This window comes from Dermacentor silvarum, chromosome 8 (genome assembly GCF_013339745.2).
Source record: "Dermacentor silvarum isolate Dsil-2018 chromosome 8, BIME_Dsil_1.4, whole genome shotgun sequence".
Classification (NCBI taxonomy): Eukaryota; Metazoa; Arthropoda; class Arachnida; order Ixodida; family Ixodidae; genus Dermacentor; species Dermacentor silvarum.
The window spans coordinates 124990541-125134719 of NC_051161.1; the positions used below are offsets into that span (position 1 = coordinate 124990541).

General features: G+C 48.6%; 1 protein-coding gene across 1 annotated transcript; it reads left to right on the plus strand.

Annotated features, from left to right (window-relative positions):
- The first annotated feature begins 48313 nt into the window (after positions 1-48313).
- On the plus strand, positions 48314-88860 carry LOC125947345 (sulfotransferase ssu-1-like). Its single transcript, XM_049671866.1, has 2 exons — positions 48314-48338; positions 87789-88860. Exon 2 carries the CDS (start codon positions 87817-87819, stop codon positions 88774-88776), a length of 960 nt encoding a protein of 319 aa, XP_049527823.1. The 5' UTR covers positions 48314-48338; positions 87789-87816; the 3' UTR covers positions 88777-88860.
- Positions 88861-144179: the final 55319 nt, after the last annotated feature.

Here is a 144179-nt window from a genome sequence, read left to right on the forward strand (position 1 = left end):
CCTCTTTAAAATTGTGGACCTAAAAAGGAAAACTCTACGCGATGGAAACAGTTAAAATAATATTAAAACAGAGCAGGCACAAAGAATTTGAAATAAAAATACTCCATTTTAGGGATGAGCTCCCACAAAAACGTTTCATCCCTCTTTACAGCCACTATTACACACTGATCTTGACTGTACACAAAGAGCAAAGCTTTCTGCAAATTAAGAACATACATTTGGACCTGCAACTGAGTGTAGTATTGATGTGACTTTCATAATTCAATTATGTCATCAATGAATATCAAATATGGAAGCTCACAATGCCGTTCTTCGTATCTGATAAATGGTGCATCCTTGAATTTATGCGTGCACTTGATTTCAATCAGGACAGTCTCATTAGCCAGCTGTACAAGTCCGTCGGGGCTGCAGCACAGCTAAGGTTGCTCAGGAAAAACCACCAGTCCAGTCTAGAGAATACAGATATGACAATGAGGTTTGGGAATAACGCTATATGCAGAATATAATTTGTGCGCCTTCAGTGCTTTACATAAAAGGAAGGAGTCCTACCTGCACAATTCTTGTTCCAAGCCTTCTCTCCAGGTCCTCTCGTGCTGTGCCTTCAGTTGTAATTCCTGCAATGATATATTTTGACAGTACAATACAAAATCAGTACTAATGGTTTTGTGTATAACCCAATAAAGGCACTTTAGACTAGCCAAGGCCAAAATTATTCTTTCCATTTCGGTATTGTGAAGTGAAAAACGCACCATAGCACATGGCAGCACTCTTGTAGGAGCTGGATTTCAGGAGTTGCTGAGCAGCTTTCTGAAGCCCTTTGTCATCCCTTTTTGTCCGAATCAGGTGTTCTTTGGTACTGCTGATGCGAAGCCTCCTCTCCTGATGCCATCTGCATATTGTGAAACATGGAATATGTCACTCCAGGCCATTGTGTGCACTCCAACTCTAAAATTTAATTCCTTACATACCGTGTACAGCTTGATTGCCCTTGTGTCAATAAAGCTAATTGACATGGATTTTGCTCAAGAGTGACCTTTTCTTGATACTTTTCTCTGTGATCACTTTTCATTTCCACCAAAAAAACTCTTTTCTGGGTTGTCCCATCCTCCATCACATTCAAAGATGGTGCACAGGCCGGTGTGACATTTGTTTGAGAAGTTTCTCAAGGGTGTTTTTCTCTGCGGCCTTTGATACCTGCTCAACAACAGTGTCGAGAACCTCTCTGCAAGTAAGCTCATCAGCACTGAGCTGCATCAACTCGAGCACTTCCTTTAGAGGGCCGTCAATCTCGGGGTAGCTCATCAGTGTTGTTCTTGGCACAATTTTGATGTCTGGAGCTGTTGATTTCTTACCTGTTGCACAGATTAAGAGACAACAGGTAGCATATATTGACACATTTTGGTTCCAATTTTGATGTGTACATAAAGTCAGTTTATTATTATAAAACTCAACACTAAGATACCTAAGGTGTGACTAGACTGAGCATAACAAAAGAAATGTTCTAAATTACCCAAAAAACAAAATTATATTCCCAATTATAGGTCAGTGACGTGTTTGTACTCTCTAGTCAGAGCCTTTTTCCTACTGTGCGCAAAGGTATTTTTATGTTGCGCCACATTGCTGGTGAATGTTGTCATGCAGCAAACTTACGAGGCACCACTTCTGATAAGTATTGTGATCTCTGCATCCGGGGCTTTGCGCTGGGCTTTCCCCACTGCTGAGGTCGGCTTGTGCAGCTGTCCTCCTCATAGCTGTTGTTGTAGAGGCATACGGCCACTGCATGCTTGCACTGACCCCGTACACCAGCATTGCAAGTGCACTTGCCGCAGGAAATGCGAAGCTCTCGTTTCAGGGGGCACGACCATGACAGCTGCGAAAAAGGAAATATGCATTGGCCGTTGTTGTACGCATATTAATTTTCTAGCACAAAGACACAGTGAACTAGCTCTTACTGTGTGAGCAGTCATAGCCTAGTTACGCGGTCCACTTTCGATCGCGACCAAGATAAAATTTCTCGACAGCCATTAGCTCTTTCCCGCTGATGGCGCAAATTAACCAATCCCGATTGAAGAACTTGATCGCTATCGAAAGTGCACTGTGTGACTGGGCTATCAATCAAGTTCGCGAAAAAGAAGTGTGACCGTAAAATAGCACATATGGAATCATGATACCGATGTGTGCCATACGTTACCGAAAAAATGACTGGCTAACTGACGGCGTATCGCATATGCGCTTGGATGGGTACGAGTAAGGTTAACTATCTCAACTAAAAGCTGTCACTGCGTCAGGGACGCTTACGAGGTAGCTTTATCTCGGGCCCAACTCCGATGCCGCTTATTTAAGTACATGTAAAACGCGGAAACGCTTTTCTGAGATAACCCCTGAATCGATTTTAATGAAATGTGTTGCAAACGGAATTTAGATTAAGGGCCTGAATTTAAAAAAAAATAAAATATTTCCGCGCCTGTACTTCGATGAATAAGGTACAGGTGCGGCAATATGCAAGTTTGCGAAAAATAGAAGCACGAAGTTTACAAACACGTAGCTCTGCGCCAAGAACAGGTATCGCAGTTTCAACAAACCTCATCACATTTGGTGCAGTAGTTGCCGAGAAAACCGATTTCTCCTTTTTATGTATTTAATTAGGAGCCCCTGAGACCGAAATCGGGAGTGCGCCGTACACACAGCAAACGAAACAAAACAGGAGTGTAATTATTAATGTACGTGCGGAACATTGTGCTTACCTGTAACTCCACGTCGTAAACAACATCGTCCTTGACTTGCGAAACGCACTGCCCCTTAGCGAGGACGATGTCGTCTCCGACGAACTGCACAGCGTCAACTACATGGCTAAGCCGAAGCTGCCCTTTCGCTACATTGCTGCCGCGAAAATAGTTGTCCACCGCACAGATCTTCTTGAAAGCCGATCTAAGCGTGAACATCGTGCACGTGCGCGCTATGAAACCTGCGCAAACACGTTCAGCGCAGCAGGCAATCGAGGCGGTGTGAAGGAGAGACAGGAGAGGGTGTACACCCACTCGTTGATATTTTTCGCCGCATGCGGCGCTCATGCCAGCGCGCCAGCGCCACTCGGCGGTGCCGTTGTTGTCTATAGCGCGCCGGCGCTCCTTCAAGGTGCGCTCTTCCTCTTCGAAGTGAGCGACACGTCTCTTACCCATACCGAGTCCAACGGGCTACTGATGACGTCGCTAGGGAAATGGTTATGTCAAGAGAGAATGAGACACAGATATTGGTTGGTAGGCTATTAGGTTTTATCACTGACGTTTCGACGCGCATCGTCATGTCATAGACTAGCGTTTGGGGAACACCGTTCATTGCTCTGGCTCATTGTTTTGTCTCTTAGGGAGCCCCGTGTGACAAGGATAGCTTAAGGGCGCGTTACAGGTCCCCGACCCCGCAGGGGTATGTGCCATTGAGCTTGGACCCTTGTTGCACTATCACCAGGATCGGCCCACATGACAGGGGTATGTGCCATTGAGCTTGGACCCTTTCTGCGCTATCACTAAGATCGGCCTACTTAATTCTAATGGTTGATCTACGCATCGTTTTGTGCGCGAGCGCGATCCGCCAGAACCTAGACATATACAGCTTCGCTGTAAAAAGTGTAGGTGAGCGTGTGGCGCAAACACGTACATCCTCCCGGTTCGTTTATTTATATCGCGCGAACGTCGATTGCATAGCAGCATGTCAGCGCCTTATAACAAGAACCATTGAGATCGAGAATAGTACGCGCAAGCGCACAAATCACTCTCAAGTGTGAGCGTCGTCTGTGCCGCTGTTCACTCGAAGATTGCAGAAGCCTTGGCTTTGTTATCCGTGAGGCCCCATCATTCACCGGCAGTACCTCGTATATGCTGATAAATTACCTTTGTATTATTTCATCATCTTTATTTGATGGCACTAGTGCGGGTTCAGCATAAAAACCAAAACAAAGTGAAAGAGTGCATCGCAGATACTTTATCTTATTCGTGCATTCATGGTGTTCTGCTTCACCTACGTTTCACGTAAACAGGATCGTGCAGATAACCTTGCTAGAGCACGTGTCTTCCTGAAGTAAACAGCGTGGCAAATGAAAACGCTGGCACTGCTGCGTGCTTTGCGCACATGCGCGTACGATCGCCAACCTCACCGCTTCTCGTCGATATAAGGCGTTGACATACTGGGCGGCAGACGATCGCGCGATTGCACGAGAAATTCCGGAAGCTGTACCCAACGCAACTCCTCATTACATGCATATTTTATGTCAAAGTTTACAAAATAAAGACAAGGTGGGACACGTTGGTGGCATGTGCAATCAACTGCGTCGTCAGAGCGACATGGCGCTTCTAGTGGAGCGCATAGAGAACTAGTGCACTGGGAGCTTTAAAGCACGCCGCAACGGCGTTCAATATATATGCACACCAGACACAGCTACTAGCCTACATGCAGCCTTGCAGGCGCCCCCCATTTTTCCGTAGCACACGGTGGCTGGTTATGTTTCACTGCCGCGTGTGTTTGCGTCTGTGTTTGAACAGCTGTCTCACGTGCTCCTACTGAGTCGCTTTTGCGGAGACGTATTCAAGTTTTTTTTTTTCATCTCTCGCTCTCTCTTTGAAAACGGGATCGATCACGGATGTCTTTCTTCCCTAGGTCGTGCGCTTGTGTGAAAACCGATCAGCGATAACGGGCACGTCGGACACATCTGCTTGTTTAGCCCTCATCCCAGGTGTTCGTTCTTGGTGGTTGTTTCGATCGCATATCGTTTTATCCGTTTTCACCTTCGGTTAAAGCGCCATGAACACAATCAACATAAATTCTCTCGAAAGGAAAGACGTGGCGCTAGGGACACGAATACAGAGTTTACCCTATTGGCAGTTCATTCTCACCCTGTATATTATAATAGAGCATGCACCAGATGCGGTTTTGTATAGTTCTTCAGCGCCTATCCCTGAGTCTACATTATGACATATCGATTCGATTGCACAGATGTTCTTCTCGGCTGGTGTATGCGGTTTGAAGCGAGGTTCTCGTTGGTACTGTGTATGTGTTCTATTTCATGAAGATATCCATGATACAACGACATCCTCAGGTACTCCCTATTTGTGCTTTTGTATGCAAATTGAGAACTATCCATCGCTAGCAATGCGATTTCTAAAGCAATATTTATTCCAATCACGGGTGTAGAAATAACAAATTTTAGTTAGATAATCTGATTATGTCACTCGAATATCAAAAGCTTTCTTGAATTTCAATGTGTTTCGATGGCGAAGCTATTGTTGAAGAAACGGAACAAAGGTTTCTGAAATTCAAATAACGGCCACGGAAGAAGCGTATTTGTTCGTAACGAGGAAAAAAGAATATGAGAGCTAGGAATGAAGCTCATGGAAATGTTTATTCCCTATTGAGGAATATTCAACATAAGAGAAAAGAACAAATGTCACGGCGACCCAGTTCCACACAATTTATGGACACAATGCCCTGTTCAACCGTTCCGAGGCATCTGCATTCGGTGCCCATTGTCGATGTGTATTAGCTTGGCACTTTTTTCTCGTCTCAAAGCTTCGTGAGTACTAGGAGGAATGTTTCCCAAGCTACAAATGCTGCTGCACAAATTAACAAATTAATTTTGACAAATTAAAACACGCAGCCCTGGCCGCCATCACTGGAGTAGGCGATTGGAAGCCAAGATTGCTCTTCCTAAGTCTTCTTTTTTTCATTTCAAGAATCTGTCGTTTTCTGTCAGCGACAGCTATTCAGCTTGCCAGCTAATCAGCTTCCCAGGATGTTGGGAGCCTGATACTCACGGCTCCCAACGTCCCTCGACCAAATATATTCATCTCACCAACGCCTCCACCACAATTGCACCCATTTAGGGATGAGCGCAGGATATACCCTAAGCTACACCAAGGCATTACAAGGACACAGGGCACACTCATCCGAGTAGCCCAGACGAACACCCTGCTCACTCCAGCACGGAAACACCTCCTCCAAGGCATACTTACTCAGCTACGCCTCCCTCCCATGTGACTTCTTCGGATTCCTTCATAAGGGACATGCTACATCGCTATGACTTTAGTGGGTGCGGCGGACCGAGCCTCGCAATGTGGCCTCACAAGCCGTTCTTCTGCTTTGTGCAGGTTAGTGTTCACTATAGCACAATCAAAAGCGACTACCGTGGCCTCCTGGTCCTGCCGTGCCCACGCCAGTGCCTTGAGATTGCACGCGACGTTCTTTGTGCATGTAAACTTTTATTGTGTGGGGACATTGAGATGAACCCCGGTGCTAACACGGAAGCTTTATTGACCCAACTACTAGAAGTGCAGAACAAGCTAGTCACTGAGATAGCCACTCTTAGGAATCAGCAGAGTGACATAGGAAAAATGATTTCTGACCTTAATGAGCGTTTCAGCGAATTGGAAAGGCGCGTTTCGTGAGTAGACAGCCTAGAACAGACAGTAAAGTTGCTTCAAGCCAAAGTAGTAGATCTTGAAGACAGGAGCAGACTGCTCGAATCTGATTATCTTTAGCATACAAGAAGACAGGGGTGAAAATGAGACGGCCCTTCGCACAAAAGTGATTGAAGATCTTTTTTGTAAGAGACTCAACGTAACATGCTGCTCTGTCGCAAGAATACATCGCATTGGAAAGACAGGAAAGAAAAGACCAGTGATTGTATTCTTTCAAAATTACAACGAAAACAGGAAGTTCTAAGAAACGTGCGAAAGCTCAAGGGAACATCAATTTCCATTCAGAATGATTATTCGGCGGACACACTAAGAAAACGCAAGCTGTTATGGCAAAGCGCCAAAATGAAAAAGCAACAGGGCAAGAAAGTCACTCTTCTGCATGATAAACTGCGCATAGACAATGACCTATACGCATGGGATGATGACGCGAATTATAGGGTAGAGCTGGTTAGTCGTCAAAGAACCTCCAGCAAAAATTGACAGCAAACTTCATGTGTTGAAGAGCTGCGTCTGTTAAGTATAAACGCGCGCAGTGTTGTGAATAAAAGTGATCAGCTTGAAACCATCATTCTGAGATACAGCCCTCATGTCGTCGTGATCACGGAAACTTGGCTCCGTGATGACATTCATGACAACAGCATCTTTCCACCTTCGTACCAAGTTTTTCGGCGGGATAGGAATACAAGAGGGGGTGGCGTCGCCGTCTTGGTTAAACATAGCATTACAGCAACTCTTCTAAGACAGATCGACAATCATGAAAGTATTTCTTTAAAGTTGTCATGCTGTGGCTTTTCTTTATTACTATTCGCAGTGTACCGTCCTCCGATACACCTCCGCTGTTTTTGCATGATCTATACGAACACATGTGGAATTTCGCACAGGAGAAAATAATTATTGCTGGTGATTTCAACCTTCCTGGTGTTGATTGGGACAATCCTTTTGCGTCTGGTTAGCATAGCGTGCATGTTCAGAGTGTACTAGACTTAATGTTATGTAGGAACCTGCAGCGAGTGGTTAAGCAACCTACTCGCATTCAAGGCAGTTCGTCCTCAATATTGGATCTTGTTTTTGTAAGCCGATGTATGGAAACTTTTTCTGTGTCAGTCGAACCAGGTCTTTCAGATCACTATATGGTGAAGTTCTCATGCCCTCTAAAAGCACGTAATAGTGCTCCTACAAAAACAGTGACTGTTAAAAACTTTTTTCGTGCTGAAGATCAAAGTATTTTAGACTACCTTCATCTTAACCTCAGCAGTTTTGGTGGGCCTGATGTCTCAGAACTATGGGAGAAATTTAAACAGTTATGTTTGTACTGCATAGATAACTTTGTGCCAAATAAAACGAAAAAGACAGAGAAAAAGAACCCATGGATAACGCGCGACATTTTGCACAAGAAAAGAAAACTAAAACGGTTAAGACGGCGCGGGGCCTCACACAGCATTATCCGAACGAATCAGACACTACTCAACCAAGCTGTAAGCCGTGCAAAGCAGACCTATTTTCAACATACGCTGCCAAACTTTATCCAGACCGCCCCTGAAAAATTTTGGTCCCAATTGTGTCGGAAAAAAGAGGGCATTAATCAAATAATGCATAATGACACCCTCGTTACAGATAAGCAACGCATCGCTTGGCATTTCAATGTTTACTTTCAGAGCGTTTTTCCAAAGGCTTGCGATGGCGCATGTGTCAATACCACGTCATGTCATCCTGACTCCGACATCGTATCATTATCAGGCGTGGTGTCTATGCTTCTCAATTTAAAAACTAAAACTTGACCAGGCCCTGATAATATCCCAAATGCGTTTCTGCGTCGATATGCCGAGATGGTTGCCAGTTTTCTTGTAATCATCTTCCGTGCTTCCCTACGTTCATCTAGCATTCCCAGCGATTGGAAAACAGCGCGAATCGTGCCAGTATTCAAAACAGGGGATAAGTCACTGGTCTCAAATTATCGCCCCATATCTCTCACTTCGTCCTGTTGCAAAATTCTTGAGCATATCGTAGCCAACTATATCACTGACTTTCTAAACAATATGAATATACTAAACCCTTTTCAACATGGTTTTAGGAAGGGTTTTTCCACTGTTACTCAATTGGTCTCAGTCATACATACTTTCGCGTCTATTCTAGATAAATCCGGGCAAATTGATGTTATTTTTTTGGACTTCAAGAAAGCCTTTGATTTAGTTCCTCATGATAAACTCATTTTCAAACTTAAACATATCGGCCTTCCAAGTTTTATTGTGGATTCGATTTCCGCTTACTTATCTAATCGCACACAGTTCGTTAATACAAACGGTTACTGCTCATCCAAACTTCCGGTTACATCAGGTGTTCCTCAGGGAAGTGTTTTAGGACCATTGATTTTTTTAATATATATTAATGACATTGTTAATGTTATCCCTCAACCTGTCAAAATAAGGCTACTCGCTGACGATTGTGTTATGTTTAAGAAAATTGATAGCGTAGACGATCAGGTGCTTCTAAACAAATGCGTGAGTAACGTTTATCAATGGTGCAACGAATGGGGTATGAAGCTAAACTCTGAAAAAACAGTGTACATGAATGTAACCAGAAAGAAAAATTACTTCTCGTTTCCATATATGCTATCATCTCACCTACTCAAAGATGTCAGCGAATATAGGTACCTTGGCGTAACAATAACAAAGAATCTCAGTTGGAATAACCACGTATCTAACATATGCTCATCCGCCTTCCGCAAGCTATGCTTCCTCAGATATAAACTTCGACAAGCCCCTCCATCCGTCAAGCTGTTGGCCTATAATTCAATCATTAGACCTGCCCTCGAATATGCATGTATTATTTGGGACTTACACACTAAGAAAAACATTGATGCTCTAGAAAGGATTCAACGTAAATCCATTCGGTTTATCTTTTCTAAATACCGCATGACGGACTCCTCAACTCTTATGATGCAACAAAATAATATCCAGGAACTTAAGCTCCGTCGCAAAATTCTGAGACTAAAGTTTCTTTTTCACTTGAAAAACAACCATCTCGCATTAGACCCTGCTCCGTACATCCAACCTCTGATGTCACGACTGACTCGAAATCGTCATGCTGAATCGCTAACACCATTTAGAACACGTACTAATACATTCAAGTTTTCATTTTTTCCGCAAACCATTACAGACTGGAACGCTTTGCCGCTATCTATGCTACAGCACAGTAACTTATTCGACGCATTAACGTCATAATGTGACGCGCTTTCTTTTGTTTTCTTCTTGCTTTTTTTCTTTCTTTTTCTTTCTTCCTTGTCGTGAACCATAGGACTGTTTTCCCTAAAGTTGCAATCTTTATAATTGTTTTCACGGCGATAGGGTGCTCATTGATGTGTAACGTACGTTTATGTATATATTATTTTTTTCCTTTCTTCATGATCTGTAATGAATTTTGTTCGATGTTTTTTTTGCTTGTGTAAACCTTTTGATACCCCTCCTGCATGGGCCCTTGTTTGGGCCTGCAGTATTTTGTAAATAAAAAAAATAAATAAGACCTCCTTCACTGTAGCCACTGTGTCTATCCTCGTAACACATCACATATCCTATAGCAATGCCATCCAAAACTACCCCCCTTACCCAATTCTTTATCCCTCCCACCTACCCCTTTCTCCGAGTGGCTGACTGCCGCAGCTACCCTTCACGACCAACGGTTGCTTGCAAACTTCATCGGCCTAGCGCTGAAGCACGCCGCAAGCGACGCCCTGAACTGAGGCCGTCGATTAATTTTTTTGTCGCAGAATAAAGTGATTTCTCTCTCTCTCTCCTTCAGACAAATACTTCACATCTTCTTTCGAACGATGATGGCACTACAAGGACAAGGCATGCTACTAATAAATTGAGCTTAGTCTGTGGTGCTTCTTATGTCCTCGATGAGAAACTTTGTGAAGCTGGACTGCCTCGTTGTGATGTCGGCAAGGTTGCCCTCTCTGTTGAACCTGTGAGCGCATGGAACGTAACGCTCAGAGTGAATGTCGTTCTCAGAGGTACACCCCATCGGAACCCATGTTTTTGTAGAATATCCGACATAGTTTCCCTTGAAGCTAATTTATTCTTATTATGCAAGGTACAGAGCAACACAGCGTACGTGAAAGAACTTAACCCCTTTTTTTGGGGACATGAGACTTGTTACGAAACTGTGACTACTCCTAGGAGCTTGGTGCTTCCATGGCTTGTGTTCGTATACAAACGGGATAATGAATATGATTTCATTCCTCAATGTATCTACAGTGCTTCTCCCATAAATTCACTACAATAAAAGAAGTTCATCGGGCACAGTTTGTATAAGCATCTCTAGTCACTGTAAAAGAATTACTGCTATGCAAAACAACAATAATGCGATGCATAGAAATTCACATATTTTGCTGTCAGCTTTGGCGTGCCGATTGCCATCTGCTAGTTGTTATTTCATTGGGGCGCATGATATTTTGTGTGGCTATTGCTCGATGTCCATGTGCGGTTATTGCGTGATGTCCATGTGTGGTTATACGATGCTATACAGTGGCTGAGGACGGAGTAACCAATTGAGGGCGGCAGTAAGACCTGAACCATTTATTCTTAGTTAGGCCGCCCACAGGAACGGACAGGTGGAATCTCTGGGCCGCAGCCTTGCAGCGGTGCCTTTTCCGGCCATAACCATTTGCGTGCTCTTCGCACGGGAGTGACGCTCCAGCCGCGTTGTCAGCGGGGCCAGTTGTATACTCTAGCGACTGCTGTGCATGGCGCAGCCACGCTAGCCCTGTCTTGAATACGATCTGCTATGCGGACAGTGTAGGCGTCTAGGCGATAGCTTCGTGTGTAGGCGATAGCTTCGACTCTGGCGATCAGATGTTGTGGTGGTTGCCGCGCATGGTGTTCACTGCGCATGTTCTTCTTGTTTCTGCTCTATATAAAGGAGGGATACAATAAAATGATGTCAGTTGAGAGTAGCGCCTTGTCCTGTCGTCTTTCACGTGTGCGTTGTTTTTGCGCTAAACAAGTAATTATGGATTCGCACCAACTAGCCCGCCAACGCATTGTACTGAACTTCTTGTACGCGTTTCGTCCCAGTATACATAGTATGGGTCTGTGGGTGCTAAAGTATGACACGTACTCTAGTGTTTTCACGTTGTGAGTAACTCCTCCTTGTGACTCCTCCTTGTCTTGTGGTAGGCCCGCAGTCGTCCGTCGAGGGTGTTACACAGACGCGTAGACTGTTTTGCAACGATGTGCATAATGTTTGCGCGGACAACCAGTCATCACGTCACACCTTCTCTACCATCTTCCTTTGCGTTGTGAAAATATTTTCCCTTATTCTCGCCTACCCTACCCTAGCCACAGTTTGGTGGAAATGTGGAGTACTCCGATATGTCCATTTGTTGGGTGATGGTGAAGCTGTTGGAGTACAGTGGTCGTAGGGAGTACGAGCCGAAATTCAGACCCTCATAGTTAGCATCTGAGTGTAGAGAATATCAACACGGAGAGAGAGAGAAAGACGTTTATTAAATCATAAAAAATAGAAAATTGTACATGTATGAAAAGGCAACCCCAGTGTTTTTTTGGTGAGGTGCCCAGATTAGGTCAATGATTTTGCTTCTTATAAGATAGATGAGCAAGCTGTCATATATAACTCCGCAGTGTTGAGCAGTCCCTCTTGGAAGGATCCAGTCATTGAGTGTGACGACTGAGCTCTACAGCCCAGCAAGGCAGATTTATCGCAGTGAGGACAGGCCAGGACATGTCCATAGCAAGTGGTGCGCTGTGACTGGCGCACCCGTGGTGCAAGTTCCACAGGTAGGGTCAAGTGACTTGTCAATGTATTGGGCTTTGAACGAATATCAACACGTAGCAGGAACAGGTTGACAAACGAGCACAACACACCAGAATATTGCATTCACAGGATCATTGGCGTAGGACCATCATAAGCAGTGTCCGGAAGTATTGTCTGAGTGGGGGGCCCTGCCACATGGACAGCGTAGTAGAGGGAATGGCATCATTTTGTATTGTATTTCTTGTGTTCTTTTTCTTGTTGAATGAAAAATAGGAACCAAATTCGGCTTTCTATATTTTATTTGTAAAAATAAGATGTTACGCTCAAACTACTTATGTTACATTTTGTTGCCGTGCATCTCTTGCACTGTAGTACATTTAGCCTGCACAGCTACTGCAGTCAATTGCTCCATGATAAATTTTATAAGCACAACTTAGCGCGTGCTTCATTTGGTAATATTAGAAAGTGTGCACACACACAAGAAACACTTGAAGCTGAACTTTCAGCGAATGACATTTATTACTGTTCAGCTTTGCACATCTTCATTCACAAAAGTATCCATGCAGCAAGTTCCGTTTCAAAGGGCGCGCGAAATAGGAAACTACGTGATTGGAATATAGCATAAAACGCAATGAAAACAATAGCAACTTCGTCCTTTTCATCTATTTACCTTCAGCTGCAGATGCAGTCTAGAAGCGTGAGGGGAAGCAATCTATCCAGGATCGCACAAACATAAGCATACGATATGTGTACGCACCTAATGTCCCCGGCTTTCAATGTAGTATTGCATAAAAACTGTGCTGTTTAAACACGGCGGTCTACACGTTATGAAACAAGGTAATACATACTTATTATCTTACACTACACACATGCACAATAGATATACAAATGAACAGCTCTACATTTTTAGTTGTGATAGCTACGAAGATCAATGTTCCGCAGCTGTATTTCAGCATTTGCAATATGTACAAGTAATGATAAAGCAGTGCATCGGTTTATAAGCGAGAAATATGGGTTATCAATCTTCCTTGTCCTCACGCGAAACTGAAGGATATACCTCGTCTTTTTATTTTCTGCTTGAGAGTGCGCTTACAACCCGCGCTCCGATCTGCTCTGTGCGTGTACACGAGAGCTCGATTGGGGCGGGGTTAGAGCAGTGCGGAACACCGTGGTACGCATTGCTCGCAGCAAAATAATTATTTATGCGCACAAGCTTATTGACGGCAGTGCCGCTTCATCATAAGGCTCTAAACGACCTGCCTATGGACTCACGTCCGATAATTCAAGACAAAGGTAAATATCAGAGAAAGGAAAGGAGATAGATGGAAAGCTGCACATACTTAGTGCATGCAGCCTGCTCCATACTTCAAAGGTATGATGACAGTCCCAAACCTTACTGATCGACTAAAATACAAAAACTGGCTGTTGGCTCGGCAGTCCTTGTAACAAATTCTTTTATCACGTCTTCTTTTATCACATTGCAAACGTGCAATGCGGGAAGCTCTGTTAGTCTCCTCAGCATCATGCGGTTCCGCAAATAAAGTTTCATTAGGCGTAAATGGCTGAATGAGCGTTCTACCGAAGCTACAGGTGCAGGAGCAGAAAGAAGTTACATGTATTTGATGACTTGGTCTAGCACCTCATGGATTTGTTCAGATTTACCCTGCAGAGTCTTCGCAATGCTTTGAAGTGATGAAGATTTGACGTTCGACAAAATAGAAGATGTTAGGGCTGGACGGGAAGGCTAGGGACATTAGCGTGGCATGGCTAGTCGAGGCGACATAATTTCTTGAACACAACACGTTTATTACATCGCGCAACCGAAACGCGACTGTCCGCACCAGCGGCGGCAACAAGAGAGAGAAAGAGCGAGCGTACGAGCCCGAGCCTCGCTTGGGCCTAGCGATCCGTTGCACTAATAGGGGCAAGAACTGCGCCGAGAGACGGCTTAGATCTAAATCAGTTGCGTGCACGCCTGATGCCGCGTTTAGGTCGTCAGCCGGGAATTGTCTTCCAGTGGCGGCGTCAATCAACGTGCCTTCTAATTTCACTAGTTGCTCCTTGCCAAGCCGAATAAAGCACCGCCACATTTCGCTCGTAATGCGGTCGATCACCTCAAAGTATTGGTTGCGCAATGCTGCTTTGGGATCGAGCACCACTGGCGAAAGATACTTAAGAGACATCTCAAGCCTTCTCGGCGGCTTTGCAGGCCTTCCACTGCTGAGGCTCCTTCAGATCTAGCTGAGTTGCAACAGCGCTAGTTGGGTTCCACAACTCCTGAAACGCGGGTTCAGACCACAGGTGGGACATTGCCTCGGAAGCACAAATTCTCTGCAACATTTTTTCACACCTACAGCACGAAACGTTGAGCGTTGAAGGGCCCTTGCTAGTTCCTCACGCGAACCAAATAAAGCTATGGAGATATTTATCCCCAACAACGTTTGGAACTTTCCCAGGAAGATTTAATATCCCTTGAAAAAGGCTTAGCTGTTGTCTGCCATCGAGCCTATTCCGTGAAGGGTCTCACTCAGTGTTTCTTGCACCCTGACATAGTTCTCAGTGAACCTTTTCATTGACTTTGCCCTGACTCTCCAGCTCGTCGGGGACACTGGCAGAAGGCTATTTGGAATTGACTCTGGTTCATCCCATGGATCCCCTTTTGAGAGAAGAACAACAGACGAATAAACAATTTTGCCCTTTTTTATTCAATAATCACTTTGGAAAGGTCTCTTAGGGTACTCAGAGTATTACCACTGATATCGGAGCTCTTACTAGTTTCCTGCAATGCAAGATCTAGGCAATGATTACTACAATGCACATACAGACATCTCGGCTCATTATCACTAATCTTTTTCCTTGACTGCTAAAGTTGGCCAGACATGTCAGCTGTCCGGTCAAAGCAATGGCCACGAATGTAATGGAAATCAAGGCCAGTGCAGAAAATCATATCTTTGATGGTGATGTAGAGCGTGTAAGCCGTATCTGCCGCGAAGTACAGGAGAATATTGCTTTCATGGATGGAAGTTGAGTGCCCTGTCAGTCCAATGCATGTAAAATGGTAAACTGCTCTTCTCCGATCACATCAGTTGTTCCGTCAGCTATTATACCATAGAACGGGCTAAAAACCATGTCTCTAACGATTTACTGCTGTATTGTGTGGACCATTATCTCAATTAACTCGTTCTGTGCGACACTGCCTATCTATTTATCCCTTTTACAGCGGAGCTGTATATGACTACCCTCCCATCCTTTTTCAATGTCCGCGCCTCGAAACTCACGCGCCCTCTATGAGGAGGCGGAGTAAACCAGTAAGGTATGTGGTGATACCTAGCGTAGCAAGAGGACAGCTATGAAACAGGCAGCGAGTAGCAGCCAAGATGGTGCCCAAGAACCTGCCCGTATGCGGTGGGCTCGACATGTGCCTCAAAGCGGAGAATGCGGCGAAGCGACGCAGATACCACGCCAGTAAATTGGACGAGCCCACGGGTGCGTATGAGAAATTTCAGAGGAACTTCCTGGACAGACATTTAGAATTCAATTGTGCGGTATGCGTCATACTGTGGATTGAGAGCGATTTAATGGTGATCGGTAACGTTCGAGATGACGCAAAGCGTGAACGTAATGCTGTGTTGACAGTTACCCAAGCTCCTGATTTAGCCAACTACTTGGCTTGGCTGCGCCGAGGGAGCGCTAATGGTCGTAGGGCGCATCGATCATTTGCTGTGGCGGGTGGTTGCTTACAAGCCATCTGGTGCACTTCCGCGCCTGCGCAAAGAACCGAATAGGCAGTTAGTATGTTGTGCGCGCTGGTATGGGGAGGCTGCGTGTAGTGCGCACTGCCGAACAACAAACTACTCACTAGGCCCAACTTCGAGACCGCAGACGTGAGCGAGAGCGGCGGGCTCGAGCGGAAAGCCCCCCAGGTCGCGAAGCGATTATTGCGGCGCAAAGGCGGTGGTACGACGCTCGGATGCGCGGTTCTGCCGAGACTTAGTGGTCAAATTGTTTCGCTTTAGTTAGCGTGCGTGTGACCAACTGTGGTTTCAAAACGACCTATCAGTGATTGCGAACATTAATTACCACATTATTTGCAGCTCCGCTAGTCATGCATCTTCGCAGGGCGGAATGGCTTCGAAGTTTTTGTGATGCATTTCCTCAATGTTGAAACAACGCAAGACCTTTCATCGAGCAAATCGAGTAGATTTCTATCGTATAAAGTGCGCCCAATCAGAGCTCGGTCCATGTGACACAGGTAAGCCTGACAACGCTTTACACGTATGTCGCTGCCAGTAAATTATGTAATAGTGATTGGTAAACAAAAGTTCGTTGTCTTTGTGAGCGTTTGCGCAATATTAAGACCCCACAATTTTATCCCTTTGCGCGTAAAATGTTCTTTTTTTTTTTTTACTGGCAGCAAGAATAGCGCGATGCGGCGTGTGCGAAGGCGACATGTCCTGGCAGACGGCGCCGACCGCGCAGAATGCACGTGGCCAGGTAACGCCATATTGCGCGAGACTCTATTAGCCAGTGTATCTTAATGGTAGGGGCGTTACGAATGCGCCGGTCAAACTGTTGACATATTCGTCACGCGATTGGCGCCTACAGGGACGGTGCTTCACGGAGCACACGGTGCGCGTATACATATCTATACTATGCGTTGGCAGTCCCGAAAGATTGGGAATATAATAAAAGAGCGAAGATAATCGTCGCAACATCGCGTTTCTTTACAGTAATTGAGGTTGCGCATTGCGGTGGAGGTTTGATCAGGCAGACGGTTGTATTGACGCCCTAGTTTGGTGTTACATACTGCGCCGAGCAAACGGACACTTTCATTCTACACGTCTACTCTAGTTATTTGTATGCGTTGTCGGAGGTACGTGGCAGATGGGGGCTTTAAGAGTATTTGCGTGGTAGTAGTGTACTCAAGCGAACTTTGTGAAGTTGGGTGAGGCCTGGTAGTTGTACAATATTTGGCTTATTAGTTGTTAGGGTCTCAGTTTAACGCTACCCCTGCTACCGCGTCGCACGTGTTCGCGACCGCCCAGACAGAGCGAGAAGAAAGTTGTTTGAAAAAAAATTACTCCATCTTCCGCTAAAGGGAACCATGTGTGGATGCGAAGCAGCGGGGAGATGGTTAGCTTGAGCGGGAGATGGTTTGGCGGCAGCGGCCCGAACGCTTATCGCGGCGCTGCACAGCAGAGAAAATGAGGCGCGCGCGCTCCGTCATTTTCATACCGCGGAACTACCGTGGCGCCCCCAGCGGAGTATGCAGCTTGAGCGGGAGATGGTTTCGCGGCAGCGGCCTGAGCGCTCATCGCGGCGCTGCACAGGAGAGAGAATGAGGCGCCCGCGCTCCGTCATTTTCATACCGCGGAACTACCGTGGCGCCTCCAGTGGAGTATGCAGCTGTCGCACCACCAGTCGAGCGCGCCGCTCCGGATTCCTAGAGGAGAGAAAGGAGGAGCGAAGGAGAGGAGAGAGAGGGGGAGTGGACGCGCATGCCCTGAGAGGGTGTGGGACGCGGGCGCCGCTCCGTAGAGTATTCCTAGAGAAGAGAAAGGGGGAGCGTAGGAGAGGAGAGAGAGGGGGAGGGGACGCGCATGCGCTTTGGGGGTGTGGCGCATGCGCGTGACTACAGACAGAGCCGCCGGAAAGAAATGCTCCGCATTTAAGAAAGTTTAAGGAACAAACAGGTGCTGCTTACTGAAAACTTGGGCTTCAAGGTGGACAGATCCGCAAGTGGGGTCCTTGCAAAATTTTGTCTCCTAGATGCCTGAGGGTGTATCAAGGACAGTTTTTTGCTCATTTGACCATCCAGCATCGTCAGAGAGAAGGGGCACATAACACGAGAGACAGGAGGAGGGATGAATTGTTGGCCATTGCATGTGTAGCGTGCGTTGGAAAATGTGGCCCGACTATTACGAACTGAATGAACAAGCGTGGTGTGAGCGCGCACAAACAAACATGAATAGATCACACTGAATGACTGCAGACAACGACTGTCAAAACGCTGGCAGCAAGCGCATACGCCGCAGCGGGCGAAGGTACGTGCGGTCTATCGCTTCAACGGAAACTGAGCGGCGAATGCGCAGCGCATACAAAGGTCAGAGCCGTGTGGAGATAAGAGACGGTGCGGGCGAGCGACCAGCCCGGTTGTTGGCAGAGTAGAAGTGCGCCCCCCCCCCCTCCCTCCGCTCCCTCCGGCGGCGCTGACTTCCCCCTTCCTTGCTTGCGCGTGGGGAGATTGAGTGCGTTCGCTCTCCGTGATAGCGCGCGTCCCCGCACGCTTCCGCTCGGGCATACGGCGCACGGCGAAGATTTTATCTATACGGAACCTCACGGCGACGGCGACGCCGACGGCAGAAATCCGGTTGAAGTGTCCATATAATTCCTATCGCAATAATAAAATGTTCGTTATTTTATTTGTTTTACTTTAAAGCATTATATTGCGGGAAAGTGTAGGTGCAAGAAAGCACCGCATGTGCCTGTTCGCATTTGACGTACGATAGAAAGCTAATGCCCAAAAGAGAAGGCATGCCCTTGACGTGCCCGAGAAAGGCGTGGCAATTGGCTCACGGCAAGTGTGCAGATAGACAGCGGGAAAGTGACGGTATTGCTAAACTGCGATAATACGTTGATAACAATACTCGGCGTTGGCACGTTTTTTTGCGAAGTCTTCTGTGCTTGAAGCGCGGAAGCACTGTGCCGCGCAGGGTGCGCTCATGTTGTCATACGCAGCTGTATCTCGACATTTCTTTTTGCCTGCTGTTCTTGCACGCTCCTTGCTCTCTCCGTTCACTGACTCCCATCGAGCAAACTCGGGTAAAACTCGTCCGAACCAGAAACTTGGTGCATCATGCATAGCACCCCTGGTCCGGTATTTTTTAGCGATGCGTTATGCTTCATTGCATGCTAACCTTATGATCCATTGCGCACTGCGGGCTGATCCCATTAATAACGTGAGCGGACCGTCGCTCTGACCACTGACCAAGCGCGAAAAGCACGAAAAGGCATTAGCATCGGAAAAGGCATCGCTACAAAATACAGGCTCTGGGGTCACTTTTTGGCGAGCTGCGTTAAAAAGTACAAAAGACGTTTCGGTACTGTCTTCCTTTTTCAGCATTTTCGCAGTCTGGGTTTTGAGATAACCGGAGTTAGGCGATGTGGCGTTTCGAGATAAAGGGTGAAAGACCATGGAGTTGACCCCGCACCAAGGAAAAAAATTTGACTTATCCGTTAATGCGAGATATCAGAGTTCGAGCTAACGAGAGTCTACTGCAATTGCATATATGCTAATCACACATGATGTTTACATCAAATGTATTAATCATGAACAACTTACTAATGACAACTGTACTCGGTTGCGTTGTAGTTCACCTTAAAGAACCCCAGGTGGTCAAAATTATTCCGGAGTCCTCCACTACAGCGTGCCTCATAATGAGAACTGGTTTTGGCACGCAAAACCCGATAAAGAAGACGGAGTAATTAGGGCAAGTTTACAGCTTTGAGTTCATTCAAAGCAGAATGGAACTCATTGCCCCTCGAAATGAAACGGTCGCACAGTGTTTGTTTATTTTCTAGGAGAATCAAGAAAGATTTTGTAATGAAATCGAGCGACTGGACGAAATTTCCTAATTAAATACCAACATGTCATATATTAGTATTAGTGATTTTTGTGTAGCTAATTGAGATTTAGGAAATGAAATCAGTTTTGTGTATTATGTGAAGTTGATTATTCATAAAGTGTTATGTTGCTTTTTCACTTGCTTGGGATTTTATTAGTATTAACAATATACTGAGTACATAACTCTTTTTAATTCATTTCTTAGAACTAATCAATTTACCTAATTATTATTATTTAGATTGCTCACATGTCCCCACGTATCATTGCTGCTTGCTCTTTTTGTATAATTGCCGTATTTGTGTAATCAGGTGAGGTTCCCCTCTCAGTATTTTCAAAACTCTGGGACCTCCTGCTGTATTGTTTCTTTAAAATGTAACTCCAACATGACTTACAAAATAATCTTGCATCTTATATTTGCCTAGAATGATCCACGGAATATAATGACCAAGCAAAGAAAAAAAAGTCACAGTTTCGCGGTAGCAAATTAGTGGTCAGCTTTACGAAGTACGGATATTAGAGTTATCGTCCGTGTAAACTTGTAAACTTAGGCACACTAACTAAATGAGCAAGCATAGTGTAACGCGCGCACGATCAAACATGAACACATCTTACTCGATGACCACGAAAACTCTCTGTCAAAACGCTGGAGTGAGTAAGCGCAGCTACAGCAGCGAGCGAATTGACCTTCGTGCCGCCGCTGGCATCAACGAGAACTATGCCGCGAAAATAACGCACGGCGAACTGTGTCCCCGACGCAGATGGCGTTCAAGATACAGTGGCCCAGGTGTCCGTACGAAGGACGCCGTATGGGCCCCTGTAGGGAGGAAGGAGTTTTTCAGAAAGGCCCGCACGTAGGGAAGGGGTCCAAAGGAGCACGAGGGCATCCGGAGAAAAACGTTCGTCACGGTGTCCTTTGTAGTAAAGGCACTTCTGATTGTCTTGAGAAGCAGGGAGTCTGCTACGGGCTATCTGCCGCGCGTAATCAGCCCGGGAAATGGCGTCGCGTGCATATTCACTAGTCGAAGTTGTAGGAGAAGAAAGGAAAGAGTCCAACGGTAGAGTTGGTCCACGTCCGAACAAAAGGTAAAGGCGAGAGTATTTAGCATTGTTGTGGCGGGAGGAATTTTATGCGAACATCACGTATGGCAGTGGAAGGCCCCAATCACAGTGGTCAGCCGACACGTACTTGGAAAGCATATCTGGTAAAGTCCGAGTCAAGCGCTCGTTGAGCCCGTTCGTTTGGGGACGGTATGACGTGGTAACCTTGTGCTGGGGGGAGCAGCAGCGCAGGATATCGTGAATTACCTTCGACAGGAAGGTATTGCCTCAGTCGGTCAACAATTGATGTGGCTGCTGTCTACTAACATGACGTCACGGAAGAGAAAATCCGCCACGTATGTAGCACAGCTGGTCGCCAGCGCTCGCGTCATTGGGTAGCGGGTTGCGTAATCGGTAGCGACGACAACTACTTGCTTCCTGAAGCGTACGTATGAAAGGGTCCGAGAAGGTCCAAACCTGCACGGAAGGAGGAGGAGGAGAAAAACATTTATTAAAGAAAAAAACAAAAAAAAAAACAAGCAGGCGTCTTCCTGCTTGTGTTGGAAGGTGCCCTCAGTCCAGGGCTCCTGCGGCTCTTGCTGTCTCCCGGGCCCGCCGCACCAGTTGTTGCTGGTCACGAGGGTCCGAGGTAGTCAGCACGGCCTCCCACTGCTCGGGTGTGGGGTTGGGTATATGCGGGACTACCTGTATTTTGGGGCATGCCCATGTGGTGTGATATAGGGAGGCGTAGTCGTTACAAAGGGGGCATTTGTACGAGTACAGTGCAGGGTGTATTGCGTGTAATCTGCTTAAATGGGGGTATGTGTTGGTTTGTAATTGTCGCCATGCTACTGCGTCTTCGCGTGAGAGGGTCTTGTGTGGGGGTGGGTATTGTTGTCTGTTCAATCTGTGGTGTTCTAATATTGCGTTGTATTGTAAAGGTACAAGCTCCATAGATGCGGCCGTATCCCTCTCTTGTGGCGCCCGGGTGGCATGAGCTCGGGCTACAGCGTGCGCACGCTGATTTCCACGGAGGGACTCGTGTCCTGGAGTCCATACTATTTCAACGTCGGGTAATTGAGAGGCTTGTTTGAGGAGTCGGGCGGCGATGGAAGATATTCTGCCTCTGGCATAGCTATGGCAAGCTGTTTGGGAGTCGGTAATAATTGGAATGTGTTCTTTGGTTAGACTAGAGGTGATGGCTAAGGCGATGGCTGTCTCCTCTGCTTCGAGGGCGTTGGCAGTGCGGACTGTCATCGAGATCACCTCTTGAAGGTTATGGTCGACAACGCTGACTGCCATGGCTGCTTTTCGGCGGTACTGCACGGCATCTGTGTATAGTATGATGGGGAGGTTACCGTACCTTGTTTGAAGAGTCTTTGCGCGAGCTTTGCGACGACCGGCATGATGTTCCGGGTGCATGCCTCTGGGGATGGCAGCTACCTTGATATGCTCCCGGATGTTGGGGGCCAGATAGATTGATTTTAGGGGCGAAGCTCCTTATAGCGGCACCCGTTCCGTCCCCGTCGTCGTAGTAGTAGTGTGTAACCAGTAGTGTGTATCCAGTCTGAGAAAAATGAGAAAAAATTCCGAAGTTGTGTCCGTAGCGCGGAATCGAACCAGGGACCCCTCGCTTCCGAGCGCGCGGCGTTAGCCCACTACGCCACGAAGCGGACATGGACACACCCACCACAATGGCAATAAATACCCAACATTAACGAAAGGCCGCGTTTCTAGCGCGTTTCTAACGTGTTTGTGCTAGCGCGTTACGGCCCGTGTAAGAAGCTGGTGTAAGACGCTGTGGCCTCTCCGCCTTACCTTCAACGCGTTTCGAACGCGCTGCCCAAAGCGGTGGCAAGTCAAGTTCAAGTCGAGGAGCGTTTATGAATACGGGGGGTATACTTTCTCAGCAGTCATGTGATGGCGTTGGTAAACGCGGTGCACGTTCCGGCATGTGTAAATGGCTGCGTAAGACGCTGTGGCCGCTCCCCCTTTCTAGAAAGTACTGCACGTTTCTAACGCGTTTCTGCTAGCGTCCCCTTAAGCGGGAGATCCGATGATTCCCTCCGGAGCTTCGCCCACTCATCATCATTCACCCCGTGGATATGCTGTGAATTTTTTTCGTGGCCTCGGCCCTGTGTTGGGTAGCCTATAGGCGCGCTAGGAGCTTCTTGCCTGTTGGTGTGAGGGCTAGGCGTTCTCGTTGGCTTGTGAGGTGGGCGTCTATGATTTCTCTTACTGTGTTATGGACTCCTAGGGCTTCGAGCTTGAGTGTGGCTGTTCCCGGTGGTAGGCCGAGCGCTTGCTTGTATGCTTTCCGCAGAAGTATGTCTAGCTCATCTTTCTCTTTGAGAGTGAGGGGAAGGTACGGGACAGCGTAGGCGATGCGGCTGATTATCAGGGCCTGGACGAGCTGGGTCACGTCGTCTTCTTTCGGGCCGTGTTGTTTGGAGGTGATCCGGCTGACCATTCGCATGACTTGGAAAGTTGTCTGCTTGAGACGTTGGATGGTGTATGCGCCTCCGCCGTCCTGTTGTATATGGAGGCCGAGGATGCGGACGCGATTTACAGTGGGTATTTCTTTGCCGTCGAGGGTGAGTGCAATGTGAGGTACTTCATTGAGTTTTCTACGGGATTTCTGTCGAACGACTAATAGTTCCGACTTCTCGGGGGAGCATCGGAGACCGCTGCTTCTTGCATAATGCTGGACGACGTCCGTCGCTTGTTGGAGTGCGTCTTGCTTTTCTCCTTCAGAACCAGTGGTGGTCCAGATAGTGATATCATCGGCGTATACTGCGTGCCTGATTCCTGGTATTGCGTTGAGTTTATCAGGTAGCTTCATCATAGCAATGTTGAAAAGGGTGGGTGATAGAACGGCACCTTGTGGGGTTCTTTTGTTGAGAGTAGGTAACGTGGGTGTTCTGAGTGAGCCAATGCTTACTGTGGCCGTGCGGTTGGTTAGAAAGGTGCGTACGTAGTTGTAAGTATTACGACCACAGTTGGTAAGACTTAGGTTTGTAAGGATGGTATTCTGAGCCACATTGTCGAAAGCGCCTTTAAGGTCTAGTGCTAAGATCGCTCCGGTGTTGTGTGGTGAAATGTGTTCAAGGACTTGTTCCTTCAGCTGAAGGAGAATGTCGTGGGTAGAAAGGTCGGGCCGGAATCCGAACATCGTTTCGGGCAGCAAGTCGTTGGATTCTAGGTAAGGTTGAAGTCGGTTCAGAATATCGTGCTCCAGAAGCTTACCTAGGCATGAAGTCAGTGAGATTGGTCTCAGATTTTCTAAGCTGGAGGGTTTGCCTGGCTTTGGAATGAGGATGATGTCAGCGTGCTTCCAATCCGCTGGTAGCGTACCCGCCTCCCAATGATGATTAAATAGGTCAGTAAGAGATTGAATGGTGCCGTCATCCATATTGCGCAGGAGCTTGTTATTTATTTTGTCCCTGCCTGGGGTGGTGTTTCGTGTGAGTGCATGGATTGCTTGTTGCACCTCAGAGATGATGATCGGCTTGTCCAGGTCGTGGTTGTCGCCTCCGCTGTACTTGGGAGGTTGTCGCTGTGTGGGTTTGAGATCTCCTATGTACCGCACCCTCAACTCTTCCAGGATGTCGTCATCAGAACCCGGATGGTTGTGGAGGAGACGTTGAATTGTTTGCTGGCTGACTGCTTTGCTTTGCGTGAGGTCAAGAACATGGCGTAGTAGCGACCATGTTTTGGCCATGCTAAGAGTGCCCTGCAACTTATTGCATAGTTGTCGCCAATTCTGACGGGTGAGCTCCCCAGCATAAAATTCCACGGTTGCCATGAGTTTCGCTACACGTAGTCTCAGTTGCCAGTTATGTTTTTGCCGCTTTCATCTCCTAACAAGGCCTCGACGGGCCTCCCACAAGTGAAGAAGGTGTGGGTCTACTGCCGTAATGTCTTTGGTGAGTGTGATATGTTTTGAATGTCTGTCTACATCTTGCTGGAGCTCTCGTACCCACTGTTCGAGATCCGCAATAGCCCTCGAGGAGTCATCCGCTCGCTCGTTGCGAAAAGCTGTCCAATCTGTGAGTGTTATCTTTTTTATCGGGCGGCGTGCATGTGTAATGTACAATGTGGTGGCAAGGATTCAGTGATCACTGCCCAGGGTTTCCTCCGTGCTGTGCCAGGTGGCTTGTTGTATCCCTTTAGTGAGGGTGAGGTCAGGGCACGTATCTCTGGAGACGCTGTTTCCTAGACGTGTGGGGTTTGTGGGGTCAGTGAGGATGGTGAGACAGTGCTGCTGTATCATATACTGGAGTGCAGTACCTTTTGACGTGGCTGTCGTGTAGCCCCATGCCTGGTGAGCCGCGTTGAAGTCGCCTACTATAAGTAGGCTGTTGTTTTTGGCTAGGGTAATCGATTTGGTGATCAAGTAGTCGAACTTGGCCTGCTTCTGCTTGGGTGTGCTGTAGATGTTCAGTATGAAAAGGCTCTTTCGGCCTCTTTCGAGGGGTAGGATCTCAATTAGGTTGTGGTCGACGTCACTACCGTCTACTGTGTGTTGTATTGTAGTGAGCGTTTTAGCTGTAAGTGTGGCCACGAGGCTTTCGGGCGTGGTAGTATGTGTGTTGTAGCCGGTTTGAGTTGGGTGTGTGCCTGTTTCCTGCAGTGCGATTACGCTCGGTGCCGTGTTGGCGTTACTTATGTACTGTCTCAATGATCCGTGCTTGCGTTTGTAGCTACGACAATTCCATTGCCAGATTAAGAGTGGGTTTTCGTTGCTGGGGTTGGTTTTGCTATTCATCCTGGTTTACGGGTGGATCGGCAGGGTGTCCCTGCTCTACTTCCTGTTGTGCCATTGTCTTCACCTTCTTACGTCGCTGATCTTTCGCGAGCCGCGTTTCTTCGATTGCATTTGCAAGTTGCTGGATACTTTGTTGCATGGCTAGCATCTGCTGTTGCAGTGCATCGACTTTCTCCTCGACTTGCGCGATTTCTGTTGGTTTTGCTGATTCCGCGAGAAGCATGGGTTTAGAACTCCCCGAAGATGATAGTGATGAGGGTGTGCTTATTGGTGCGGACTCCTGACTGGTGGTACGGCTGGCGTATAATTCTGCAATGCGCGTGCGAAGTTTGTTGTTTTCTTCGTGGAGGCGTTTGTTCTGCTCTCTGATAGCCTTTAGCTCAGCTAGAATTTGCTGTTGAATATCAGTATTGTGTTTGGGGAAAGAAATGTGTGGGGTGGGTGCTGGGTGCAGATGTGGTGAGATGGTGTTCTTTTGCGGGGCTGTGTGAGAGGGGAAGAGCCGTGCTGACCAGCTCACCGTTTGTGATCCCGGCGCAGCAGGTCCGCTGGGGTTCCGGGTCACTCCCTGTTGGTTCCGCGAGCAGAAGCAAGACCTGGAGCTGGAACGCTTCCGTCGCTGGCCTGAGCGTGACCGAGACCTCGATCGTGAGTGGTCATGGCGGCTGGTCCTTCGTGATGCTAGGGGTATCTTCTGTAGTCGATCAGGGCACTCCTTGGAAGCCGTAGGATGGGACCCCTGGCATAGGGCGCACCGGGGCTGGCAGGGGTGGTCCTGAGTGGGGTTTCGTGCACCACACTGGGGGCGCACGTTCACTTCTGGCGTTGGGCATACATCTGTCCGGTGGCCTACTTGGTGGCAGATGCGGCAGACATGTGTCGTTGGTCTGTATGGTTTGCAGCGTACTTCACCGCTGTAATATCGCACATAGAAGGGTACAGTCTTGCCAGTGAATGTGATCACTGCCGCGGAGGTCTGTCCAAGCATCCGGGCGTGTAAGATTTCTCTACCAGGTGCATATAGTCCGTTGAGGAGGACTTTGTGGGAGTTCCTGCGGGGATGCCGTGAATAACCCCTTTAGCGGAACTGTCGGGTGCCGCCACGTATGCCGTGACCGCAAATTCTCGACCGCCCAGATGAATTGTAGTTATGTGACGGATGCCCTTCATTTGGTGTGCTAGCAATAGCGATGTTTTGTACTGGGTCAATTCTTACTGTGAGGGTCCGTACGTGCTCAGTGGTGGGGTGTTGACATGCCATCTTGATGGCTTCAGCAACCTGCGGCGTGGTCCATGTGGCAAGGTTGAGTGATGATGACCTTGAGGTCGTTTCGGGGCAGCGGTGGGAGTTGGGCTAGTCGGGAGACCGATGGGTGTCGGGGTTGAAGAGGGGGATTGGTGGGAGTTGATGTTGTTTTTTCCGACCGTACTTAACAGTGAGCCAGTCTCCGCCGTCAGCTTCGTCAGGAAGTGGGATTTGTGTATGATCGAGATTCATCTAGGTACCGTCATTGGTGGCCATTGGCTCATCGGAGTGGATCTCCAAGGCCTAGGTCTGGAGTGCGGCAAGAGATGGCGATCGGCCGTACTCGTCGTTAGGGTTAACTGGGCGGACGCCGCTTACGAAGTTGAGAGTCAGGTAATTCGTGGAGCAAGGGACTCACAGTGTAGATTTGGGTGTCCACATGTTCTACTCGACGTAAGGAGTCGATTGATGCTGGTTGTGGCGGCGTCGATGTCAATTATCCGGAAGATTAGCGATGTAGAGGCGGGAGCCCATGTGCGGTCCTGATCGAACGGCTTCTACTTCGTCTTCCCTCTCCTCTTCGTCTTCTTCGTCTCCTCTTCCTCTTCTTCGTCTTCCCTGCACGGAAGGGCTCAGCATGGACGTCGATGGGACGAAGATAGCCAGCAGCAAGAGTAGACAGTTTTTTTCGCCGTTGACAAAGCTCGCAGGCGCTTGCGTAACGCTGCACTGAGCGGGTTAGGTCCGGTCAATAGAAGCGACGGCGCACGCAGTCATGTGTCCGAGTAACACCAAAGTAGCCAGCGGTTGGGGCGTCGTGAAGCTCACGAATAACTGTGGAGCGTAGGTGGGAAGGTATAACTAGGAGTAGATCAGGACCGTCAGGGTACATGTTATGCCGATAAAAGGTTCACCTTCAGGGTGAACATCCGCACAGAGGCGTCGCTGTGTGATGATTCCAAGCGCTTAATTACTTCCCTTAAGTGGCCATCCTGACGCTGTTCGTCGGCGATGTTAAGCAGCTGGCTCACGAAAAAGACGCATTAGAGAAATCCAGTGCGCGAAGAGTCACAGACGGCCACAATGTCGCGGGAGAAACAATCCGCATCTTTGTACAGGCTCCCTGTCTTATATACCACTGTGTAGTTGTACCCTTGCAGGCGCAAGGCGCATCAAGTGAGTCTGCCTGCAGGAACTTTCAAAGAGCAAGCCAACAGAGGGCATGGTGGTCGGAAACTACTGTGAGCGGTCGGCCAATTAGATAAGGGCGAAATTTTGCAACTGCCCATAGAAAAGCGAGGCACTCACGTTCTGTAATGGAGTAATTTCTCTCCGATGTGGACAGCAACCTGCTGGCATAAGCGATGACGCAGTTAGATTCACGTTAACGTTGGGCCAAGACAGCGCCTATCCCGTAAGCACTCGCGTCAGTGCGGACTTCAGTTGAAGCGGATGGGTCGAAGTGGGCCAAAATGGGAGGCGTTGTGAGGAATTTGGTAAACTCAGAGAAAACCGCGGCCTGTGCTGGACGCTAGTTAAAAGGGCCGTCTTGTTAAAAAAGATCTGTGAGTGGTTTTACAATCACTGCAAATTCTGCACGAACCGGCGAAAATAAGACCAGAGCCCCACAAAGCTGCGAACGCTTTTCACATACTTAGATACAGGGAAGTCTTGCACGGCTAGAATTTTGTCTGGGTCAGGTTGTACGCCGGCAGCGTCCACGATATGACCAAGGATTGTAAGGCGGCAATGACCAATAAGCCACTTCGATGTATTGAACTGAAGTCCGGTTGGGCGGAAGACATCAAGAATCACTGAGAGGCTTTCGGGGTGTGGATCGAACGTTGGAAAAAACACAGTCACATCGTCTAAATAACTCAAGCATGTATACCACTTGAACCCACGAAGCAGAGACAACCGAGTACAAGTGGTATCAGAAGGTCGAAAAGGCAATGAAATGGTGAGAATTCACCAAGGATTGAAACAAAGATGCCCTCTGTCACCATTGTTGTTCACGCTTTACGTTAAGGGTATAGAAAGACGACTGGAAAACAGCCAATTAGGTTTTGAATGTGGCTGGGGCATTACACAGTCCGAAGGGCATGACCTTGAACTTGTAAAGCCCATCAGGAGTTAGAAAAGTGGTTTTTCTCGGTCCATAGGGCCCAAGGAAATCTGCCACAAGCCAGATCGAAGGTCGATACAAGAGATGTAGGTGGTACCATACAGCCAATCAAGGGCATCATCGATTCGTGGTAACGGGTAAGTGTCTTTGTAATGTTGTTGAGGTGGCGATAGTCGATGCAAAAGTGCCACGATCGTGGCAGCAATGTGCCTGGAGTTTCCGTATACTTGCTATCGCAGTGAAATTTTGCTTCATTGGAGGAAGAGGTTAGCACACAGTCACAATATAGTAATATAAACGAAACCTTTCAACAGAATCCTTGAAGCGCTCACAATTCTGTGCGCGCCGTGTATTCATATTTATTTATTCATACCTCAAGGATTCCGGAGGGTGTGGGTACATTAGTATTCAGTAATATTCAAAACTTATCAGATAAGACAGCATGGCGCCATAATATTGCTACGTGCTATTCGAAGATGATAATGTAGGCACTTGGATTTATTGGGACGTACCCATAAGAGGTCGGTGGCTGATCTGAGGATGACGACGTGCCTTGTTTTGATGATAGCTGGGTTCTCTACCTATCATTCTATATCTGCGGGCTTCGCCACTAGGACACTCTATAAGAAAGTATGTAATGCCATATTTAATTTTGTAAACGGAAACAAGGCGACTGCCATGCAAATTTTTTTTCACAAGACAACAAAAATATTTGCTTCACATTTTAGGATGCTATAGCGTGAAAATGAATATGAACGATTAGAATTCATGTATTATCTCATTCTTAAGTAAGAAAATCCCATTTAAGTATCCTTCATTTTTCTTTCCACTGCCGCCCGATTCATGGCCAATCCCCCGTAGTGGGTTGTGCTATGTCTATAGGCACCAAACCAAACCAAACAGAATCTACTGCCGCCCGATTCTTGGCCTATCCCCCTTAGATCATCATCAGCTGGGCTCCATGGTGGCCAGTGCTTGCTAATCTTTGTAAATACACCATGTAAATGGTTTACCTACTGTGCTTCCTCGTAACATTTATTTGGTGAAGTGTGGGGGGGGGAGGGGTGGGTGTACTTCTTCTGACGACGTAGCTTCGCAGCAGATGCCACCCAGAATCTACCACCATTCCGCCAGGTAAAGACTCGTCGCCCGCAGTTACGCCTGCTACCACCACCGAGTTTATCGCCCCCACACAGCCCCGCGATCCTGGGACCTTTGCGCACATGTGTTTTATGAAACACAGGTGAAGGCCACTGCGCGTAGACCGGATGCGCGTGAGAGGTATGCTTTGTTTGATAGCGCAATTAACTCAACTCTCTGAAACACGTGGCGTTTTGTAGGCTCGGCAAGGCGTAAGATAAACCGGCGAGAGAAATTATCCCCGATCACCTTCCAGGAAACTTTCGCGATTCGCCGAGACTCGTTAGTGAGTATTTTAAGTGCGAAGCACTTTAGGGGCCAGGGCTGTCGGCGGCGTCCGTCGCATGTAATCTGTCGTGATCACGCTCACAAACAAGGGGCGCTATAATGTAAAAATGACTCCAAACTGTTTTGATTACAATTTCTGCAATCGGCCTCCACGATTGGTCCAAACATTTTCGGGCCACTCCCAACTTCGCCTGTCTGTCACGCGACATCACGAACACCGCGATAGCTCCCCATCTGATATAACGTGTACACACTGATTATGCATGATGAAACAACACAAAAGAAATATAATCATTCCTGATTCGATGCCTTTTTACCATTAGCCCTCTGCTATTGGTCCAATGTTTTCTGGCTACGCCCTCTTCGCCTGTCTGTCACGCGACCTCACAAAACCGCGAAAACTTCCCACTCCAAAGTCACGTGTACGCGAAAAAAATGCATCGATGTGCTGAACAAAACTGAAAATTTTTCTGAATAGCCACTGACTACCCCGTTCCGAAAGGAATAGAAGATGGCTGCCCGCCGATCGCTCAGGCCCTCGCTACTCGCACCTGCCGGTGAGCACTGTATTTATTTGCGCATGATAAACCTTTTTGCGTGGCAATAAAACGTTATCGAACCCTTTCGGCACACATACGACATCGCTCTGTCAACTCTTCCTTGCTAAGGATCCGTTTTAGCGGCATTCTTATCCTTCCGTTGCACGCCGCCGCGATTTTCAACCAGCCACCGCAAGCTAAGTAAGACGAAGCGGACCAATCTGAGAAGCTGCACCACCCTCTTCATGGGGTTATCTATTTTCACTGTGCTGGCTCGGCCCCATCGAAACCCTCTCCGCTAGAGCGTGCTCCTCGCCTCTTGTCAGCCAATTAGATAAGAAAAACCGCTGAGTGTAGACAATGTTATTGGTTTTGAAAGCGAACAAAGGTGACCTCCTATAAACGAGGAGAGTGTTTGATTGGGTTGTTCGGACAACGCTGCGGGTCACCGCCCGATGGCCGTAACGGCTATCGCTGGAAATGCAAAAAAATACCCGGTTCCCGGCAGGATCGAACCCGGGGCCGCTGCGCAGGAGTCAGGCAGCCGCGCAGGCACAGACGACGATATGTGATTCACACGGGGCGCGCAATGAACGACATCCCGATCCTCCGCCAGTATGGTGGCGCCATCTAGTTAAGGTGACTGCAAACGTAGAGCTACGTTCACTGCTACAACCAGGCATCATCGGGCTCAGCAGACTGCTGTGCAGAGATCATTACAAGCCGCAGCTCGCCGTCGACGCCGGGCGGGCAGTTCAGACCGTTCTCGCCAAAACGAGGCGAAGGGACTTTGCCGCGAAGACCCTATAGGTTGATAGCAAAATGATGATGTCGTCAGCTAGCGGCTTCCGGTTCGAGGGTTAGTGCTTCGGTTGCTTCGTTCAGCCTTGTCTGCAGTTTCTGCAGTGCGATTTCCCGCTGTTCGCTAAAAAAACACGCTTCAGCAACGTGGTTATGCTTGGCTGCTCGGCATTAGGGTGCGTGAACTCTTTCGTGAAAGAAAAAAAAATGCCTCGTTTTCTATGGAATGAAGCGCACAAACGTAAATGGGCAGTTGCCGTCAAACGAGCGACCGTGAACAGCGAGCTGTGGGTACCGAACGTAGGAGCCTGAATATGTCAAGATCTTTTATTCACAGGCAAGTGTTTTGGAGAATAACCTCGTCTACTAACGTTCTAGTACAAACACCCCCTTTTTAACAATAAGTTAAATAGGCACAGGTGCACCCAGCAAAGATCCTCAGCACATTGATTATGTGCCGTCTTCATTCCGGTACAACGAAAAGGCAACTGATGCTGCACGAAAGAGGGAGAGGTAACGTCAAAATGATTCGTGCGCTTTTCAGATACTTATATCAGTGCTTTCTCTCTGTAGTTCTACACGATATGCGTGTGTTGAGAAAAAAGGGGAGACTGCGAAGGCACAGCAGCCGACGACATGGCGCACGCTGGGCACTGCTGCAGACAAAACACCAGACGAAGCAATCGACTAAGCGTTACATCGACGGCGAATATATTTTGCTGCACGGGCTCGCGCAACAGCAAAGAAACAGCCACTTATTAGGTTGACTTACCACTTGATAAAAACTACTTCTTAAGTTAACGAACGTTTATTTGCGCTTGATAAACGTTATACGACTATTTGACGCGACACAAACACGTTAGGGCATGAAATGTCTGTCACCTAAAGATACCCAAGTGTAAGGTGCCAACATAAGTACGACGCAGCGATGGCTCACACCTATGTTTTGAAACTGCCCAGCGGTGCTTGGACCGTGGCTTTTCAACAAAGTTCCGCAGTATATAAAAGGCCAAGCGCGTGAAGCATGGGCATGAAATGACGGCGGCATAGACGGCGTCGTGGTCTCGAACCGGAAGTTGTAGCAGAATATGCCGTACCCCACAATCCCTTGTGACAACTGAGATTTTGTATCCACCTATTGTGCGTGGTGCCGAAATTGAAGCCACTCTTGAGCCGCTCCACCAGCGTACGCTATGACTGTGCTGCGTGTGCCGCGCAATAGAGATGGGTCGCTCAGGAGTGAGCCGGATCTTGTGAGGGGCTCTTTTTAAAGAGCGAGTGAGCGGTCGTTCAGTAAAAATGAGCGGCAGATCTTCTGGAGAAAGGGAGCCGGTTCTCTCGCGCTCAGAGAGCCGTGCCGATGCGTTCCCTCAGAGCCGGGTCTTCTGCTGGGTTTGCTGGGTGCGACTTCCGCGCCATCTATTAGCGGTACGAGAAAGCAACTGCCCTCCCGCCCTTCCCCGCAAGAGTCGCCTTCACCCCCTCGCCTTCGGCTGAAGAACGAAAGAACCGCCGCTCACTTACTGAACCACCGCTCCCTCGCTCTTCAAAACAGCGGCTCAAAAGATCCGGCTCGCTCCTGAGCGCTCAGGAGCGGGCCGCTCTTTTGAAAACCGAGGGAGCCGTGGTTCAGTAGTTGAGCGGCGGTTCTTTCGGAGTGAGCAAGCCCGTTCTCTCTCCGATCGCTCGACGGCGCCGATATCGTCGCTAGGCTTTTTCTGGTTCCCTTCAAAGCTAAAACGGACGGCGCTTTGAAATGAAATACCGACCCTCACAAGCCGCAATATTTTCTTATCGTTGTTATCGCTCTTCGCAATACTTGTACACAAAGAAGAAAAATACGCTGATATTAGCGGCGCCGTCGGCTGCGATGCGAGCACAGCCGAGCCCGTCGTCTCCCGGCTGCAGCTGATGCTTTCGTTGCCGGTGGCTGAGGTGCGCAGGTTCGCGGTCGTCGATTGGGCCATTGATGGTGCAGCGGGCGGGGCGCCGGCCGAACTGCCGTCTACTTTGGACACCTCTCGCGTGGCAGATGTTCTACGGAACTGGCGGACGGTTCGCCGTCGGTATATGTGCCGCTAGCGTGGACGTGACCGGAAGTATGGAGTGTTTTGTGAAGCGCGTTGGCGATGACGTTTGTCACGTAACCTTTCGAGAAGCACTCGGCGAGGAGGGGAGACCAGCAGATGAGGAGAGTAGCGAAGGAAAGAGCGAAACGAGCGAGGGCCGTTTTTCGATCATCAAACCCGTGTAACTCCGCTTTTACGGCACCTTTTCGAAGAATTCTCGCGGCTACGTGTTCGTTGTAGACTCGTGCACAACTGCAACACCACAACTAAATTTTGACCTCTGGGTGGTTTAGGGGCCTTTTAACGACAAGAGGTGAACGTACCGTTTACGTCCTGATCTTCATTTGTGCTAATTAGTGTAGTCATGAAAATGTCGCCCATGACATCCACTTCAGTGCATTTTCTGAGCGTGTATCATTAGCACGTCAATAAAACGAGGCCAATGATCTGTTGTGTTGTAATAGAACTTCATTTCTTTTTTTTTCTTTTTTTTTGTCCTGGTGTATGATGGCATGATCACCAGTATCGCGCGTGCACTCAAGAGAGAAAAAAAACGAAAGGTACGTGCGGCAGTGTTGTGGTTTTTTCGTATGATTTTTGTATTGTACTTCAAGAAATGATTTCTACATTCATTTTGCATGGCGTTACAGCTTACTCATAGTGAACGTACGTATGTGAATAAATGAATAAATTTGAAACATAATGTACAATCATTTTGTGTTCTTAGTTTGAGAAAAGTTGATCTTAAAGTACCACAAAACCGGACAAGCTTCTGTAATGACGCTGAAGTTACATATTTTTTTTTTTCTGAAAAAGTACGTCGCATTCTGCCTGTCACAGTTTCATAAGCATTTTATCCCCATTATCAGAAAAGAAAGCTTCATTAGAACTAAACATTCACGCTTTTAATATATGCAAAAATAATCTCTAAACATAGTGAAAATACCAATAACACGGTTATTAAATTATGCATATATCGTTTTTTTTCATACCCACATAACTATAGAATATGCGTAACACAGGTTACACGTTTAAGTGAACCGGTGAGCCGTTCAAATGAACCGGTTCATTTCAGTGAGCTGAGCTGTTTCGAGCCGCCCACTGAAGTGAGCCGTTTTGCCCATCCCTACCGCGCAATGCTTTGACATTTAGATGCGAAGCATCTTATGCTCGGGGCTATGTCACTCCCCTCCCTACCTCCCTCCATCCAGCCAACCGCCGTGCGTCCACACCCCTACTGCGCATGCGCATCCTCCTCACCCTCCTCTCCTTGTCTCATCTCCTCTACTCTCGGCATTCCTCCTGTCCTCTCCGACGCTCCTCTCTGGATTGCGCAATGAATGGCAACACCTGCGGCTCCGCGCGCAAGTGTTGTCATTGGGAGGCAGGTTCAGGGCAGCGGGACAGGTAGCCGGGAGGCAAAGTGAATGGCCAGGAGGTTTGCCAGGGCCGTTTCTGTCAGCCCCGTGGAGACAGCAACAGCCATAATGGGCTGCCGGAGGCTTGGGCCCTGCTGGAGTGATCGCAGCAAGCGCCACACTGTTGAGCTGCTCGTGGCGGACGAGATACAGCTGCAGACTCCCTCCCAGCTCGGCCGACGGCGCTGGCTCGCCTGTCGTCTGCATACTGCGTCCAGTCTCCGGTAGATGGTCCACTCTTCCGGGTCTGCTGTGCGTTCTGCCCTCCTCCTTGAGGCCCAGAGATTCAACTGCCAGAAGTCAGGAACAGGGCGTCCTGGCTGCACTCACGTCGCTATGGTGGCTGCCGGGGCGCTGTTCATTATGTGCTGGAGGAAGTCGCCATCTGCTGGATCGCCTGTGCAGTGCTTCCTGAAGAGGGTCTAATTCACCATTGGAGAGACCCTGCTCCGGAGGGCCCAGAGAGGTTGACAGGGAAATGATCGGACCCCCAGGTGTCTGGACAAACTGTCCAGGTGTACGCACAGCGTTCAGTCGCAAGACTGAGGTCTATTGCCGTGCGCACACCTCGTCGGACGTAGGTGACCTCTCCGATGTTGGACAGTGGGACTGAGGAAGTCGCCACAATTGTGGCCACCTTGCATTCCGCCTGCCATCTGGGGCAGGCAGGAGTACAGGCAAAGTGGTTGCCTCCACAGTTGGTGCAGCGGGCCTGGTTGCCGCATAATTCTGTAGCCGGGTGTGTGCGGCTGCAGTTCTTGCAGTTGTTGGGCCATTTACATGTGGCTGCCACGTCGCCGAGGCGTCCACACAGCAGGTACTGGAGCGGCTGCCTGCATGGAGCCAAGTACTTCTCGTCCATATATCTTCGCTCCGGGTATTGGCAGATCGCTGTAGATGACATGGACCTCGAAAAGACCGCTTTTGTAACACCAGATGGGCTTTATCAATTCAAGGTTATGCCGTTCGGCCTTTGCAATGCCCCGGCAACCTTCGAGCGAATGATGGGCACTTCGCGGCTATAAATGGTCCGCTTCTCTATGTTATTTAGACGACGTGATAATTTTTCCGCCCACTTTGCGAGTAACCTTACGCGTCTGTCGGCCATTCTGGGTGTTTTCCGATGTGCCGGCCTGCAACTCAATTCGTCGAAGTACCACTCTGGACGTCGCCAGAATACTGTTCTCGGCCACCTTGTCAGTGCCGCAGGAATTCAGCCCGACCCCGACAAGATTCGCGCCGTGCACAACTTCTCCGTACCGTCATCCACAGCAGATGTCAGAAGCTTTGTTGGCCTATGCTCATATTTCTGTCGCTTCATCAAGAACTTTGCCGACACCGTTCGCCCGCTCACTGACCTACTCAAGAAAGATGCTTCCTTCTCATGGGGACCTGCGCAAGCCGAAGCCTTCGCCGCGCTCGTCCGCTTGCTAACGGCTCCACCACTGCGGGCTCACTACGACCCATCTGCTGCTACTGAACTTCACACAGACGCCAGCGGCCATGGCATAGGAGCTGCGCTCGTTCAGCAGCAGAACAATGCAGAGCGCGTCATTGCATACGCAAGTCGCCTTCTCTCGACCACAGAGCGGAAGTTTATATCACGGAACGCGAGTGCCTGGCGTTGGTTTGGGCAGTGGCCAAATACCGCCCTTACTTATTTGGCCGCCCATTTTTCGTTATCCCTTATCACCATGCCCTCTGCTGGCTCTCATCGCTGAAAGACCCGACTGGACGACTGGGTCGGTGGGTGCTACGGCTACAAGAATACACTTTTACTGTTCTGTACAAATATGGCCGTTTACATAAGGACGCCGACTGCCCCTCCCGTCACCCGGTTGACGGTCCAGACCATGATGCCCACGACATGGATGCTTGCGTCCTAGGCATTTCATACTTGCATGACGTTCGCAATGAACAATGCTGTGGTGACTCTCTACGTCTGCTCCTCGAACGGGTAGCTTCTGTGCATCCCGTACCCGCTATCAGCGCATTTGTCCTCCGCGACGTCGTCCTGTACCACCGCAATTTTCACCCTGAAGACCCGGAACTTTTGCTTGTTCTACCTCGACATCTTCGGGTAGAAGTTCTTGCGCAGCTACATGACGCGCCCACCGCCGCCCACCTCGGTGTCTCCCGTACCTACGACCGCGTACGACGCCACTTTTACTGGCCGGGCCTGTATCGGTCTGTGCGCCGCTACGTTGCTGCCTGTGCACTCTGTCAGCGCCGCAAACGACCTGCTGTATTACCCGCTTCACGCCTACACCCCATTGATGTCTCTTCCGAACCTTTCTTTCGCAACGGCATCAATCTCCTAGGCACTTCTCCTACGTCTAAAACTGGGAACAAGTGGGTTGCTATCGCGACTGACTACAAGACGCGTTACGCCATCACGCAAGCATTGGCGACAAGCTGCGCTACGGATGTTGCGGATTTCCTTCTGTATGACGTGATACTACATCACGGCGCCCCGAGGCAGCTGCTCACTGAACACGGCCGCACATTTTTGTCCCGCGTTGTCGAAGATCTTCGCTCCTGTTCTGCCGTGTACAAACTAACCACCGCATATCACCCCCAGTTCAATGGAATAACGGAGTGGTTCAACCGGACGTTGACGGAGATGCTATCCATGTACGTTTCTCCGGACTACAGCGACTGGGACGACTCGTTACCCTACATAACATTTGCCTATAATTCGTCCCACCACGAGCCCGCCCGCTTTTCACCAGTTTATCTGCTGTTCGGCCGCCACCAAACTTTACCCTTCGACACACTTCTTCCACCCGCGACCAACATTCCAACTGAGTATGCCCGCGACATCTTCGCCCGGGCTCACACAGCTCGCCAGATTGCCCACTCACAGCTCACCGCCTCACAGGTTGCACAGAAGACGAGGTATGACAGCCACCACCGGGACGATCATCTCTCGGCAGGGTGCGTACTACTTCTATGGACACCGAGCCGCCGCATCAGATTGTCCGAGAAACTTCTCCCGCACTACACGGGGCCTTACAAGGTCCTACGCCAGCTCGATAACGTCAACTACGAAGTGTCCCCGCTGGACTATCGTTCATCGTCTGCCCCTGTTCGCACTGATGTCGTCCACGTCTCTAGGCTGAAACCCTATTTCCTCACGACTTCGCCCCCATAAACACTAACGCCGAGACGGCGGCTTTCCGACCGGGGCGTCGATGTTGCGGAGCAGTGGGGCATGGTGTATCTATGAACAACGAAGACGGTTTAGCTAAGAGAGCGCGCTTCTGGTTCGAGCAGCCATATTGTGTATCGAGTGTTGCTGCAATTTTGTAAATACCTGTAGATACACTTTCGCTTCACTATTTCCGCCCCGTTGAAATATATATATTTAATGACGCGTCACCACGCTTTCATATATAAAAGGGAGACCCCTCTAGCAACTCATTCAGTTCTTTCCAGGACTGCCATGGGTAGACCACGAAATTAAAGACACCAGAGGAACAGCTTGAATACAATGCTCGACCATGTCTGGTGTTTGATAGAGCTTCGCTGAAAATTCATGTTCGCAGGGCGTGATGGCGGCCAGCTTTTTTTTAAAATCTTAGTCTAGCTCGCATATTGCAATGCAAGATGACTTCTGTTGAGCCATCTTTCTTATTCACAACGCAGATCTGGACCTGTGGGGGCCGAAATCATTGAAAGATAGCCACACACTTTCTTCTTAATTTGACGGTGACTGATTTGTGCCCTAGTATTTCACGGCCTTGGTAACGCTGTTTTAGTGACATGATTTTAAACTATAAATTGGGGGCGGGGGGGCGCCTTCAGGTGACACTGCTTGTTCCTCATTGGAGACAGAACGAAATAATAAAATGCGCCGGAAAACATTGAATAAAGTTCGCATGAGTCAGTCATAAAACTTTATTTTCGGTACTGGTAGTGGCGGGTTCTGCGACCCCACCAGATAGCCCTCAATCGTTGCTGAAGGTGACCTCTTGGGCTCGTGCTCTGACCCTGACTTGTACTTCCGGAGCAGAGCAGGCGAACAGCATGAACACCGAGTTCTGCACATGAGTGCAGGAAACCACATAAGATAGGCAGATAGAAAATCACAGATTATGAACATGTACAGTTCAATATATATATATATATATATATATGTATGTATGTGTGTGTGTGTGTGTGTGTGTGTGAATAAATAAATGCACAAAAATAATTAAATTCACCAAGTAGACGTACGGAAGTTCCGTTTTGCAGACGAGCGGACGGATGATAGGGCACATTTATAACATAACTTCATAACGAACGAGGAAAAGAGGAACCTAGGGGCCTAACATTTCTTAGTCGCAGCGACATGCAGCTAGTAGACATTGACGCCAAGGAAAGGACACAGGCAAACTTCACTAGTTTGAATTCAAAAGGAGGACTTATAAGGAAAAGGTAAATGAAAGTGGACAAAAAGACAACGTGCTGCCGATGGACGCCGAACCGACGTCTTGCGCATTACATGTGCGTTTCTCTACTACATGAATTATGACGATGGCTATCCTACAGTCTTCTATCTTGGGTATTGGTTTATATATGCGCTAAATGGCTCCTGTGCTCTCTCAGATATTTAACTTCGTATTTAAGACTGGAGGGTTTCTACAACAGTTCAAGGAAGCAAAGGTATTGCCTGTCTTTAAAAAAGGGGACTGTAAGCTTGTCGAAAATGACAGGCCAATTTCCGTGCTTCCTTTTCTAGACAAGGTTTTAGAAAAAGTAATCTAAATCCGCCTTAGTAAGTATCTCGCAAAGTTTCATATTCTCTCTAATTATCAGTTTGGCTTTCGCGAGGGGCTTTCTACTAATATTGCTATTGCTAACTTCACTGACGCAATTAAAGGATGTATTGGTAATGAAATTTATGCTGCAACTATTTTTGTTAACTTTGCAAAGGCTTTTGACCCTACTGACGACAACATACTTTTTATAAAACTGAAGCATTATTTGCGCAAAGCTGGGCCAGCCTAAACCGTTTACGGAGCTTTCTGAACAATAGCAAACAACGCATTTCTACTAATGGTGCTAACTTCGACCCAATTACTATAAAATGTGGCGTTCCTGAAGGCTCCATTTTGGTCCCAATTTTCTTCCTAACCTTCATTAATGATCTCCCCCAGTGTCCAGCTTCTTCGCAATGCATATTATATGCGGAAGACACCACCTATATTTCTTCCCATACCAACCTTGACAACCTAATCTCCGACCTAGGCCATACCACTCTCACAGCCCGACGCAGACGCAGCCAGCAGACTTCGAGTGCTTTCGCGGGAGATCACGCTCTCTCTAAGGTGCACACCAAGCAGCCAGACCAACCGGAGCAATCGTCAATACCACCTGCCCTCTTTGATGCATCTCTGTATGCCAACTGGACTCCGCCGAAGAGAAGCCACTATGCTTTATCGCTTATGACTAGGGCAGGCATTCACAAAATCTTATTCATTTCTCATTGTAATGGCCGACAACGCTTTTTGCAATGCCTGTCTTTGTGAGGAGACGCTAGAACGCATTATATGCGACTGTCTTGAATATAATGTTCCGAGACAGTCCCTGGCGTCTGTTCTAGCACACCTTGACAATAGACCTATGTCAATTGAAACGATTCTCACGTGTCGTCGACAGAAGACATCGCAGCTGAAGGCGACGAAGGGACTACTTAGGTTTTTAAAAGAAACCGGCTTGGGCAAGCGGCTGTGACAGTGATGTCACGTACCACGCAAGAGTGACGGACTATGAGTCACAATGTGTGTGCTGCAATGTGCTCTCTCTCACTCTCTCCTCCCCATCTTTCATTCCCCCTCATCCCGCTCTCATGTGTAGGGTAGCAAACCGGTTGTGCTGAACTGGTTAACCTCCCTGCCTTTCCTTCTTCACTCTTTCCTTCCTTAATGCCCGACCTTCACACAGATTTCAACTCTCTTCATAATGGGTCCTCTATAACTAAACAAAAAGTTAACGTAAAGAAAACGTTCTTTATGCTTTTTAGGTGTCCTAAGAAAAAAAACTTCTATTCGTCGTTCTCTATACATTCAATCTCAAGAAATCAAAGCTAGCAGTAGCACTAACTTTTTAGATGTTGTTATTGACTATAAGCTAAAATTTCGCGACCATATTTTTTTTCGGTTATTAGGAACACCACACCAGGACTTCGGGCACTCATCGCACACAAGATTTTTTTATATCGCAGCACTTGTCACTTTATATTATACGTTTATTCACAGTCATGTCAATTATTGTATTGAGTCGTGGGGCAGCACCTATGATATCCATCTATCACCTCTCCTAAACCTTCAAAAACAAGCTATTCGTATTATTTCTTTTGCACCTCGACAATCTCACTCACTCCCGCTCTTTAATAATAATGGACGTACTACATTTATCCCTATCTTATTGCTATAATCTTGGTCTATTATTTTTCAAAATTTGTCATCCCAATCTCTACCTCGATATAATTCCATCATACGTATTGGTTAATGCTAACTGCATCCGTTTTTCGGTTAAGGGCAATCTACTTTTGCCTAAGGGATGCACTAACTATGGAAAACAAACTATTCTTTTTTTCTGCTATATCATTATGGAACTCCCTGCCTACCGACTCTTATCCAAATCTCAATTGAAGGAGTACCTATTTGAAAAAAAATGACTGGCCTAATTAACTTGATATTGTCTATGAATGTCTGCGTCTACTTATTCAAATTTATTGCGCTGACATGTTATACTACGGTATTAATTTTTATGATTCTGTGTCGATTTTCTTTTGTATTTTTTCGTACTCCTTTTATTTTTGTAACTTGTTTTTATTATATGATTATGCATGATATAACTGTACTTCGTCTTTCATCTGCTTAATAATTTTTCACCTATGCATTCTTAGGTTCGTTTTATTTCTCGATATTTAATTCATTGTAAGGGGTCCCGCCTGCAGCTTTTACTTTGGGACCCTTTCCTGTTAACTATTGTTTTTGTACTAATTTACTTAATTATAAAATTTCATTAAATGGAAATCGGGTCCTGACTTTGGTATTATTTACTTACTCAAAATCATTTCGTTACTCCAGGAATTAGTACTAACTGCCATGAGTGCCTCAAGAAAGCCGAGATGAAAAAAAAAGCAGGGGTGCTATGCAGGATGCACCGAGTTTCTCGTTCGCACGAGTTTTACCCTAGTTTGCTCGATGGAAGTCAGTGAACGAAGATAGCAAGGAACGTGCAAAAACAGCAGGCAAAAAGAAATGCCGAGATAAAGCCGCGTATGACAACATGAGCGCATCCTGCGCCCCACAGTGCTTCCGTGTTTCAAGCACAGAAGACTGCGCAATGAGACGCTCCAGCACCGCGTATTGTTATCAACGTATTAGCGCAATTTAGCAATACCGTCGCTGTCCCGCTGCCTATCTGCACACTTGCCGTGAGCCGCTTGCCACGCCTTTCTCGGGCGCGTCAAGGGCGTGCCTTCTCTTTCGGGTATTGTCTTTCTATCCTCCGTCGAATGCGAATAAGGCACATGTGGTGCATTCTTACACCAACACTTTCCCGCAATCGAATACTTTAAGATACAGCAAATATAATAAGGAACATTTTATTTCTTGGTTTTTAGTTTTGAATGTTATAAATTTGTGATGACGAACAGAGATCGAGCGAATGATTAACTTTTGCCATTTTTTGCCCCGAGTGGTGACATGGAGGCGAAAGCTTACAAGCGGATACATTCTAGAGGGTCACACGCACGAGGAGTTCATACGGTGAGAAGTCGCCAGGGGCGTTGCAGTGCTATGTTCGATAAAGTATATAAGAATATTCGGCATCTGTATGGGACCCTTCGACAGACACTAAGACTGTGCAGTTGCAGAGTGCACAAAACAAGTCAGCCACGTTTATTTTCAATCGCTACAGGTTGACAGATATCACCAACCGGGCTTTTGCAAGGTGCCCAGCTAGAGCAACTCAGAACGCGACGGTATCACTGAGAGGCCTAAAACTTCTCGACGTATTATACAATGACATTTTACAAATTGACCGAAACACGCTCATCGAACGTCTAACCTTTCGCACTACACGTTCTTACCACCCCAGAAAAATCGCTGTATACTAATGCAAAACAAAAACCTTTAAAAAACCCTTTCCTTCGTCGCACTATCTCCTACTGGAATGTACTGCCTGCAGATGTGGTCACGAGTGCAACAATTGATGTATTTTTCTGTGAACTTTGAGGATTTGAAATATAAACTCTGTACTAATACTGCTTCACATGGTATTCACTAAATCTATTACTACACAACCTCGTGTTCTTGCGTTACTCCATTTGATCATTCCAATATGTAATACTCGTGTTGTTCATACCTGCATTTTTATTTTACCTACATGGTTTAATAAATATTAAACCGCAATTGTCGTGTTTCTTTTTTTTTGTGAGGGTTTGTGTTGTAGAACTTATGCTCAAATGTGTCATTAGTGTTTTTCAAAAATTGTATTTTAAAACTTGTGCTGCACTTTCTTTCTTGTATTTAACGTGTATATTCCTCAAAGTGTACGTGACAGCAAATTCTTGTGTTCTTATGCTTGTATTGGATTCTCACGTAAGTTCTGTTACGCAATCATTTTTTTTGTTACACTACTTTGAAATGTATTTAATACCCACTCCTGCCTAAGGCCTGAACTACAGGCCGGCAGTATACTTAAATAAATAAATAAAAGTCAGTCATGAAAATGATTTGTCCATTCCCTGTCTATTAGGGGAATGGAAATGCAGCGCTGCGGCATGGCTGTTCACCACAGTTGCTTCACTGTGGCGGCTATTATGGCCGCCGCTTTACCAACTGAGACGACACTCTAGCCATAGAGACCGGAGCAACGGCTGTCGCTGCAAAATGGCTGTGCGGTATTCCACGGTCCTTAGTGACGCAGCGCAGTGAAAAATGCGCCAGTTTATCTGCGTGCGCGAAGCCTCCGCGATGCATTGCGAATAAGAGCGTGCTGCCCAGCGACACAATTCGTCGCCTGTCATCGCTTGCCCACGGAAGGTGCCTCCGTGCGCATGTACGCAGAATTTGAGTGTGTTGTTCACTCCAATGTGCTTGCCGATTGCCTCTGCTGCTGAGACAACAGCGATCGCAGATGGATATCGTAACGACAGCGCAGCTATCGCATTTTCGAGGGCAAGTGCTCTTGTGTGCAGTTAGGAAATTAGACTTCCAACGCAGGAAGGTGTTGCAATTGTTTAGTGTACCGCGCTTGTGATGAAGAAATGGCATCATACTGGGTGTGTTTGCGCTGACCGCTGACCGTGTTTGCGACACTGCGTCTCCGATACATCACTGATGACAGAGCAGCCATCTCAAATGACAGCTGCGATACGTTGTCGTTGGAAAACACTACGCACTGCTCAGGATCGTCGTCACCATGGCGCATCGACGCCTTCCAAGCAGCTACACTGAATTGCCGATAATTATTTGCTGTGCGCTACGTCGCCACAATGCAGGCAATGAACCGTGTTGTGGGGCCATCACAGCTTAAGAAGGTGCATAAGCCATGTGCATATGCATAAGCCAGAGAAAGTCGACGCTTTGTTTTCGATTGTGGTGCTCAGTACATCACCGATGACAGTGCGTTGTGCATGTTTTATTTCGGCGGTCAATATTGTTGATACCTCTCAGTTCTGCACCACGTCGCTGTTGCCGGAAACTAAGTTGGGCGTGGCCCAACCGAGGTGGGCGTGCGCACAAGAGTTAAATGCCTCGCGCGGGGCGTGACCTATGGTTTTGATTAAGAGGCGAACTCAGGTTAACTTTACCAGTGCCAACATCACCACCACCACCACCACTACTATATTGCAAAACGACTAAATGTCTTTATTTCGATACTAATTACGGAAAGAAAAAAAGCGGCATAATGCATAGCTCATATGACCTCAAGACCAGGCGACCAGCACCCGTACGTTCACAGGTAGGATGTGTGATCCCACTGCACCCGGTTTCAGGTGCGGTTCTAATGCCGCGCATAGGCTCCGTATCAGCTCCCTCGGCAGCCGGTACCGTCTAAGGGGCTGGTCGACGATGTCTTCGAGCGCCAACCGACGAAGAAACGCACCGTCCCTTCGCATAGTATCACTGCTGAGGACACGGAGAGCTATGAAAGCAGCCCTAAAAGAGTAATGCAGAAAGAAGCCGTGGCTACCGACACGCCCAAAATATGACCGAAAACTTCACTTCGTGATAACCGCACGGGTACATTTCGCTGCCTATCAAATTTTGACATCGAATCAGTGTTCATCGCTTTTTCTTGGCTTCTCCTCAGCTGAAGAAAAAAAACACCACCTAGATAGCACAGGCCTACGCACTCATATCTATGATCTCATGCTACCTGGCCCTAAATTTCCATTGCCATGGCTGGCATGACGAAAGCGGTGAGGTCAAAATCACTGTTGGTTACGCGGGAGCATCCCCACTAGATTCTATGGCAGTCGCGCCCGGTAACATGACGTCATGGATCGGAGTGCGTAAGCCTTGTGCTATCTAGATTGTGTTGATAAAACCCGATGATGCCTCGTGCCAGATTTCGAATTTCTTTTGGAGGTTCAGGCGGCCGCATTTCGACAAAGGCGAACTGCACAAAAGCGCGTACACTTCAATCTTGTAGGCATGTAATGAATAACAGGTTGATGACGACAGGGCCTGCGGCCCCCAACTAAGTGTTCTGTCATAGCCCATGTGGCACCTCATAGAAGTCAAGGCTAATCAGTCAACATCACCTAAATAATCAGCGCCAAGGTTTCCATAAATTTACCAGCCTCATTATAAGACACGTTCAAGTGCACGATGTGGCTCGTTTCGGATTATATTGGTTAGAGTCGTCGATCTTGCACGTTTTGGGGAGCAGTCACAGCGAATATAGTACGAGGCAAAATGGGAATGGTGGTATCCAAGCGACGACAGACACCGTTCTGTAACATACGAACGCGGACCCTCAGTACCAAGTGAACTGTGGCTCAAGAGCAACATTGCGTTAAAATTCCGTGCTAATTTTAGATGTTTTAAAACATCATCAGCCTATTATTATGTTCACTGCAGGTGAAGGCCTTTGTTTGCAACCTTATTTAGTTTCCTTATTTTGCAACCTATTTTTTTCCGTCCTCGACAGCGCTTGGTTTTCTCTTGCCGCCACTCTGTATTTCTAATGGACCAACGATTATCTGACCTACTAATTACGTGGCCTTCCCGGCCCCAATTTCTTCTCCTAATTTCAACTACCACAGCATCCGTGTGCTCTCTGATCCACACCTCTCCCCGTCTCTTAACACTAGGCCTAACATTTTTCGTTCCATCGTTTGTTTTAGCGGTTCTCTAGTTGTTCACAAGTTTCATTGTTAACCTCCAAGTTTCTGCTCCACATGATAGTACTGGAAGAATGGAATAATTGTGGACGGTTTTTTTCAACGACCGCTGTGAGCGGCCAGTCACGATTTTGTAATGCTGGCCGTACGCGCTCCGACCCATTTTCAATCTTCTCGAAATATCCTTCTCATGATCAGGGCTCCCTATGAGTAATTGACCTAGGCAAGCTTACTCCTGCACACACTCTAGAGGCTGACTGCCGATCAGGAGTCGGCAGTCAGCCTTTTACAAACACTTTAAGATGTCCTCCTCCTGAAAGTGTAAATCACACACCATGGATTGCACAGTGAGTTCCCGGTCGGCACGAGGAATCACTCTGTTAAACGCCGAGCGAAGTGTCGCATCGCCGGGAGCACACAAGAGGTGGCGCGCTGAACTGTCGACATCGTTCGATAGCCGCTTGTTGCAGTCTGGAACGCAGCACGTTGGCATCATCTGCTAATATCCTGAACAAACACGGCGAGGGCTACAGTTTTGCGTATGACATGCTGCCTGAAATCAGCTGTCAACAACCAACCACAGAATACACCAACGCTGCACCGCGTGTTTCGTCCGGCCAGTTCGCGTAGCCAACTATAGTGGGGAAGTGAAGCTGGGTGCGACGGCAGCGCCATGAAGACGCGGACGGGTGGCGGCGCAACGCCGCCGAGTTTTACAACTGAAGCTAGTCTAGTAACGCTGGTTATAACCTTCCTGCCTTCGGCAGGGTGTACCGGACCCCTGTGAAGAAGCACCACCAAGCAAAGCCTGGGAAGCCTTTGCAAATACGGCGCAGAGGCACGAAGGTGAGGCTTCAGGATGCGGCTGGGGGGTCCCCAAAAGCGAAGGTCGTCGGTGAAACTGCTCCACGTTCCTATTTGGTACGAACTCAAAACTACCGTGTGCTGCGGCGCAACCGCCGACAATCTGCTCAGGACGGGTGAAAGTGATGACTGCGAGGACAGTTCACCGTCTGAAAACTTCTGTGCGCCGGAGCCTGCAGAACCAACTGAACCAACAGCGCAAGCCTCTGAGGCGTCATCTCTAGCAACAGCCGTAAGATCAATGCTACCAGCAAGTGACGGCAATCTGCGCCTGGCATCTAAACGACGCATGCTACTAGAAGGTAGACTCATGCCGCCCGGCCTCCCCGGAAGCTTCATTATGATGAAGACCTTGAGCAAGTGTCTTAAGCTTGGGCAAATGTGTATATTTATCTAAATCTCTCTTTTGTTTGTTCCCCGAGGGAGGATGTATCGGACACGTGTAGTGATTAGACTGGCGCGGATGCGCATCGGTGATGCACAGTATATACAGCGCGCTGGATCATGTTTTTATAAGCCACGCTCTCAATAAACCTGTGTTTATTTCCTGCACAGGCTATATGCTGCTGTAAGCGTCGTCTATCTTGGCACGTTACAGTTATCTCAGTGCAGCTGTCATCAAGGCAAGGGTTGTGGCGCAGCAACTGTCAAGTGCAGTGGCCATAGCAGCGGCTATGGCTGTGACGTCAGCATCCGGACGAGGGCGCCTGCTAGCTTGGCTCTACCAACGAGGATTTAAAAGGGCGCTACTCTGAGAGAGACATCATTTTTTTAACCAGCAATTGTGGCAACTAGATACTGAGCTGATTGCTTGCTGCTTGCTCTGCAGGTTGGTGTCTGTTTTCGACACGCGATTGTGTGTTCCTTCTTGCCGCGACTGGTGCCTCCTAGCGCGTGTTTATTTTTTCGGTTTTGTATGCTACCTTTGCTGAACATGCCGTCAAATGCAGAGCTTGCGAGAAAGTATAATTTCTTGAGTCATTGTTTCGCTCTAGTCTTGATAGTTTCGCTGACGTTTTAACAGCGAAAATTAAGGATAAGTTCACTCGGGAAGGCCTCGCGGAACATACGTCCCTAGGTGAGAGTGTGCGATTGCTGTGTTACACTTTTCACTCTATCAAGGTGAAACAGGATGAATTTCCACTAACAAGGAACTGGTTGCGCAAAATGAGGCGATCACCAGAAGCGTTACGGAACTGCAGCAGTATTCTCGGCTAAATAGTGTTGAAATCAAGGTCGTAGTATTCACTCACAGATAGGAGTGTGCGGCCATTGTGAAGCGGATTGGCTGAAGCTATTCAATGTCTTTTCACGCCTAGCGCCTTTGATACAATTCATCGCGTCTCAACCAAATCTGATGAAAATAACATTGTCGCGAGCTTTTCTTGGTGGGTCAAGAAAAAACTTCTTTGTCCGAAAATCACGTAAGGCCCGTCCGAACACTCCTGATGTTTGCTGCTCTGGTAGCTCTAATGGTGCAATTTATGTGAATGATCACTTGTTTTCCGAGAACAAAAGATTGTTGGCCATGGCCCTTATACTGAAAAAGTGTACAAATGGCAATTTTTGTGGACAGACAATTGCAATTTCGAGGCTCGCAAGTGTGGCGATGGCAGGGCATATTTCATTGTCAAAGAAAGTTACCTAAGCATCTTTATTAGCCACTGGGTTCTTGGTTCATTTTTGTTCCGAACGCTTTTTTTTTTCACTTCCATCTTTTCATCATGACCCTGCTATCTCCTGAAGAAGTGAAGTACCTGCTGTCATAAAGTAATCGTTCTCTGGCACATTTTAACGCACGAAGCCTAAGCAAAATTTCAGATAATATCACTAACTTTATAAGTTCACTTGCTCATTCCTTCTCAATAGTTTGGATCTCTGAAACTTTGCTCTGCACGTATGACGGGATCCTTTTCGGCCTGCCATCGTATGAAGCTGAGTACTGCCACCGTTCTTCAGGTAGTTACTGTTGCGCAGCAATGTTTATCACCTCAGAACTACCCTACACCCGCCGACAAGATCTTTCTTTAGACGTCATCCACTGTGAATTCATATGAATTCAATTAGATCATTCTTTTTAATGATAATAACAATGTTATTTTGGGGTGCGTTTACCACTCTCCTTCCTCGAAGATTAGGGATTTAATTCTGGCCTGGACACCATTTAGCGTATGTTATCATCTGAAAGCAAACGTGTTCTCTTAGTTGGAGACATCAACATTAACTTGCTTAATATGGAAAACGCTGTTTACACAGAATATTCCGATTGTCTCAGTGGCTATGGTTTTGAACCTCTCATCTCCCACTATACGTCCTCTTTCTGGGCGGGCTTCAATGCTGCATTATGCGCTTTGTGATTTCTTGCCTTCTCGCCTTCTCCTTATGCCGGAGTAATTGAAGTGAACATTACTGATCATTATCCCATTTTTCTTGCATTCAACGTAGTGAGCCCTTTAGAACACTTACTCAAGGTACTTCCATATTTAACCAGGAATATTTTTTAATTGCGTAACTACAACTGATGGGTCTACTGGTACAGGGTTATGTGATGCAGATGAGGACTTGAACAAGTTTTGTTCATTTCTTCTGAAAGCCTTGGACGAGTGTACAACAGCATAAAATGTAAAACCAGATGGAGATATCGTCAGAATCCGCGGTTGTCGCAAGAATTCCCAAAAAGTATCAGGAAGAAAGATAACCTTTACAGACAAGTTAAGAGGCAACCATTTAACGCAGCTTTAGCGTCGCGCTATGAAAAATTTTCCAACACTCTTTTCTGTTTGCTAAGAAAAAAAGTCAGAAAAATATTACGACATTAATTATATTATTACACAAACAGTTCTAACATACAATGCCAGCTCTCGAACAATTTCTTAAACCGATGCCCACATAGTTCGTAATTGCAGAAAGTTATATATAATGGCACAACACACGTCAGCCTTAACAGTGCTGCCGACGCTTTTAGTTAGCACTTTTTCAAAAATTTCAGTCAAGGACATAGCACCTCACGTTGTAACTAATGTCCTTCTAACCACTGTTTTTTTTTTTTTTTTTCTGCCATGACCCCTCCCGATGTGTCTACTGCAATAAAAAATCTTAAAGAGACCGGCCCCGGTATATATAAAATTTCAGCACGGCACTTACAAGTTGTAGTCGATGTCATTTGTGAACCACTTTCGGTAATTATAAGTCTTGCGTTCAAGGATGACATTTTCCCTCATTCCCTAAATGTAGCTAAAGTTCTTCCGGTATTTAAAGAGTGATATGCTGTCAATTTCCAACTACTCTCCTATCTGTATTCTTTCTTCCCTTAGTAAAGTTATCGAAAAAATATTTACAATTTGCCTAAACAAATACCTGCAAAAATTAAGTTACTGAAGCCTTGCCAATTTGGCTTTCAGAGCTGGAAATTTGGACTTGACAAAAGTATTTGACACCATTAATCGTTGCGGCTTGTCTAACAAACTCGAATCATACGGTATTTTAAGTCCAGCCCTCAAGTTTTTAAAGGGTTACCTGCGCACACAGTATACATATCACGCTGTATCTCCGATAACAAAAAAAAACTAGGTAAGGGGTGCCTCAAGGCTCATTATTTGGCCATTACTTCTTTTACTTTACATCAATGATCTTCCCGATAGCGTACATATGGCTAACAGCATTTTATGTCACTATACGTTGTCACTTCTAAATTAAATGCTTTTTGTAGCGCGTCCCAGTGGTGCCACAAAAATATTGACATATAAATCTAACTAAATTTAAATTTCAAGCTTTTAGATCACCTGAACATAAGTTAAGCTCACTAACAGGCATCACAATTGAGTCGCATTTCAGAAGTATCAGTGATAGTGTATCATTCCTTGGCGTTCACCTCGACGCTAACCTTAAGCTCGTTAACGATATTGCTTACATTAGAAAGGTGGCAGGATTCGGCATTCGTGCATTGCTTAAGGCACGCTCATATTTTTTCTCATCAGACCCTTCTTTGTCTTTACTTCGCTTTCATACACACTCATATCAGTTATGAAATTGTATCATGGGGGAATACTTATCAGTGTCATCTTTCATTCCTTCAGCGTTAATAAATCGTACTATTCGGATTATTTTCACTGTTCCCGTAACGGCAGCGGCACTGCTCTTTGCTGCAAAACATCTTGACTATTAAGAACTTGTTTTAGTTTAGTCTGATTGTGTTGTATAACCAAACTAAAAGTCAACTTTCTAGTAATTTTATTGATTCTGAGCTTTTAGTAAGCACCAAATGTACCAGGTTTGCTAGTAACAATAATTTCTTGCTACCTAAGGCTTCCACTAAATATTGAGCCTTCTGTGTGATCACATTATGAAATCATTTACCCTTGTCTCTAAAATTCGAGTTTCCTTACGTTCATTCAAGAATTCAATAAAACATTATTTGTCACATTTTTTTCATGTTTGTGCTTCTTTTGTAACACATTTGTGTTTCTATATAATGCATTTATTTCTCAAGTTCTCGTTTTTTTGCTTTTTATCGCGTTTTTATGTTCTTTATTCCGTTATGCTTACTGGTATTTCTTACTTGATATAGCGGTTCTATTGTTGTGCCCTGCGGCTAATCCTTGTAATATTTATATGTAGTCTTCAAGGAGGGTGCCGTTGCAGTCTTGTACTTTGGGACCCTCGTCTGTATATTTTATATGCTGTAAATAACCTACGCTGTAATAATAATATTAAGCGCATTGATGATTTTATATTTTCTGGCGTGTACCCATTAAGAATGATAAGCCAGGAATCGTCGCCGCTGGCTTTTTTGTCGCTGTCCTTTTCATGCAGCACACCATCTTCCCTGCCATCGAGGGCGTTCAAAATGCAGCATTTTCGAAATTCACTGTAGCGGTACCACTTTCTCGCTGACATTACGCTAACGTCTGGTCGTAAACGAACGTCACAAAACAATAAAGAAAAAAATGGCCACATATCTGCTTGCTTTGCTGCAAATGACGTCGAAAGACATTAGTCTTCTGACGCCCCTGATACGTAACACCCTCTCTTCTCCACCTCCCACCTCTCACGCTCTTCCCCTCCCCTCTCACTCCTCCACTGATGGATGCAATGTAGGTTTTGCTGAATTCAATTCAAATTTCCCGCGTTCGCCCTGCTCTCGTGCCATCTGTTGGGACCTTTTATTACTGTTGGCTTAAAGCCGGCTACAGAGCCGCTGCTTCAGTCGGCTTGTTTTGAACGCGTAGCGTCTTTTCGATACCATTCCTAACGCGTAGATTTTTCATTCATTAACGTAAAACCAGCACAATGATGTATTTTTAATTAAATTAACGCTGCGGATCACGGTTATGTACATATATTTTGCCTCAAATAGGCCTGAGGTTTCCAAAAAATTTTTAAAAGACTATCGTCTTTAAAAATTTCCCTGCCTGCACGCCCACATAACATGCACGCAAAACCTTTCGTTTTGCTTCGGTCGGCTGCCGCTTGCATTTCGGTTGTAAAGTGATGAGATTTCGCAGTGACGCTACCGGAGTGTGCTTTTACCATTTTAAATGTCCCTAACGCAATCGTCGAATCTAAGCCCACCCTGGAGATGCGCGACTCATGTTTTAGCAGCGGAGTTGTTTAAGCCGGGCGTATTCTGTGCCGCCTGCCACTGCGTTGCCTAGTAACCACCTCGCGGAGCGTCGCGCGTTCTGTTCGGGAGAGAGAAAATGAGAGAGAGAAATAAATTTTAGCAGCACCAACGAGGCAACGCGCAGAGGTGCTGCCGAGGCCATACGCGCTTCTCAATTTCCCCGCCTTAGCGCCGAACGCTCGCGGTGTCCGTGACTGCAGCAGGCGCCTCTGGCAGTGGCTCGGCCGAGCTTCCACCAGCTGCGCGCTACTGCGCATGTGCCGTGACGTCATCTCAGTGTGTCGTCTGCTGCGCGCCACCCGTACACTGTGCATAGCTTTCGCCCCACTTCCCCTGCGTGCGCTCGGACTGCAAGTGCTTCGCGAAGCGTTCCCCGATGCCACGGATCACGAGGAAATGCTTATACACGTCGTATAACTTAGCATTACTTCGTATAACGTAGCATTACTTCGTATAACTTAGCATTAGTTCGTATGGACACCCTGCACGTTTCGCGCGGCACATCAAGAGCCGTGCTGCGCATGCGCAAGGATCAGTGATGTCACACGGCTTGCGCACCGGAGCCACCGGAGCCGGCACCTCTCGCGCACTCCGCCGCCGCCGCGCGCGACTCACCGCCGCCGGTCTGCCCATTCCAGAGGAGTGACGTCGTAGCCGTGGTAGACGCACTGGCGCCGGCGCGCGCACAACTGGCGCTCCGGGCTTTTGCACGGCGTTTGCGCTGGGCGTTTGATCGTTTGCGCTCGGCGTTGGCCAGTGTGGTATAGCCATGGAGAAGGATAGCGAAATTGCTGCATCAGCGGCGCAGTAGGGCGGAGCTTAACTCATCGGATCCCGAAGCAGTTACCTGGCAATTAGCGGTTGAGCGTAGGAGGAACGAACAGAAGAAGGCTAAACGTGCTGCGGAGACACCGGAGCAAAGCGGCGTCGCCAGGAGGCTGAGCAACGTGCGCGGCCATCTCACCAGTAGCAACACAAGACGCCGTCGATGACGTCAAGGCTCGCCGATTGACTGACTATACGGTGAAACTTAGCGAAAGCGCCAGTGTGACTCGGACCTTCGAGACTGACTTCGTAAACAATTCGTTTGAATATGTGTGCGACGTGTGTGAAAGACTGTGGCACATGAAAGGCTTGACGTCGGTAAGTATTGCCATGCTTGAAACGTTGAGTTTAGCGGCGCCGCCTGAATGGGGTGAAACCATGGCGCTGGTTTGTACAACGTGCAAGAACTTTCTCGTTGAGCACAAGATTCCACTCTTTAGCGTTACCAATGAGTATCGTTACCCGTCCATGCCACCAGGTCTACCGGTTCTGAACGATGTGGCCGACTTAGCTCACGCTACGTGTATCCTGGCATAGCCGAGCTAAGCCACTGCTAATTTTTTTCACCCCAGCGTCGCCGACACTTGCCGCTAGAGAGGTGATCAAAATGATTCGTCATTCCAAACGATAGCGGCTATTTCGTCGCTCGTCTAAGTGTTATGCACAGCGCATGCGCAATTTCGACATTTTCACAACTCGGATACCCTTGCACCGTGATAACCGATCGAAAGTGTCACGGCGAATGCATGCAGAGTCCCTCCAGTTTTGCTTCCAGCACTCGTTAGGCTGTGTGTTCTGGCGCTGCTGTCTAGTCTACTCTGCAAACCTTTGGCGCAGGGTGCGTATAGCCCGGATCAGCTAGAAACTGATTAGCTCCGCTTTGTCTTTAGCCTTGCACCATTAGTGCAAGCTACCCTATTTTTTTATTTAGAAGCTATCGGCTTCACTCGTATATATGCGTTACTTCTGCCATGTCTTCCATGACTTCCCCGGCAGTCCCGTGGAACTTCATGGCTCCTTTGCGAAGACGACGTTGGCCTCGGACCTTCCGTATCTCGGGGTATGTCTCCTGATGAGGGTGGCCGTCCAGCAAGGTTCGCCGCCTGGCTGAACGCCGAGATTCAGGTGGTAGCGATTGCGTCGTTCGCTGCTTGTCTACCCCGCACCGCCACCAAACTGGTTGGAGCGTCATAAGTGGTCTATTTTAGACGCCCGATGGCAACTTGTTGTTTTCGTTACTGTTTTTGACCTGTAATTGATGGCGTTGTTATTTTCTTCGCTCCTCCGTTTCTTCAGTCGCTGTCGTTGCTTTCCCAGCCTGGAAGCACTGTGACAATATGTAGGAGAAAAAGTAGACAATGCCATAGAGTATACCAGGACACATTCTATATTCATTAAGGCGTAGGCGTCTTCTTGATATTGTTTAGGTGGCTGAAATGGCCAAATAATTGCGAGGTTCGGTCATTCCTTTCTACCAACACTGCAGCGTGTGCACACAAAACTAGAGGAAACTTAAATAATGTGTTTTGCCAAGACTGCTTTTACCACCTGCTGTATTATTTGGCCACACCATGTCCGCAAAGTGTCGTTACTTATTGTAAGTACGGGAAGGAGCATATAAAAAGCATGGCGAGGCGTTGATTCATTTGTTTTTTTTGAAAGTGGGCAATCCTATGTAGAATGAAATTGTTGTAAACATGCTACAGTGTTCTCATTGTATATAATGAAAGAATTTGGCGTGGCAGTATTGGAGGGCAAGGCGCTTGTTCGCACTCTTTACGACAAACCTCTTACCCTTGTTGAACGCCCCAATTGTAATATCGGTGCTTGCGCTTCTGCTTTGATTATTCGGTTCAGTCTTTCACTCACATATATCATAGACTTCAACATTTATGCTCGGAGCGTCCCTTCACAAAAGCCTTCGGAATAAGCCCTTCACAATGTTCGCTGTGTATTGACACATGTACAGTCTGTTTCACACATAGGGGAAAAACTTGGAGCGCACTGCAATGCGCTCCGAGTTTTCCCCTAAGTGTGAAACAGACTGTACTTGTTCATCTTTCACCGGTGACCGCTTTTCACAGGCTAACAAATGTTCAACGTTATCGCTCGGCGCAGGACGTGCCTGCATGTATCGGAAGTTTCTCGAACGTTATCGATGCTTCTGTGGGTGCGGGAAAAAGCACGTCACAGTGAGCCGAAAAGGATGGCGGCTTGATGGGAATTATTTCCCACGCGCTCAATATTCAGGTTAGTTGTAGGTCACGTAATCAAAAGCGAATGGGAAGGAGAGCACGCGTCTTCTCCTCTAGCCCTGCCGTAGCTGTGAATGACTGTTCGCGGCTGACGCTTATGGGGCGCGCGTGCCATATCTATTTTGGGGTAATCATGGGTGGGTGCAATGATAAAGGGCGACAAGGGATGGCTGCTAACTTCATGGGCGCTGACTGCCTAGCTTGCCGGGCTGTCTTTCTGTGCCCCTAGTGTTGCAGAGTTAAGAGACAGAGGTCATCGCAGATCACTCACAGAGGCCGTCAGTAGTGGGCATAAAAATAGGCTGATGATGATGATGGATCTAATTTTGAGAGTTGCGGTGAATCGCGCGGCTGTACGAACTGTTCGCCTCCGCTGCTGGCGTTTGTCACGATGCTTGCGTGTGAAAGCGAGTGCTCGAGGTCGTTCAGTGAGGTATTTACAGGTTTACATGGTCCGTGCTTACTATGTCCACTATGCTTACTATTTTAATTTTAGGTGAATGTTTACTACAATTTATATGGTCACTATAACTAACGTATGGACTCGTGTAAGGGCCACACTTTTCGGTCGTGATTTTGACAAGCCCTCATGGGACCGGGCCATTTGACCTCATTTTTCCAACTACGACTATGAAATCAGACGTAAAGCTCCGCGATCGCCTCCTCTCGACATCCAGTAGCGACGCGCGAAAGTACGCTGAGCGCGACAATTCGCTGTTGAGCCCCATCAGCATTAGCGCACGGGACGCGATTGCTTCTCGGTTGCATGTCTTTTTTTTTTTTAATATTGGCTGTCAAGTTATGGGTGCGGCGCTTACACGGGTGCTATCCTTACACGGATTTACACAGTAAGAATCTTCCTTCGTGTCTCCTACTTCGCTATCACTAATACTGCTTCGCCTTCCCGGCCAAACTGCACTCTTTTTTGTTTCTTTAGTATTTGAGTCCGAGTATAAGCGCTGCTGCGCATGACTTCTAGACTTCTATGTATTCTGATTTTGAGTGAATCCGGCTTGGCATCGTTTCGGTTACTGAGTGAATTCTATGTACAAGGTGTTTCAGCGAACAGTTTCCAAAATTTTTAAAGGTGGCCTGTGGCAGCTAGTACAATTCTAGTTCATGAGCTCGTCTACTCGAAGAGGCGGGCATTACTTGCACAAAAAATTGAAAGGCATAATCGACTTATTAAAAAATTAACCAATTAAATTTATAGCTAATAACCGTATGGCCTATGTTACAATTTACAAATTCTAGCCGTGGAGTGCGGATCCACTTTGAACTAAATCTGAGGCTGCACACCAGTGTCGAGATAATTATTCTCTAACTTTGCGGAGAAACACATTGGCGTGCCAGTGACTTTCTCAACAAAATGTCGTTTTATGCATCAAAGCACTAAAGTATGAAAAGAGCAAATTATGGGATTTTACGTGCCAAAACCACGATCTGATTATGAGGCACGCCGTAGTGGAGGACTGTGAAATAAATTAGACCACCTGGGGTTCTTTAACGTGCACCTAAATCTAAGTATACGAGTTTTCTAGCATTTCGCCCCATCGAAATGCAGGCCCCGTGGCCGTGATTTGATCTCGCGACCTCATGCTTAGCAGTCCAACATCGTAGACACTGAACAACCACGGCGGCTAAGCGCAAAAGTAACTGGAACGCCAATGCATTTCTCCACAATGTTCGGGAATTAATATCTCGAAACTGGTGCCATCCAGAGAATTAGTTCCTAGAGCATCGGCCTTGGAATTCCACGGCTAGAATTCGTAAATTGCAACACGGGCCATAAGTTAATATGTTAAAAACCTAATTGCAGATTTTTTAACTAGTCGATTAAGCATTTCGATTTCTTGTGCAACTGATGTCCACCTCTTCGACTAGACCAGCTAATGAACTAGAATTGTGCTATTTGCCACAGGCAACCTTTAAAATTTTTTTTCAAAGTGTTTGCTGAAACACCCCGTATTTATGGTCTCTGCGTGCGAGCGGCGATGTTTCCATCCCTAATGAGTAAATGTTGTAAACAATTAGAAGAGTTTTTTTTTTCTTTTATTTTGTCGCCAGTCGCTAGCATTGCCTACTGGAAAGAGAATCAATATTGAGACACATATCACTCACGTGCTTTTCACACGCCGTTGATAGGAGACTCTGCCGAAGGGGTCACTGAAGTCTGTGGGTTTTTTTCAGGGTCAAAAAACATGCAAAGTAATTTCAAGTGAGATTAACATACGTCAACATATTCATTCTCTAGGTATAGGCTATCCATTTAGTTGGCTGCCTCCTTCTCTTTAAAAAATATAATAAACTTTGTCCTTTGTATATATTTAAATATATGTTGTCGGTGCGTGGTGTTCTCAGCGGAAATTTTTAAAAATGTGAAAGTGAGGAAACACGGATGGGAGTAGCCGCCGCTGGTGCTTCTAATGCGCTTCATTGTCCACCTATTGTCAAGATTTGCCTAAATAAAGCGAAAGTATAAATAAAGAGCCGTGCACGGCCGCGCCAACAATGGTGCCGTAAGCTTTTCGCCACAACAACAGTGAAAATGTGGAGGCAACGCAAGAGAATCCTCCAATTGTGTGGGTAACAGAACTCCGGTAATGACATTTTAGGTGCTGAGGGCGGGGGGGGGGGGGGCTACGGATCTTCGAAGGGGGGGGGGGGCTATATATAGCCAAATTGGGCTACGGGAAAAATTTTTTGGCGTCGACTTGGACGAGTTGTCTATGTGGCTATATTTGGGCTACTGAAAATGTGCGACTTGGCTGTGCTTCTTCGATAAGTCGCGCCGCATCAACGCTCCAGAGGTGGCTCTGATCGGGTTGAAGCGAATCTCGAAGGCTATGTTTTAGCTGGCTGAGCCGGCCGCGTGGCTGTGCTTGTGTGCGTGCGCGAAATGACCCTCCCCCCCCCCCCCCCCCCCCCCCCTCCCTGCCTTGCCTTCCCTCTCTGCGCTGTTGTCTGAGCCGGTGGCTTGAATCTTTGATGCACTTAAACTTACACCCTGCTTGACCGTTCGGCACCCGATCCCCGGGCATCGCGATGAACCTGGAAGTAGGTTTTTCACAGTACACTGTACTATTATGGCTATGCTCAGGAAGGGAGAGCAATAACATAGGGTTGGGGCTGTCGGGCGATCGTGGCACCGACATGAAAGAAGGGAAGCACGATAGGGTGACACGCTCCACTGTGTTCATGGCCACATCTTCTGGGTGAAGTATCGCGCCAGGCACAGCTTTCGACCTACTCCACGCTCATACTTTCTGGAAGACACGCGGGCACCAGGGATTACTCTGGAACCTTCGATGACTCATCTATAAAAGCTGAAGCGTTTCGCCGCTGATCAGTTTTATCGACGACCGACGTTTGTGCTCGCCGCTCTAGTGAGTTACTTTCTTTGCTGGGCACAGGACAGGATCGCCCAATAAAGAATCAGCTCCGTCAAAATAGTTTTAGTACTGTTTTCTTCACCGTCACCACTACGTGACAGTATCGAAAAATCTCATGTGTCACTTTCACCATACAATGGAACTTTGGGGACGATTTATCAGGAATGTGTTTATGGGCGTAGTTACACGTTCAACAACAAGCGCCACGTAACCTGCTGATGCTTTTATGAAACGATAGTTGGTATTAAGCCACTAAAAGCCGAATATGCGCGATTGCAACACTCTAATATCGAAGTAAAAGTTCCCTTTATACACTATTATAATTCATTCTAAGTAGCGTAGTATTCGTTACCAGTCCTTTGATACCAAACGTTTCCGCAATTTATGTTTCTGGCTGTGTAGTGCGCAGTTATTGCGTAATCAGATCAAAGTAAGCTTGTTTCTCAGATCTTCAAATCCAGAACCTGAGGAAATATTCATCCAATGTAGACGATCACCAGTGTGCAGATCTTGCATTCCTTTAAGAACTGCCATAGCAAAGTTACGTCTACATGCTTATTTGAATGATAATAATTAACAGTACGAGAAAAGCAAACTTATGCAGAGCAATTAAAAATGCACGTCACTTCATTACAACAGTGAGGCCGTCAACTTCAGCCTTCCAGATACAGTAAATCGTTTGAGGTAAGAAAGTAACGCAGATGACAGTTCTCTCTCATAAACTGAGCACAGCCGGGCTAAACGTGACGGACACGTCTATCTGGCGGCAGAAGGCTCTCTTTTTGATGCGGTTAAGATTCTTCCCTACTACTCGCACTTTGGCGTGCTGCTGATGTCTGCTACCTAGCCCTTGAAACGCCACTCGCTTCACCATCGCAAGTGGGTGGAGCAAAAAAAAAAAAAAGCCACAGCCCTTCCACCCTGTGAAGAGGGAAGTCCAACGAAGCTGGTGCTCTGGTAGGATTTGCTATGTTAGGGTTTAGCCGTATTGGGGATTTGCTATGTTAAATTTGGCTACCAAATGGTAAACCGACCCCTTCTCTACGTACTCGGGAAAGAGGCTTTGGTGCCCGCTCCGAGTAGCACAATGGGGTATTTTTTAACACTTAGACGATAGCTATACAATGCCCGGCTCTCAACGAACTGGCTAGGAGTCCATGGGCGACATCATTTCTAGCGCGTTCCTCAGGCTTTTCTACGACGTTCCCGAGTCCGTGACTAAAGCTCCGTATATACAACCAACGCTAACGCGAACTCCTCTCACACCCCAGTCCTCCGTTGACCTACTTTTTTGCGTACCCCGCCATTGGTTGGGGCGCCTCACGCTCTGCCCCTCCAACGCGAGCATTCGACGGCGCGACTTACGTCAATCCCCTCCTCATTCTCCTTTTCATCTGCCTCCTCTCGCAGCCTTTTCACAGGGTTGAGCTCTTCTTTGCCTCCGGTCTCCGGCTAGGTCACGTGGCTTTTCTATACGCGGACACGCGGACACGACCCTGGGGGAACTAGCCCTTAACAGCTTCGCTGTAAACAAGAAGTCAGGCGGGAGCCCGGAGAGAGCCGGCGGCACAGGTGGCCGAGGCCGGAAGGGCTGCGCAGATGCGCCGCAGTCAGAGAGCGGGCACACGCACGCGCAGTTATGCGGGGCAGCCGCATATCTCTACCCCGCAATCGGGCCGCCGCGCCGCGCCCTTCTCGCCTTCTTTTCATCTATCAGCGGGGCGCCCCTTCAATAGACGTATGCGCAGCAGCTGGAGGGGGCAAGGGAAAGCGCCGCGCGTCAGCAGCCGAGGCGGATGGACGCACGTACAGAAGGAGCGCCGCTGATCTAGCCTCGCTAGCCTTCCAGCAGGGCTCAACTCCAGTCGGGCGCACCTTCCAGCAGAATTGTTCTGCTAGCCTCGCAGCCGGGCCCAACTCTACTCATGGGGAACGAGCCATAAAAGGAAGACTGGCGCAAGACAAGTGAGATAGCGGGGGCTCAGCCGGCCGGGACGTAGCAAGGGCCGTGCGCTCAAAAAGACTACGACGCTCGAGTCAATGCTGATGCTGATATTTTTTCTACATGCGGACACGATTCTGGAGAACGTAGCCCTTAACAGCTTCGCTGTAAAAGCGTTTCCCACAGAGGCTAACAGAATGTGTATTTGGCAGTAGTCGGGTACACTTTAACGAGTGTTATTGTCTGCTATATAGGCACTGAAACGTCACTCTCGCTAGCGTCACAATAGCGCATGCGGAAGGTCACCTAGTACAAAATACAACAGATGTCCCCGCTATGACGTCGATAATGACATTATATAAAACCCGTTAGAGAGCCTCCCTTGGAGTTTCGAACTGCCACCTAGAGTGCCTTAACAGCTTCCAATCTAGAACAACGGAAACGCTGCCGTGCGTTTCCTGCTGCTCGAAGTCGCTGTGATGCCCAACAAGGACTTTAATAAAACAATGAACAGAGCTAGTTGTTGTACATTCATAATTGTATTAAGCTAGATATTACACTGACGGAATAACTAAAGAACGAACATAAAAGAACACAAAGTGGACGTACGCGGCGCAAACTACGAACTCGTTTAATACTGCTAGAGAACATGTTTTTATACATGAGGATTCGGTGGTGGGAGTGGGAGGGGGTAAAATATAGGATATGACATGTACTCATGTGGTGGGCCGCGTTCATGAAACAGCGGCACACCGCATCATCACATGTCATCACCTTGTCATACCTTATACTTAAGCATTCTTGACGAGTGCTACACAGTTTTTTTTTTAAAGCAAAGCTAGCATTCGCTATTGCTTTTACTTTTACACTACTGATGCTGCTGCTCTCTAACACGCCTCGTCGGGGGGGGGGGGGGGGGGTTGCGAACGTGAATAACCAACATGGTAGGAGCGTGGGAGAGGGTAAAGCCCATGTCAGAAAGCATGCCTCGTTTGCAGTCAAAGAGGTCTTAACAACGACAGTTCCCTAGGCATCGCCACAATGCCCTCTGAACGGCTGTAATTACGCGTGAACCCCCCTGCAGCGCTTACCTTCTTGCTCAACCTGCCTTCGTTGCAACAGTCCAGAGGGGAGGTAAAAAAGGTACTGAATGGTTCAAGCCAGTGCAGTAACGAAACGAGCGAATGAACAGCCTCGCCACTCTTCGCTCTTGGCAGCTGGCATACATGAGAGGAGAGCTTCGTGTTGGTCTCGCTTTCCTTGTCCCGTTCCTTGCGCTGTTTTTAATGCGTTAACATTTATATTGTCACGGGTATAAACTATTTACAGAATGTATTTACAGGAGGTAGACAGCAGCTGAGAACACAGAGAGGCTGTTGCCACTTCGTCCTCTTCTCCTTCGTCGACCTTGTCTGTTTTCCTCACCGTAACAATATGCTTACCCAGTGAGGAAGCCCGTCCATCCGTCCGTCACCTAATACAAATCGCCATAAGGAAATAATGTATAAAACAATATAAATTTGAAAAAAAAACGTCATCGGTGGTGAGTTTCGAACTTACGACCCCACGCTCAGAATCCGAATGTCTGAAACACCCCCTGTTTTGCTTTATTACATGAAAAAAAACTTGACTGAAAATATGTTACATGTAGTGAAGAAGAGGAAGAATAAGCGCTCTTGCATCTGCCGCTGTGCACGCGATCAGCGTTCGTGGACTATCTCGATTGTGTGAGACGTCATTGCCGTCTAATGAATCGTCGCACTACATGTGGTGGAGGTGCTGCAATCCCCGACCTCACCCTGGAACTTCGCAGCCGAACGTTGCCGACTGCTTCAGCCGCTACCATGCTCGAGCCTACCGACCATCAGCCGGCAGCTTCCGCCACTCCCATCATCTGCGGCGCCGTCCAGCGGCAGCGGGACCCTCCGGTCTTTAGCGGAGCCGGTGAGACTGACGTGGAAGATTGGCTCTCTACCTACGAGCGCGTCAGTGAACACAACAAGTGGGATGACCCGACGAAGTTGCGTAGTGTCATATTCTATCTTGCTGACGTTGCGAACCTCTGGTTCCACAATCATGAGCGGGAACTCCAAACCTGGTCCGCTTTCAAGACAGCTTTCGCGGAAGTCTTCGGCCGGCCAGCCTTGCGAAAGCTTCGTGCTGAACAGCGTCTACGCCAGCGCGCTCAACAGCCCGGCGAGACGTAAACCAGCTACATAGAGGATGTCGTGGATATTTGCGCCCGCGTCGATTCCACCATGAGTGAAGAGGACAAGGTGAATCACATCCTCAAGGGCATCGAGGACGACGCATTTCAAATGCTTCTCGCACGAAACCCTTCATCTGTCGCTGCTGTCGTCACTCTTTGCCAGAGCTTCGATGAGCTGTGTCGACAAAGGGTCCTTGCGCGCAGCGCTGTTGCACCTGGCCACTCTCTCTCGGGCCTCACGCTTCCCTCCAACAACACGCCCGAGTCGTCACTCTCCGTTCAGATTAAAGATTTTATTCGTGAGGCGGTGGCAAGCCAACTCTTTATGCTGCGTCTCAGCGATCGCCCTCTACTGCCTGACACATCTCTGGCTGCTCCCATTAGGAGAGCCATTCGCGAGGAACTTGCCGAATCGCTACCTTTGGCTCAACCCTATCTTCCCGTGGCTGCACCTCTGACCTATGCCGCTGTCGCAGCGCGACCTGCGCCGCCGACATTCGCATTTCCTGCGACAGTGCGACCTCAAGCAGTGCCAACTCCCGCGTCGCCTCCTATTCCGCCTCGAAGCCAAGTTCAGAACCCTTGGCGCACACGCGACAACCGACCCATTTGTTTCGCTTGTGGTTTCGCCGGCCATGTCGCGTGCTTCTGCCATCGTCGCATGCTACCTGCTAACTCTGCTGTTGCAACGCCTGGGTATGGCTATGCCCATGACGCTACCGGGCATTCCATGCATCCCAACCCAGAGTATTCGCCGTCTCCTCGGCGTCCTTTCGGCAACCATCGTTCTCCGTCACCGCGTCGTCGCTCGCTTTCCCCCTTACGTCGTCGCCAGTCACCTAGCGAGGGAAACTAGTTGCTGCAGTTCTGCAGGCACGAACTGCCAACTTCGCGACTTCTACAAGGCCTGCACAGTCACCACGCAATTTACTGGACGTTTTGGTCGAAGGAACTGCCACAATTGCGCTTAATGATGCTGGGGCTGCAGTTTCTGTAATGGACGAAACGCTTTGTCGTAAGCTCCACAAGGTCACCACGCCGTTGTCTGGTTTGCTACTGCGCACCGCGAGTGCGCAGCATGTAGCACCGCTTTACCCCAAGGGTGGTCATTGCCGGCATTTTTATGTCGTTGAATTTTTCGTATTGCCTTCATGTTCACATGACATCATCTTAGGCTGGGACTTCCTGTCTTACCATCGTGCCATCATCGACTGTGCTCGGGACGAACTGCCGCTTTTCCCGCTTTCCGATGCTCCGCTGCCTGACCCTTCGACAAGTAAAGCCGCCAAGCTCACCGTTGTGTCCGATACGGACATACCACCCGAAATGGCGGTTCTTGTGCCCGTATCTTGCTCGCGCTTCTCGCGCTTCTTCGGAATTTTCGCTCGTCGTTTGATTGCGACCAACCATCCCTGGGACGTACGGCGACCGTTACTCACAGCGTCCACACTGGTTCCCATCCACCATTACGCCAGCGACCATACCGCATGTCGGCAACCGAGCGACAGATAATTACCGAGCAAGTCGACAATATGCTGCACCGTGGCGCCATTCGACCTTCCCACAGTCCTTGGGCGTCTCGTGTAGTATTAGTACGCAAGAAGGATGGCTCCATACGCTGTGTGGATTACCACCGGCTCAATAAGATAACCCGTAAATATGTCTATCCGCTGCCTCGGATAGATGACGCCCTCGAGTCCCTACAAGCCACTGAGTACTTCTCATCCTTGGATCTTCCCTCCGGCTATTGGCAAGTGGCGATGGCTGAAGAAGACTGTGAGAAGACAGCTTTCGTCACGCCCGACAGCTTGTACGAATTTACCGTAATGCCGTTCGGCCTCTGCAACGCGCCCGCTACTTTCGAGCGTATGATGGACACCATCCTTCGTAACGACAAGTGGAAAACATGTCTGTGCTACCTTGATGATATCGTCGTGTTTTCGCCCGATTTCCCGACACACCTCGTTCGCTTGCGTGATATACTTACCTGCCTCACCTCTGCCGGCCTCCAACTCAACATCAAAAAGTGCCGTTTTGCTGCCCGCAAGTTAACAATATTGGGACACGTTGTTTCGAAGGACGGTGTGCTTCCTGACCCAGCCAAACTTCGCGCGGTCGCAGAGTTTCCGATGCCCACTACTCTCAAGGCACTCCGCAGCGTTATAGGGCTCTGCTCTTATTTTCGGCGTTTTGTGCGCAATTTTGCAACTATCATTGCACCACTGACCAATTTGCTTACCGCTAGCGGCGGCATTTCCGCGTGGTCAAATTCTTATGACGAAGCCTTTAAGCAACTACGTCGCCTACTTACTTCGCCGCCGATTCTTCGACACTACGATCCCACAGCGCCGACAGAGCTACACACGGACGCCAGCGGCATCGGACTTGGTGCAGTCCTAGCTCAACGGAAAGATGGCTACGACGAGTACGTCGTCGCATATGCGAGCCGCACTTTAAAGAAGGCAGAAGCCAATTACTCTGACAGAAAAGGAGTGCTTGGCCATTATTTGGGCTCTCGTCAAATTTCGCCCATACCTATATGGTCGCCCTTTTGACATTGTTACCGACCACCACGCCCTTTGCTGGCTCTCTTCGTTGAAAGATCCGTCAGGTCGCCTCGGCCGCTGGGCACTTCGCTTACAAGAATATGACATCCGCGTTGTCTACAGATCAGGCAGAAAGCACTGTGACGCCGATGCGCTTTCCCGATCGCCGATACCTTCCGATGTGGCTTCAGTGTCAACACGTTTCGCATCCATGTCGACCATCAACATCGCTAATATGCCGGACGAGCAGCGTAAGGATACCCTGCTTTCAGCTATGCTGAATTTCCTCCATGATCCATCCGTCACGCCCTCTTCTCGAACACTTCGTCGCCAAGCCGCTCATTTTGCTGTTCGCGACAACGTCCTTTACCGCAGAAACTATTTGCCTGATGGTCACAAATGGCTGCTTGTGATACCACGACACATGCGTACTGACATATGCGCTTATTTCCATGCTGCTCCTCATAATGGTCACGCCGGCGTTCTGAAAACGTATACTCGGCTGAGGCAGCGTTTCTACTGGCACGGCATGTATCACTTCGTGCGCCAGTACGTGCGCGCTTGCACGGCGAGCCAACGGCGTAAAATTCAACAGCGTCCACCTGGTGAGTTACAGCCGCTCCCCTGCCCGGCCCGGCGATTTGATCGCGTCGGCACAGACCTATACGGACCACTTCCCTGCAGTTCCTCGGGTAACCGATGGATAATTGTAGGTGTCGACCACTTGATGCGCTACGCCGAGACTGCCGCCCTCCCGGCGGCAGTCTCCCGGCGGAGCCTACTTAAGCCATAGCCATACTATCCCTGATCCTACCTACGCTTTAAGTCGCCAGGATGGCTCATCTTCTCTCCCGGGGGGCATTGTAGTAAAGAAGAGGAAGAAGAAGCGCTCTTGCATCTGCCGCTGTGCATGCGATCAGCGCTCGTGGACTATCTCAATTGTGTGAGACGTCATAAATCGTCGCACTACATACAGAGCGAACATCGCTGCACACTCAAAAGTCGGGCAAACACGCATATGCGCGCAAAAAACACATACGCTTGCAGAAGGTGAATATATCTGAACCATATGAATGTGTTTACCGGCGGTACAAAACAAATGTCAGGGTGGAACTGTTTCTATGAAGGCTTTGTTGAAAATTTTCGTGATGGTGCACTAAAAACCATCTCTCAGACCACATGTAGAGCCGATTGGGAGCTTTCTAGACATAAAGAAAATTCCGATTTTGAGAAAATTTTGTCCAGATGCGCCACATCCCCGATGCGTTTCGGTGGTTGCGGGATGCGCCTTTCGCTGGGGCGTTCCTCCACCGATAGAAATGTGACTGATCTCTGAGGGCTCATGCGAGTCACGTCGCGCCACACCCATGAGATAAGCAGTGAATGAGTTGATAAGGATGGTAAGGGGTGATGAGCGGTTATATGGGTCTCATCATGGTTGATAATAACTCGGCGCGGATATAAATGTGCTAAAGAGCGATAAGGGCTAATAATGGTCGGAGCAATTCTAATAAGGTTAATAAGCACCGATAACGGTAGATAAAGGTCGGATCATGTCCGGTATATTTATAAGGACAGATAAGGATTCATAATAATCGGGTCGAGTAGCATAAGTTTAATAAAACCTATTAGGCTTGACAAGGGTTGGATCCAGTCTGATAAGATTGATAACGACCAATAGGGGTTGATAAGGGTTTATACTGGTGAATCAAGTTTCATAACATTGATAATGACAACGGTCTACGTGGAGACGAGCGAATGACACAATGTCTTCGCATACTCATAACTTCCAGGGGCTATGTATGTATGTATGTATGTGCGTGTGTGTGTATGTATGTATGTATGTATGTATGTATGTATGTATGTATGTATGTATGTATGTATGTATGTATGTATGTATGTATGTATGTGTATGTATGTATGCGCACGGCCGCTGGATAAAAAAAAAGGTGCGGCCTGCCACATTGCTATGGGAGCGAACGTGACGGCCGTAGTTGCATTGTCGGCCGCTTGGCTGTAAAATAAAATTAAAATAAATTATAGGGTTTTACGTGCCAAAGCCAGTTCTGATTATGAGGCACGCCGTAGTGGGGGACTCCGGAAATTTGGACCACCTGGGGTTCCTTAACGTGCACCTAAATCTAACTACACGGGTGTTTTCGCATTTCGCCCCCATCGAAATGCGACCGCCGTGGCCGGGATTCGATCCGGCGACCTCGTGCTCAGCAGCCCAACACCATAGCCACTCAGCAACCACGGCAGGTGCTTGGCTGTACCGAACGGCGCTTGCAGAGGGGGATGGAACGCTTCGGCTTGCACGCGCGACGGCGTTTCAAGCGCGTTCCTGACGCATTTGCTATGCCGATGCCAGAGAACAGACCCCGGCGTGTGGCGCCGCGGCGGATCACACCGTTTTCGATGCACGCGGCAGGCCGCACCTTTGTTTTTGTAGAGTTAGCTACACTGGCCTAGCCAATCCCGTTTCGCGCGGCACATCAAGAGCCGTGCTGCGCATGCGCAAGGATCAGTGATGTCACACGGCTTGCGCACCGGAGCCACCGGAGCCGGCACCTCTCGCGCACTCCGCCGCCGCCGCGCGCGACTCACCGCCGCCGGTCTGCCCATTCCAGAGGAGTGACGTCGTAGCCGTGGTAGACGCACTGGCGCCGGCGTGCGCACAACTGGCGCTCCGGGCTTTTGCACGGCGTTTGCGCTGGGCGTTTGATCGTTTGCGCTCGGCGTTGGCCAGTGTGGTATAGCCATGGAGAAGGAGAGCGAAATTGCTGCTCAGCGGCGCAGTAGGGCGGAGCTTAACTCATCGGATCCCGAAGCAAGTTACCTGGCAATTAGCGGTTGAGCGTAGGAGGAACGAACAGAAGAAGGCTAAACGTGCTGCGGAGACACCGGAGCAAAGCGGCGTCGCCAGGAGGCTGAGCAACGTGCGCGGCCATCTCACCAGTAGCAACAAGACGCCGTCGATGACGTCAAGGCTCGCCGATTGACTGACTATACGGTGAAACTTAGCGAAAGCGCCAGTGTGACTCGGACCTTCGAGACGGACTTCGTAAACAATTCGTTTGAATATGTGTGCGACGTGTGTGAAAGACTGTGGCACATGAAAGGCTTGACGTCGGTAAGTATTGCCATGCTTGAAACGTTGAGTTTAGCGGCGCCGCCTGAATGGGGTGAAACCGTGGCGCTGGTTTGTACAACGTGCAAGAACTTTCTCGTTGAGCACAAGATTCCACTATTTAGCGTTACCAATGAGTATCGTTACCCGCCCATGCCACCAGGTCTACCGGTTCTGAACGATGTGGCCGACTTAGCTCACTCTACGTGTATCCTGGCATAGCCGAGCTAAGCCACTGCTAATTTTTTAGGGGCGAAGCTCCTTAGGGTGTGGGTCTGTCCCTCTTCTGTAGTATGTAGTAGTAGTAGTAGTAGTAGTAGTAGTAGTCGTAGTAGGTAGCCACGTCTACTTTTATGAAAAAAAAAATTCCGAAAGTTGTGTCCCTAGCGCGGAATCGAACCAGGGACCCCTCGCTTCCGAACGCGCGGCGCTAGCCACTACGCCACGAAGTGCACATGGACAAACGCACCACGATGACAATAAATACCCAACATTAACGAAACACTGCGCGTTTCTAACGCGTTTGTGCTAGCGCGTTACGGCCCGTGTAAGAAGCTGGTGTAAGACGCTGTGGCCTCTCCGCCTTACCCCCGTATTCATAAACGCTCCTCGACTTGAACTTGACTTGCCACCGCCTTGGGCAGCGCGTTCGAAACACGTTGAAGGCGGTGGCAAGTCAAGTTCAAGTCGAGGAGCGTTTATGAATACGGGGGTTATACTCTCTCAGCAGTCATGTGATGACGTCGGCAAACGCGGTGCACGTTCAGGCATGTGTAAACGGCTGCGTAAGACGCTGTGGCCTCTCCCCCTTACTAGAGTGTACTGCACGTTTCTAACGCGTTTGTGCTAGCGTCCCCTTAAGCGGGAGATGGTGCAATTATAATGAAGGGCGCTGTTATAAAATAGGAATGACGTCACATATAACGCGTGTCATTGGTGGAAGTCAAGCGTTCGATTTAGTGCGGCGAGACTGGGCGAATTACACGGAAGATTCACGGTTTACCGATGATTCCCTCCGGAGCTTCGCCCACTCATCATTCACCCCGTGGATATGCGGTGTTTTTTTTTTTATCCAGCGGCCTTGGTATGCGTATGTATGTATATGTATCTACATGTATGCATGTATGTATGTAGTGCGCGACATGGTGCGGTGGTTGGAGACGACGAGAAGCAGACAAGTAGTGCACGCGCCGAGGCGAATTCAGTGCTGGATGGAAAACGACAACGTCGAAGAGCGTCCGGCACGGGAACACGCAGAGCAAGGAAAGAAACTAAAGAAAAAAAAAAACAATCCAATCATAAGAAACCACGGAGCTTAAAGCAGCTAATGAGTAAACGACGAATCGGCCAAGGTGGCAGTAGTAAGTGGTTCGTGTGGAAAGGGAAAGGTTGACGCTATCTTCTGCAGCCCTTGAGGGAGCACGGCTCAGCGCCAATACCCAAGGTGGCAGAAACGTGAGGCGCGCTGCAGTAAACGGGTAGAATTCCAGGAAGCGACCCAAGGAGAAGGTCGGCCACCATACCGGGGGTTGAAGACGGGCCGTCGAGTTCCAGACCCGAGCCACCAGGACTTCACCCGACCGAGGCTTCCTGCCAACACATTCCAGGCCGTCACCACTCCACCCGATCGTGAACTGCTGCCCGATGCCGGCGAGCGTCTGCGTCCGTGGGCAGTCGGGCTACGGACCCGAGGTCCACGCCCAACTTCCCTGGCCAGAACGCCGCCGCCGAGCCACCTGCCTTCACTCTCCAAGCCAGAGCTGCCGCTTACTGGTAGCTTGCCCAACGGTCCTACACCCCGACCCTTGGTGAGATCGACACCACTTATCTCGTCATCTTGTCTGCGCTCCTCTCCATCGAGACCATTAAGCGCCCTCACAGTCGTGGTCAGCCCGGACTCGCGTACTGTTAATACCATCATAGCCCTAAGTGTGTTTCCTGCCGTGATGACTTTTTGAGTGTTTATTATATGTTTTTTCTCCTTCTAGTTTTATTAAAAGTTAGTGTGTGTTTTCCAACAAACGGCTTTGTCCTCAATTGGATTATCGGAGGCTTCGCCTCCGAGAACCCAATTGTGTGTGTGCTGTAAAGACGAAGTGAACTTGGCCGCGGGCGCTCGCAAGGCGGGCGCTGGAAGAAAAGATGACGATGGCACAATCGTTACAATGGCACAGTCTACAACGAACCTGCCTTAAAGCGTTCCAACCTTAACTCTCTCCTCGCGGCTCTTCGGCGTGCCGGGTTCCCCCAGCCCAGGAACGCCATCAATGCTTCTTCGGTTATGGAGCCGGCTACCCTACAACCGTCGCAAGCACCCACCGCACCATCCGGGGACGGCATGCTCGGTGGCTCTAGGGCAGCACTCTACCGGTGATCCCGTCCAAGCCATCGCCAAGCTTAGACACCAGCTCAAAGCTTATGACGAACAGCTTCGCATCCATAGGCATTTGCGCCGTTGTACCTCACACTGAGACAGCGCTTCGCCCCCCGCCTGGGACCTGTCCTGCCTGGGAAGGCCGTACACGCTTGCTGTATCGGGAAGCATTGCGCATACACACGCACAAACACAGGAAAAAAAGGAAAGGAGACGTAAACAGAAAGAGCGCCAACTATCAACTGGTTTTATTTGTGTATATGCTGAAATATATTGGCAGCTTTAACACGTGCCACAAAAAAGAAAGGGCGAAAGAATGGGGGGAGGGTAGGTTTGTAAATCAAGCTGCGCCGAAAGATACAACCTAACCGAAGTGTCACTTACGCAAGAATCGCCTTCTTTTCTTGATATAAAAAGCTTCTTAAAGCTCACGGGCTGTTTTGTCATTACTCCTGCCTAAAATCTTAATGCTGTAAAACGTACGCTCACATCCTTGCATGCAATGCAATGAGCGGGCAAGTGCGCTCCTTATTTTTTTTTTTCGAATTGACAAAGCATGCCCCCACGCGCGTTCATTCACATATACCCGTCCACGAGTTGGTGCACTGCTTCCCGATACAGCTATGCACGAACTCCCACAGCAAGAAGTTCTTCTAAGGTACACGCTTGCCATGGCGAGAATATCATCCTAGAAACTATTTCGATTCCTCAGTCACGAAGGTATGTCGTTGATGCTTCCTTGGTGTTAGAACCGGCTGCCGCAACTACCACAAGGATCGCACTGTCCGTGGACACCGGTCCGGGTTCTTCGGGTATCTGGGCACGCAGCCTGGTGGAGATGAGACGCTGCGACTTCCAGCAGCCGGCTTTCGCACAAATATCGCCGATTCGCGGCTTTCATAATGACGCCATCCTTAGGGTTCACGCTATCAATGCCTTGGGTGATCGTCAGGCTTTGCTAGACCAAAATATATGCCTGGTTGCTGCACGACGACTTTGCGGTGCCGCCGAGGTTTGGGACAACTACGCAGGCATCAAGGAGGGGTCCTGGCCTGAACGAAATGCAGTTCTGATAGCCTCTTTCGGCCAGCTTCCTTAAGCCTGCGCGGTCCCTACATCGCCGAGCATCAGCTGCGGCTCGTCGCCGTCGAAGATCGCGGCCGAGAACCAATGGTTCAGCAACAACGGTAGTGATTCGAGCCCTCAGCCGCCAACGCATCAGTCTCAGGCCTCCGGTTCGAGCAGCTCCACTACGGCGTCCTCCGCCATCAATAGCGAACCTGGAAGCAAGGCCTCCAAGACAGCGGATGAAGCTGCATCCGCATCGGCGTCGGAAGCAGAGGCATGTGGTGTTGGGACTAGGGGTAGCGTTTAAGCCGGCGATCCTTCAGCCAGAGGAATGACTAGGTCTGAGAGCAAAGCTAGAGAAAAAAGTGGTTTATTTTACATATTTGCACTGGCTCCAAATATGGAAGCCCACTCCATGGGGGTGCACTTTGAAAGTATCAGCTCACTACAAGTCTGAGCACATTTCACAACACGTCAGCACACACCACTGCACCCAAGGTGTCTGCTTATAAAACAGTCGTCTTCCCTAGTTGACCCGACTAGGGAATCTGATGGCCTTGGTGCGGCCAATCAGAGGAGTCGTATTGTTCACAAACTCCGCCTCTAATGTGGCACCCTCGCTCTCGCATTTGCCGAAACTGCGTGGCAATCTGGGAATCCGAGATCGTCGCCGTTCCCATCCACGAAGTTGGCGGTTGTGGTCGCTTCGAAGTGAACGTCTTTGTCAGTGCCGGTGTCGGCTCGCGACGCCAGGTAGGCGGCCGCTGATGAAGGGGTGGCATCGGGGGAAGCACCCAAATGAGGCGCACTGCCGATTTGAGACGCTTGTTTGTCCGTCACCGTCGGTGTCGGGCACTGTCGCCGTCTAGGCGACGCTGATGAAAGGACGGACTCGATGGAAACAAGCAAAGACTGCGCCCAGCCGATTCGGGACGCAACAGACTCCTCTCCCGCCGGAAGATCCGGCCTGAGGGTGACGTGCTGTCAGGTTGCCAGAAGCGTCGGTGGTCAGTCGTGAACTCGGGATTTGTTCTTGATATGAAGGCCGATGACACACTCTAGCATGAGATCCCAGCACTAACCTTGTTGTGGCCTTCTCCCTGGGAATACACAAGCACACATACGACAGGGCACAGGAAAATGCCTTGCTCGCACCGAGAGCCATCGCGTCGAGCGAACAAATCAACGCACCTGCCCTTATCTAATAATAGCACCAAATCAGCCATCAAATCACTAAACATTCGCTGAAGCCCACAATGTTTAAATTAGATCAGGATTCACAACATTCTCGCAACATCCGACACTTAAGAGTCATTCCCAGTGACAAAGCACTACATGGTGCGCAAGCTTGAATGCGATTAAATCTACCAAGCTTGACCCAATAATTTGTACCCAAAATGTTGTGCCGCCAAAGCGAGCTCTCATGTACACCCGTGAGCAAAGTACACGGACCAGGGATTGCGTGATGAAGCCGATTTTCTCAACCGCCTGCGAATGTAACTTGAAATTGACGACTGCAGCCCAAACTTGGCATTGCAAACTTTGCAGTTCACTGGTTCATTTCAGTTTACACATGTTAATTACGAAGAAATTAAATTTTTTCGGCGACCCTACGGTCCGTATACTTTTGCTCACGGGTGTACCTCTGAGTTCAACAAAACCAGATCGTCGTGCCGCAAAGAGCAAAGGTAGAATACTTGAAAATGCTGTAAATAAACGATAATTCAAACATCATACGCAGCACAAACGCCATGAACAGTCTTACATCTGCTAGGCTCGCACATACTAGTGCCACTGAGAGCCACATTTGCATCATGGATGTATTATCAGAGTCGCTTAAACTTTGGGGACAAAACTCACATGTAATACGTGCAACTCACGCACTAGCAATTTTTTTTCTTGTCCACAAAGGACACACACTACAGAAACAATAAAAAAAGCTTGCGTAAATTACGCGCTGACACTACAAGATTCGCGCTTATTTATGAGCACTTCCACACACGCTCTAAACAAAACTTAAAAATGCTGCCCTCTACTAATTACACGTGCGAGACACGCACCAAAGCTTTGCTTCTTTATGTCCGCGCAAGACACGATTTAAAGGAACAGTACAAACACTTAATAAAAAGGTAAAGTTACACAACGGCTCCTTCAAATAACGCGCTTTACTCTCAAAGAAAAAATCTCGCGAACACTTCCAAAAAGAGAAGAGATAATCAAGCGCGCCACTACAGGCTTCAAACAAATAACCTGTACCTGACGTTGCAAGCGTAGCTCACACACACTAAAAAAGAAGCCTATCTGCTTAAAAAAAATATGTGCGCACTAACCATCTCTTTCGGAATATTACTGAGTTATCTCAGAGATCTCAAGACATTTACCCAAACAGTAAAAATAAAGAAACAAACAAACCGTTGTTGACACAAAACAAGAATTGCCGCTTTTCATCCCGAGTAGCCCACGGTTGCGACATATCTTCAAGCCGTACTCGAGGCGCGCGCGGTCTGAAGGCTCTTATCAAAGAGAGAATACAAAGGGCACGTAGGTCATTCTCCTCGCTGCCCACCCCCGACACTTTACAAGCAAGCAACATGCCTTGTAGGCATCGCACTACGACTTCACTGAAGCCTATGACTAATTCGCAGCGTCTTACCGGCTCGCTCTCCTGTGCCATGCCTATTAGCCCCGAGAACGCCCAAGAGGGTTCACTGTGAAGGCCGTTTCACATGGTGCGATTTTGCACTGCTATTATCGCACCGGAAGTGCGATTTCCGTCGCATGCGACGAAAATCGCAGTTGCAGGGCCGATTCTGCGATTTTCGGCTGCGACCAACCGCGTCGCAACGTCGCAGCAATCGCTGCGATTTTTCCGTCGAAATTGCGCCGAGAGGTATTTCGCGGTCTGTTTTGGAAAATGGCGGCGGTCGCTCAACGCAACGTTTATAGATACTTTTTTGTCTATAAATATTGGATCAACGAGCCTCGAACAGTGCAACTAATTGAGTGGAGCCTTGGATTACGCAATCGGTACGTAACATCAGCACCGACACGCGAACAGTGCAGATAAAAACTCGTAGGTCAGATTCGGTTCTGTGATTTCTACGAGTTTGTTGACACGCTACGTTGCTAATCTGGCGACGCTGTTTTTTAGGTTGGCTTCGCGTGCTGATAGTACGTACTTTTGCGTGATTTTCCGTTATTCACACGCGCTGCGAGTACATGTAAATACTACGAGGTGTCCCTCACGGGAAGGCATTTCGGATGTCGTCCCAATTTTCTGGTTCTGGAGACAACTCGCTATATACGAAAACGCCACAGTTTTATCGCCGTATGCTTTTACGGACGGAACAATTTAAAGAATATGCAAGTATAGATAAATGCTGTGGTCAATAGGTCACGCTATACGCGCGACCATTTAGTTGCAGTCGGTTGGTTAGGGCTTTCATGCGCATTTTCCCCAATGAATTATCTCATTTCAAGGTTCTGTTTTACTTCCGCTGCGAGACGCAAAGCGAACGTGCAAACTGGATATCGTAATGAATGTTCTACAGTAGCATATTTCACGCTTTGACTGGGAATAAGCAGTATTGCCAATTTATTTTCGAAGCAATATTTAAACAGTTTTTTTTCTCATTTTTCTGATGCATCATTTTTCTCCTGAATAAAAAAACCAATAAACCTTCAGTGTGTTGCAGACTTTGTATCCTTACTGCATCTGTATTAACCCTCACATTAAAAGGTAATTGCACATTTCGCTTACTTCAGTGCATCGAATTACTTTTGTTTATGCTGGTTGTAACATATCGCAGTACTCTAAGAAACTACATAGCCATAAACATCCTTGCCCTTTCTTGCTTCTGTCTTTACTTCCTGTAAAACACATGCAATAATGCGAAAAGCAGGCGAACACCTTGTTTTTGTAAGCAGTAGATAACTCATTAAACAAAAGCAGATCAAAATTGTGCAGTGAAGTCAGCCGGTTGCATTCCTTCGTATGAATGATAGTATCTTTTCAAGTGTGGGTGGGTCTTGCATGTCCACAGCTCAAAAAGTGTGCAGACTCATCACGAGGCGTAGGTATAGCCCATCAAGATGGAGGCAATGTTGCTAATGAGTCTGCACTTACATATATTACTGCATAAACTCGTATAACCATATCCCATCATTACTCAATCCAGCTTGCTGAGTCATATTCACCAAAATTCTACTTATCCGAGCTTGCTCTGACTCATATTCACCAAAATTGTACTTGGCCGAGCTTGATCTGACTAATATTCACAAAGATTCTACTCAGGCAAGCTTGCACCGAGTCATATTCACCAAATATCTACTTAGCCAAGCTTGCTCTGACTTATATTCATCAAAATTCTACTCAGGTGAGCTTGCACTGAGTCATATTCACCAAAACTCTGCTTGCCGAGCTTGCTTTGACTCATATTCACTAAAATTATACTTGGATCAGCTTTCCCCGACTACCACATGACAATATTCACTAAAAGTTTACTCAACTGAGCTTGCTCTTACTCGTATTCACCAAAATTCTACTCAGTCAGGCTGAAACGAACTCAGACTCACGGTTAGTTCGAAGTCTTAGTGAGGCGACGTTTGAGTGAGTTCACCGTGCTATGTATACATTACATTATGTGACCTGTGCGGTGAATAAGCAAACATTGTCTATGAGTACGTGTTGCATCGGGTGAAATAAGGACAACTGTAAACACTGCAGTTAGTTTTCTAGAGTTCAAGTGACCGTTGCGTGAAAGCTTCGCCTCATGTCGATTCAAGCAAGTGCATTGGATCTGCATCATATTTTTTGCCAATCCTGCTGTCTGTCCTAACCATTACTGGGTGGCCACATTTTGTACATTTCAACACAAAGTTTAATAAATGACTGTAGTGCAATATATTAAAAAAAGATGCTTGCATCACTGCACGTATAACAATCAGAACATGACACAAACACATGCACATAAGATGCACACAAATGATAAATACATAAACAGATGGAATCAGCTAGCCACCACCAATTGGAAAAAAAAAGCACAGGACTACGTATAACCATTCCCCTTGCCAGGTACATGGGCTATAGGAGAAACACACGTGCAACCTAGCAGTTACCTCGATGTGGCAGCTATGGACGCTTTTGCATTCGCAGCTGGCCACTCAAGTGTGTTCAGTGTGCACTTGTAATTAGGCACACTTTTTATTGTCTGTATCTCAAAAATTTAATGTGGCTCCTCAAAATTTTGAGAATGTTTGGATTCTGAGGCTTGCAAAGGTAAATATTTTTATTCCATTTTCGTTCAAGGTGAAGGCTCATACAAAAGATTACAGATGTTGTCGGTGCCCCTCACTTTCTCTCAGAAGATAAGTGGTCTGTTATTGAGATTCTAGCAGCTTTTCAACAGCAAGAAAGGGAATCAGCTTCCCCTGTTTTCAGCATTGGCTTAATGCCAGGCGCGTAGCCAGGGGTGGGGGGCTGATGGGGCTTCAGCCCCCACCCGAAATTTTTTCGTGCTGGCATGCACCGCCGACCAAAACTACCACCGACGCCGGCAATCATTCTGGATTTTGTCTACAATGTCCTTTTCATGCTCGAAAAAACATTTCAGCACGAACATTGCGAACTCGGGCTGGATTTCATGTCAACGCCCTTGCACCTGGAGTCACGTAACGCAAGGAGCCCCATCCGAGCACAAACTTTCAACGGCTTTTCGATAGCGAGCGGGCGCGTTGCGGCATCTCGCAGCGGCCGCGGAATATACGGAGCGCATGGATTTCAATTACGAAACTTTATGGGTATATTCTCATAAATTTTTGACGCGAAAGGTGCGCTGACATTTCCAAAGGCATGCTTTAAAAGATTTTCAAATACGCTCTTGCCAGCCCCCTCCAAACTTACCTGGGAGACCTTACTTAGGACTGCCGCCGATCTCAGGGAACAACTGAAAATCATCACTTGGGCCGAGGGAGTCGCCCCCAACAGGGGCCACCCTGAGACCCCACCATGATTTTCAATAAAGATGTTGTAACCACCTCACTTCTAGAACTTTATGGGGTTAATGTTCTTATAAACTTGGGCCAACATGCTGTGCACTGGAACGCTCGTGTCCAAGCCGTTCCATAAATGGAAGCGCGCGCTCGCAATCTCCCACACACACGAAAATACTAAATATCACCGTGACTGTCAGCTAGCAGCTGATAATTTTCTCTAAACGTTTTCAGGAAGCGTGCCCAATGTGAATGATCAGTTGGACCAGGGCAGGCAAACTAAAATATGAGAAAACGGAAGAAAGTGAACGGCCTATTAATGAGGATTTTTTTTCTTCTTGCGTGCGACAAGGTCTGGCTTTCCGTGGCTACAGGGACAGGGGCCCTATGGATTTAAGCAATGCCCCTGCTGAAAATACAGGCATTTTCAGAGTGCTTCTTCGCATACGAGCTGATTGTGGAGATACATATCTGAAGAACCATTTGGAAAGTTGCCCCAGTACTGCCTCGTATTTAAGCCCAGACGCACAAAACCAAATTATAGAAATTTGTGATGACATCAAAGAAAGCTTAGATTCAAAAGCAGGCTGCTTCTCCATACTTCCTGACGAAACGACGGACATCGCTGGAATCGAACAGCCTACTGTTTCTGCAAGGTACCTAAACAAGTATGCCAACGACATCGAGGGAGTGTTTTAGGTTTTAGCACCGGAATAGATGCCCATCTCTCACTGCGACAGCAGGTTCTATGTAAATGTGTAAATACTGCTGCAGCTTCTAGTCACCCTTCCAGTGACCACTGCCAGCGCAGAGAGAATATTTTTTTAACAAGAGTTTACTAAAAAACTACTTGCGCTCTACAATGTCTGTGGAACGCATGGTTAGGCTGGCGCTTCTATACACCCACAGAGACGTCGGCATCAACGTGTCCGAAGTCATTGACCACTGCGCTCAACTTTCCCGCCGAGAGAAGTTTGTCGTTTAGATAGCGAAGCAGCAAAATACAAATTTTACTTGCAGCAATGCAAGTAAAAAGTACTGTTCCTTCAGGTCCATAAATTCTTAATTATGAAAACGTATGACCGCTCATTAGCTTTTAAAACCGCAGAAATTTTCGCCGTTTATTTTAGCAGTTAGCATCATGATCACAATTATCACGCGAATACAAAAATTACGAGGATACTAATAAACAATTTTGACCGACCTTGCTCATTGAAAGCCCGGCCCACGCGGCGTTCACCAAAAACACTCGGATATTGGGTAGTTCAACTTACCGCATCATCTGTGGCCTTCGTTTGTCCTTTTCTTTCCTTTTCAGCTACCTGCTTTTATTTCTTTTTTGAAACGAAGGAATACCCTCCTTTAATTTTGGGTGCAGAATAATTGTTGGCGTTGTGCAGGCAGTTAAATTACACATTTTCGTACTGATTTATTCATTATTCCTCTATTATTCTACCCACATGGCACTGTCGCGACCGCTTCATGGCCCAAGTTCATATCACGATTTCTGCGATCATAGTTATGTTCTTGCCAGGATCATCTGTCTTTCTGTGCGCAAAGTTTACTATCTGTGACTGAGCAACATGTTTATTTGTCGTATTTGACGCATTATATACACTGACGTTTGCTTAAATACGTAGATTTATTGGAGACTCATACGTATTTTTAAATATCTTATTGCAAGGTTTTGTGTATACAAGCAGTGAACTTTGTTTCTAGCGACTCTTTTTTTGCCCTTTAGCGAGTTGTATCTTCGCTATTGTATATTCCATTCTATCTTCGCATTTCTAATATATACTTTGCAGAACTCCCACTTTTTATTTGTACTCACTGCTGCGAGTATTATCTCGGTGTAATTACAATACACGACGAATTACAGCTGCTCCTGCGCAATCGTTTGCAACGAGGGATAGCGTCATTGAGGTTTCTTCCTGGCCGTTGCATATGTAGAAAAATGTAAACAAGGTTCTCGAATGACAAAGATTCATCAAAATATTTGTCCTCAACTTATTCATTTCATGGCCTTTACGTTTTTCATATAAGCTGCATGCACTGCTTTGCTGGTTTCGAACTGATATTGACCCTTTTCGCGGCAATCCCGTGGGCGCTGCCATATTTGATCACCTGGTGACGCGTCCATTGCTTGCCTCAACTGCCTCCGTTGCCTCCTTGTTTACAATGGAAGTGTATGACGCCGGTGCGGCTTAGAAAACCTCTGTTTTCGGAGATATCGTAGACGGTGACTAGGTGGACGACACGAAGCTTTGATCACAGCTTCAGAGAACATGCAAAAGCGCTTTCGGAGCTGATTGAGCTATGTCCAAACGGCGCAGGCAGTTTATATGATGCTTCTTCTAAAAGCGGGGCTAAATATGCATTCCAAGCTTTGCGATTATGAATTCAGTCAGGATTAGTGTGTTTTGCTCTTTGTTCTTTATTCGGAAAATATTTTGAAGCAGTGGCTTGTCAGTTTCTGACTCAGTGAAGTTCCTCGGTGCGGCCACTATCAGATTATTTTCTGCCTAATCGCTCGCGGGTGTGCTCAGTTTCGAATCCGATAGATTTGTTCTTGCTGCGCACAAGGCTTGAAACGTGGCTGTTTTGTACATTGTAATACCTTGTAGCAAATATATATTACAGCTAGTAACTTGCTTACTCTTGTGGACCGTCACGAAACATTCAGCTTCGACCATTGGTGCGCCATAGGTGTAGTCCGTCATTTATTGTGTGTATACAGTGCGCATATATTCAAGTGTGCGTCGATTCACTTATTCTTGATACGTCGGCGATAGAGTGGGCGTAAGTTTTCCTGCCATTTGGACAGATGTGTATAGATAACGTGCGCGAAACTTACTATGACAGGAAGCGGCGCTACTCCCTTTGTCATTGTTTAACGAGTGGTACTCACTGTTTCCGACGTTCTGGGGATGAAGCCTTTTCTTTGAAGGTTAGCGATACAAGGCTGGCGGATGAGCAAATTTCTGTATCCTCGAGGAAAGCCGCACATCACGAAGTGCCGGTAACACGTTCGGACAGTTTCAGCAGCGGTCCGCGAACTTGGCCATACAGATTCATTCTATTCCTTAACATGTCAGTCACTATTTTTGCAGCCACCTACTGCACACGTCTTCAGTCCACATGATTCAATCTAGCATGATTGGAGCACAGTGTGTTGGCGAAAACTCAGTTGTATTTCCGACAGCTGATCGCACAGAAGCAAGGTAGAATCGGTAATGGTTTCGTATTCGTGCGCGGTCGCTGAGGAGAGGTATGGCGCGCCGCCGTGAGCGCCATCTCGTTTCTCTAAAACAAACTGCTCCGCGAAAAGGGTCAATAGTTCTAACGTTCATGTGATGTTTTCTTTACTTATTAATTAGACAAAAAAACACGGAAGCATTGATATCAGTTATTTCTGCCACAATTTTGGGGACATACGGATATATTCTGTTATGAAAACATACATATTTTAATGGACATTGCATAGCGTTCAATAATTCGTTTGCAGCATCTAATATACAATGAAATTGGCAATGCAGTTATTATTAATGCATTTGATCCCTCGACAAATTCTATAAGGAGGAGGCCGCGCTGCAACCTGAGCCCCCCCCCCCCCCCCCCCCGAACCAAATTTCTGGCTACGCCACTGGTTAATGCAGGTAATTCAGGGAGGCATAAAGTTTTGCTAATCCAATAGGTTCGGGAATACCAGATTAGATTGTACCTTCTATGCTTTCCTTGCACTTTCTTATTTTGGTCAAATAAGCTAGTTTGAAATGGCTCCAGTTAGCATGCTCTAACATTGGTCTAATATAGGTTACGTACATGACTAGCTTAACAGACTGGGATGCTGGCTTTCATTTCCAGGGAAGGAATCATAGCACCTGCTCCAGTTGCATATGTTTTTGGTTATCAGGGGTATTCAGCCTCACTTTAAGGATAACGTGCTGAAGCAGGTAGAAGCACACGCATGCCATTAGTGGATAGTTTCGATAGCTTCTTACCTTACACTTGCCACCATGAATACAAAATTTTAGCGTTCGATTTTGTTATTAAACAAACAAACGTACTCCTAGCAAGGTATTTTAATGTTAGCCGTGTGGCTACGCGGCTGCGCTACGTACTGCAGCATATTAACTTAAGCTTCTTGATACAGATTCACAGCACACTAACAGCGCAAGAAACAGGACGAGAAAATAGACGACGCCCATGTCTGCCAGAATGATACGATACTACGTACACAAGTGACTGCAGCTCCTAAAAAATGTGCTGTCGGCTTTTACGCCTTTCGAAATATTCGGAGAGCACTTGTATGAATAATTACAGCACAGGCGCCGAGACGGACGAGCCAGGCTGGCGCTAAGATAAACGTTCACAACACAAATTCCATTGCACGTTCAGTAATTACACACAGATCAATTGCGGCTTTGTTCAGGGGCAGACGTGAGCTTTTGGGTTGGTGCTTGCTGCTAAGTCTGGTGCAAGAATATTGCTAGGAGCAGGAACCACTAATGCGCAATTACGAGCAATACACACATATCCGTTTTTCAGAAGCTGACGTTAATCACGGGTAGCGCGAGGGTCTCTGCGTTGACATGACGACTCCGCCGAATCCCGAATACTGCATATGCGATGACAACAGCTATAGGGGCTTGTTGATAGGTCCTCTTGCAATTTGTTTAACCGCAGGTAGAACGACAAAGGCATAAAACACACACGAGACATCACACAACGCTGAACGACCACCTGCGAACAGCTGTTTACGTCCGCCATTTCTCCTCGTATTGAACTTCACAAACCGCTGTTGCGCACTCCAAAACAAACAAAACTTTGAAGCGTTTTAAAATTACAAAACGCACGTATTATTTGGTCCTAATAAAGAGAGGTCAATTATATTATAACGCGCACGTCTTTTTCATTACATTAAACGAATTTATGCGGCGTGTGCGACAAAATCTGGCAGCAAGCAACCCTGGGCGTCGCATAATCGCATTGTTGACATCGCACCATGTGAAACAGCCTTGAGCCTCGCTCGCATGACGTCATGGCAAGGATTCGCGCCTGTCGTCTGCTACAGTTCAGGCTGCGTCCGGGCGCCTTCTGCAGTGTTTCCGTTTGTTCGCTCTCGTTCCCTATGCTAGTACACATATGAAGGTTCTCTCAAACATATTTTTACGATGTCTTCGTTCGTCAAAATTTATTGAAAGAGCTTATTTCTTATACACCAATATATTTCTCAAAGACAACGTTACATTGCCAGCCAAGGGAGCTCAGTCCAAAGCGGTGCGAGTTTTTCATTCGCAGTTCTACACTCTGCAGCGGTATAGTGCGTGGATAATAAAAGCATAGACGCGAAAACATGGGATAGAACGATCCAGTTAAGCGACCATACTTGCCGTGTTGCAACATGCATGTAACAAACGTTGCCTATATATGATTTATTCAACATTTACCTTGACTTTAACCCGCTAAAAATTGTTTGCTCATGACGAGCTGTTCATGGCAAAATATCGAATTTTCGCATTTATTCACGCGAGCGTTTGGCAGTAGCACGAGGACTAAACAACACTGTAATATAGATTCTGCCAGTGCCGTTTAAATTTTGAACGGCTTCTGAAAATTAAGCCATTCTTAATCGGTTAATTTTAGGCGGTGGTATTTTTAAGGAAAGGTCATTGAGGCCCCTAAACCGCTATATTATGGCGAGCTGTTTAAGCTGCTTGCCGCACACAAAAAGGCATGGGCCAATGTTTATTTTCTTCTCAGTGCTACGCGCTCTACTCAGTTCAGCAATTCACCGGTGGTTGTTGCTTGGGGAACCGATGCGACCGATCTGCTTGGCGAAACAGACACAGCTGCTCGGTGCAACATTTTGGGCGAAATAGGCCTTTTAGACCATATGGCTGCAGCCAACAAGAAGCCAAAGCCTCATTCTTTAGTGTTATACGACACATTGAAAATATCAGCATTCACCGAAGGGGGTAAAAAATCAACCAATTTCATATGAGGCTTGCATATAGTGTCTTCTTTATGAGACGGGTATACGACGGGTGTCTTTCATGGACTGACGCTGCGAGTAGTTCTAAGTTAGTATAGTTAAACACCATTGTGATTCGACACATCGTCATACAAACGGTAGTTAGATTTTTCTCTTTCAGGCAGCCGAAGCTGCTTTCCAGTGCCTCGAGTATATTATAGGCATCTTGAAACTACAGCGCACATAGAAGAAACCAGGACACAGGGCAAAGGTAACACACAGGCACTTGTGTCCTCGTTTCTTTTGTGCACGTGCGCTGCAGTTTCACAATGAATAGGTACTAACTCGCCCAACTTTCAGTACTTCTATATTTTAGGCATTTCCAATTGGCGCTGTAAAGCACTGCTTTATGGTTTCAATTTGAAGTTGTAGTGAACGGATGGGTTTCGCGAAGAATGTGTGCCTCGCTATAACGCCTTAACGATAGTCGGGTGCTTTCATTGCGGGAGGTATCTGCCATATTGTCGATAAAGACCGCTTCAGGCCACTATTAAACATTACATCGCTTGTAAAGGCTTGGCTCTTGATTTTAACCACGACCCTTTTCTTTCAGGTGATTGCTATACATACATGAAGCGCAGTCGGGTTAAAATCCATGTAGAATGCTTTTTCGGGGCGGCTGTTTCGGAGAACGATGAAAGTAGTAGACAATTTCTTTTGCGTAAAAAATCGGCGCCTATCTCTTCCTTTTACGCATTACTACATCGCCCAGATTTGAGTAGAAGATACTAACCAAAGCAATAAGAAGCTTGATGAAAGCGTCGCCGGTATTATCGTATTCTAACATACTAATTAACATATAAAGTTGACACGAAATACGAATATTACTGTTCCGTGTAAAACGATATGTCTGCCATTACTAAGTACTAAAGAAATGCTATGTTTGTAGCGAACCATCTTAAAAATAAAATTCCCCATTCTTTCTACGCAAACTTTTGGACAGACTAGGCGCACCTTTGCTTTGCAAAAGCAGTAACCCCTGCAACTCTATATAGCTTCGATATCCAAGCAGCAAATTTTCACGATTCCCGCAGTTTCGAAAAAAGTTGTCGCAGTTTCACCTGAAAGGCGAAGCATCAATTGCGATAGCAAATTTGTAGAGAGCTATACGGAGTAATGATATTATATACTAGCTTTATCAGCTGTATAAATTTGGACATGCAGCAGCACCGGCAACACGCAGAACGGTTGTCGACGCCGTCGGCGTTTTGCCCGCGTTCGCTCAAAATGCGTGCGGCGCTGGTGACTGTTGCCGGAGCCTCTGATATAAATAGGCACTTGGTGCCGCAGCTAAACGTCGCCTCCCTTTCCTCCCCCTCCCCCCCCTCCCCCACGGCCTCTCGCGCGTCGGAAGAAGGTGCGTTTGCTCTACATATATGGTGATTGTAAAGGAGGAAAGAGACGCCTACTTCTGCAGCCCTTAAGGGAGCACGGCGCAGAACGCGCGTTTGTTCTCCGCCGTGCGTTCACTCTCCGTGAAAGCGCGCGCCCCTCGCACCCTTTCACTCGCACATACAGCATTCGGCGGCGCGCGGCGACGATTTCATCTCCATTGACGTCATACGGAACCTCACGGCGACGGCGACGCCGACGGCAGAAATCTGCTTTTGAGTGTCCATATAATTGCTATCGCAATAAAAGAGAGTGTACTTTAGGAGTGACAGAGGACACTGGAAAGCACCCAAAACATCCTTGAGAAAGTACGGCTGACGCGCCGCATGCACGAAGCGAACGAACGCGCACGGCAGCCGAACGAGCCGGGGTGAGCGGCGTCCTGGCCGTGACGTCACCGCGAGAGGGCGCCACTCCAATTTCTCGCCGCTAAACGACCCTTTCCTTTCTTCCTTACCCGGCGGCTTGGACGAGCTCTTACTGGAAACATTACAATTGACAAACGCGCCTTTCGAACTCTTTGACTGCGCTCCCCAGAGGGTTTAGCGCCTTTATTCGACAGCGTTGCCTTCTCTGCCGCATTCCTGACTCTGCGACGCTGCTTTCTCTTAGCACGCTTTCAGGTGCTCATTTCCGAGCCTTCCGCTCGCATCTCGTGCTGACCGGCACTGCCATCTCAACCGCACAGTCTGAATGATTTCTGGGTAAATCACTGCTATCAATGCTACCTCGACTGGCGGAGAGCTTCAAACACTTAGCGACAATGCAGCTATTTTCCTTTGCGCAACGTAGCTCGTATACCTGGGAGCTGTCCACAACTGCACTGCCCTGCCTACATGGTGCTTTAGCGCACTTTTCTGACCGATTGGACTCTACACTGGTGCTCTTGTCTGACGAATCGGTGTCACTTCTGACTTCTGCAAGAGCTACCTTCGCGACGTACTCCCTGGATAACTGTGCCAAATCGTCCACAGCTGGCCTAGCTGCTTCTCTAGTATTCCATTGGCAAAGTATCTCGTCGCGCTCAATCCGGTCCCCATCTACGGGCTCCTCAACAACTACGCCATGGTCTACGGATATGGGATCACCTGTGAACGTACATTTAGGCTCACAAAGATCAACCTCTCTTTCTACCATTGGTAGATTCGTGCGTGCTAATGATTCACACTTTCCGTGCACCACTTCTACGGGTGCCTTAGATTTCTGATGCTTCACTTCAAAACCTTGTTCCAATCTTTCAGTCTCTTGATTGAGAGCTTCTATCTCTTCGTATTGTTGCCTAAAGAATGAGGGATTAAAGACAGTCGCATTAAAATACCAGTAAAGTGACGAAAATGTCAAGACAAAATACGGCCTCACATCTGGGCTTCCTTTATTATCTTTCGCATGTTTGCTATTTCGCCACGCTGGCTCAGTTTGTTCCTGTTCGCCAGCCTAATCCCAGTCTTTTCTCCACGTGCACGGCTAATAGAAAGTGAACATTTTTTTTTCTTTTCAGGACTCTGGCTCACTGGGAAGTTGTTGTAATGTCGCGAAGGAAGCCTTACGCTCAAATCATAGACGGCATCCCGCGCAGTCCTAACTACGACCCGGATCTCTTGAGAGCAGCCCTCGAGTTCAAGGCCCAGAAGGGCGACTTGGTTCTCTCGACGTACCCCAAGAGCGGCACGCACTGGATGCTTTACATCACACAGTTGATCCTAAAAGGAGGTGAACCAGTGAGCGGTTATAGCGAGTTCATCCGCAACATTCGTGTTCTCGGAGTCGTCGGGTTCGACGCTTGGACACCTAGTCTTCCACTCCGCTTGTTTTCCACCCACCTGCCACTGGGCAGCACCACCATGAACAAAGACGCCAAGTACGTCTACGTAGCGCGGAACCCGTGGGACTTGTGCGTCTCTTCCTACCATATGATTAAAAAATTGGGCATTTATCGCTTCCGTGACGGTACCTTCGAGGAACTCTTCGACGCGTTTCTGGAGGGTGACTGCGCTGGCCAGGGAAGCTATTTCGATCACGTAGCGTCAGGTTACGCCTTGAGGGACCAGCCCAACCTGTTCTTCGTTACCTATGAGGAACTCAAGAGGGATACTCGAAGTGTGATTCTGAGACTGGCTAGGTTTCTTGGCGACGATTACGGTGACAAACTGGAAAAGGATGAAGAACTGCTGCAGGAAATTGTTGATCGGTGCGGGAGCGATAACATGAAGCGCGACCTTGAACCTGAATCCAAAGAACACACGGACCCTGATTGGTACAAGGCGACCGCGCGAATTATAGCAGCCAACAGCAGAATTTTTTTGGAGGACGCCAAGCAATTCAGCATCGTCAGGAAGGGTGACGTTGGTGACTGGCAGGGTTATTTTACTCGAGACCAACTGTGGCGCTTAGAAGCTAGGATAAAGCAGTTGGAAGAGCATTCATGCGTAATGGACCTTTGGAAGGACACTCGAGCAGCTGCGCTCAAATTTATTGCGAATGAATAGAAATAAATGAACGAAGGTTTCGTTTAGTGGTTATCAATGCAATTAAAATAAAACTGTTTCACACAGGAATGTCCCTGGTGTTTTTTTTTTCTTTTTTTGCATTACAAAGGCGTTTTTGTCTCTTCGACTGTATGAATATCTCTACAAGTGCAATTAAATAAACACAATTTTAGAATAATAACATTACCTACTTAAAGAAACAACGCTGTCCTGACTGCGCATGCTCCGTACGTTATTGGGTTTCTGTGATTTACGTACGCTATGGTAAAGTACCTTATTAAATGCACGCTATGTTTACGACGCTAAGCAATAGCGTTGTCAAACATGGCTGTAGCTGTTGCTCCCATTTGAGCGTAAATTTACGTGATAGTTACGCAATGGCTGTTCCTAACTATTGAAATAAGCTATGGCTTCCTTTACGTTCACCTGAAACGCCGGTTGTGAGAGCATGCAATGTTAAATTTCTGAGGCAGTTTGGCGATTCTCGTGACTGTAGGTCTGACGAGACTAGCGGGCACAGAAACGACAGGGTCGTTGCCAATGGATTAAATTGGCTTGCATATGTTTGGCGCGAGGCACGAGACAGCGCCCTGTCTTTTAACGTCTGCATTATGTATGTGTTCCCATACGTTGAACGTGTGCGTTAAACTGAATGTCTTGAAGTGATGCGCTCCGTAACCTCTCGCCTATGTCCTTGCGTTTAAGGCGCGCAAGTCCTTGAACGCTATTCGAAAATTGTCTAATTGACAGTTTTAGAATCAACAGCGTGTAATCAACAGTACGCGGTGCGTGCGCGCGTTGCGGGCTTTTGCGGTGAGCTCTCGCGATATCCCATTACTGGTGAGAGCGTCAGATGTCTTGATAAATGGCGGGCGTTAATGTGAGCGATGCGTGTGGTGTTGCTGTGAGCGGCACCATTTTTCAGAATTGTAGATGAGACTTCGTAAAGAAACCTGTCAAATAGGTTGTGGCTTTCTTCCGCGTTGTGAGAACTGCAAATACGTTCCAAGATTCCTCACCTAGCATTTGCATCACATTGCCGGCAATTTGCTAAAGGTGACCGCGACAAGCAGTGAAGGCTTATGCAGCCGGGAAGCGCTTCGTTCTGCATGGTGTACTTTTGGATATTGCTTCGGATAACCGGACCCACAAAGTAAATTTAACGTTCTAATGCCACGCGTTCTGTCCCCCACAAGCTGTTAAGAATCAGCATTTCCCGGGCGTAGCCTGGCGTAGGCTCGCCCATGGCGTCTTTCTCCCGTGTTGCCCTGCCAAAGCTGCACGTCCCGAGCTTTTCTGGCGAGCGACGCGACTGGCAAGGCTTTTGAGACCAGTACCAGGCAAGCATTCACGGCAATGACTCGCTATCGAAGATAGACAAATTTAAATATCTGCTGACGTACCTGTCCAGGTGAGCTACGACAGCAATTCATGGTATGCGCCTCGCCGAGGCGAACTACGAACTGTCTGACCGCTTCGGCCGTCGCGACATGCTGGTCGATGACCATCTGGACCACCTACTGGCAATGACACCTATTCGTAGTTCCGCCGATCTAGACAAGCTTCGAAATCGCTATGACGAGATCACGTTCTTCACCAGCGCAATGGAGAGTCTTGGCGTTTCACCAGATGAGTATGCTGCTGTTCCGCGACGCGTCATCATGAAGGTCTTACCACCTGACCTTGGTATCCTGTACCGGCAGCGGCTGAAGGAGACTTCTTCGTCGAACCACGATGACACTGCAGCGGTTACAGAAGACAAGTCTGAGCAAGTAAAACATCTGATGACCTTCCTGCGAATTCAAGTCGAGGTGAGACCAAGCCAGCTCATCTGCAAGCCAGCGGCATCATCTAGGTGAATCGCGACCACTGGAGATAAATCCGCCCTCTGCAGCGGCTCTATCAACTGAAGTAAGGTCGCCGTACATGCGTCCCTGCCTCCTGCGCAACGCGTCGGACCATACAGTCCATAAGTGCTCCACGTCGCTCACTTCCGAAGAAAACGCAGGAGGCTTCAGGCACGCAGGCGTTGCTTCCGCTGCGCCAAGCGCAACCACGTTGCCAGTGAATGCCGAAGCTCCGGGAATTTGCAATGTGCCCACTGTGCTGGACAACACTTGACATCGCTGTACAACGTATCTACTCCAAGTCAAGAGTAATCAAAGCGTCTGGGCAACGTGTCCGCGCCGTCCGTGCAACGCGCAAGTGGACCGGAGACCATCGACACACCACCTCGAGCAACATCCATGTCTACGAGTGCTACCGGACTCATTGAAGTAGGCCGCATAGTAGTGCCCACGAACTTGTAACGATGGATTTTTTAAATTTTAGTTATTTATTTATTTACAATACCTACGACGCCCAACGGGCATTATTGTAAGGGGGAGTAAAGAAAAACTGGAATCAGATCAAGCCGTACATACATACATACGCGGACACTGACAGGCCAACAACACTCATCAGAATACAATACAAGAATACAATACGATTATACATATTAATATGGAAACTATGTAACACATAAGAAACAGACCTCAAAATCCAAAGGAAAGAAAGAAGACCAAGCTGCACCAAACAGCTTGGTCACAAAACAGTGCATCAGAAGTTAAACATCAAACGCTGCAGGTCACTAGGGAAGGATGAGGGAGGAGCAGTAACAATATGGTCTGGTAAGTCATTCCAGTCATGAATTGTTTTCGGAAAGAAAGTATACTTAAAAATGTTCACCCTGCACATGTATTCCCAGATTTTCATTGAGGGATCGGTTCGATGAGACACATAAGTTGGGATACAATCCCAGCAGCGGCGGCCGCATTTCGATGGAGGCGAAATGCAAAAACGCCCGTGTGCTTGCGTTGTAGTGCAAGTTAAAGAACCCCAGGTGGTCAAAATTTATCCGGAGCCCTCCACTACTCCTTGCCTCATATTCAGAACTGGTTTTGGCACGTAAAACCCCAGAAAGAAGAGACACATAAGTTGGTGGCTTAATGTACATGTCCTTGTCAACACCGGTTTCGCCCTGGAATATGTCATTAAAAAGACACAATATAAGATATTTCCTCCCGTTCTCAAGTGCTGGCCACCGCAGATCACATAGAATTGTGGTAGGGCTTTTCCGGAAGTCATAGTTGCCAGAAACGAAGCGGGCAGCACGTTTCTGCGCACGCTCAAGCTCATTTATGTTTTGCTTTGCGTAAGGATCACAAGCAGAACAACCATATTGTAAACTTGGACGGACGTTAGTTAGGTATAATAATTATTTGAGTTCAAGCGGGCTTGCGACAAATTCCTTGCAGGCCTAATGACTCTAAGAAAAATATGTAATGAATGTTTCCCTTATTTTTCATCCACAATAAGCTTCTCGATTGCATGCTATGACCAAATGCACAGTTTGCAGACATTGATTTTTCTCTTGGACGCAAGGTGTACAAGTATAAAGAATTCAAAGTGCAAGAAATTATAAACCGGAACATATCTTAACTGTAGAGTGCTTATTTCAATGAATATGCGTTCAATCGGCAAAAAATGTGTAAACACCCAGCAAACCCTACAAGAAGAGCTCTTGCCGAGATGTTGAGAAACGACGATATGAGAACGTAAACAACGCCCTTCATATAGGTTTGTTATCGGTGCCTTATATTTCTGGCCGTATATATGATGTTTGCGTGTCAGATATTCATTATAGGCGTAACTAGCGGGAGGAGGGGGGGGGGGGGCAGGGGGCACGTGCCCCTGACTGTCAAAGTCAAACATGGTGTGACCGAATATGCCATTTGCCCCCCCCCCCCCCCACATACACACACAAAAAGACAAACACACCTTCGAAATCGTGCAACTGCGGCCGCACGCTGGAAAGTGCAAGAAAACTACAACTGAAGCGAACTTTTCTTTCTTAATGGAGCGGTTGCGTACTTAATGCTTTTTTTGTAATACCTATCGCCTGCTTGGGAAGCGAGGATTGTCTTTGGCGCATCCACGAGACTCGCCTTAGCGGACGACGCGCAGGATTCGATATACACTCTCACGTTGCGGAGAAGGCCTAGTTTGGGCAGTTCCCGCCCTAACATATGTCAGCTTGCGCTACTCGCAAGCTGCCCAGTTTTTAGGGATTGCTATATGCGTATTTCAAAACAGAGCCAGCTTGCTATATTCTACCTGCGGGCGAGGGGGAGGTCCGGATGAAGTATTATATTTAGCGGCGCCCAATGACGGCATGAAATTTTTAGATTACCAATTTCTGGAAATATAGAAACTGCATCCAGAGGTAGCCTTCATAGCGCTGCAGTATCATTATCGGATCACTGTCAAAATTCTAATCGAAGCTCTTACATTTATAAGTGTCGAATTTGATTGTGTAATCACGACTTATCGTATATATGTTCGTGAAAATGGCCTTGATCGAAAGTGCAGAGCAATTTCAAAACCATTAGAACACTGACTGGAATTTTGGCACCGCCGCTGTCTATGGCTAAGATCCCGAGATTTCTTGGTTGCGCAACGTCGACAGAAAACTACCATCATCAATGGCTCATACCCCTGTAAGGCAGAGGCTACAAGCACTCAGCAAAGTCAAGCGAACAGTGCATAAATTCTTGCGAATCACGCATACAACATGCATAACAGCATACGTTTCATAAAAGAACAAGCTCAAAACAAGCATCTGAATCACATAATTGACGATAAGGCGCTCCTGCGCCTACATGCTATGCGAAGCACCTAGCGCTCCCCGCATACGTTTCCTGGTAAAGATTACTGTTGCGCAAGCTGTCGCGGCGACCGCAGCTTGACTGTAGCATACGAAGCAGGGAGTGACGTAAGTACACTTTCGTACGTAAAAGAAGGAGCCGCCTAGCATTTCATTTGTAATGTGACAGTGCTATGGGAATGCCGCAAAGGGTGCCACGAAGGAGTTCATGAGGACTGCTGAAGAGCAATGTGCATACGAGACGCGGAGAATTTCTGTTCTCTCTGGTCCTCCCTTTGTAGCTGCACGAAGTAGCGGCGCAAGCCAAGCCACAGGCCGCCGAAACGTCTTAGGCTAATAATTAAGCAAAGTGCACGTGAATGTCGCCACGTGAATAATTTCAACCTACGTCGCAATGGGTAATCGTTCTAGTTATCAATACAGCTTCGGTGTCCAACCACCTTCACAGCGTGGATCGGAAACCATTATTTCTAAAGGCATGTGTCACTTGTGACTCAATTTTTTTTTCAGTCTGGTTCTAAATAAGAGCTACACTATTACTTGTTTCCTGGCAGGAGCGAAAATACGATATAGCATTTCATATTTTGAAGAAATGAGGGCCGCTTTTGGTTAGGTGTACCGAAAACTTGAACTGTGTAGGTTGCTTATGAGCCCTAAAAACAGTTTCTGAATACTTGATTTCTCCAAATTTTTTCGCGTTATATACGACAGTGTTTTACGAGTGTTCTAAAACAGACGGCTGCGCTGGCATAATTACAACTAGAACTAAGGTAAAATTTTCAGAACAGTGGGGAAATAATATGCCTTGTTTATATGCGATGGTCAGTGCGCGTTGATCAAATACAGCTTAAAAAAACTGTGAGCAAGTATTCGAAAGTATCACGCTTCTGCTATTAACCCGGCTTCCCAATATCCCAACAGAACTGTGCGCTTCAGATATTTTATACTTTCAAGCTGTAGCCAGCATTCTCAGTGCAACGTGTCCAGTAGTTTTAACGTTTCTGGCTTACTTAGAAGAGGTAGGAGTAATTATTGAACCCTAATGAATTTTTCAGGCGTAATATATTAGATTCACCTGGTGACCTCACTGAACTAAAGGAGGCAGCTTATTTATGTTGGATGACTGAAAGGACAAGATGATGGTTGATGTGTAGGTAAAGTGCAAAATGGTTGGATAATTGTGGTTTTCGCAACAACTTACGTATACCAGCCCTCTAGAGTCTTATGATCGTGTGTAACGACCAGGGTAGAATTTAACCTGCTGCTCTGGTAGAACTATTTAAAGCCACCAATACCAATTTAGCACTAATAGGTTGTAAGCCATGGAAACCCTCTTTGCGAAGATAAATACGGTTGAAGCACACACAGCCTTTGTACAAAAATTGTTATTCCAGTGTTAGAGCGTGTGATATGGCCGCTATCAGCTAGGCTTCCAAGTTTCCCGAAATAGCTGTAGGTTACGACAGGTTTACATTGATAGGAAAGGGGAGGGGAGTGATGGTAAGTACAATGTGCGACAAAATTTGTAGGCCCCTGGTCCCGTTAGAAGCGTTGCAAATAAATACTAAGCGGTCGTTGCCCCCTCCCCCCCCCCCCCTCTATCTTCATGCGTCGTAAGACGTTCCTAGTTGGTTTCAGCGAGATCCTCAGTGCACTGAACAAGACACTTTGTTTGACTTGAGCGGCCGATGTGATCGCAGTTTAGACTATGGTTGAATTGCGCGGCCTAATGTGCGTTACTGTTGTGATGCGCGAAGGACACTGGGGAGGAAGGTGGTGCCGGGCGCGGAAGGGACAGCCATGTCACCAGCCTGATCTGCGTGGTGTGGGCTTTCGTCCCGAACAAGCCGAGAAGCTACTCAAGGCCGGTGTTCCTGGGTGCGCTGGGAGAGTGGGCCGGGCTGTCATGTGCCTGGTCTGAGCCTTCGTGCCTAACGAGCCTAGCAGTCTATCTACCCTATAGGCCGGTGCTCCTGGGTGAGCTGGGAGAACAGGTCGGGCTGCCCCTGTGCCTGATCCGGCCTGCTCCACTGCTGTGCAAGCATCTGACGCCGGTGTGTTCCGGTGCAGCCGAGTCTTCTGAACGGTCTACCCGGTGGTGGGCAGACGTCCCGACCCAGCTGTCACGCAAGTGGCTCGTCGTGTGCCGGGCCTCGGCCCCAGCCTGCATTCCCTGCGCCACCCGCTGGTAGATTCATCACTGTGAGACCTCGTGCCGTGAGTGTGTGATACAGAAACACAATTAGACGTCATCCTACACTGACGCTGTATGTAAGCAACAGATAACGAGAAAGTGAATAGTGTGTGTTATCGTGTACGTTGTCCTAGTCCCGTCCCCATGTCATTAAAGCCCCTCTGTGGTCATTGTGCCATCACTGTGTGTTGGAGGCCTGGGCCGCAAAGTCGTGCTGCTCATTTCTCTCTCTCTCTCTCTCTCTCTCTATATATATATATATAATATATATATATATATATATATATATATATATGTGCCAAGAGTATTCGGCAGGTGGACTTGACGAAGCTTGACAGTTAAAACAAGCTGGCTCGTTGAAAACCGACGTAGCGCGAACCACACGATCGTCAACGTGTTCTTTCACACTGGCTGGCCCAGAGCTGGTGCCGATGTGCTCCGGTACAATCACTTCCGACACAGAAAGGAGCCAACCTGGCGACTTAGGGGAATGACAGCACAGGAGGGTCGTAGCGCGGTTTCAGCCGTGCGACGTGAACTGTTGGACGCCCTCGGCAGCGGTGGTCGGAAGATGGTTCGAGCGGCTCGATGATATAGGTGACGGGAGATGTTTGTTTTACTACTCGGTAGGGACCGTGGTAATTTGAGAGGAGCTTGGTGGAAAGGCCGAGAGTAGTGGAAGGGACCCCGAGCCAAACTAGCATTCCCGGGGAACAGTGAGCACTAGACGCGGATTCATCATGGCGAGATTTTTGGCGATATTGGTCTTGCGCGGTAAACGAGCGAGCCAGTTGACGACACTATTCAGCATAAGCAGCCGCTTCAGAAACAGGCGTGGCTTCAGAAACATCGGGTCGGTAGGGGAGAATGGTGTCCATGTAACATGATGGTTCACGTCCATATGGAAAAAAGAAAGGAGAGAAGCCGGTGGTAGTTTGTGGCGCAGAGTTATAGGCGTACGTGACGAAGGGGAGCACCTGGTCCCAATTGGAGTGATCATCGGACACGTACATCGCAAGCATATCTCCAAGGGTACGGTTGAAATGCTCCATCACGCCACTTGTTGGAAGATGGTATGCAGAGGTGGTGCGGTGAACAATGTGGCATTCTTGGAGCAGTGCCTCGATAGCGCTTGAAAGAAAGACGCGGCCACGATGGATTAATAATTCACGGGGCACACCGTGTCGCAAAATGAGGTGGCGAAGAAGGAAGCGAGCGACGTCTATCACGGTGGCAGCTGGCAGCACAGATGTTTCAGCGTACCGTGTGAGATGGTCGACGGCGACAATGATCCACCAATTGCCTGCAGGAGTGTTCGGGAGGGGACCGTAAAGATCACTGCCAACACGGTCAAATGGTCGTACATGGCACGGTAAAGGTTGAAGAGGTCCCGCGGTGCTATGAGGGGGAGTCTTGCGGCGTTGGCACGGAAGGCATGAACGCACGTACTGGCGAACGTATCGATACATGCCGCGCCAGGAATAGGCGGGAGTAGGTATAGGCGGGAGTAGGTCTTGAATACGCCAGCGTGGCCGTATTGAGGATCGTCGTGGAAGGCGGTGCATATGTCCGAGCGGAGATGACGGGGGATAACAAGCAGCCACCTGCGGCCATCGGTTTGGTAATTGCGGTGGTACAAGAAGCCTTCACGAACGACGTCGCTTGGCGACGAATGGTGCGTGAAACAGATTCAAGCGAACGGTGAGAGAGAACGTCAAGCAGAGAAGCGATCCGGGGATCATTTGCGTTGGTCGGCCGGCATGTCGGTGATGCTCAGGGACGACGAATCGCAGGTGGAAGTTTGTAAGCAAAGTAGGTCAGGAGGCAGCGGAGAACGGGATAGGGCATCGGCGTCTGAATGTTTGCGTCCCGAGCGATAAATGACACGTATGTCATACTCTTGAAGGCCTATAGCCCAACGAGCGAGGCGGCCAGTGGGGTCTTTCATAGATGACAACCAGCTTAAGGCATGGTGGTCAGTCACAACGTCAAACTGGCGTCCGTAAAGGTAAGTACGGAATTTGCCGATCGCCCAAATAGTTACCAAACATTCTTTTTCCGCTACAGAATAGTTTGACTCTGCCTTTGTTAGCGTACGGTTGGCATACGCAACGACATACTCGTCATAGCGATCTTTGCGTCGGGCGAGAATGGCACCAAGACCGACACCGCTAGCGTCTGTGTGAATTTCAGTAGGTGCATTGGGATCGAAGTCGCGCAATACTGGAGGGGACGTAAGGAGCCGCCGGAGCGACGTAAATGATTCGTCACAATCGGGAGTCCACGCCGAGGGGTAAGCCCTGCTGACAAGTAGCTGAGTCAAGGGGGCGATAGTAGAGGCGAATTTACGGATGAACGCCGAAAATGAGAGCACAAGCCGATGAAGCTACGGAGCTCTTTAAGAGTGGTTTGCTTGGGAAAGTCGGCAACGGCACGCAGTTTGGCAGGGTCTCGTAGGATTCCCTCTTGTGAAACGACGTGGGCTAGAATCGTAAGCTGTCTGGCACCAAAATGGCAATTTTCCAAGTTTTATTGCAGACCGGCGGCCGTGAGACACTCGAGAACTTGCTCGAGGCGATCGAGATGAGATTCAAAATTGTGAGAAACCACAACTGTACAACTGTGCAACTGTACTATTCCGTACAACTGTACACAACACAACTCTACTATTCCGTGCGAAATCCAAATTTTACGAAACGTCTCTCAAGCTAACCCTTAATAATAGCGAAATTGAATTTTCCCAAAATAGTTAAAGGTCTTGATGTTCTCTTTCACGAACATACGACATCAAATTAACACACTGAACCCCAAAAGTCATAAACTTTGCAGAGTTTTAGGAGTGTTGCGTCGGTGTCAATATATACTACCTGTAAAACAAAAATTATTATTATATAACGCTCTTTTTCTTCACATTTATATCGTCACGTAGTAGTGATGCTGAAAAAAACAGTCGTAAAACTGTGTATGACCAAACTGATTCTTTATTGGGCGAACCTGTGCCCACAAAAGCAAGCTACACTCAAAGCACAACGATAGCGGCGAACACAGTGGGCAATCGTCGAAAATCTCCTCAGCAGCGAAACGCGACGCCTTTTATACATGAGTCATCGAATGTTCCAGATTAATCCCTGGTACCCGCAGTGTCTTCCAGAAAGTTCTAGACAATTCGCGTCGGTCATACAATCAGATAACATAAGTGTCGGTGAAAACAGGCAACCGAAAGAAGCATCGATAACGTTCTAGAAACTTCCGATACAGGCGCGTCCTGCGCCGAACGATAACGTTTAACATTTGTTAGCCGGTAGAAAGCGGCCACCGGTGAAAGATAAACGTGTATACGTGTCAATACCCTCCCCTTAAAAAGCATCGTCCCGATGCTACAAACACGAAAGCGATAAAAAAAAAACACGCGTACAGAAAGGGACAAAAATAACAAAGCAACAAAGGACCTAAGGTCGTCAGCGGGCGTAGAAAGGCTTAAAACGCACCACGTGGATGACTTCAGGTCGTGTGCGGCGCCGCTGGGATTGCGAAATACCGTCTGGCGCGACCTCATAGTCCAGTGCTCCCATACGTCGGATGATCTTATATGGTCCGAAATAGCGACGGAAGAGTTTCTCGCTAAGTCCTCGTCGGCGTATCGGAGTCCAGACCCAAACACGGTCTCCGGGCTGGTACTCGACGTAGCGTCGTCGAAGATTGTAGTGTCTGCTGTCGGTTCTCTGCTGGTTCTTGATGCGCAGGCGGGCGAGCTGTCGACCTTCTTCGGCACGCTGCAAATATGTGGCAACGTCGAGATTTTCTTCGTCGGTGACATCCGGTAGCATGGCGTCAAGCGTCATTGCCGGTTTCCTTCCGTAGACCAGGTTGAACGGCGCCATGTGCGTCGTTTCTTGCATGGCCGTGTTGTATGCGAAGGTCACGTGCGGAAGGATGGCATCCCACGTCTTGTGTTCGACGTCGACGTACTACATTGCCAGCATGTCAGCGATGGTCTTATTTAGGCGCTCGGTGAGGCCATTCGTCTGCGGGTGGTAGGCGGTGGTCCGGCGATGGCTTGTCTGGCTGTAGCGCAGGATGGCTTGAGTTTATCGGCGCAAGCACCGCGTTAGTTAGTTCAGCCGTGAAGGCCGTACCTCTGTCGGTGATGAGGACTTCTGGGGCACCGTGACGCAGGAGGATGTTCTCAACGAAGAATCGGGCTACCTCGGCAGCACTGCCTTAGGGCAAGGCTTTTGTTTCGGCGTAGCGGGTGAGGTAGTCCGTAGCTACGACGATCCATTTATTCCCGGACGTCGACGTCGGAAAAGGCCCCAGTAAGTCCATCCCGATCTGCTGGAACGGTCGGCGAGGTGGCTCGATCGGCTCTAGAAGTCCGGCTGGCCTTGTCGGCGGTGTTTTGCGTCGCTGACAGTCTCGGCATGTCCTTACGTAATGGGCGACGTCGGTAGAGAGGCGAGGCCAGTAGTATTTTTCTTGTATTCTCGCGAGCGTGCGGAAAAAACCGAGGTGCCCAGCCGTTGGGTCGTGACGGAGAGCTTGCAGAACCTCTGGACGCAATGCTGAGGGTACCACGAGGAGGTAGTTGGCTAGGAGAGGCGAGAAGTTCTTTAGGAGAATGTCGTTTTGCAAGAAAAACGACGCCAATCCTCCCCTGAACACATTCGGCACAATGACGGTCTTGCCTTCCAGGTAGTCTACAAGGCTCCTTAGTTCCGGGTCGGCTCGCTGTTGTTCGGCGAATTCGTCGGCACTGATGGGTGTCGTCATCCTGGTCGTCCTGTGACGGCGGTTCGACGGGGGTGCGAGACAAGCAGTCGGCATCAGAGTGCTTTCGCCCGGACTTGTAAATGACGGTGATGTCGAATGCTTGAAGTCTCAGACTCCATCGCGCGAGGGGACCTGAATGATCCTTCAAGTTAGCTAGCCAACACAAGGCGTGGTGGTCGCTGACAACATTAAAGGGCCTGCCATAGAGGTAGGGGCGAAACTTTGATGTAGCCCAGATGATGTCTAGGGACTCCTTTTCTGTTGTGGAATAATTTGCTTCCTGCTTCCGGCTAGCGTAACTTACAACCCTTTCTAGTCCGTCATTGCTCTGTACAAGCACGGTGCCGAGTCCTACGCTGCTTGCGTCGGTGTGGACTTCGGTATCGGCGTTTTCGTCGAAATGCGCAAGTATTGGCGGCGATTGCAGGCGTCGCTTCAGTTCTTCAAATGCTTCGACTTGCGTCATCTCCCACTTGAACTCGACGTCGGCCTTCGTGAGATCATCAGTGGCCCAGCGATCCGTGAAATATCCTTGACGAAGCGCCTGTAATAGGCGCACAGTCCAAGAAATCTATGCACTGCCTTCTTGTCCGCGGGCGGAGGAAAGTTGGAGATGGCCGCAGTTTTCTGAGGGTCGGGGCGCACTCTAGACTTGTTGATGACGGGGCCCAAAAACAAGAGCTCCTCATTTGCGAAGCGGCACTTTTCTGACTTTAACGTGAGTCCAGGGGTTTGGTTGCTTGAAGAACTGTTTCAAGGCGCCGCAGGTGTTCTTCGAAGCTTGAGGCAAACACAAGGACGTCGTCCAAATAGACGAGGCAAGTCTGCCACTTCAAGCCTGCCAGTACTGTATCCATGACGCGTTAGAAAGTGGCAGGCGCCGAGCAAAGACCAAACGGCATGACCTTGAACTCGAACAGTCCATCTGGTGTTATAAAGGCAGTCTTCTCCCGGTCCCTCTCGTCGACTTCGATTTGCCAGTAGCCGGTTTTCAGGTCCATCGACGAAAAATACTTTGCGTTGTAGAGTCGACCCAAGGCGTCGTCAATCCGTGGGAGGGGGTATACGTCCTTCTTCGTGATCTTGTTGAGGCGACGATAATCGACGCAGAAACGTGGAGTTCCATCCTTCTTCTTCACTAATACCACGGGGGACGCCCACGGACTCTTGGACGGCTGGATGATGTCGTCGCGTAGCATTTCGTCGACTTGTTGCCTTCTGGCCTCGCGTTCGCGCGCCGAAACTCGGTACGGGCTCTGACGGAGTGGCCGTACATTTTCGTCGATTATGATGCGGTGCTTGGCGACAGGGGTTTGTCGAACTTTTGACGACGACGAGAAGCAGTCCTTGTATTGCAGAGCAGAGCTTTTAGTCGTTCTTTCTTATGCCTGGGAAGGTTCTGATTGACGTCGAAAGTTGATTCAGGTACTATAGTCATCGTTGCAGGTGCACTGGAATCCGAGAAGGCGAAAGCACTGCTGGCTTGTACTATTTCAGTCGATGTAGGGGACTGTGGTGCCTTTGTTAATGTGCTTGTATTCGGGGCTAAAGATCGTGAGCATCACCCTTGCTTTCCCTGCACGTAGCTCAGCTATGCCTCTAGCGACGCAAATTTCACGGTCGAGCAGTAATTGATGATCGCCCTCGAGGACGCTCTCCATGTTTGCAGGCACTTCGGTATCGACAGAAATCATTACGCTGGAGCGAGGCGGAACGGTGACTTGTTCTTCGAGCACATTCAAGGCTATGGTAACTTATGCTTGTATCCGGTGGTATCACGTTGTGCGTTGAAAGCGTTATCAACTTGGACCTTAAGTCGATGACTGCCCCGTGTTGATTTAGAAAGTCCATGCCTAGGATGACATCCCTGGAGCAGTGCTGCAGGATTACGAAGCTCGCCGGGTAAGTGCGGTTGTTTACCGTGACTCGCGCTGTGCAGATTCCAGTCGGCGTTATTAGGTGGCCTCCCGCTGTCCGGATATCGGGTCCTTGCCAGGCTGTTTTCACCTTCTTCAACTTGGCGGCGAACGGGCCACTGAAGACGGAATAGCCGGCTCCAGTGTCGACGAGAGCGGTGACGTTATGACCATCGATTAGCACGTCTAAGTCGGTAGAGCGTCGTCTGGCGTTGTGGTTAAGTCGTGGCGTGGGATCACGACTGCGTCAGCTTGCTCCGCTGCTGCTACGTCGCGTCGGTAGGTCTTCTTTCGGCGGCGATGTGTTGTCGTCAAGGCTCTTGGTAGGCGGTGTGCTGGTACCTCGTTGTGTAGATGCGCGAATCGCCGTAGTCGGTGGCAGCGGAGGATCTTAGGTATTGCGTCGTACAGCAACCGCCCCTCCATCGGTTGCTGCCTTTAGTTTCCCGGATAGGGGCTCACGGACCGGCCCCGCGCTGGGCCAGTGTATGGTCGGCGCTGCGGAGACAGGTAACGTCCTGGTGACGGCGAGCGTGAGGGCCGTCGTGGTTGCCACAGGGCTCCGGCGAGGTAGTCAGCGATGTCGCGTGGTCGCTCGCCAAGCTGTGGACGTGGCGCGTTGACGGTGAACCCTCGTAGGCCCATCTCGCGGTATGGGCATCGGCGGTAGACATGGCCGGCTTCCCCGCAGTGATAGCAGAGCGGGCGGTGGTCGGGGGCGCGCCAAATGTCAGTCTTCCTCTGGTAGCTGCGCTGGGCGACGGGCGGGCGTGCTGGCGGCGGCGGCGGTGGACGACGGAACTGTGGCGTTACGGGGCCCTGGCGCGAGCGCGGAGGGGGGCCTTGGCGACGGGCGACGGCGGCGTAGGTCATCGCTTGCGGCCGTGGTTGAGGCGATGCCGGAACTTCTGGCACTTCCAGTGACCGCTGAATCTCTTCTTTAACTATGTCAGTGTGGTGAAAGACGACGACGATGGCAGCTACATATGTGACACGACGCGGCAAATAAGAGAGCACGAGGGTTGGTGGCAGAAAAAACGGAAGAAGAAGACAGGAGCGAACGGGCAGCTGCGGCCACGAGGGCCGATCGAACCAGGGCCGAGGAAGCTTCGTGGAAGCACTCCCGAGAGGGCTACCCGGGTGTATCGCTGGGCAGCCTCGCGACGGGTCGCAAGCCACCGAACCGAGGTCCTGCCCGTGTCCCGTGCCTGGCCGGTTCCTGAGATCTGGCAGTTCCTGTGCTCTCGGGAGTCTGGTACGTTCGCAGTTCCGGCATCATAATCCTGAGCCACCAACCAAGCGGCTGTCGCCGCGTCACCGCCACTGCCTACCCAAGCCGCCTCCGACGCATTCGGCGTGTCAAGGAAGGTTACGACCTCACCTGAGTGACCACTGGGGGGCCGTATACCACGACGCTCGGACTTTGCGCGTTAGTGGGCTAGGGACTGAAACTTTGTATTCTGCCGCGTAGGGCTTCATATGCTAGCAGATAATATGTGTTAGAGAATCTTACTTGTGTCTGTGTAAAATAATAGTGTGAATAATATGTGCGTCTGTGCAACCCATCCCAATATCGCCTTCGAGTCTTTCCTCACCGCCCCGCACGTCAACAGACGTGACGGTCCACGTTATTCCTTTACAGTCAGCGTTTGAGGCCACCTGAGGCGGCGACCTTGGACATCACTTCTGTAACTCTTCCCGTACGACCGCTCTGACCGTCTCTCGCAGGTCGTCGGCGCCTAGCGCTTGAGCTTCGGTGTAGTTGGTCAGGGCACGGCGGTTGTATTGCCTGGCGCGCATTTCAAGCGTCTTCTCGATCGTTGTGGCCTCCGAAGCAAATTCTGCGACAGTCTTGGGCGGGTTGCGCATCAATCGGCGAATAGTTGCTCCTTGACACCTCGCATCAAGAACCGAACTTTCTTTTCTTCAGACATGTCGGGGTCGGCATGGCGGAAGAGGCGAGTCATCTCCTCCGTGAAGATCGCGATGTTCTCGTTCGGCAATTGAACTCCGGTTTCTAAGAGAACTTCAGCCCTTTCCTTTCGTACGACACTCGTGAAGGTTAGGATGGATAGTTGGGCGTGTTGGTTAAGCATGATCTGAAGTGAAGGCGCGAAAACGACGACGGACGAAGAGAGAGCACACACACACAGGCGCCCTGTGTGTGTGTGTTCTCTCTTCGTCCGTCGTCGTTTTCGCGCCATCACTTCAGATCATGCTTAACCAACACGCAGGCGCCCTGTGTGTGTGTGCTCTCTCTTCGTCCGTCGTCGTTTTCGCGCCTTCACTTCAGATCATGCTTAACCAACACGCCCAACTATCCATCCAAACGTCGTATATTTCTTGTACAGGCGCCCTGCGTGTGTGTGCTCTCTCTTCGTATGTCGTCGTTTTCGCGCCTTCACTTCAGATCGTGAAGGTTCTCACGAAGTTCTCAAGAAATAGGTCCCATGTCACCAGGGTGGTCTCTCTGTTCTCAAACCAGGTCCGAGCAGCGTCATCCAACGAAAAATAGACATGGCGCAGCTTGTCGTCGTCGCTCCATTTGTTGAACGTCGCGGTCCTCTCGTATGTCTCCAGCCAGGTTTCAAGGTCTTCAGCAGATGATCCGCGGAAGGTCGGTGGCTCTCGAGGTTGTTGCAGCACGATGGGGGACGCTGGGGCTGCCATTGGGGTCGTTGACTTGACCTTGATCGCTGTGGTCTTCTCGGGAAGAACTCCGTACTCCGGGGGTTGGTTTTGTAGCCTGAGGCTAGCTCGATGCTCCGGGACAACGTTGTTACTCTCATCGGGGTTCGGGCTTGGATCACGGCTTTTCGGGGGCGTCCGCTGCATGGACACAAAAGCACCTCCACCAGATGTCACGTAGTAGTGACGCTGAAGAAAACAGTCGTAAAACTGTGTATGACGAAACTGATTCTTTATTGGGCGAACCAGTGCCCACAAAAGCAAGCTACACTCAAAGCACAACACTCTAAGAACAAATGCACCTTTTGGGGTGCATTTTTGCCACACAACAATAATCGTCATCTGTATTGCTTGCGTTTCCTGTCTTGAAAACTCTGCACTTGCTACTTTCCGGTCGAGAACGCTGTGTCATGCTGATAACGCTCTTTTCGTTCGTGACCGACAAGTGCCGTGCGCACAGCGTTAAAGAAAGGAAAGCCACGCAAGTCAGATGACGATTATTGTTCTGTGGCAAAAATACGCCCCAAAGGGTGCAACTGTTTTTAGTGTGAACAATAGCGGCGAACATAGTCGGCGATCGTCCAAAATCTCCTCAGCAGCAAAACGCAACGCCTTTTATACATGTGTCATCGAATGTTCCAGATTAATCTTTGGTACCCGCAGTGTCTTCCAGAAAGTTCTAGACAATTCGCGTCGGTCATACAATCACATAACATAAGCGTCGGTGAAGACAGGCAACGGAAAGAAGCATCGATAACGTTCTAGAAACTTCCGATACAGGCGCGTCCTGCGCCGAGCGATAATGTTTAACATTTGTTAGCCGGTGGAAAGCGGCCACCGGTGAAATATAAACATGTATACGTGTCAATATTATTGTCATCTGGTTTAGGCCACAGGCTCTAAAGCATCATTAAATAATCTGGGAGTGTTACGAAAAAGTCCCTGCGGTGCATTGAAGGTGTATCACATAACGCACACACCGCTTGATTATTTATAAAGTATCGACTTTTAAGAGTAAGCAGTTATTACGAATATTAGGTTGCGACACCACGGACCCGAGCACACGGGGGTTGGAACCTCCCGCGTGTAACCGTGCGCGGCTTAGCCGTGTCCGGGGAAAAGGGGATCCTGGGGGTTGAGCCAATGCCGAGTGTTTGGACCTTTAAGGCCCCTCGGTGGAGGCAACACGCCCCTTTGGCCTCTGCTTCACGTAGACAGCAACCCCGGACTGACCCGCCCGGGGGAAACCGGTAGTTGCCTTTTCCTGTCCCCCTCTCCATCTGCGTCTTTCTCTCTTCCTTTCAATCTTTCCTGTCTTCTCCTCGCTTCTATTTTCTTCCGACTTTCCAGGAAGCGAGGGTTAACATTGTGTGGGTGGCCAGCCTTGGGTACTCCAGATTGGGTTATAGTAGCACCGTACAACTGGCGAGGGCTTGTCCTGCTTGCAAGATTTGCTCCGTCCCCATGTTTGGCTCGGTGGTGGGCGGTTGGCGCTGCTGCCGAACTCATGATCCCTATATTATGGCTTCCCATAAACCGCTTTCCCTTAATCGCTCTCTGAAAAGAGGGCCCACCGATGCAACTTTTCAATTCTTCTTGAAAAACAACGAAGAACACTTTCCTAAGTACCATGTCACCCGCCGTGGTTGCTCAGTGGCTATGGTGTTGGGCTGCTGAGCACGAGGTCGCGGGATCGAATCCCGGCCACGGCGGCCGCATTTCGATGGGGGCGAAATGCGAAAACACCCATGTACTTAGATTTAGGTGCACGTTAAAGAACCCCAGGTGGTCCAAATTTCCGGAGTCCCCCACTACGGCGTGCCTCATAATCAGAACTGGTTTTGGCACGTAAAACCCCATAATTTAATTTTTAAGTACCATGTCATCCACAGTGAAAGCAACACGAGCGTGCGTAAATTTTCCCCGTTCATGGTGGCGAAATGCCTCGCAAACACGATAGGACCTGGCTACAAAGCCACAAAGATGACCAATGGAGACCTGCTTCTTGAACTAAAAGACATAACACAATTTGAGAAATTTAATGACTTGAAATGCATTGGCGCTGTAGCAGTCACTGTGTCGGCACATCGAACCATGAACACGAGCCGTGGAGTAATTTCAGAAGACGACTTCTTGGATCTCAGTGACGAAGAGCTGCTTGAAGGTTTTCAGGACCAAAATGTCATCACAGTACAGAGAATCCAAATCCGCAGGAATAATGAGCAACTTCGAACAAAGCACATTGTATTAACCTTTGGAACTAGTGTGCTCCCTAGTACACTAGAAGCAGGCTACATTAATGTCCGTGTGAGGCCGTACATTCCAAATCATCGACGGTGCTTTAAGTGCCAGAGGTATGGGCACGGATCTCAGACATGCCGAGGAAAGCAGACTTGCGCGAAATGCAGCTCGAATGATCATTCATCAGACACTTGCGACTCATCTCCACATTGTGTGAACTGTGCTGGAAGCCATCCAGCCTTCTCTAGGACATGCCCTAAATGGAAGAAAGAAAAGGTAATCATTGAATTGAAGGTCAAAGAAAATATAACATTTCACGAAGCAAGGAAACACCTTTCATACTTAGATCACCCCAGCTTTTCCGAGGTGGCGCGAAGGGGGGCAGCGTCACAAGTGCCTAGGGAGTCTACCGCGGTCACTGTCAGTGGTCCGGCAATCACTCCGCCCGCTCCCCTGATGGCAGATCATCATCATCGAAGGTGGGCCAGCAGACCTCGGTTCCGCAGGTCCCAAAGATAAACCGAACTACACGGCCTGAGACGCGAGTTTCAGCGCCTAGTTCTCGATCCTCCAGCGCCTCAGAGGTTATGGAGGTCGATTCAAGAACCCCGGCGTCATCGACGCCAAAAGAACAGCGCTCTCTTGAGCGCAATAAGAAGGATAAACTTCCTGTAACTGCGCCGAGAAAGGGACCGGTAACCTAAATGGTTACTGTCCTTATATACATATTTATCTATCCTTACCACGTGCTCCTGAGCACAGACAACACAACTCTTCCTCAATATGGCTACACAAATAATTCAGTGGAATGCCAGAGGCCTCTTTCACAATCTAGATGATGTACAAGATCTACTAAAGGAATATCAGCCACGGTTGTTCTGTGTTCAAGAAACACATTTAAAGTCCGCACACAAGAACTTCTTAAGACAATACATAGTTTTCCGTAAAGATCGAAATAATGGTATTTATTCTTCCGGTGGTGTGGCAATTATAGCCCAAAAGTCAGTAGCATGCCAGCATGTATCACTTCAGACTTCATTTGAGGCAGTGGCTGTTCGGGCTCTAGTGTTGAATAAACTTATAACTGTTTGCTCCATATATATATATCGCCTGATGAACGCTTTGATACAGCAGAATTTGAAAAGCTGACTGACCAGCTTCCTGAACCCTATATAGTAATCGGAGATTTTAATGCTCACAGCACATTCTGGGGTGACTCAAGATGTGACGCGAGAGGACTGGCAATAAAAAAGTTCCTTCTTTCATCTGGAGCCTGTCTGTTTAACAAGACAGAGCCAACTTTATACAGTCCCAAACACAACACGTATTGATGTATAGATTTAGCCATAGGGTCAGCATCACTTCTTCCATACCTGGAATGGAGAGTTATTAGTAATCCATATGGGAGCGATCACTTCCCAACTCTCTTAAAAACAACAAAGTGTCACGATGGATCAGCTTATCCCAAAAAATGGAGGCTTCATAGTGCAGACTGGTCAAAATTTAGAAACATATGTACACTGTGCCTGGAAGATGTGGACCTCCTGGGTGTAGAGGAACTGACCAGCTACATCACTGAACATATCGTCTGTTCTGCTCAAAACTGCATACCTGAATCCTGCACAGATAAAGTCAATCCTAAACCGTGGTGGAACAAAGACTGTGAAATTGCAAAGAAACGCCAGAACAAAGCGTGGAGCAGATTTTCACGCTACCCAACAACAGAAAATCTAATAAACTTTGAGCGGTGCAAAGCGAATGGCCGCCGTATCCGCCGAATATCCAAAAGAGAAAGCTGGACTCGTTACGTATCCTCAATAAACTCATACACGGATGTGAGCAAAGTATATAATCGGGTGCGTAAACTAAAAGGACAACGCCCAAATTCTTTTCCTCTCATCACTGGCTCTGGTGATACAATAGAAGATCAAGCAAACACTCTCGGTGAGCACTTCGAGAGGGTATCAAGCTCAGAAAATTATTCCGAAAAGTTCTTACACCATAAAAGATTCGCTGAAAATATTCCTCTTCGTCCAAACAAGTCTTCATCAGATGGATACAACAAACCACTAACATTCCATGAAGCTCAAGCTTGCCCTAGGCTCTTGTGGCAGCTCGGCTCCAGGTTCTGACACAATAACATATAAAATAATCAACAATCTGCCTTATGAGACCCGAAACTGTATCTTAGGTCTTTACAATAAGATTTTTGCAACTGGTCATTTACCTTCATCTTGGAAAGAGGCAATAGTCTTACCAATACTCAAACACAGCAAAGACCCTTCCTTAGTTAACAGTTGCGGACCAATTGCACTCACTAGTTGTTTACTTAAGGTATTTGAAAAAAATGATTAACTGCCGCCTTGTTTACTTTTTGGAATATAATTGTATATTGGACCCTCACCAAACTGGCTTTCGAAGATCAAGGTCTACAGCCGATAATCTTGTTCTCCTTGAGTCATATATACGTGATGCATTTATACACAACCAATACTTTCTATCTGTATTCTTTGATCTTGAGAAGGCATATGATACTGCCTGGCGATACGGTATTCTGCTGGACTTGTCTTCCTATGGAATTTGTGGTAGTATGCTGAACATTCTGCAAAATTACCTATCTGAAAGGAAATTCCGTGTAAGAATTGGCACTGTACTATCACGCACTTTTGTTCAAGAAAACGGTGTACCACAGGGAGGAGTGCTAAGCTGCACCCTTTTTATAATTAAAATGAACTCTCTCCGCTCTGTTATACCACCTACGATGTCTTACTCTGTCTATGTGGATGATATCCAAATCAGTTTCAAATCTTGCAACCTGTCCATATGTGAACGGCAGATACAGTTAAGTGTTAATCGGCTCGCCAAATGGGCAGATGAAAATGGGTTCCGATTCAATGCAGAAAAGACTACTTGTGTGCTTTTCTCCAGACGAAGAGGGGTATGTCCTGACCCATGTGTTTCGATGAATGGGAAAAGCCTGATTGTTGCAAAACAACAAAAAATTTTGGGTGTAATCTTTGATGCTAAGCTTACTTTTATCCAACATATAAAACAGTTGAAGCTGAAATGCCCTAAAACTATGAACCTTTTAAAGATTCTATCTCACCAATCGTGGGGAACAGATAGGTATTGTCTCTTATCGCTTTTTAAAAGCCTTGTGTTGTCACGCATAGACTATGGATGTATTGTTTACCACTCAGCTTCAAAGACAACACTTAAGCTACTCGACCCTGTCTATCACTTGGGTATCCGCCTAGCACTTGGTGCCTTTCGTACTAGCCCTGTCCAAAGCCTCTATGCAGAGTCGGATCAGTGGCCACTGGATTATCAGCGTACATATCTTGGTGTCATCTATGCAATAAGAACTAATGTCACTAAAACAACATCCATGCAAAGCACTCATAAATGATCAGTCCACAAATCAGTTGTATTTAAAGCGGCCTTCACACGCCCCGCCATTCCCGTTAGCAGTGAAGTCTGTTGCGGAAAAACTTGCAATAATTTTCACAGATCTGCTGGAAACTGACTACACTGAATTCATCCCACCTTGGGAGCAATGTCCAGTTATCTGTGACTTGTCCTTTAAAGAGCTTAACAAAAAGAGTTGTCCAACTGCCCTTATCCATCAACATTCCTTGGCCCTTGAAGACAAGTATAGATCTGTGGCATTTTTCACTGATGCTAAAAGTCTGCAACTTCGCTATCAGGTGCAGCCCATGGCCCAAACTTTTCCAACTCTAAAACCTTGCATAACCATAGCAGCATCTTTACAGCGGAAGCGTACGGTATTCTGATCACTGTTGAGTACATAGTACAGTACAAAATACACCTATAATATACACAGATACCTTAAGCGTTGTCACAGCCCTGTCCTGTGGCTAAGCAAGCCGAAACCTTGTAATAAACAAGCTCCTTAAACACATACAAGTAGCGTATAAACTAAACCTTGCTGTTGTTGTATGCTGGGTGCCAGGCCACTCTGGGATCGCGGGCAATGAAATAGCGGACAAAAAGGCTGGAGAAGCAGCTCATCGGGACACAATTGATGTAGGCTGTGTACCTGATGTAGACCTGTAGTACGAAAGGCGCTCCGTAACCGTTGGCAAGCTGAATGGGTCAAAAAAACTGAAAATAAGCTGCACCTGCTTAAACCAAAACTAACCAAATCTTTCCCATTGAAGCTTCATAGACACACCGAAGTCACCTTGGCACGACTCAGAATAGGACACACTTATGGGACACATAAATACCTCTTGACTGCAACTGACCCTCCGACGTGCACACGCTGCCGTGAGAACCTAACAGTCCTACATGTCCTCATTCAATGTCCTGAACTTCACCGAGAGAGAGCGGCTCATTTTAAGGAACTTTAAAAATACCAAATACCACCCCATCCCTCGATGTTCTTATCAGATGGCACACTTTTTAACTTTAAAAGAGTGCTTAATTATCTTTCGCAAATTAATTTTCTAGACATCATCTCATTCCACCCTAACCGTCAGATTGTGCCTCACAGGTGAGGTACAGTCTGATACACAAATGTTTGTCTGAGCCCTCGCACTTCTTGCGCACGCAAGAATTGTACAGCAAGGGACTCGGACTATGCACAATAATTTACCTTTGTATGGTAAATGCACTTACAGCTAATGCACTTACAGCGTTACATTTTTTTTAGTAATTACTTTACAATTGATGCACTAATGCCTATATTAATATATATATATATATATATATATATATATATATATAATGCGTAGGCCCCTATACAGCCTCTATTTTAAATCAGTTTTCTAACTCACAATTTTGCTAAATCAAGACACTTGTCCTGGCGCTCTTTGGCCTTAGATGCCCTTGCGCCAATAAAAATGCAATCATCATCATCAGTTATTACAAATATCACCTTTTGTCAACATTTAAATCAGAAATACGCAGAGGAAGTACCCTCTTACGTACTGTGGCCTATTTGCAACCAAATCCTGCCAGTCGCGTCACTCGACATACAGAGAATTGGTATGTACCATGTCCTCGCACTAATTACGGACTCCAAACATCACATTTCTGTCTTCCGAGTGTACTGAACAAGTGGAACTTAACAATTGGAACTTTACGTATCTAGTCTAAAACTGATATATTACGTAGGGTGTGCTGATTGTGCTATTCATGAATATTAGGTCATTTTTTGTGATGGCTAATTAGTGTCATTCATTTATCTATTGCTTTGTTTTTGAATGTTTTTACTGTATTGCAAGAGTTTTATTTTACGGTTTGCTGTGACAGGCCACATGCGTGTTTCTTTTGCGTTGTCGCTCTCTGCTCCCTGTCATTTTGTAATTTTGTTTTGTTTACCGGGCGATGGGGCCACTCAAGCTGTGAATTGCAACTTTTTTCCCATCACACCTAACCACGTCTATGCGTACGTTTATGTACCAGCCATGTGGTTAAATAAATTGAAACTCAAACTATATCGTCTAAGTAGCACAGACAGGTACGCCACTTAAGTCCCCGGAGGATAGTGGTTATCATCCTCTCGAAAGTCGCAGGCGCGTTCCACAGGCCGAAGGGCATCACATTAAATTCGTATAACCCATCAGGGGTCACAAAAGCCGTTTTCGGACGGTCCGCTTCAGCCATCGGCACTAGCCAGTATCCAGATCGAAGATCCAGGGAAGAGAAAAATTGGGCACCTTGTAGACAATCGAGGGCATCGTCTATTCGTGGTAGAGGATAAACATCCTTATGTGTGATCTTGTTTAGTCGGCTTTAATCTACGCAAAATCTGATTGAGCCGTCTTTTTTCCGCACCAGTACGACCGGAGAAGCCCAAGGACTGTGTGATTGCTGGATCACGCCACGTTGCAGCATGTCATCGACTTGTTCACTAATGACGCGGCGTTCGGCTTGTGACACTCGGTAGAGACGCTGACGCAGTGGAGCATGGCGACCGGTGTCAATGCGGTGAACAGTCGCCGACGTGCGCCGCAAACAAAGCTGGCCGAGGTTGAAAGAGGCCCGAAAACGGACAAGCAGTCGAATGAACTTATTGCGCTGGATTTGCGGAAGCGCGTTATCGATGCTGCGCAACAAGACGTCGTGGTCGGGTGAGGCGGGGCAGGCGGGGGAGGCGGGAGCGGTGGCAGAAGTGACGGCATCGATAGGCAGTGGGGTCGTATAGTAAGGCGCATCAAACGGAAAGATGGCATCAAAAGTGTCGAGACGCCCAACAACGTAGCCATGTAATAGAGTTGAAGGGCCGGGAAACGAATTGCATGCGTAAACGGCACCAGAGTCATCATCAGGTGTGACGACTGCAAATGGTAGGACGCGGTTTCGGCGATGCGCACATTCCTCAGACTGTGCAAGAAGTGCAGTGGAATTGGGGACAGCGTCACAGGTGACGGACACTAAGGCGACAGAGAAAGCAGGGATGACGGCGTCAGCAGCGACAACCACTTTAGCAGACGGGCGAGGGTCATCGACGGTTGTCTTACAGAACGGAGACAAGGCGAGTTGTGCACGAGCGCAGTCGACAAGTGCATGATGCGGGGAAAGGAAGTCCCTGCCCAGGATAACGTCATGCGACGCATGAGAAAGGACGAAAAGTTCGACAACGTAAAGCGCATCTTGAATTAAAACATCAGCGCTGCAGGTGGCCGAAGGCTTGACGTGCTGCGAGCTCGCTGTGCGTAGCGAAATATAAAAAAGCGGAGTCGTCGCTTTGTTCAGTTTGCGGCATAGAAACTCACTAATCACACAAACAGCTGCTCCTGGGTCGATAAGAGCGTGCGTCGCGACACCGTCTATAAACACTGCAATCTCGTTAGGCGGCGAAAGAAGAGGCCTTGCAAATTTCGACGACGGCGCAGTTCTTGCCTCAGGAACTGCGGCTGTTAGTTTTCCTCCTGGGCATGGTTAGAACGGTGAATCATGGGGGAAAGGGAGCGGCGGCGGGGAGAAGGAGATCGGCGTGAATTTAAGGTGGGGCGACGGGTATACGAGTCCATTGCGTCAGATGTAAGACGGTTGGGAGCGCCAAAGTTGGGAGCACCATCGCGAAAATAGAGCCCGTGGCGGAGGCAGAGGCGCGCAACATGTCCCGGAATACCGCAAGCGTAGCACACTGGCGTTGATAGGTGGTCTCGGATGCGAGAACGGTACGTAAACCGGCCGTACAGGACTTGACGGCGTGTAGAAGTTGGTCGCTGGGCTGGATGGGCATGAGATCGTGTAAAGACCACAGCATAAGTGAGCGGCGCCGTAACTTGTAGCGGTGCCGTAACTTGCGGCGGCGAAGCGGGGGACGGCAGGGCCTCAGCAACTTGCGTCTGGATAACCCGACGAAGCGACTGGTGCAGTGTGGGGAGAGGCTCGGTGACCGATGCCACAAGAGGGAGTTGACGTGCAACTTCCTCGCGTACGTATTGCAGAATTTGAGGCAGCAAATAGGTGTAGTCAATACAAGCGCTGCTGGGAGCTAAAGCAGATAGGTCAGCCGGTTGCATTCCAGGGCGACGTGTGGTGATGCGCTGTTTACGCAGCTCGTCAAAACTTTGGCAAAATTCAATAACCTGAGTAAGGCTTTGTGAGTTTTTGGCCACTAGCATATGAAAGGCGTCATCGTCTATGCCTTTCATTATGTGTTTGATTCTGTCAGGTTCCGACATGGATGCATTCATCCGCCTACAGAGGCCGATAATATCCTCAATGTAGCTTGTGAAGGTCTGACCAATTTGTTGAGATCGTCCGCGGAGGTTGTGTTCAGCGCGAAGCTTTCGCACCGCTGGCCGGCCGAAAAACGAAACGAGGGTCTCTTTGAACGCTGACCAGCTGGTAAAATCAGCTTCGTGGTTCTTGAACCACAGGTTCGCCACGTCGGCAAGGTAGAAGATGGCGTAAGTCAGCTTGTCGCGGTCATCCTACTTAATATGTGCGCTAACACGTTCATACTCGGCCAGCCAGTCTTCCAAGTCGTGACCGTCAGTGCACCTGAAGGCTGGAGGATCACGCTGACGAAGCACCCCAGAGCACACAACAGGTGTGGGAGCAGGGGCAGCTCGTGAGGTGCTGGCGTCCCGGGTCATAGCGAATGCAGATGGTAGCGTACGGCTGCGGAGTTGCAGGACGCTGAAAGGGACCACCCAGCACCTCCACCAAATGTGACAAGAGCATTCGGCAGGTAGACTTGACGAAGCTTGACCGTTAAAACAAGCTGGCTCGTTGAAAACCAACCTAGCGCGAACCACGCGATCGTCAACATTTTCTTCCACACTGGCTGGCCCAGAGCTCGTGCCGACGTGCTCCGGTACAATATATATATATATATATATATATATATATATATATAGAGAGAGAGAGAGAGAGACAGAGAGAGAGAGAAGGTGAGAACGTGTGTAGCTCGCCCTCGAGAAGTAATTGCTGAGCCAGTGGCAGCCGTTATTTGAGGCAGTGTTTGACACTGTTCCCAAGCAGTCCACAAGACACAGGTCGGGAGTACCTGTCGGTGCATTTGGTTATGAATTTCAAAATGGTTTTACTGGCCTCAGACAAAAATAACTCAAAATAAGATTACCAAATCACAAGCTAAAAGGTTGGTGTCGACAATAATTTATCACTGGCATTTGTATCTGGAACCATAATGCTTCATTTAGATCCGAACATCTTCAAAAGCTGTCTTTATATCACATTTATAAATATTTTTCTGAAGAAGTACTTGATTTCATAGTCGAAACTGTAGCAACGGGAAAAAATTGTAAAAAAATGTGCGTGAAAGATTCGCGATATTTGTGCAAAAAAAAAATCTCAAAAGACTCACTTTTAGATGCGAAGCAGCTTATGGTCGGGGCTATGTCACTCTCTCCCTCCCTCCCTCCATCCATCCATCCATCTGCCGTGCGGCGTCCACACCCGCACTGTGCATGCGAATCCTCCTCCCCCTCCTCTCCTTGTCTCATCTCCTATCCTTTCGGCATTCGTCGTCTCCTCTCCGACGCTCCTCTGCTCTCCGGATTGCGCAACGAATGGCAACACCTGCGGCTCCGCGCGTGATAATGCGAAGCAGCTTAAGTTAGAGGCGTGACGGTAGGCGCTGTATACTCCGCTGGGGGCGCCACTGTAGCTCGCGGTATAATGACGCGCGCGCGCGCTCCGCTCTACTCATTCTCCTCCCGAGTCCCGCAACGCCGCGATGAGTGCCACGGACAGCGCCAGCGTCTACGCCAGTGTCAGCGCCGTGGACAGCGCCGCGGAGAAGAGGGCTCGAGCCGCTGCCACAAAACGGCAGCGGCGACAGGCCGATCCCGAACTTCGGGCTCGCGAAGCCGGTAGCTACGTACCTCAACCTAACGGAAACGACGAACTGAAAACTAATGGGAACTTGAGTCGACCCCATGGCTGCTTTGCATACTACTCAGGGTTCCCCTATGGAAAGATGGTGTAATTTTTTTGTTTTCAACTGGGCCAAATAATTCAGGGAATTGTGACGTCATCGAAATAAAACGCCAGTACAATATTCTAAAATAAGATTTGTCATTATACCTAGTTTCCCCCTTGGTCGCTTTTGGGGTTTGGGACGTTTCGTGTGGAATGACCCAGCTTAGACAGAAAGGGTGCCAGGCTGAGAAGGATCGGGGCGAAAAAACGGCGTAAATGGGACAAGAAATACGATGCAGAAGTATATCTTGTGTACAGAAATATATACGCCCCTGAGTGTAGAGGGGTGCTCAAAAACTTACAAACCGTGCGTGCGTCCATGAGGTGTAATAGAACCAGAGAATCGAATCGCTCAGTCACGAAAGTAGCTAATCTATTTTTTAGTCAAGGCAAAACATGATGATGCATTGAGTTAGGAGAGGAACACCAAGGGACAACGTTCTCTTGTGTACTTCGTCCCGCTGTGCTTCTTGTGGCGTTTTCTCGCAATTTGCCACGTTCACGAGGGCATCCTGTGTTAGAAAGCGGGAACGTTTTCCGCCAGGGCTAGCTCAAGGCGGCCGTTCGCCATCTGCATAGCTCCAGATGGAAGACATCGCCAATGGAAGCGTGAGAGCACCGCAGAAGAGGGTGGATTCACTATCTTCAGAGTTCGTCGTTTGAAAAGTTAACTACGCGCACATCACCACGGTGTCAGTTGACGCCAACTAAGGGCGCCCAGCGCTTTATGATAGGATATATGGCTATATCAACAAGTGACGATCTCAACAGTCTTAATAGACAATTCTTAACAGAATTCTTCGGCCGCATAGCACCAGGCAAGATAAATAAAGTTGGCATCAATGCCCGCTAAAACATACTTACGGTTGATGCGACAAATTCAACCATACTAGAAAATTTGAAGGGACTTCCGGTGCGCCCATTCTAAGTGCATGGAACAGATAGGCGTCATCTCTGCTATGGACCCTCAAATCACGGACGAGAATCTCACCAAACTTTTGACATCAACAGTGCCGATATTGAATGTTGATCGCTTCGGACAGCCACGTTGCATTAAGCTAGTTTTTGACTCAGCTTCTTTACGAGCGCTTGTAAGTGTTGGTTATGTAAGACATCCTGTGCGGCCATACATGCCAAAGCGTCTACAGTGTCACAGATTCCAGCAGATAGGTCACGTGAGTGCAGTCTTACATGCCATGACACCATGACGTGCCAACGATGTGCCTGGAGTCACCAAATGGAAGACGCTCAAGCGGAGGCGCCAAAGTGTCCCAACTGAGCTGGATCACATGACGCGACCTCCAAGTTGTGTTCAAAAATTGTACTTGAAACATGAATACTATGGAAGATGGCGAGAGATAATTCTTCCCACAGAGAGGCAGCTGCATCTCTGCGCCGACGGCGACGCCGCTCACCGCAAAAGCCCAAGCGTGCCAAACCACATGAACAGGAAGCTCTACAAGCGCCCCGCATCTGGTCCACTCAAGCGTTGACAGAACCAGGAAACGTATGGAAAGGCGGACTGATTGCTGCCGGTATATCGAGGCCTGCAAGAACGCCCGCAGTAACAAGAACCCCGCGCAAAATGTTTCTGAGGTTGCCGGGCCTTCCCTGTCATCGATAGGTCCTCGCAAGGATCATGTGGACGAAAGGTTTACGATGCGCCCTGGTGACAAGCTTGATGGAGCCAAGGTCCAAAGCATGCTTCGACAACTGATGGACACGATGCGTGATGGCTTTCTTGTCCACACGCGCCATCAGCGTTGGCTGCGTTACAGTCGGTTCTCGCGGCTCTACAGTAGTATCAAAATATGACGCTATCAGCAAAAACTTCTTCTTTTGAGGAGTGCATGCGTCGATCTGTTGTTATGCAGTGGAATGCGTGTAGTCTGCGTAGACGCCTTTCAGATTTTCGACAACGCACATTCAAATATCAGTTCTCTTTTGTGGGTGTTTGCGAGCCCCGAATCCCTTCTTCCTTCCGCATATCAGAATATTTAGAACTTTGATAACGGAAACACATTTCCAGAAGCAAAGTTCTGTTGTGCATACGTCGTGACATGGCGTACGCCCGACATATGGTAGCGGAACATGCTTCTAATGAATACACCTTTGCGACGGTAAGACATAGCAACGCGTGTACTCGATCATTGGAGGCTATGTACCGCCCAAAGAGAGATTTGGTCGCCTGCACCTGAGTTCGGTCGTCGAAATATACCCTGGGCCTCACATAATTATCGGACACTGCAACACCCACCACCCATTATGGGCCAGTGTTACGACGAATAGATTGGATGAGTAATTGGCAAACTTAAGCTATAACGAAGGTTTGGCAGCCATTAATAATGGTTCCACACATTTCTTAGAAGCCCGACGTACAGTAGCTTCTTAGACCTTGCTTTTGTGTCCAGAAGCCTTCTACCCAGAACAACCTGATGCACAGATCTGGAGACGCATGCTAGCGACAACATGCCTACATATTTAACGCCGCACCGGAAGAGAAAAGAAGAAGAAGCGGCGCAACGTTTTTGGTGGATCGGCTGTTTCGGACCGTCGCATGTCTTCTATACCCCTTTCATTGTAAGTAAATTCATTCTACATCCGTAACAAGTGGTGGAGGTGCGGGGTACTGGACGCCGTAGACCACCCAGTCCTACCAGACCTTCGCAGAAGCAGACTCCTGGCCGGACTACCACCAGGGCCAACAAGCATGGCCGACGCCCAAGCAGGCCGGTCAATGAACACCGCCGAAGAGGGCATCGATTAAGTCAGCCTGAGACCAAGGCGACCGAGCTACTGGACGCCGGAACCACGCATATTCTCCGGTAAAACAGATGAAGACGTGGATGACTGGCTGAGGCACTACGAAAGAGTAAGCCGCCATAACGGGTTTAGTACGTCCGCGCAGCATATAAACGTTGCATTTTTTCTCGCCGGTACAGCTCTACTTTGGTTCGACAATCATGAACATGTGCTGACTACTTGGGAAACTTTTGACCAGGAACTGAAAGCTTGCTTTGGCGACTCGAATTACAAAAAGAAGAAAGCGGAACACACGCTCTCGCGCAGAGCGAAAATGCCCGGCGAAACGTGTACAACGTATATTAAACAAATCTTAAGGCTATGCGGAATCGTCAACACGAATATGACTGATGAAGACAAAGTGGGCCGTCTGTTAAAAGGCATCGCCGAAGACGTTTACAATTTTCTAATCACGAAAGAAAACCTGAACACTCCTTCCGAATTCCGGCAGCAATTTCGCGCATTCGAAGCTCTGAAGACCTGAAGGATCTTACCGAAGTTCGGGCGCTTGGACAACGTAACCACAGTTGCAAGTATGGACGTCGCTGCCTGCAAGGACATCGCCTCGATTGTGCGTCGAGTGGTTCAAGATGAGCTAGCACGACTTCAGGGAGTAGACGCTCGTTATCAGTGCGCGTTTGACGGGTGCTTTCCCGATACACCGTCATCCTGGTGGCGAGAACGTCGCATTGAGCGCTGACCGCCATCGGAAGAACCACACTTAAACAACATGAGCTTTCGGTCCTTCCCGGCGAATCTCAGTCGCCGCCAGTCCTCACCAGTACATCGTGATATTGCGGAGTACTACCCCACATCTCGACGTGTTGCTGCTGAACACTAGATGCCACGACATGCTCTTGCGGAATCATACCCGGCACCACGCGTACCTGCTCCATTTAGTTCCAACCGCGACATTTCTTTCTGCTACGCCTGCGGTTCCCGAGGCCATATTGCGCGCTATTGTCGCCACCGCCCGCATCGAGCGCCACGTTTTTCGGCGTACCACGCTCGTCAGCACGAAGACGCGTCCGCGCAATTTGCAGTCCATCCTCTGAAACAACAGTGGTCATACCAATCACGCGATGAGTCCCCTGTCTCCGAGCGCAGCCTTACACCGCCACCGACCTGACTGCGCCGTTCGCCATCCCTGCGCTGTCGTCGGTCGGCTTCCCCACCGAAGCTGGGAAACTAGCTGGTGCGGCCGATGGAGGTGCGGTCGCGGGACGGTCAGACTCGCCAATTCCTCCGTCTGTTGTGCTGCTTAAGAATAAGGTGTGTGTATGTATAGACGGTGTACAAACTACTGCTCTTGTCGATACTGGTGCCGCAATTTCTGTTATAAGCCTGCGCTTCAAAGATCGCTTAAGACAGAAAGTTATGTTTGCGTGGTATCGTAAAGAAACTTTTCGTGGAGTTGGCGGTGAAGTGTTACGCCCTGTTGGTGTTTGTTCGGTTTTGGTTGCGATTGAAGGACAGAGTTTCAGAGAGAGTTCATCATTTTGCTCCACGTATTTCATGATGTTATTTTAGGCATATATTTCCTGCGTGCCTCCAGTACTACACTTGACTGCGGGGCTGGAGAGATTTTTCTACGGAGCGCGTTGCCAATCGCCATACTTGATGATTTGCAGATCGATCAAGCCGACGTATTTTCGCTGTCTCCAGATGTGTTCCGGAATGGTGGGACAGCCATATTTGTTCCCGTGTGCTCTTCACGTGTGCGGATGGGATCATGCAGCGGTAGAATGTGTTGGTCCCTCGATCCGTTGTTCAAGCCATCGACGGGCGTGCATTCTGGACAGTCAACTCTTCTATGGAGCCTGTTGCCCTGCCTGCGGGATTTAAATTGGGAACATTTGAGGAGCAAGTCACAATTGATGTACGAACAGTTGCAGCATCTTCAAAAATTCGTCGCCCATTGCTGAACTGTTCGAATGAATTGCGACGTATGATCAACAAGTCGTTGCCGTCTTCCGAGCAAGATGTACTCTTACAAGTGCTTGCCTGCCACGCGTCAGTCTTTGATTTTGCTCATGGCGAGCGCTCTCGGATATTGCCGGAATCCCGCACGCACCATCGCTTAAACATAGCGCAAGCGACTCCGATACGCCAGAAACCCTATCGCGTCTCTCCAACGGAAAAAAAAGTGATTGCCGAACAGGTCGATGACATGCTGCAGAAAGCCGTTAATCAGGAGTCTTGCAGTCCTTGGGCAGCTCCTGTTATACCAGTGAAAAAGAAAGGCAACTCCTGGAGATATTGTGTCGATTACCGCCGCCTGAATGCCGTCACAAAGAAAGACGTGTATCCCTTATCGCGAATCGACAATGCTGTAGACTGCCATCACTCCGCCTCGTACTTTTCGTCGGTTGACCTCCGGTCCGGGTACTGACAGATACCAATGCACCCGTCTGACAAAGAAAAGACCACCTTTGTGACGACTGACGGACTCTTTGAGTTCAACGTCATGTCGTTTGGCTCATGTAATGCCCCAGCAACCTTCTAGCGGTTTATGGACTCCATCCTCTGCGGTCTCAAATGGCCTCCCCGGTCTCAAATGGGAGATCTGCATGTGTTATTTAGACGATGTGATTATTTTCGGCCGAACATTCCACGAGCACAACCAGCGGCTCGGAGTTGTTTTGTAGTGCATACAACAGGCTGGCCTCATTTTAAACTCTAAGAAGTGCCATTTGGTGAGCGTCAAGCCCTTGTGCTGGGATATCTCGTCGACAACGACGGTATACGGCCAGACCCCCAAAAGATTTCTGCTGTTCGCAACTTTAGGCAGCCGAAGACAGTTAAAAACCTCAGAAGCTTCCTGGGCCTTTTTTCTTCTTTTCGCAGGTTCATTAAAGACTTCGCCCAGGGGTGCTATGCAGGATGCGCCGAGTTTCTCGTTCGCACGAGTTTAACCCGAGTTTGCTCGATGGCAGTCAGTGAACGGAGATAGCAAGGAACGTGCAAGAACAGCAGGCAAAAAGAAATGTCGAGATAAAGCCACGTATGACAACATGAGCGCACCCTGCGCGGCACAGTGATTCCGTGCTTCAAGCACGAAGACTGCGCAGCAAAACGCGCCATTTAGCAATACCGTGACTGTACCGCTGTCTATCTGGACACTTGCCGTGAGCCACTTGCCACGCCTTTCTAGGGCGCGTAAAGGGCGTGCCTCCTCTTTCAAGCATTATCTTTCTATCCTCCGTCGAATGCGAACAGGGCACATGCGGTGTATTGTTGCGCCTACACTTTCCCTCAATCGATTACGTTCAAATAGAACAAATAAAATAAGAAGCACTTTATTTCTTGAAGTATCTGTTTTTCGTTTGGAATGCCATAAACGTTTGATGACAAACGGAGATCGAGCGAATTATTAACTTTTGCACTTTTTTGCCGCGAGTGGCGACAGTGAGGCGAAAGCTTACAAGCGGATACATTTTAGAGGGTCGCACGCACGAGGGAGTTCATACGGTGAGCAGTCGCCAGGGGCACTGCAGTGCTATCCTTGATAGGGTGATTTGATGCCCGCGCTCATCGAGGCACTGTAATCCTTGATAAAGTCAGTCATGTCAATAATCTTTCCATTTCCTGATTATTAGGGGAATGGCAACGCAGCGCTACGGCATGGTTGTTCACCGCAGGAGCTTCACTTGGGCGGCTATTAAGGCCGCCGCTTTACCAACTGAAACAATGGGAGCAACGGTTGTCACTGCAAAATGGCTGTGCGGTATTATAGAGTCCGTAGTGACGCAGCACAGTGAAAATGCGCCCGTTTATCTGCGAGCGGGAAGCCTCCGCGATGCATTGCAAAGAAGAGCGCGCTGCCCAGTGACACAATTCATCGCTTGTCATCGCTTGCCCAGTGAAGGTACCTCTGTTCGCATGTATACGCAGAGTTTGAGTGTGTTGTTCTCTCCAATGTGCTTGCCGATTGCTTCTGCTGCTGAGCTAACAGCGATCGCAGATAGATATAGTAACGACAGCGCAGCAATCGCATTTTGGCGGGTGATGGCTCCTGTGTGCAGTTAGGAAATGAAACTTCGAACGCAGGCAGGGGTTGCAACTATTTATACTGTGCCGTGCTTGTGATGAAGAAATGCCATCGCACTGGGTTTAAAAAAGCGAGCGTTTCTCGGCGCTGACCGTGTTTGCGACACTGCAGATCCGATACGCCACCGATGACAGAGCAGCCATCTCAAACAACAGCTGCGATACCTTTACGTTGGAAAACACTACGCACTGCTCAGCATCGTCATCCACCACGGCGCATCGACGCTTTGCAAGCAGCTACAGTGTCGTTCCGATAATTATTTGCTGTGCGCTACGTCGCTACAATGCACACAATGAACCATGTTGTGGGGCCATCAGCCTAAGAGGATAGATGCATGAGCCAGCGAAAGTCGGCGCTTTGTTTTTGATAGTGGTTCTCAGTTACAGTACATCACCGATGACAGTGTGCTGTGCGTATTTTCTGTCGGCGGTCAAGATTGTTGATGCCTCTCAGTTCCGCACCACGTCGCTGTTGCCGGAAAATAAGTTGGGCGTGGTCCAACCGTGGCGGGCGCGCGCACAAGAGTTACATGCCTCGCGCGGGGCGTGACGTATGGTTTTGATTGACACGCGAACTCGGGCCAAACTCGTACATCGCGAAACCCCCCTCGAGTTGAACTCGGGAACATGGTGGCGGCAGCAGCAGCCTGTGTAATCACATCCAGCGGCAGCAAGCGTCAATATGACCATCTGGACCCGTTCACCTACATGTCCGACGTACAGTTTCAGCATCATTTTTGCCTTTCCAAAACGTGAGTGCGCTGGCTATGTGACGAGTTAGGCGAAGGCCGTCGTCTGCGGAGATAGGGTGGCGGGCAAATTATGCTTTCCCAGCGCAGACTGGTTTGACTAGGCTGCGGAGGAATAGTTCGTGCGATCGCTTCGGCTCTCTCCTGTTTCAAGCAAGCTCGTCCACCGCGCCCCAGCCCCAGGCCAGGTCCGGCGTCGTCATCGGAGTACTGGAGCACCTGCGAGCACCTGGGGTTCAACCCGGACCAACCAACCTGCACAGGCGAAGTAGTAACATTATATTGGAAGACTCAGAATGGACGCCGGGCTGCCTTCCGGTGCAACAGGTGCCGAAATCAGTTTTGGCAGGTACACGGTACCGCTGCACGGCACGGGCAGGCAGGCGAAGGAAGTTACTGCGCCAACACGGACCGCCTCGGCCATCCGAGCAGCCACCTCTCCAGGTGGCAAATGATTTGGCTCACGTACTGCGTGAGCAAAAGCGTAGACATATGGATGTTGAAAGAGACCGTAGACTTGTTTCCTCTATCGGAGCACGCCATCGCCGACTGGAGGAGCTACCCCCGTAAGGTCGCGAGGGACGAGCTGCTGGCGCGAGCTCCACTCGGTGGCCCCGGGAAGACAGCGCAAATTGACGAGTGCCTTCTTCGCGGCCTGCAAAAGTGCAATCGAGGCCACCTAATGACGGGCGACAACGTTCCGCCGAGCCGCCAAAACTACGGTGGTGTTAAAGATGGTGGCCCATGGGTCTTCGGCATGGTCTTCGCGACCTGAGGGGTGCTGCTATTTTTCAAGGTCAACCGACGAAAGGCGGCGACGCTAGGCGCCATTATTGCAGCCAATGTTCAACCGGGGACCATTAATCATAGTGACGAATTGGCCGCATACAACTGTATCCCAAATTAAGTGGATGCTAACGGGGCTATGCCTCAATCTGCATTGGGAGACAGTTAACCACAGCGTGCACTTTGTGGAAACCAACACGGGCGTTCACACGCAAAAAATAGAAAGTTATTGTCAAAGTGAAGCGCCACCTCGTCAGCAGTGGGTACAGAGTAACTGCACTGATGCTGGAGTCCCACCTGGGATGAATGTGGTGGCACTCAACGGCCACGTGCGCTGCAAAGACCCTTTCTTGCGTTTGTTAGAAGCCACGGATTGCTGGGACTACGCAGTATAAAGACTCTTTCCTGCCGTTGTTAGAAGCCATCGCTAGGCGCTAGCCAGTATGAAGGTGCGTCACAATATAAAAGAAAATAAAGGGGAATTTTTTTTCATCCTTGCATGAGTGTTTTCCGACATTCCTGAGTGCTTACACGGTGAGCGCGCGGCAAACCACTTCTGCGCTAGCCGACGCTCCCTTCGTCTCGAAGCCTTACTTTAGCGCGAGAAACGAGCGATCTGTTCAAAGCCCAGTGTAAAAATCAGACGCACACCAATCTGTGCTCGGAAATGGGAGCGCAAGCACGTAGCGAGGCGCACCAATTAAATCCAGAGGAAAGAGTAAGAGCAACGAGCGGTCTGTTCAAAGCCCAGTGCGAAAACCAAGCGCACACCAATCTGTGCTCGGAAATGCTAGCGCAAGCACGTAGCGAGCCGCGCCAATCCAATCCAGAGGAAGAAAGAGGAGGGCGAGCGTGCCCTCGTGTTATAACGCGAAACGATTAAACTACAAATTAGTCTAATACACATCCAGTGTACAATTTGTAAACATTAAAACACCTATAGCCTACGGTAATGTGACTAATATCATTGTACTAAATGCATTTATTTGATAACTTGCTTGTGCCTCTATGCACTCGGTGGAACGACAAACAAGTGAAAGGATGCACGACCATGCACCGACCGTATGATCACGTGAGCCCCAGTTTGTCGACCGCCCATATGGCAACGCCCAAGGGATGATGGCCACCCAGGGTGAATCTAGATAAACCAATGAAACTGGAGGTGTGCCGACGGACAAACTTTATCTTGTTACCATTACTTTTTTCATCTTGGGGCGTCGCCAGAGCTCGTGAAGATCCCGAGTTTCGCCAAACTCGGGGCATCCTGCATAGCTCCCCAGTTTGATTTTCCACTAACTTACCTGCTTCGCAAGGACACTCGCTTCATATGGTCCGCTCAGTGCGAGACCGCTTTCGAGCAGCTGAAGTTTTTGCTCACCTCTGGACCACTTCTCCGCCATTTCGATCAGGAGGCGTTCACCGAACTGCATACTGATGCAAGTGGTGTGGGCGTTAGTGCTATGCTCGTCCAGCTTCACGACGCCCGCCAACATGTCGTTGCCTACGCAAGTCGTACTCTGACCAAAGTAGAGAGCAATTATACAGTCGCGGAACTGGAATGTCTGGCTGTTGTTTTTGCCATCCACAAGTTCAGACCATATTTGTACGGCCGCCAGTTCAAGATTGTTACCGACCATCATGCTCTCTGCTGGCTCGTTAGACTGCGTGACCAAGCTGGCCGGTTGGCTCGATGGGCCTTGCGGCTCCAAGAATACAACTTTTCCGTTGCTTACAAGAGCGGTCGATGCCACACAGATACCGACTGCTTATCTCGTCTTCCCTCTTAGACCAAGGGCACTGATGATGACGATTTCGACAACTACTTAACTCCAATCTCATCGGACTTTCCTGACTTCACCGTCTTCAAGAACGAACAACAGCGCGACCATTCACTAAAGCCGATTATCGATGCGACCCACAGATCTGAACGTTCTACACCATTTGTGATTCTCGATGGTCTGCTTTACCACAAGAATTATTGTAACAACGGTGCTCCACTTCTCCTCGTCATCCCAGAATGCCTGCGCCTTGCGGTACTTCGGGCCATGCACGACGACCTTACATCCGGGCACCCTGGATTCGCTCGTACGCTCCATCGCCTCCGACAACGTTTCTATTGGCCTCAATAGTGGAAGACAACCAAGCAGTATGTCGCCAGCTGTGACGTATGCCAACGCCCCAAACAACCGACTACAGCTCCTGCAGGAACGGTGCAACCAGTTTGACCGCCGACTTCACCTTTCGAGAAAGTGGGTATTGATTTACACGGTCCCTTCTTCCGCCGGCTGCCGCTGGATCATCGTGTGCGTGGATTATTTAACACGGCATGTTGAAACAATGGCACTTTTTCGCAGCTACTGCAGCCGATGTTTCGGGGTTTCTTCTACATTCGACTATCCTCATCCACAGGGCATCCTGTGTGGCAATACGTGATCGCGGCCGGCAGATCACCGCTGACGTCGTGGAAGAGTTACTACGCCTTTGTGCAACACAATATCGCCATTCTACGCCTTACCATCCGCAAACCAATGGTCTAACGGAGCGCACCAATCGTACACGCATCAACATACTTTCAATGTATGTCTCAGCCGATCATAAGAACTGGGTTGCTGTATTGCCGTTCATCACGTATGCCTTTAACATAGCCAAATATGAAGTCACAGGATACGCACCTTTCTTTCACCTCTACGCTCGCCATCCTCAAAGCTTTCTCGACATCATACTTCCTCTTTCAGCTAACGAAGATGCTTCTGTCGCGCAGATATTGTGTCGTGCCGAAGAAGCACGTCGACTTCCCCGGCTCAGAACTCTATCGTCACATGCTCATGTCAAGGCTCGCTACAACGCACAACACTTGCCAGTCAGATTCGCCACCGGTGACTTCGTGTGGCTATGGACACCGGTTCGGAAAAGGGGACTGTGTCAAAAGCTTCTTGCCAAGTATTCGGGCCCGTTCGTCATTCTCCGATGCTTGAGTGAAGTGACCTACGTCATCACTAAACTGACGGCTGATAACCGCCGTTCACGCAAGACGCAAGTCGTGCACGTCGCACGGCTGAAGTTGTACCATAGAGAATTTCTCTATGGTTGTACCATCAACACGAACTCTGACTCGCTCGGTGAGCTTCGTCTGACCCGGAGGAAAATGTAACGCCGCACCGGAAGAGAAGAGAAGAAGAAGAAGAGGCGGCGCGAGGTTTTTGGTGGATCGGCTGTTTCGGACCCGTCCCATGTCTTCTCTATCCCTTTCATTCTAAATAAATCCTTTCAAAAGATGAAGCGCCAACAGTGACAGCACATTAGGAAGGAACAAAGACAGGACAGGCGCTACTTGCAACTGTTTATTGTGGTGAAAGGTGGTTGAATATATAGCCTTGGGGAGAGGGGGCCTTGCGTCCTCCGGCATCTCGCCGTCCAGGGTCCTTCCGGCGAGGGAACGCCGTCAACGCTTCCCTTCGCATAGATGCCGCGCCTGGGACTACGTCAAGGTCCGATCCGCCAAGGCATGCCGTCCACGCTGCCTTAGAGATGGATCCTCGCCGTCGTACGTTCCTGCTGCGGCCAGGGAACGCCGTCCACGCTTCCCATGCCCTTTATCCCGGCCCCATGATATCATCGACATCTCAGCCAGCTAGGGATGCTGTTCACGCTCCCCTGACCATGCTTCCGGCTGCAGTGAGTGCCGCATACGCCACCAGTTCTGGCTTAACAGATGCCGTTAAGGCTCCCTTGGCCACTGGTCCGGCTGGCCCGAGTGCTGCGGCCGCTGCCGCCGCCTCAGGGGACGTGGATTCCGCCTCTGGCTCTACGGGCGGCTCAGCCGGCAGCTTATCCGACGCCATGCGAGCCATCTCGCTGCTGACCCAACAGCTCGAGGTTATGACGAACACCTTCGCATCCCTCAGCGGTTTCGCGGTTGCACCTCACATTGGGACAGCGCTTCAGCCCCTCCGTCATGGACCCGTCCTGCCTGGGAACGCCGTCCACGCTTCCCTTGGCGACACTATCATGCCCGACACTACTTCGACTCCTCAGCCAACAAGGTATGCCGTCCCAGCTTCCTTCGTGGTAGAACCGGCTGTCACTCCTACAACGACCGCACTGTCCCTGGACACCGGCCCTAGTTCCACGGGAAGCTGGACAAGCAACCTGGCGGAGACGAGGCGCTGCGACTTCCAGCAGCCGGCATGCGTAAAAATAGCGCCGTTTCGCGGCTTTGAAGATGACGTCACCCTTTGGGTTCACACCATCAATGCCTTGGGTGATCGGCATGCTTGGCCAGACCACAAAAGATGGCTGGTTGCAGCCAAACGACTTTTCGGTGCAGCAAAGGCATGGAACACCTACGAAGGCGTCAAGCAGCGGTCCTGGCCTGAATGGAGCGCAGCGCTGATAGCTGCTTTCGGCCCGCTCCCTCATGCCTGCGGTGAGTCCGATAAGCGCAGTTCTGCGCCCGACGCTCCGAAGAGCTCCCACTTCGGTCCTGCGGCAGGAGTGCGCAGCAACACCTCGACAGGGAGGGCCGCAGGCTGCTCCGCCGTAGACGCCGGCTCACCGGGTGTCGCCGTCTGCTTCAACCCAGACGGTAGGAAGCGCATGGCAACCAGCGCTCCCGCGTTGACCCACCACCGGGCGGTTAATCCTCAAGCTATCCTATCAGCTCCACCACAACCTCTGATCACGCAGCAAGTCACCGCTGATACTTTCACGCGGCAGTCTACGCCAGCCGAGGTACTTTGGCGGCAACCCAGTGAAGCTCGGGGGCTGCACCATCTCGACGTTGCACCTTCACCCGGTATGGCTTTAGTAGACGGGCTCGTAGCCCGCTCCGTGGTAGATCATGGATGCGAGCCATTTTTTTCACCACGGGTCTCGGTCTCTGCGTCAGCGTCCGATACTTCTACACCATCACTTTTGGGGACCATGACTGCTTTCCATCCGCAGCGGTCGGTGGGACGGCTCCCGAATGCAGCGGTGCCGGAGCGCATGGAGGCGCCGGCTTCTTTAGTGCTTGAGCGGCTGGCACTCCAGGAGCCCGATGCGCCCACGGATCGCGGCGAGCAGAACCATCCGGAACCACCACATGCTGGAATTTCAACGGGCTCATTGGCCGAATACGTCGCTGTTAGCCTCGCGCCGAGTGGGGCCTCCCTGGCGGAGGCGGGTGGCGCGCCTGATCTAATCGTCATCGAGGACCTACCTGCCTGCGCGCGAGGGACGCATGGGAGGCCTCGGGACGTTCAAGGGACTGTCGCGGGTTACCAGCACGAGAGACTGCAAGAGACACACAAAAGACCAGTCGCGAAATGCTCGCGGTTTTTGTCAAGCGTGGCTGATTCTCGCGCAACAACAAGCCTCGTTCATTTTGCGGCAACGTTGCGAAGTAAGCGACGACTGAGCAGAGTGGCTGCTCATTGTGCACGATCTCCAGTACTACGTGTCCAATTGCGACGGGACATACGTCGACGAGACATGCGACCCGATCGTAACACGCAGTGCCGACCCCCAGAGACGCTGGTTGCGCACAGGACGGCTTTCCCTGGTTTCCATAATCAGCGTGTCCTCACAACCACCTGAGCTATCTTCGGCAGCGTGGCCGAGTGTAATGAAGAAACAAGCACCTAGGCTCGGGCGCTCGGACTGCGGGCGCGCGCACAGAGACAAGAAGACGACGAGGAGAGAATAGAACAGCCGGCCCAGGAACGGGTGCTGTCTCTGTGTCTCCGTTATTGCACGTTATTGCATTACAATATATATATATATCTTATAAAGTGGTGGAGGTACGTCAAGACCCCGACGTCCTCTCGCGCTCCCGTCCTCCCTGGAGCTACGTTCCGGTCGCCGCCTGCGCCCGGTTACCCCTACTATGATGGACACTTCCAACCCCGGCACTTCCGGCGCCTCTAACCCTACCGCACAAACGACTCCGCCTGCGGTTCCCTCTTGGACTGTGACGTGCCCTCAACGCGATCCCCCTGTCTGCGGGACGCCGCGGTGATGACGTCGACGATTGGATCGACAACTACGACCGCGTGAGTTCTTGCAATAAGTGGACCGATACCCAGCACCTCCACCACTTTATAAGACCGAGACCGACCGAGCTGCCCCCAAGCGCTTTTTATTCCAAAAAGCAAACGCCCCAGCTCATGCGCGAAGAAGTAGAAGAACAGGGAAGGTGATGATGGCTATGTACAAATGAAAAGGACGAAGTACGTTAATAGTGCTTACACTATATATATATATATATATATATATATAGAGAGAGAGAGAGAGAGAGAGAGAGCCTTGAATAACAGTTACACTGCGAACTTTGTGTGACCTCGAAAGATTGTTCACTGAAGTGACGAGCGTATATGAGTATTTGCAAGACCTCAGATTAGGAGACACTTCAGTTTTACAGCCTGAGTCCCCTCGCACCGCCAAGAGACTGGCGTCTCTTGGTTGAGCCATGCGACAAGCGTATTCAGTTAAACACGTTAGGGAGATACATGCCTCTTGTGCGTATTAAGTCGCACACGTACACATCTATGAAAAAGCAATGTAACGCCTTGTGAAAGATTTAATACAAAAGATACAATCAAGAAATCTTATCCGGACGAAAGGTCAGTTATTGAGAAGGTAAGACATAACATATATAAATATTCCACGATATATAATATTTCTGGACATAACTTAGGACTAGAATTCCTAGGATAAGTATAATGTGATTATATAACGCCATAGTTTCATTACATGTCAAAGCAGTCCTTATGTCACTGGTTTCGTTTATTTTCCGGAGGCAGAACAAAGGATTATAGAGTAAACATTATCAGGTGCCCAAATAAATGAACATATTAACAAATAAATAAGACAGCGATATCTCAAAAGCGCGAGAGGACTCGATAGCAAATATAGGAACAACGTGGATTGTGTTATTGAGAGGCAAATGCAGCATACGACGAATAAAAATTAATAAGGAAAATGCACAGATAGACTAGGAAGTTTTACAAATAGCCCAACCACTTTACCTTACTTTGTGTTTGTAGCAGCAGAAGGATGCTCTTTAAGAGGGCATCGACAGGGGTACTTATTTCTCTCCGGTCACCGCTTTTCACCGGCTAACAAATGTTAAACGTTATATGCTCGGCGAAGGACTTGCCTGCTTGTATCGGATGTTTATCGAATGTTGTCTATTGTTCTATCCTTGTGTAACACGATTGTATGCGCGATGAGAATTGTGTAGTACTTTGTGGAAGACACGCAGGCACCAGCGATTACGCTGGAACCTAAGGCGAGCAATGTGTAAAAGCCGACGCGCTTGACCCACTGGTCAGGTTATCGTCGATGGCCGTGTGTGCTCGGCGCTACCGTTTTGCTTCACTGTTACTTGTTTTTCCGGGCACAGTATAGCTCAATAAAGAGTTAAGCCCGTATTCACAAACGGAACTTATGTAGGGCGTCAATAAGTGCGGCAAAAGTACAAGTGTTAGGAAAGCTTGAGGAGAGTGCTTCAAAAACGACACAAGTATCATTTTTTAAAGTAACACTTTTCGGGTCAAGTATGCCTTCTGGTGTCGAGGATACGTAAATAATTTTCGTGTACGATCGCTTCAATCGTATTTTTTTTTTTTTGCAACAGAGTAATGCGGAAATAAATGTTGCAGTGCTTGCGCGCGCACTCTGCTGACTAAAACAAAAGAACTATTTGGACTTAGCGCTATTCTCAAACTCGTTTGGCCACAAGTTCACATTGATTCTCGCAGCCATGGCGGTTGCACGCGTCGCCGTGCCATCTTTTTTTTGGTTTTGTTGTCGAAAACGTGCGGTGCTTGTGCGTAGAGGGTTTACGTGTGTGTGTTGTGTGTTTTTAACTCGCGCGGACGGCAAAAACAGAAAACAATCATTTAAGAAGAAGAACGCGCCGCCCCAGTAGAACTCGTTTCGCGCATTAATTAACTTATTTTATTGATGAAATATTAACGAGGTCCCCGGTGACAACTTGAAAGGTTCCGCCGCCGTAGAATCGCATTGCGATCAGAAGCTGGCGCAACGGCAGAACGGGGTGACCACGTTCGTTGTATTTTGGGGCGAGTGGCAGCATTTCTAACAGCTGTAGTATCGCTTGCTTGGAAAAGCGGTACCGCCACGAGAATTCCGCGTCGTTGTATACTTTCATGGGTTTCTGTCGGTCCCTAAGCCGTGACCGTAGTGGCGGCGCGTATCGGTATGCCTCATGTTCCGTGATATCGGGCGCACGTCCGACGAAATCGGCAAAGTCGGTGAGGCTGCCGTAGCAGTCGGCCATCTTGCTTGCTAGGCGAGAGCAGCGAAAGTCGCACTTAAGGTTGCCAACGGCTGTACTTTACTTTCCGGCACGCAAGTATCAATTAAAGTCTAGCTTGATTTGTCTATGAAATGCGTGAAGCATCCACCAGCTACTTAAATAAAAAGGTAAGAGTAAGCTCCGTTTGTGAATACGGGCCTTAGTTTTATGATTCACAGTTTTCGCAACGTTCTGTTCCCCGTCAATACAACGTAACAACATAAAGCCATCAAAAACTTTTTACACTCCCTCAAAGCCGGCAAACTTTGAAAAATGCGTGCAAGGCATTTTTCAGGTCCTCTTAATTAAGGTTTCCTAATGCTGACAAACAAGGGTGCGCTGACAAAGTACGCTTGTTTCCTATATATCGCCAAAATAAATAGTCAAGATTTTAATGCGTCAACATTCCTAACCACCCAGATAGCAAAGACGGAGTTGAATGAAAAGGACCGAGAGCACGATTTCTTGTTCTTAGTGAAGTTAAATAAAACACTATCAAAAATATCTGTTTCCTAAATCAAGTCCACAAAACGTTTTACACGATATAATTCAGATGTATCGAAACTAGAGACCGTGGGCGATCGTATTTATGAATGTGACTTTATTATACCTTCTAACACATAGAGACCTGCAATTTCTAGTACACTGTGACCTGCTCAAGAGACGCCGGCTTTTCTGTCGGATACTTGCAGAGTCGAGAACGTCCACATGTAATACCTATAAGAAATGCGCGGCCGGAGGTGTGAGTGAATCTCTCACTGACAGCACTGCAGCCATGAACCCAAGATTGGAGATATTCCAGTTTTCTTCAAAAATTCGCCCTTCATAACATCTGGCGCATGCGTCATCTGTCACTTTCCCACAATCTTCCCTCGCCATGTTGAGTTCTTCGAGCCGCTGTCTTACACTGTACTACCTGTTCGATTCGCTCATATTTTTTTATATGCGACAAAATTTGTTGAAGGTCACCTTACTGCTATCGCATTAAAATAAATATGAAAACGGAAATAAATGTTCAAGAAAAGACAACTGGCCGCCGGTAGGGCCGGACTGGGCACCCTGAGGAAAACGCACGTGGTTTTCTTTGAGTAGATCAACGGTGAGCAATATCGCACAGTACGCATTCTTTTGTATTTCTGTATTTGTACTGAATCTATACTCGAGTCCGCTCCAGTCACTGCTTTGGCAGCCTGACATGTATCATATATCCAACCGCAGGAGTCACGGAGATCATAAGCTCGGAATCTGCAAGCTGGCTAAAAATTACTCGATTCGAAACATCAAGACTGGCAGTACAGAAACTCGCTGTGCCATGAGCGAGCAGGATAAAGGGGATCACGAGAGTTATTGAAAAAAATGTTGAACGCATCCTGAACCATGGAGGCAACGATGTTATGGTAAATAAGGGGGCTTATCTCGTACAATATATTAAATATCAGATATCTCGATGAACGGAAATTGAACAGAGCCAAGAACACTGAAGATCACCCCCGTGCTCTTCCTGCTCGCCTTAATTTCGTCAAGAGAATAACAGGCAGCGCGCCTTCCCCTTACAACACCCGTTTCTTCGAACATGCACAACAGCCCAATGATAGCGATTTCGTAAATCGTACAGAAGAACGTGCGGATGGCCTTCAGGCATAACTAAGCAGTCGTATTTTTAAAATGAAAGAAGAATGTTTACAGAACAATGTTTTTAGCAGGCATTTTATTCCAGGCGAGACTGTCATCCAGAGCATGACATTAGTGGAATGGCGAGACTCGAGACGCAAGTAATTCATTTCTTGCCAAAACCCTGGATACCTCCACCTCCTCCTACACCTCCGCCGAGGTTAGCGAGAGCTTCGTTCGGAGCCATGACGATAAAAGCTGAAACGCACAAGAAAGCAGTGGGAGGCCTTATAAGGGCATTTGTGACGATAACCGCTCACTGAAAAATCACGTGTAATTTCTGGTATAAGATGACAAGTTGCATTTTTGATTCTAGAGGCAGAATTGTTAAACAATTGTTCGCCTCGCAGATGGAGCAATAACTCAATCATTTTCCGAGCTAGTAACGAAGTATTATTCAAAAAAAAAAAAAAAGAAAGAGCCGGCGCACAACGCTCGATTCTATTTCGATATCATCATGGCCTTGACGGCGGCATATATTTTACGTTCAATGCCTGGTAACATCCTGTCCGACAAACAGCAAATAAATATTTGGCAGTTAAGAAAACTCAATGGGCGTTTGTCCTGCTCACAATGTGCCCTGCCACAAAATGTTCCCCGATACACAGTAGGTGCGAATTTCCTGTTAAGACTTCGCCACCACCAAAAGCGCTAGGAAAATTAACAGTATAATTGACATCGTTCTTATATTTCACATTTCCTTAAATATATTTTACGTAATTCGTATTTTACGGTATGTGCAATGTATTCAATAACGAAGCATGGTCAAATGCAATATGATTGAGTGTTCTAAGATAAATTCAGTTAGGTCTACGCTTGTGTCTTTACCAAACATAAAGTGCTCAACATTTTTTTTTTGTTGAACAAATATTGTTTAGTAGCATGACCTATCCAAGAATCAAAATTCAACTTGTAGAAAAATATCTTAACTATGCCACAAATGTGAGCTATATATTTCTAGGTATAGCTTGTTACAATGCAAGTTGACTCGTAGTGGTTATCATTTGGGCAATAGATTTATTAGTGATTTTTGGCCCATGAAATCTATTTGCATATGCTTATCAGCAATTAATAATCAATAACGTTGCGCTCTATATGATTTCACCAGATGCGACATTGGTGAGAAAATGCTTCGAATGGGACATTAGGAAAACGTAGGAATAGCAAGGATGTGATCATGTAATATTTACGCTAGCTTCGCTATAAAGTTCATTGGGATACAGTGGGTTTGTCTGCAAGCTTGAAATGTGATGCGATTGCAACATTTACTTCAAAAAACAGCTACTGTGCAAACGCCCAAGCAAAGCATTTGGTTCTTCTGGCATGAACAATCCGCCTTTTGCATGTCCCGAGTGCGCATGCGCTGTACCCTAGCGGCGAGCGCCGAAAACGTTTTGTACGGCGTCGGTGGTTCGTGCAGCTGACGACGCACGCGTATGCAGCATAGCCGTCTAGCACGCGAACTCTTTATTGTCGGCGCTGTGCCGTTCGACGACGCGGTATTTGCGCTGTGTTTTGGTAGAAACTTCAGCTGTTCACAGGAATATTCGGTTAACGTCCGGTACGTACATCACAATGTATGCCGACACGACACCGATGACGGTCAGAAGTCGACCTCACGCCGGCGCCAACGCTCGGCCGGCTGTAGCTGTGATACTGTGCCAGTAGGAGACCTATATTGACATACAAGTATGACGAAGAAGCGACCGACGACGCGACCGACGACAGCGAGTAATCGTAGTGTGATAAGCTTTCGTGCCGAAGACGCCGACAAAACGAGTGTGCGGATCGCCGTGCGAGCGGCCGCCGAGTGAGATCATCGCACCGACAACGTGAGTATAGCCGCAAATACGCTCGTGTATGTATTTATTGACGCTCAAATTGAGTCGAAACGTGCTTCCGACGCTGATATGCAAGATTTCCACCCCTTTAAAGCCCTCCACATCAAGTTTGAGGCGGTGTCGATCTCGTTCAGGTAGCTTCATCAGGCCTAACACAGCCTACGAGTTCGTCCGCTGCCGGCGGACCTGAAATATAGGATAAGCAAGTACGACGAAGGAAACTGCTTATATAGTTCGGTACTCACCTTACCGTTTTGAAGTGAACCACTCTTAGCATAGTACGATGCACACACAGAGTGGGAAGCGGCGACACGGCGCAGTGATAATACCGCGGTACAGGCACCGTTCTTGAACGAAGGCTGTCGGTCGCAGTCGCCGGCGCTTCCATGAACGAAGTGCAACTACAGAGAGTGTATTTTTATGCTGCCAGATTTAGTAGTTATCGAAAACACAGTTTGCCTCTATGCTAAAAAGGCAACAAGTGATGGCCCTTTTGATGCTGCATCGTAAGCAACAACACCGCTCGTTGCCACGCGAGTACGGCGGGCATCGGCATTTTCGCGTGCCAGTGCGGCTAGGTGGTCGTTGTCGCCGTTTTCGATGTGCCCGGGACGTTCATGCCTGCTCGTCTCAGTGTGATCGCTTCTGATATGTGCATGACAAGTGTTCATATATACTGTGAGCGCATTTTGCGCATATCGTCGTCGTCATCTGTACATACGACTCATCATCTTGTGTGAGCGCTATTTGTGCATATCGTCGTCTTCATTTGTACATACGACTCATCATCATCTTTTGTCTCGTGCGGTGCTTCGTCTCTGGCTCGGGCGGCTGCTCAGAAATAAAGGCATCGCATCGGCCGACGTCTCACAAGTGGTGGAGAGTGCTTTCGATTCCCACGTCCTCTTACTTTCCCGATTCCCCTGGAGCTCCGATCCGGTCGTCGTTTGCTCTCGCCTACCACGGTGATGGCAGAAACCAACCCGTCCACCAGTGCTGCTACCACCTCTGCTCAGCCCGCTGGGCCTACCTGGACGGTGAACACCACACACCGAGATCCTCCCGTCTTTGCCGGCCTCCGCGGCGACGACGTCGACGATTGGCTCGATCACTACAACAGAGCCAGCGACGCCAATCATTGGGACGACACGCACAAATTGCGGTATGTCGCTTTTTACTTGACCGAAGTTGCGAAGACATGGTTTTTTAACCACGAAAGTGACTTTTCGGACTGGTCATCATTCACCCAGCAATTTCGCCAGATATTCGGCATGTCCTCTGGACGCTCCGCCGTCGCGAAACAGAAGCTGGCAACGCGCATACAAGAGCAAGACGAGTCCTATACGTCCTACATTGAGGACGTCCTCGCTCTCTGCCGCCGCGCACAGAGTGACATGGCGGAAGCTGATCGCGTTCGCCACATACTGAAAGGCATCAACACGGTCGCCTTTAATGCTCTCGTCATGCAGAACCCAAACTGCGTTGGGGATATTATCACGGCCTGCCAGCGTCTAGACACGCTCCAGTCTATTCGCCTGCCACGCGCCTCTACCGACCCTCATCTCAACGGTGATGCTGAGCTGCGCGCCCTGATACGCACTCTCATCAGGGAGGAGCTTCACGGCCATCTTTTTGGACCTACGACGCTTGCAACCGTTCGCCCCGCTCCTCCTGGACTGCGTGACATCGTCAAGGACGAACTGGCGTCGATGACAAACGTCCAAATGGACAAGTCTACTGCACCATTTCGTCCGCCAAGTTATGCCGAAATTGCCTCCCTCGACCGTTCCGTCTCCACGTGCCGAAGCTTACCGCGACCCCCTAGCTTCGCTGGCAGCGAATACTCCTGCAGAGCCGTACTACTCTCCGTGGCGGTCGTCGCGCCCTGTTTGTTTCTACTGCGGTATTCGCGGCCACATTTCTCGCTTCTGCCGTCGGCGTCAGCAAGATGAAAGGCGGGGCTATGCTACCTTTGAGCGAGACAGCGCACATAGGTTTGACTCCTACGTTCCCGGGCGTCACCCAGGTGAAAGGCGAGGCTATGACACCTTTGAGCGAGAAAGGATACCAGGCCCAGATTCGTACGTTCCCGGACCATACACAACCTCTTCCGGTCGCTCTCCTTCACCATCCCAGGACATGGCTCGAGCATCCCGCTCGCCCCGGCGTCGCTCTCCTTCACCTTACCGCCGTTCCTCATCGCCCTTGCGTGCTGCTTCCCACGTTGTGGACACCCGTCCGGAAAACTAGAGGCTGCAGTTTTCGGAGGAGAAACTGCATCGTATCGGACTATCCCAATTCCTCCTGCTCGCCCCGCCAATTTGCTCTCAGTTTGTGTGGAAGGTCTTTCCGTCGACGCCCTTGTATGTACTGGAGCCGCTATTTCTGTTATACATCGTGAACTGTGCTTCCGTCTGCGAAAAGTGCAAACGCCGTATGTTGGTCCGGTCCTGTGTGGTGCCAATGACGTTCCCATCTTTCCTACCGGACAGTGCACAGCTCGCGTCCTGATAGACGGTATTCGTCACCATGTGCAATTTGCGGTGCTTTCGACGTGCGCTCATGAGATGATATTAGGATGGTACTTCCTGTCTGCTGCTTCTGCACTAATTTCGTGCGGCGACCCAAGCATCCACATCAGCGACACCGAGACTTATGCTGTTTTCGATTCCCCGTGTCCCAACCTCATTGCAGCAGCGGATTTTATTATACAACCAGACGAAGAACGTGTTCTTACCCTTGAGTCAACAGACATTGTCGACGGAGACGCATTGGTTGTACCTTCTCAGCGCTGCATTTCTCGAGGACTCGCCATCGCTTCTTGCTTGGTCCGGTTCTCGAGTGGCTATGCCAGCCTCACAGCCTTTAACACGACTCCTGAGCCACTACTACTGCCCAAAGGGTCTACCGTCGCCAAGCTCGCCGACGCTGCGCCGGTATGTGTCGTCAGTGTTTCGCCTGCCACATCTCCCGCGCATTGTACGCCCGCAGAAGGCCACACTAGTGCTATTAAGGCCACCTTGAGTGGAGATCTCAATCCGGCCCAGACGGATGCACTCCTCACCATTTTAATGAAGCATGCAGCTTGTTTTGACGTTTCTTCGCGAGGCCTGGGTCAGACCGCTGTAACTACTCATCGAATTGAAACAGACGGCTCTCGCATCATTCGCCGTCGCCCGTACCGTGTGTCACCTTCGGAGCGAAAAGTTATAGAAGAACAAGTGAACGACATGCTGACACGCAACATTATAAGGCCTTCAGCAAGCCCTTGGTCTTCTCCTGTTGTGCTTGTTAAGAAAAAGGATGGTTCTGTGCGCTTTGCATCGATTATAGGGCGCTAAACAAAATTACCCGCAAGGATGTTTATCCTATGCCTCGTATTGACGATGCTTTGGATACCTTACAAGGTGCCGAGTATTTCTCGAGCCTCGACTTGCGCTCAGGATATTGGCAGATTCCAATGCATGAGCAAGATAAAGAAAAGACTGCGTTTGCTACACCTGATGGCCTTTTCGAATTTAACGTGATGCCTTTTGGACTGTGCAATGCGCCAGCTACGTTTGAACGTATGATAGATACAGTACTCCGTGGCTTAAAGTGGAAGACATGCCTTTGTTACTTGGACGACATTGTCATCATTTCGTCGAGTTTCTCCCAGCACCTACAACGTCTAGACCAAGTTCTGACGTGTCTAGCAAAGGCTGGTCTCCAACTCAATACTAAAAAGTGCCGCTTTGCAAGCCGAAGCATTAAAGTATTGGGCCACGTCGTCAGTAAGCATGGCATCCAGCCTGATCCCGATAAAATCGCTGCAGTGCTGCAATTTCCGCCACCAACCACACTTAAAGAACTCCGCAGCTTTCTAGGACTCGCGTCCTACTTCCGCCGCTTTGTCCGTGACTTCGCCACCATCGCCGCTCCTCTACACAAACTTCTGACTTCGAGCGCGTCCTTTGTGTGGTCGGACGACTGTGAAGCCGCCTTCCAGACCCTCAAACGACTTCTCACGTCAGGGCCCGTGCTCCGTCATTTCGATGCAACCGCCCCTACTATTCTACACACTGATGCCAGTGGGCATGGACTTGGCGCGGTCCTGCTGCAGCGGAATCAGAAATCTGAAGAGCAAGTCGTGGCTTATGCAAGTCGTACGCTTTCTCCTGCTGAGCGCAACTACACAATTACAGAACAGGAATGCCTCGCCATCGTGTGGTCAATACAAAAATTTCGACCCTATCTCTACGGCCGCCATTTCACAATTGTGACCGACCATCATGCCCTCTGTTGGTTGTCGTCCCTGAAAAACTTGTCTGGACGCCTAGGCCGTTGGGTACTGCGCTTGCAGGAATATGACTTTACTGTCACGTATAGGTCCGGCAAACAACATCAAGATGCCGACGCTTTGTCACGCTGCCCGCTGTCTCCAAACGCCAATGCTTCACCTTCGGTCTGCACGTCCCCATCTAGCCACACGTCTCAGAACACGTCCAGTAGCCCGGGACAGGCGGTTGCCTCAGTTGACTTTCTTCCGTCCACTGACCTCGTCTCACTCCAGCGTACTGACCCATACTGCCGAACGCTGATCGACCGACTTACTGGCTTGGCACGACCCCCCAACAGTCGCTTAAGGCGACAACTTTCACGTTTTAAACTTCAGGGTGGAGCGTTATTTCGATTAATCTACCATCCTTCCGGTAACCGGTGGGTACCAGTCATACCTCGCTCACTTCGACTCCAAGTATTAGAAGCATTTCACGACGACGCGACGGCTGGCCACTTGGGCTTTCTTAAGACCTACGACCGCATCAAAACGCGTTGTTTCTGGCCGGGTCTTTCCGTCTCTGTCGCCAAATACGTTAGCTCCTGCGCGTCATGCCAACACAGAAAACGCTCGACATCCCTTCCAGCCGGTCCTCTGCAGCCTCTACCATGCCCGTCCACCCCCTTCGAAATTGTGGGCATAGACTTGTACGGACCCCTCCCACTCACGCCCGCTGGTCACCGCTGGATCGTTACCGCAGTGGATCATCTCACGCGGTACGCGGAGACAGCTGCTCTCCGCTCTGGTACTGCCTCCGAAGTCGCCGACTTTTTCGTGCACGCTATCGTTTTGCGCCACGGCGCACCTCGTGTCCTCCTGAGTGACCGTGGCAAGATGTTTCTTTCGCATGTTCTTCGTGAAGTCCTCCAGGCCTCTGACACCACCCATAAGACCACATCAGCGTACCATCCGCAAACAAATGGCCTTACCGAGCGTTTTCATCGAACTTTGTCCGACATGATGTCAATGTATGTTCGACCCGATCACACCAACTGGGACACCATCCTACCTTTCGTGACGTTTGCGTACAATACTGCCGTCCAACGTACAACCAATTACAGTCCCTTCTTCCTTGTGTACGGTCGTGCGCCGTCTTTCGTCTTGGACACTACACTCCTTTCAGCACCTGCGGCTCCATCCGCGTCTCTTCCTGAAGAATTTGCTGCTCGCATCGCCCGCTGCCGTGAAATTGCTCGCGCCAACACCGCTACCATTCAGGACAAAAGGAAAATTCGTTATGATGCGACGCGTCGCGTTGCTTCGTTCCGCCCAGGCGACGAAGTTCTTTTGTGGACACCTGTTCGCGCACCGGGCCTCTGTGAAAAGTTTCTCCAGAGATATCTCGGCCCCTACACCGTTTTGCAAAGAACTTCGGCCGTTAACTACCGCGTCACTCCTGTCAGCTCAGCTACTGACCGCCGCCGCCGCTCTACTGAAATCGTTCACGTCTCTCGCCTGAAACCTTACATTCGCCGTACCTACCCTTTCTAGCTTGCGGTCTTGCTGACCGCTTTCCTGAAGGGGGGAAGTTAGTGTGAGCGCATTTTGCGCATATCGTCGTCGTCATCTGTACATACGACTCATCATCTTGTGTGAGCGCTATTTGTGCATATCGTCGTCTTCATTTGTACATACGACTCATCATCATCTTTTGTTTCGTGCGGTGCTTCGTCTCTGACTCGGGCGGCTGCTCAGAAATAAAGGCATCGCATCGGCCGACGTCTCACAATACTTTGAATATTTCCTCATTATTTCGTGTGAGCGGTGCATGGTTTCTACTGTACTTGTAGAGAACAGCGAGCGGTGGCCGTACGCGTGTCGTTGTAAACAAATGCGCCGTTCCTGCGTTGCACAAATACCCTGGGCGCAGTGTCGCCCCTTCAAAGAGCTATGGCCACTGTGGTCAAGACTCAGCTATAAAAGCAATTTTTATCATCCTATTAGCGTGCGTTCAGTGCAGGTCTAACACTGGCAGATGCATGAACTCTGTTGCTATATACGATACGGCTAACCTCCGCTGAGCGGAATCGACCACAGCTTAAACTTGATGTGGGCGGCTGGCGAGTGCTCACGTTCGTGCATTTCAACTTCCGAAGCATGTTTGGACTCATAATATGAATAACAGGAATACAAGCGTAGGCGGTGCGTCAATCGCGTTGCGGTGCGATGTATTCGTTCAGAGGCACATCGCACGGTTACTGGTTTTGTCGGCGTAGCTGCACGAAATCCTGTCATCATATTTCGACGACTTGCGGTTGTAAGTTGTACCAGAGTCATTGCCGGCCTAGGCATCCTGTCCAACAAGCGGCCACTCTCACAAAACTAAAATTACAACGACAGACAAATGCACAAACCCACTTCAGCTCGCTTCCTGCAGCGTGTCTCCGCGGCCCGCGGGGCCCCGATGCCGTACGTATTGTTTCTCGCGGAGCCCGCTAAGGTGGCGCCACAGCGCAATGCAAAAGACGGATTGGAGGGTAGCTTCTTAGTTGCATATGCATCACGGTTCATTAAAAATGTAGCGTACATTTTGTGCGGTCATTATCTAAATGACTTCAGCGCATATCACAAGGGCAAATTGTAAACTACTTATTTCTTTCACTGTCTCAATGATAACCAGCAACTGGTTCTCCAAAAAAAAAAGAAAAACAATACGGTTCGTTGATCGACACATTATGATAGGAAAGTGTTGCTGCTTCGTAATCGTAGTGCGTGGCTTTGTTTTACCACGTAGTCAAAAAGATTTGCAATCAGTTGAATGCAATAGGTTATCTGTACCAATTACGACAGCGGCCACCAACAGAAGGTCAATTCCAAACAGGCGGTTCATGTTGCTTTGCGCTGCAGAAAAATACATTGTGCCACCATATTAGTTCAACGGGTAAACTTTATTGGCCTCCATTTTGTAAACCAATTGCGCTATCTTACAGCGCTTACAGCGCTT

What these genes read in the sequence shown, in the direction of transcription:
- LOC125947345 (XM_049671866.1), top strand. Translation starts at nt 87,817, where the DNA reads ATGTCGCGAAGGAAGCCTTACGCTCAAATCATAGACGGCATCCCGCGC.